The sequence below is a fragment of the Poecilia reticulata genome, chromosome 12, assembly GCF_904066995.2.
Source record: "Poecilia reticulata chromosome 12, P_reticulata-male-v2, whole genome shotgun sequence".
Classification (NCBI taxonomy): Eukaryota; Metazoa; Chordata; class Actinopteri; order Cyprinodontiformes; family Poeciliidae; genus Poecilia; species Poecilia reticulata.
This window is the reverse complement of record NC_088841.1, coordinates 7,786,464-7,917,985: the sequence shown is the minus strand read 5'-3', so window position 1 is coordinate 7,917,985 and position 131,522 is coordinate 7,786,464. Positions and strand designations below refer to the sequence as shown.

Sequence of the window (131,522 nt, the reverse complement as noted above, 5' to 3'; positions counted from 1 at the left end):
GCTAAAAAAATTTAAAATCTGCTGCAGAAAAACGGTGAGAATCTCCCACCCGGCTTTGGTTTTCTAAAACGCTGGAACATGAGGTTAAGAGCTTCCCAAAGTCTGCCTCTGAACTTCAAAGCTTATAGACTCAAGCTGTGATAAATCCCTTCTACTCTGGCTGCTGCATCACCTGCCATGCCATCCTTACAGCAGCGACATCAAATAACAGATTTTAAAATGGTTTTTTTTTGTTGTTGTTTTTTTTTAATTCTCAAACTTCGAGATTTCCTGAATTTCAGAGCAGAAAAAAGTGTGACAGAAATATGCACGGAAAGATTTTAACTTTTAATTACAGTCATTCGGCGTGGTGCTTTGCGTAACAATTTATCCTTTCAGATGAAATCATAGTTTTGGACCGCTGTGATTCCTCAAAGTCTATCTTATGGATGGCAACGCTTTTACGGTTGTGTTTGTTCAGGCGAAATAAAACAAAAACGACAACAACAGTTATTATCTAGAGCATGTGTCAAACTCGAGGCCCGGGGGCCAATTCCGGCCCGCCACAGCTTTTTATGTAGACTTCTAAATCTTCAAGATAACAGTTGTGTGTTTAACATGTATTACTAAAATACATAAAGGCAATCCAACTGATCAGCATTAATGTAGGCTTAAGGAGCTTGTATTGCGTAATGTGCTAACTTTCAACTTCTTATGTGATCCCAACAGCTAGTGCTTCTTTCTGAGCATATCTCAGTGCAAACAGCAGAATGTGAGTGTTTTTGATTTACTTTTGCCAGAAGCTGTTTGCTTTTTAAACTCAAAAAATAATTCATAATAAACGTTTTTTTTTTTTGTTTTTTTTTAACCCCAATGACCTTTTCACCCTGCATGCTCAAATACACAAAGTTTTCCATTAACTTTGCCCACAGAAATCTCTAAATATTTCTCCGGTCTCTTAATGTTTGCCTGAGCATGTATGCTCATGTATATTTGCCCATGTCTAAAACAGCACAACGGGACGGCCAAGCGAAGACGGTTCGCAGCCAGACAAAGGAGTAGCGCTGGTGCGTGAGTTGTTTTTTTGTTTTTGTTTGTTTGTCTGTTTTTTTTCTAATCCAGTGATGAAACACGTCTTCGATTCGGCTGGTGGAAAAATCTGTTCCAGCGTTTCCTGCTCTGGTAGCGTATCGAGGCAAGTAAATCTTGATGTTTCTGACACAGACGAGAGCTTAAGCCAGACGCCAGGATTATCCTGGAGGAAACAAAAAGATGAATTCGTTTTTTTTTGTTTGTTTTTTTTCCCTGTGAGTGAAATGGAGAGAAAATCCTCGAGGTGCTTCCCTGGAAACACTTTATGCTGTTGGGTGGTTGGGATTGCTGGTATACCACCTTTAATTGCAATGTGAGATTGAATTAAAGAGCAAGGAGAACCTGTGGGGAACAGACAAATTACTTAAATTACTTATCAACCAACGTCTGAATCTACTGACTTCTTTCATTTATGAAACCGGTTCTTGGTCTACTTGTGCAGCTAATGTTATCCCTTATAAAAAGGGGAGAAATACAAGAGAAATGATCAGACGGAACCAGTGTGCCTTTACTTGTCCTTGTATATTTGTAAAGAGCAGAACACATAAAATCACAATTATTCTCATTAAACAATCAGGCTGCTAGATGCCGAACAGAACACATTGCTAACGGCAGAAACAGAAACAGAGCTAACTAGCTAGCAAAACACTCTTCGCGCCCAACACATTAAAGCACAATAACTAATATGCGACACAAAACTAACTAAATACATGCAAACTCACACACACAGGGCATTCATCCATCTCATTCTCCAAAGATTAATCTCTTACCTTATAAAAAGGGGAGAAATACAAGAGAAATGATCAGACGGAACCAGTGCGCCTTTACTTGTCCTTGTATTATTTGTAAAGAGCGCACGAGTCCCCCTAGTGGACTCTTGACTATGGCGCCAATGGCAAAGGACTATATTTCTTGCACACACCGAATCAAACTAAATTAGGATAATCAACAATTGAATCTAATATTAAAATGGTCAAATTAGTATCATACCCTGCAACACAAATATTGTTTCCATGCTGATGTACTCTGTACACAATTACTGACTATCACAAACTCATATGGGCATCTTTAAAGCCCTAATGCGTCAGGCCCTGACAAGTAGCAGATGACACACATGATGACCAACAGGACTTTAAAAAACCTGTTAAATTGAGGCTTTTAAAGTTTCACTCTAGAAACGTGCATTGAAATATCTGATTTTCTTAAATGTTAAGACCTACACCATAAATTTTGATTCCTATATTATGGCTTGGGGGTATTTTGCTTATGAAATATAAAATACCCCAAAGCACATTCTGATTTAATAAATTTTCTGTTGCATCTTAAATAAACATCAAATTACAATATTCTTTTAGTTATTTGATGGAAATGTATATGAAGGAGTCCTTAAAGTAGTAAATCACTTGTAAATGAAATATTTCAAAATTCCTAATAAGCCACATTTTGGCTAGCATCTATTTAGCTATTTAGCTAGCTTCCATTTAAAAGAAACAGAAACACTGGGCTAGCGGTTCTCTCAGTGGTAAGACAAATGGAGAGAGTACAGAAAGTTGAAGGCCACAGTCGTCTAGTCGTGTCTTGATCCAGGAAAGAAACACGGCTAAACGAGGAACAGTGAGCCATGACTACATTTTATAGAAGGATTACAGCAATATCTTTATTCTTGCTAATCCAGGAAAAGAAAAAAACATATATCTCAGTCAAAGCTAATCAAATCTGATTCAGCTCAGTTTGCTTATGCTGTTCCAGTTCACTGGAATCAAAAGAAAGAAAAAAAAAAAGAAATCAGAATAGGCTCAGCGTGAGCGGCCAGCTTCCTTGGACAACTGGGGTTTGAGAGGATAGAAAACAAACATTGAATCACACAAAACACAGGTCTGGGTGCACTTTCTATGGAAAAGAAGATCTCAGCAGACAATGACTCTGTCAGTGTTTTTGTCTTGGAAACAGAAAAGATAAGCAAAGGATGCTTTCTGTGGAAAATAACTCAAAACTTCAAACGCAATGATTCAAATCAAATAATGTTGTTAATGTTTAAGTTAGCGATCTGTGTGTGTCAACTGAGCATCTAAAATAAACTTTGGCTCCATTTTATAGCTTTTGTTTTTTTCTTGCCAAGGCTGTAGATCAATATAATAGATATTTCACTTGAAATAAAGTTTACTATTGTGATTTTACCTGATAAAAATGCTGCCCTGAGGAAGAAAAAAAGAAGTAAACAAAACCTATAAATCAAGTAGAATCTGGCATGACAATTGACACGTTGTAGTTAGCATGATCTGTCTTATGGCTGACGTCACAAAAAAAAAAACTTCGGAGACCGTTTGTAGATTCAAGGACATTTTCATTAGCAAAGCCAAGAGACATTTTCCTCTGATCACTTTGACTCCTAGAGCCGTTTAAGGAACTAGCTGAATAAATTAGATCCGCTCTCCTGTAGGTACCTGGAGATTTCTCTAGTAAGAAGACCTTTCACTGAAAACACATTGTTGGGTGATTTAAGTTTATTTCATTCACTCGGTTGTGGATGGATGTTTCCTGAGAAGCTGGAAGTGAATCCTGGTTTAGTGCATGTATTATTCATTAGTGCTACTCATCCTCAAAATCCCCTAATCAGACTGCCTTTTGCTTCCCTCTTACGCCCTCAAACGTTTCCACATTTGGATTATAACAGACGAATTAGCCTCAACCCCATTAACTTTCAGGGATATTTCTACCCCCCTATATGACTGGTTTCAACATCTCAGCTTGCTAGACGACTTCTCTGTGGTACCGCTGCTCGGAGTCAGAGTTGGCCTGGAGGTTTGCCAAGGCTGCAGTCATAGCGGGTAAGAAAACGACCTCATGAAATCGTCCAAAGATTACAAAGAGTGGCTGGAGCAACAGAAGTCTCTTTGTGTTGCGGTGGAGGCCCGTGGTATTCCCTGTGAGCACTCACCGTTTCTTTCCAAATGCCATTTTCTGCAACCGTACATCTGGGTGCGCATGTGACTCACGATGGGATCGAAGAGAGGGTGATGATCAAAGTGAGCACAAAGGTAAAAATGAATAAAAACGTCACTCTGCAATTTTAAGTGTGTGGCCCATGGCCACTGTGGAAACCAAATTACAACTCAGGGTGGAGAGGTCAGCGAAGGAATGTCATTGTTGGGGTTCTCGTCGGATTTCTGTCCCAAAACCACGCAGAAGGAAGATTTCAGCAACAATTAAAACAAAATATATGGAGGTAGGAATAGAAATCTGCGCATTTACTTGAGAGACTTTGCTTTCCTTCAGTGATAAGAAGGTCAGAATTTTCAGAGATAAAAATTAATGTGAGCACAACTGCAAAGGGGCTGAACTTACCCCCCCCCCCCACACACACACACACACACAACCCTCTTTGCTTTGGAAGCTTTCCTTCGCTCAACTTTTCCCCAACTTGATGCCAGTACATTTTCCACTTCTGCGCCAAAAGAATAAACGGGATCCATCAGAATTCTGCTGATGCCTGGGGAGAGAAAAAAAAAGCGGTAAGAAAGAAAGGGGAAAAGGAAAGGAAATGAAAAAAGTAGTGCGCACGGAAAGCACAAGAGAGAAATCCTCCCAGATTGAGAGGTGTTTTATGTTCTTTGACCTGCAGTTGCATGTCTTTCTCTCTAATTAGCAGCAGGTAATTAGAGAGCAGAGCGACAACTGGAGCCTGCAGGCGGAGAAAGTGAAACGTATCCGCCGACACGCCCTCAGGTCTCGTGTAAACACATGGGGTAGATCAATGGCAGACTATCCGACTCAACTCCAGCAGCAATGACAGGACAAATTGTTCTGAATGTGTTTGAGAGCACGTTTGGAGCTAACTTTAGGCCAAGTGGTGTTTGCGTGAACAGGAGCATTAAAAACCCCTCAACTCCATTTAAATGACAACTTCTAGCAGCGTCTATAAATCTGCCCTTGTTGGTAAAGTGGCAAGAACAAATACGATCGTGGAGAAATTCGCGCTTGCGTTTTGTTTGAAGCCATAAAAGGAACACACCAAACATGTGGAAGTTGGTGGTCTGATCAGACCAGATCAAATTTTGGGTTTATGGCCAGCATGAAAAGATCGAGATCTGTGGACTATTACAAATTTCTTCTGAGTTGAAGCTGGTTTTATTTTAGGTTTAGATCTTAACCGCCTTGAAATTGTCATAAAATATCTCTGTAATGTCCACCAGCTGTCGGCTGTAATCTCAGTATTTTCCGCTTCTTCCACAGTCAGGAGTTGGAATCCGGTGGAGTTGATTTAAAATCCATAAATATTGGAGCACAGTTTGGACATAGCCTGCCACCATGAATGATTACGCTAGCAATGACAGCGGATAAGCTTTTACTTTTACATTTTCATCTGTAAAATTGTACTCATAAAGAAGAAATCCTGTAATCTTCATCAACATCTTCAAGCATGTGTTGCTTGGTTATTATCTTTAATAGTAAACTTTAGTGTGGCACAATGAAATAAATAGTTACATAAAAATAGTAGCCCCCATTTTTATTTTTGTCTATAGTCCCTTTCTTCTGAGAAACTACTGAAGTCTTGTTTTTTTAAAGCGCAATAAACCTTTTGCCAGCAGAGGGCGCTCGGTGCCGTATGCACCAGTTGCTGACACTCTGACCGGTAGAAGAAGGTGGCCCGAGTAACCTGCTGTCTTCTGTCTTTTGAAGGTAAGTTAATTGGTAAATGGTATATAGGTGATTGATAACAGTAGTGAGTTCTCATAAGTGCCTTTCGGCACAACAGAGGTAAAGCTAAGGAGTGACATCACACTGTTAAGCGTTTAAGAAGGTGTTTGGCTGCAGTGTGGTGAAAATGGCGGACTAATAGTCCAATTCGGCCGCGGTTGTGGGCCGCAGAGCGGTTTCATTTCTTTGCGAGCTAAAAGATACAAGCAAACTATCGAGACATGCACGCAACGTCAGTAAAAAGCACGAGTTTATGGCGGAGTAAATGTGTCATAAGCCATGCTTGTGTAAAATGTGGAGCTAAATGCGGAGTCAAATCTTATACCTGTGCCATGCGAGATGGTCGGGTGTGATTAACTCCTGTATTACCTAGCAACTTTTGGTTTGAAGCTGCACTATATATCTTTTTATATTTTTTCAGGACAGTAGCCATGTATTGGGTTGCTGTTATTGTAAAACAGGAAAGGTTGACCAGTTGGAGCTTTGTAGACAGGACACACCGAGTAACTCCTATAATCTGCGCTTTGCGTTTTTTGTTGTTTTTTTCCTAAAATGAATATGTTGCACCGGAGATGAGTTGGTCCGTCATTTTCAGCAGCGTAACTTTTAGCAAAGCCAATCCATCTGCGGTTGTTGATTAAAAACCGTAAAAAAGTTAATGGGGCATGAATAACTCTGGTAGACTGAGGGATGCACAACCACCAGGAGAATACACAGCACTGATTTAATCCTCATGAGCAAAATCATGAGCATCAAAATCTGAACTCTTAATAATTTCCACTGCTCAGAACGTAACTTTTCCAGATGGAGGAACCAGTGGTTTTTTTTTCTTCTTTTACCAAATATTTCTTGTCAGTGCAAAAAATAAAACCTGATGCTCTTTGGTAAAATATCTGAGCTGAATGGTATTAATCTCACACAGTTGTTGAAATTGTTTTCACATTAATTTGGCTTTAGGTCATTTCCTAGCCCAGGATTGTTTGGTTTGGGAGAGAGAGGAGGAGCAGCAGGTGTTGTACTTCAAAGCAGTAAAAGTCCTCCATACTTTAAAGTATCTGACCAGGAGGAATAATTTCTAGAACGCTGATGTATTTTTCAGGAAAGTTTTTTCCCCCCTCCTTACTCTATGCACACCAGCATGTGACTCAAACACCTATCAGGCACGAGGTGAGGAGCTTGATGTGTTTTGCAGACCGCCGCCTGGGCAGCCAGCCTCCACCCAACACCAGCGTCTGCTCAGACTGGACCGCGTCTCCAGAGGTGTGCTTTCCTCATCAGGCAGCCAGCTCCTGTCGCTCCGGCCCAGACAGGAACTGCAACCGTCACGGAACAGGCTGAAAGCAGCAGCAGGTTAAGATCACAGCCGAGGTATTCAGGCAAAAATCTTTACAAGCAGCACCCAGCTGACGGGTGCAAAGCAGAGGTGTTCCAAGTTTTTTGGGGTTTTTTTGTCCTGAGGGCAAAAACTGGCAAATTTAAACCACTGGAGGACTGCAAAATTCATTATATTAAAAATGCTAACATTTGTGTTAATGTCATTTTTTTGTTTGTTACTTTTACCTGCTCAACAATAAACACAATTTTTTTTGTAGTAGTAGTAGTTTGTATAAAACTAAAGACCCAAAACATAAAAATGACTTTGGACTGTTGCATAGTTAAAATAAAAACAAACATTTAAAAAAAAAAAAAGGTTCATCAATTATTTTTACCGTCCTTGGCTTATATTCATGGGCCGAACAAAATCTTTGTAAAGGCCGCAAATGGCCCCACGGCCACACTTTGAACACCCCTAATGTAAAGAAAAAAGCAGCCCTGGACAGCAATGTTTACTGTGGAGGATCACAACCATTATTTCTGCACACTGGCCTAACTGCATCCTGTTGGTCCTATAGTGTTGCAGTGGCCGTTGTTAAAATCTGACCATTAAATCAGATGACGATGTCAGCTGGCTGAGCTGCTGTATATGTAATAATTCAAACCTGAAATGAGAAATGCAACCAAAGCTGAAGCTTTATGAATAAAAACAATTACAGTAACGGTTCTCGCCATTAGTTTTCACTAAAATTGTGATTTCACTTGATGTGTAAAAAGCCTAAAATGACATCTTTATCACCAACGCCTCCTAAAAAATGTAACCAAGCTAACTTTTTCAAAATGTTCCACCTTTCTAAGTTGATCAGTGTCTAGGAACTATTAATTTACAGGTCCAGAATTTATTTTTCCCCTCTGGTATTAATACAACGTGACACAGAGGATTAGTTCTCTTTGCCGCTCCTCAAAATGGGCAAGACAAGTCAGGCATTTAAGTAGCACAGCTGGGGATTGATCAGCTACGAGGACACAGCTACTCATCTTAGTTTGATTGTATAATCAGAGAAATACTTACGAACTAGGCTGAGTGAGACCCAGAGCTAAAGAAATGATCTCTACAGCTCACTGATGGAAAACTACAACCTCAGACAATTATTTCATTATGTTTTTATGCATAATTATAGCAGAGAAAACAACAAATCATCAATCTTAGCAATAATTCATCACCGTCCAGGGGTTTTAGTTTAATTATAAAGTGGAAATGCAGCAGGAAAATCAGCATCATCTGACCTGCTGAGACTTTAATGTTTGTAGCAGTCGCTCCGTGCGCGCCGTCCAGTTCCTGACACCCCGCGCCGCTCAACTGTGAGTGGAAATTGATGTGTTGTCTCAGATGGGTCTCCTTCCTCTCACTGCGGCCAGGCCAGACTCCACAGACCTCTTTAACCCAACCGCTCGCATTACCAGAAGCCCTCAGCCGTACACTTCTGCACCGTCCGCTCAGACAAAACGGAGAGGTGACTGTGAGGTCAAGTAGTTCTGCTCATCCGTTTGCCCAAGTCTTACAAAAAAAACACTACAATAAGCAGTCATTATATATATATATATATATATATATATATATATATAAAATCATGCAAAATTGAACAACGGAAACTTGAACAAGATGAATGCGATCCGAATCTAAGCGGCACCGATTGGCCCGTTGCAGTAATGTATTGTGAAATTATCCGTCTTTTGTGTGTTTTATCTGATCTGGGTTTCTTTCAGCACTTTTAAACTAAAGCGACGCTCTAAAGGAAAACAATCTCGTAAAGTTTTGTGCCGTATCGATAAAGTTTAAACAGGGTCTTTTAATCAAGCTGGCCTGAGGAGCGTTGATGAAAAGCTATTTATTCTAAGGCAACGTCTTGCAAGTAATGTTAATTGATGAGCGGGGCTTTCGCTGCCAAATAAACCAATTAGGAGTGCAGAGTGGAAGTAGCTCTGAATCATGTTGGGAGACGGGAAGCTCTGTTTTGCTCCAGAGGATTTACTGGGCCAGTTTTATTTTTTTTATTTCAGCCATTTTGAGCCACTGTTGTCAGGTTTCAAAGGCCTGGATGAGGCCAACCGAGAACGTGGTGGGGGTTGTCGTATGTTGTGGAGAATATGTCTTCATTTGGACGCCGAAGCTTTAGCTTGGTAAACAGAAAACACTATTTGTATGCAGTTTGGGGGAAATGAATCTCTCATGCCATGATATACCATTAAAATGCCTTTTTTTTTTCTTTCTACAAAACACAACCATGTGGCAAACTGACGTTTCTAAACATACAACTTCATTTTTTTTTCAAACAGTTTTGGGGAACAGCGTGTACTTTTTCAGAACTTGTTCTCAAGTTGTTAAAAGTTGAGAGGAGTTTCAGGTGGAACAAGTCTCCCCCCTGCTGGTCGCCCCATGAACTGCAGCCGAGATTTGCCACTACAAGTATTTTCTTTGATACAGTAAGACGTTTTTATGTATTAAAGTGAAGCACACTATTGTCTGCAGTAGACCCAGGCAGTCTATGTAGTTTCTATATTCCGTTACATAATATGGAGATCTATTCATTAAAGTAAAAGTTAAGAAAATTAACTTTTTGTAAGCAACTAGCAAATCTGCACTGATACTTCAAATATTGAAAATTGCCTGTAAATAAAAGCGTAAAGCCACCTCCTGGACTAATTTATTAATTAAATGACATTCATTCACATAAATATCCTTTATCTTCTCAGAGCAGCTTATCAATATAATGATTATTTGCTGTTTCTGTGTTTCATCTTAAACTCATTATTTCTGAGATATCATTCCATAAATGACGTTTTAAAAGAAGGAACAGGCTCCTTGGAATTTTTCTTGTTTTTGTTTTTTTTTACATCATAAAGCCTAATAATCAGACTTTATCTGTGTATAAAAAATGTGACTTCTCAAACACATTTGTGGATGCACATCAGCACAGTAATGACTGGCAATCATGTTCGAATCGCCATGAGAAAGGAAAAAACATGCACATCATTCTTTCTTTTCAGGCATATTTAATTGGCACATAAAATTAAACACAATACAAAGTATTCAGTGCTCCAAAACAACAAGCATGGGGCCACCAAATGGAACACAAATGAAAAAGTGCAAAAAACACACCATTTGGTAGGTCTCATAAAGGAAGAGAAGTCTTACTAGTCGAAGCAAATAAATCCGTGGTAAGACTGTCCATATAGTTAAAATAGATGTTTTTCCTTTTAAAACTTTTTTTGTTCCTTTTTAATAAATTCATATATACTCTCTCTAATTCCATCATGTCACATCCTCTGTACAGGCAGGTGATTCTGAGGGCTGGAAGATTTGTGGTGAGGCATCTGCCACTTCGCTCTCAACGTTTATTACAGACACAAAATAAACTTGGAAAAAAAAATCTTGACATGATGAGATAGGGGAGGGCGGGAGCCTATTAATAGGTCTGCTTAATCACTCCTCCGCATGGGAAGTGTTTATGAAAACCTGCTGTACGTGGATACTGAACAGAACACAAAACAGCAGGATTGTTTATCTTTGCTGTTAAGAGGAGTCTCATTTAGGTGGGATGAGAAACAGAATATTCCAACAAAAAAAAGACACAAAGAGGAAGAATCTCAAAGAGTACAAACAAATAATAAAAAAAAGTTGAAATCTTGTACACTATGTGCCATTGAATATGGGGAAAAAGTTGTAGTCTTCCAGTCAGAGATAGGCATGGGTCGGTCTGAGTTTCAGACAGGATGTAACCAAAATGTACAGCGTGATCCAACTTCTTCTATCAAAAACTCTTTTGTGCTCTTGTTACTATTGAGCTTTTATTTCAGTGGAGTAAAATATACCTTACTGTGAATTTGACACTGAGAACACAACATAGCTCTTGTGTGCTTTGCATATCCCACATGTGACGCAGCCAAATAAACACCTCGCCATGCTGGGTGCTTAAATTTCAAAGTGAAATGAATTCAGAAAATACTTATATGACCCCTTGGTTAGACTCTCAGAAATTTTGGGGGTCAGCTAATCTGTAAATATGAATAAACGATTCTGATCTAGCGGCAAAAGTAACATACCCGGTCCTAAACCAGCAGAACACTGAGAATACCACGTTCTTGACCCCAATGCACATGTACTAAATACAACCAAAACAAAAAAGTCTAGCGATGGCGCAAGAAATGGCTTTTGGTCTTTTAGCAAAAACAGAAATGAACTTCAACCACTAAAATCTGACACCATAACATTTTTATTCACATTTTGTGAAGGAGGAAGTTGCGCCGACGTCTTCAGAAGTTTTCGTGTAATTTCCTTCGGTGACTCGTGGTCCAGCACCACTAAAGGCGAGGAGGTAAACAGGTTTAGTTCTTTCGACAGTGCAGCGTGAAGGTGAACCGCACCAGCAGAAAATTTAACAAATGTTCCAATTTTTGTCCCCATTTATACCGAATCTACCTGACAAGTATAAGAAAGACAGCAGTAGCATTCTCTCAGTTGGCTGAGCGACAGCCAGGAGGATATGGTTTAAGAGATGCTCATTATTATCTGGAGAGAACTTCAGTCACCTCCACATTTAAAAGGAGTTTAAACCGTAGAAATGTTGCTAAATGTTTGCAGATTTGAAAAACCACGGCATTCCTTAACACCAGTAATCCGGCCCATGCCTACAGACACTTTCATCGTATTAAACAAATCCGACTACATCTTTTTCGTCCCACCTGGTTAAGGCTCAATTCAGGTGATGATCTGTGTATGTTGTCACACTTCAGTCTCAAGAAAATGTTCATCACAGTACATTTTCGTATACAGTAGAAACGGGGATATTTATTTATTTTTAGGAGTTGCCTAAACCAAGCAGAGACATTTCCCACAGGGTGTTGGACTGTAAACTAGCCACAAGTCGCATTACGGTTTTACAAACAAATAGAAAAAGACAGAAATTCACAAGACGTGACCTATCTATGTGTAAGATCAGTCAGAAAACAACATTATGGCTCCCTAACGTCCTCATCTGTGATTACACTTTGGAGCACTGGGAGAAGGAGAAGGGAAAGATCACATATTTGCAGTTAAAAACAAGGAAAACATGCTTTTAGAACAAACAGAAAGGAAATGTACATAAATATATTTAAAAAAAAGTTTATTAAAAAAACCACAGGCACTGAACCCAAACAGTAGCATCCAGGTTAATTTAAACAGTGTGACCAGGCAATGAGGGTTAAACTGAACAGAAAGGCTCGAGGCAGCGGCAGCAGGACGGAGTGGGTGGGTGGGGGGTGGCGTAAGCCGCCTCTCCGAGCCGCCAGCAGAGGGGGGCGAGGAGGAAGACAGGGCAAGCATGCACCACACCACACGCCCCGAGCCTTAGCAAATTAAAAAATAAAATAACAAAAAGAAGCAAGACGGGGGAGGCTCGAAGCAGCTGTGAGACAGGTAGCCTGAGCTGCCTGAGTGGGGTTTGTGGGGGCCAGGAAGGAGAGTGGGAACGAAAGGGTGTGGTCAGAGAGAGGAACAGACACCAGTGACAAGATATGAGTACTGTGTGGATGAGAGTGACGGGCCTCCAGCCGGTCCCAGGAACCTGAACGTGGTGCGACACAAAAACAAAGAAGAAAGCAGAAACACGAAAAAAAAAAGAAAAAAAAAGATCAGCATCTCCTTCTGTTTCTGCTTGGATGAAACCTGCAAAATGAGTGGTTGACTTTTTTTTTAAATACTTTTTTTAAGGAGTGAAGGGTGAAGGCGATGAGACTGGGATGACTTGTTTTAGGAAGTTTACGGCTTCGTGCGGCTGTGTTTTAACATCCCCCTTCGGGCTCCTGCTGCTCTTCCGTCCTGTTTCTGACCACACGCTTTCCCGTAATTGTGAGTGACACAAGGAATTAGGCAGGAGAGAGAGAGAGAAAAAAAGCCGAGCAAGGGGCAGCGAGGGGCGTTAGGAGCGAGGATGCCAAAAAAAAACCTCTTCATGGCCGCAAGCAGAGTTAGTGACATTAAGAAGCAAAGCTCTGCTGTAAAACAATAAGGATCAAATTGTGTACTATCATCTGAGTGGTGGTAGGGAGGAGTTAAAATGGAGAATGTTATGAGAGCTAAAACCGATCTCTTGTTCAGCGGAGGAAGCTCGACGCTGCTGATAAATGTTTTTTTTTTTGTCAAAATGTTTGTGAATTTCAGCGGCATTCTTATCATCCATCGCTCTCTCTTTCTCAGATATTTTTTTCTCTAAATACTGAGCCCATCTTTCACTTTTTCACACCGTGGTTTTCGCCGCGGCTGCTTGCCCTGCCATTCCTCTGCCAGCCTCTCGCTTTTAGGAATCTGCAATTTGAAAGGAGAATACACACAAACGAACAAAGAAACAAAAACAAGAAAGATGACAAAAAAAGAAGAAAGTTAGTGTTAAAAGAGAAACTCGAAGATCCCAAATATTTAAATATGAATAGAAAAGGGGTTGTGGTATATGTGAAACTGTTAGAAGTAATAATAATGTGTTATAATGTATGGTGCTTTGCAAAATTATTCATACCCATTCAGCTTTTCCACATTTTACCATTTTACCACCACAAACTTTAATGTATTTTATTAATATACAGATTTTGTGAACTGGATGAAAAAAAATGTGAACATAAAAAATCGTGAGTGGCAACCATTTACATTCATCCCCCTTCAATCTGTTACCTTAAATAAAAGGCTTGGACAACATTAATAAAGGAAAGGAACCAGGAACCAGCACTGGATGGAGTAAAAACTAAAAGTAAAGTTATACCGTTTTAACTCGGCTGAAACAAATTCCACTTTTAACTCTCTACGATCTAAAAATGGCAGTGACCCATGATCTGCTTGAAACTGAGCTATTTTATAGAGGAGACTACATAAAAATATTACTAGACTAGCCCCCAAAATGCTTCAGTCTGACTGCAGAAATACATGCCTCAAGTGTTGTCAAGGGAGGCTGAATATAAATGCAAAAGCAATTTTGTAAACCATCATTTTCCTTCCACTTTAAAGTTTAAATTCTCTGGCGGTACTGTGATAAAATGCGAAACAGGATGAAAAAGTATGACTTGATTTTGAACAAGGCACTGAATGTCTGTAGATCGACCAAAGATATGTCCGTAAAGCTACAATCATCACCTTATTTAGCTGTTGTCAGTCGTGAGGTTATGCTAGCAAGCAGCCACCGCACTTTGTCACAACATGCTAACTCCAAGTCATGACAAAACACTCACAGATGCTGCAGCATGCAACACTTCTCAAAAACTCTGGTAAAGAAAAAAAAAGTGCCATAACAAACCCTGTGAAAGCCAAACTGAGGCCTTTGCACTAATCTGAGAAGTAGTCAGTCTGTTTCGTTGCGCGAAATATTATGTGGCAGTGAAGTGGAATGACAGACGGTGTTGCTAGAAGACCCATGCAAGACACCATGGAGCTTTAAAAAGTCGCAACCTCAGCTCAGTCTCACCATAGAGCTGAGAGCAGCTGATTTCTTTTTCCTTTATTCCTTTACCACTGGCCTGGAGAGAAAGATCCAGAGCAGGCCAACAATACAGTTATCAAAAAGTGAATCGAGAATGTGGAAACAGAGCAATAAAAAAAATGCCGTAAACTTGATTACTAGTCTTATAAAATCATCCCTCATTGGGAACAATAATTGGTTTTACATTTCCTAATGCGCCAGCATTTATAATATTAAAGGCATGCAACATTTTTAGAGTTGAGGTCATGGATTTTATTGTGTTTCTATTTCTGATCGGCCTACAAAAAGTAACTGAAGACATAAAATTAATACAGCAGATCTCGGCAGCGTTTTGTATGATCGCACGTTGAGCATGTTTGTCGTTTGGGTGCAACGAGTTACAAAAACACACGATTCAGATGGTCTTTCATGGTGGTGGATCAGACCCCTTGATTAATATTATAATAGTTCAAGTCCATATTCTAACATTTAAGATTCTAACAAGTGTAATCAAGAGGTTTGTGTTTGAAATGTATCGGTGCTCATTGTCAGCAGCTGATTTGTCCCACAGCTTTGACTGGAGGTGTCATGACTCGTGTTGTACGACCACTAGGTGGCACTGCAGTGAAAATGTGTGCCTTGTCCTCTGAGTCTTCACACAATGGACCTCAGAATTAAAAGGCACGCTCCCTGCATCAACTGTCATGAGGCACAAAAGACAAATATGATTGGTCCTTCCCTCTACGGAGACGGGAAGTGCATCTTTCCAAGTGGCTATTAACAATCTATAATCTTTGACCCAGTCAATGGAAAGATATTGATTAAAGTAACAAACAAAAAAATCTGTCACAGGATGAGCTTGCCAAGTTAGATGTACGTCATAGCACCTTTGGCATTCGGTTCCAGATTGACCTCAATGTAGGATGTTGGGACGTATCCTTCTTCGTCCTGGTTCCTCCGAACCCGTGTCCAGCCGTCTCCTTTGTCTTCTTCTATGACGTACAGAAGCTCACCCTCGGCCACGGCGATGGTGCCTTCGTTATGACCTGGGCAAGGAGAGAAACAAAGTGGACGTCAGTTTCTTTAAGCTTGAGGACTTGCAGGAAAACGGCAAACTGCGTTTAGTTGAAAAGGCGGCAGAAAACATTAATAAACTAATCAACACGAAACGGCTCTCTGTGCATGAGATAGAGGAAAACAAAACTGGCAGCAGTTTGCAATGGCCTATCATCCACCCGTTCAGTTATGCAAGAGCTTCTAGTTTATTTAGCAATAACGTGTTCCTTAAGAGTGTTTAAATAAAACTTCTAGTGATGAGACGAAGATTGAACTTTTTGGCGTTAATTCTAAGCAGTACAGTATATGTGGAGAAAACCAGGCACTGCTCGTCACCTGCCCAGTACAATCCCAACAGTGAGACATGGTGGTGGCAGCATCATGCTATAGGGGTGTTTTTCAGCTGCAGGGATAGGACGAGTGATTGATTGAAGGAAAGATGAATGCGGTCAAGAACAGAGATATCCTGGTAGAAAACCTCGTCCAGAGTGCTGAGGACCTCAGACTGGGCTGAAGGTTCACCTCCCAATGACATTTCTCATTAATGAAAATCTGAAAAGTGTGGGAACATACTGGATTTAGGTCTGGATTTTGACTGGACCATTTTGCCATTTTAAATCTCCAACCCCTCTTCAAGTTTTCTGCAGCCTTTAATAGGAAAAGCAATTCCTAAAACCTTCTTGGTTACCTCTCCAATTAATAATTAATCCATTGAAAACTCACGTCTCAAACTGTATTTTCTAATCACGTGAGTTCTAAAGGAAATGTCGCACTTGATTTTATTTAGCGTTATCACAATCAAAGGAGGTTGAAAACAGATGAAAGCCTCACTTTTTAAGATTTATTTATAATGCACTTTTATGTTTATGTCTAATTTTCCTCGTAACTTGTGGTGGTCTACCACACAAAAGTCCTATAAATCCATTGCATTGCGGAGAGGTTTGAAAGCTAGTAAGAACAGCTTAGTTAACAGCTGTGCATTTTAGGCTTTTATGGAACTAAAACAGAAAGAATTGTTCCAAATTGACTTCGATGTCTGAAAATAGACATTTAATGGAGAAAGTTAAGTTCTGGAGAGTTTATGTTATACCCCTAAAAACGTAAAAAAGGCAATTTACTGCTAAAAAGGCTGGACTTGAATAAAAGAGCACAATGAGACTTTGCACCAAGGCATGAAGGGTTAGAATTGGTTGGAACGCAAAACATTTGAAACGTAAAATAAAGGTAACCACTAATATGAACAGCAAAAAGTTTATTTTTGATGTTATGTCAGCAGTCTATAATACAGACCAACTACAAGTATATGCATCTTTATTTTCAGATGACTAAAGCTTCTTTTTCACTCTTAGGAAGAATTTAAATTTTTTTGTGAAAAGAAGCCAATAAAATTTCACCTTTACCAAGTGGGATTTTTGTACCAAACAGCTCAGGATAGCTTGAAAAAGAGGAAGAGAAAAATGTACTTTTTATTCACATCCCTCCTCCACACATTTCCACAGAAACATCACACCCTCCGCCTCCTCAGTCGACGGAATCGTGCTTGTCCACATCCTTCACATTTAGATCATTTCCACAAATGGCAGGCCTTTCCCGGCATCCAACCAATAATGGTTATGTATGTGCGTCTCCAAACTATATCTCACACTTCACGGCAGTGTGTTACCTTCGAAAGGGTACAACGCTTTGCAGGTGCCAATGGTGGCCAGCGGCTCGTCGTCGTCGTCAAATTCCTCGTCGTCCGGCATGGTGGTAGGGATGGGGTTGGTGTTGGGGGTGGGGTTAATGTTGGCTTTGACCTGAGTTTCTGTATTCTGCTCTTCTGTGTAGCTGCCGTCCGGGCTGCTCAGGGGCCAACACACACATTAAACATACAGTGAAAACATTTGCAGTTTCCTTCCACACACAAAAAAAGAGCTTCATCTGATTTTTGTTGGGCGCAGGACTCATGTTTGTCTGAGTATGCCATACCTCTCTCTGTCCTGCGCACAGTTGTTGCTCACTGCTATGTTGCTCTGAGTCTCGTAAAGTCCGCTTCTACGGTGTGAGTCGCTCTTCGAAGGCATCCTCTCCTCTACTTCCGCTAACCAGCCCTGAAAAACAGACATATTGACTCAAAGGCGCTATCCAGAAATTTTGCACAAGAGCGATACTTCATAAAAAAGTTATGTAGGTAAAAGCAGGAAGTACAGCGGAGTAAAACTACTTCTAAAAGTACAAGTTATTCAAGCAAATGTATAAAAGTTTCTGTTTGCGCACTGACAAGAAGTTGAAACAGTTAGGCATTCTCCTGCAAGGCAGTATGGTGATTTAAAATGACGAGCTCCCTTTTTAAATGAGGCTGTTGCAGACCGCTCAGTCTGCATCCACATCTTGTCCTAATATGGACAGGATTAGCATTTGGACCGAACCCAGCTTTAGCACCTCATTTTTTACTGCTCTGAATGTACAAACATTCTCGCTCCACCAACATTAACACTGAAGAGAGTTGAGAGCTGCATCTGGCTCTGGACTAACCTCAAACTTCTGTGCTTCAGCCTGGAGCTTCTCAATGTTCTGGGCTATTTCTGTCAGCCGGGGGTCCACGCTGGTCGGGTCGCCCATCTGGGGGTTCTTTATGTACACGTCTTTCATCTTGGTCAGTGCATCCCTGGAAAGGAGGAAGCAAATTGAAGTCATTGTGACACGGGTAAAAGACTCAAAATTCAATGTGTTTTTCTTTTATTATTACTATTAAAAACAAAAACCTCTGGTCCATCTCTTTGTGAATATCTTTATTGAGGTCGTCAATCTTGCCCTGTAGCTTCTTCCTCCTTTGCTCTGGTGGCAGATGACTGAAGTCCTCTGGTCCAGATCCCTAAAAGACAAGAAAAAGCAGGAAAAAAAGGGAGACAGAAAGATAAGGGGACATAAAATCTCGTGTAAGAATACAAAAAATTGGCAGTCTACCATTTGTGAGCTGCTGTTTCCAGAGTAACCTTGTCTAGGCAGATGCAGTGTCTCCATTTACCAAATGCCAGAAAAGGCAACACTTTTAAGTTCTGGTCCAGTTACATGGCTCGGTAAAAGGAGACACTGCAGCCGCTCTTTAACACAGTGAGAACTAAAGATTAGATGTTTGCCTGTGTAAAGGCTTTTGACGCCGTTCACCTGTTCAGTCGCCACTTCTAATCTAGCACTCTGCCGGAAGTGTGAGTTGGCTAATGGGTTTCAAACTGCGTGATTGCTCTCTGCTGGGACCGAATGCTCCTGATGTGGAGGTTAGGGGAGTGTAGAAGGTTTTATGATCGTTTCCAGTCTGTATTATTATTTTATTAAATTTTGTTTGTTTTAATACGTATGTAAAATGTATTTTTTTAGGTTAGATGCTGCAGCTTTAAGCAGAGGTTCGGTGTGAGAGTCACTACCAGGTGGAGCAGAAGCGGTGCTCCGTCTGTCAAATATTACTACCTGTAGCGCGTAGCAGCGGTTCAACTGCGAGAGCAGAACCTGCGTCTTACATCGCAGCTCAAAAGACTTAAATAATTTTGCGGGTTATTTGTTTAGCTTTCTGACCGTCATGCTAATCCGGGTGAGTGTTTGTAGCTGTGCGCTGCTAGGTGATAGCTACCACAAATAGGATCAAATAGCTACCTGCTATTTGATCCTCCATATGTCTTTTTTACTGCAGTGAGCCTCGATGTAACCAAACTCCATCAAGTATGGCATTGTTTTATGTCATATTAGATTGGTCGTGTTGATGCATTTTGACATGCTTCACCCCACGTGCTTCAATTTTTCCGCCGCAACACGCAAACTTCCCCATTCACTCAGTGCGTTATAGTTCCACATTGCTTAGGATTTGTTGCTGCGCGTTTGTGCAGAGTGAAGGAAAGAGGAGACCAGCTGCACAGGCAGGCTGCGAAATGAGATGCAGGTGATCGGTATCGGCAACAAGAGACCGTGATTGGCGATCACCGATCATACACTTTTTCACGGAAATCAGCCGATTATGATCGGTGGCCGATCAATCGGCACACCTCTAATATATTAGAATATATATATATATATATATGAAGCTAATAAAACATTAAAAAATGCTAATAAAACATAAAAAAAACGATATAAATGCTGGGGAATTTTTTTATATAATAGCATGCTCTCTGCTTTAAGCTTTCATAAATTAAAAGACCTCTTTTTTTTAAGACAACTTCTATTTTTTGATAACTATCAATTTCAGAAAATTTGTCATTTTTAAAAGTACCTAATTTTCTGTTTTCAAAAAAAATAAAAACAAACTTGCAGAAAAGAATACTTATATCGGATGTTGAAATTTATGAAAAATGAAAGAAGGCACAGTTTCCAACTTGATGACAAAAAAAACTAGATTTAAAATAAATATCAACAGTATTTGTAGTGTCATTCTGTCATGAAAAATCTATTTATTACATAAACAAATAAAACCAGCATTTGTTATTAAATCTATATTTTGCAACATTAATTTCATGAATTGATTCTGTATAAATTCAAGCTAAAGTTAATAGCCATTGTGGAAGACCCAATGAGCCACTTGGGGCCTACGGAGCCATAGTTTGTAGACTAGTGGCTTAGACCAGGAAGACTAAGGGGAAGAGAAGACAAAGATCCAGGTGGACCGAACAATTTAACGTCTTCTACAGAGGAATAACTAAAGTTCTGTTTCTCTGTAAAATGTTATGAAACAAGACTCAGGCTATTAGCAAAGGTGGGTTGCACAAGTGCTAAATAATTCTGTCACTGTTGATTCAGTGTGGACTGAAGAGGTGAAGGCTTGTGGTGGGTCTCTCTCAGGCAGCTGGTGCTACACACTGGAGGTCGATTACAGCAGCTAGATCAATACAGAAACTTTACCCTTCCTCCCTGTATCACCATGCAACACTTAACCCGGCATGCAACATAACAAACATCCGTCAGTCGTCATGCAGGGACACCATGCGTCTTCATGAATTAGAGCTCACAAATCTTCAGGATGAAAATGCTAAGATGAGGTTTAACTCTATGTGCTAATTCTAAAGAGAGATATTTGGTCATTTTACATTTCCTTTGGACTGAATCTGTTGGTTAGATCGTTCTGCATGGAATCAAACAACCCAAAGCATTCACAGAAACTAGAGTCCCTTTTGAAGTCAGCCTAAAGGAAGAGGTCATATTTTTTGGGAAATACATTTTCTTTTCAATAGTCTTGTTGTACAAAATACTCACAACTCCCAAGGTCAAATTTTAGCATACAGGTGTCCTGAATTTGAAAGGAAGTCATTACATTAAAATGATAGCTGTGACATTGGGTATAGTTCAAGTTTGCATAACCATTGATTGCTTCCACTTTTTGTCATGTTACAACTGCATAGACCCACACAAAGTATTTCATCACTGAGGAGCGATACTCAAATATTTATATTTAATAAAAATGTGTGATTTGTCTGTTACCCCTTAGTCAAAAGTTTGCAGAATCACTCTTTGGTTTTACTATTTTGTTAGCTTTTGTGGGCATAACTCAACCACTTTAGTCTATCTAGAAAGTAGCAACTTACTGTTTTGTGAAATATTCCCGATCAGATTTACGTCTGGCCTTCAACTAGGTCATTTTAATATAAAAATGCTATTGTAGCAAGTAGGTAACCCTCAATCTCAGTTTAAGGTCTTTTGCGGCCTTGAAAAGGGTTTTTCTTTCGGGTTTGCAAATGAATTAGTTCCATCAATTCCGACTAGCTTCCCTGTATCTGTGCTTCTTGTCTGGAGTGACTTGTCTTTGCAAGTGTGCCATTGTGTTATATTCGTCCCATTTTCAAATGGGAAGCATTGTCCCGAAGACGTTAAAAGTGACGCTAAGGACAGTAGACAAAGCGTCATGATGAACGTAAGCTGGGAATAAGAAGATGGCAAGAGACTCAATTTTCTGTATGCTAAATATATGGATAGAACTGATTTCTTTCCTTTTTTATTTAGAAATGAAAAAGTATTTCCCAAAACTGTCTTATTAAGCCAAGAAAATAGCATCTCATTCACAGAAATATTATAATCAAGTTGATTTTCTTCGTAAGCATGCCCACCAGATGAGGTTTCTTGTGTTAGAAACTAAATACTACAAAAGTACCGGCATGCAGTGTGAGAACATGAGACGACACCTTCTAATTTCAGTCGGATTAGTACTTGTTACGGAGATCTAACAATTTGCTCCAGACAGTGAGGATTACAGGGGCAGACTAATGGGTAAAAACACAGAGTAAATGTGATCACCTCAATGAGACTCCGGACGTGGGAATTGAGTGTGATCTGCACCACAGACACGTTTCGGGAGAGACAGGACGAGAACACAACCACAACGTAAACAAAACAAAAAAAGCACAAAAACGGCAAAAAAATAAAATAGCACACAGATGACATACATTTCAAGTTCACTGTTACGTCGCTGCAAATTAATTTCATAATTAACTCATATTCAAAGCAAAAACAAACGGAGCACAACAAAACGTAAATGGTTAAATTGTTACAGGGCGGGGGAGGTGACATGCGTGCTTCGGTCATGCCTCTAACGGGACGTGCAGTTATACGGTCATGCTTACCAGCTTGAGAGAAAGCTTCATGGGAAGGGACAGGGGAGAGAAAAAAATGTCGAGGAGCAGGAAGGGAGAAAGACACAACAGATAAACGTCAGCACCAAGTGAAACATCACAGCCATTTGTTCTCCCAAAACAAACAAAGAAGAACAAAAAAACACTTTACCTTCATTTCATAATAATGCTGTATTGTGTCAGACTGCACCACATGAGGGAAAGAGAGCACTGAACGATTTGACTTTACTGAAAACACAGTTGTGACATAAATAAGCACTTTCAGAAATTATTTGACTTATAAAGCCTGTCCTCTCTTTTCCAGAGTGGTGAAGTTTAACATTGATGTATTAATGGAACATGAGAGCTACAACAGCGGGAGGGAAAAGAAAAAAAAAAAGCCCACCTACAGCATGAAGCATGCACAGTGAGATCAATTTAAAGTGATGACAGATGAATGCAAACGCAGAGACGAGAAGTAAACAGAGGTGAAGGGAATCGTTTGTTCCCCCCCCACACACACACACCCCCTCCCCCGCCCCCTTTTACTTGTCTGTCACGACCAACTGTTGATGTAGTGACACAGAGGGGACAGCAGAGGGCGCCAAAAAGCCAGTGTTCACATTTAGCAGATCTGCGTGTTGACATGGAGGCAGAAAATGGATACACACAGGCTGGAGAGTCTTGGTCAAATTCACAGTTGTTGGGAAGAAAAATTAAATTACACATGAGAACAATTATGAACTGGAAAAAAAAGGGTTTGACTCAAAGTTGTTTTGCTTTTATATGTATGTATGATTGGCTGAGTGATTTTTGGAGCAGGTACTGTTGGGGTTTTGTAGGGGAAAACCCCACAAAACCTGGAGCTGGAGCAGATGGAGTCATCTGCTCCAGCTCTACCCCGCTGGTAGAGCTGGAGCAGATGACTTGTAATCCTGTTACAGGCTCGCGTACTGACAAGCTCTCATTAGTCCTCTAATCAAGTCATCCAGCTGGAATGGCTTGTTATGATCCTCACTGCAAAGCCCTGGAAGACTCACCTCATCTTCACATGCATTAATTGCTCTCACATACTCCAAGAGATTTACGGATGTCAGTAAAACTACTTAGTGTATGTCATATTTAGAGTTTTAAAAACTCCTGCGGTACTGGTGAAATGTTTCAATGTGGCATGAATACATTACGTTAAGGCCTTTAAAGGCGCATTTGAATTGCAAATGAAAAGATTCAGACACAAACTACATTTAAAACATTTGCATGCTCAGATTCAAATTTGTTAAGTCAAAATTGCACACGACAGGGTTTCCTCAGGGATTTTTTTCAATCATGGCGGTGGGCTGACTGGGGAAATGGGTGATTAATATTATAATCAGGGAACCTTCACAATACATCAGAAACATTACGCATGATGGCCAAACTATATTAATTAACTGTTAATGTCGTTCAAATGTACACACATTACATTTAAATTTCTGATTTAATCTGCAATTTATGCCCATGATGCACATGAAACTTTTCAACGGCAATTGTTGCAACAGTATGAGCAACTAGGTAAATTATGGCCTCAGTGGAAATGTAAAAGGGAAGTTGTTGACGGGCAATTTAAAAGTTGGATGGATGACATGGACAAAAAGTTAAGACATTTAGCTTTAAGAGTGCATCTGCCCTGCTTTACGTGTTCCAATGACAACCTACTACATCCTGAAGCTTTACGGTAACTGATTATGTAATAAGTGCTGCAAATATTAGCAATCAATGTGCAACCTAGCATACATTTTAATGTTTACTTTAAACTCCAGACAGACACACATATACAAGTATATCATGGCTTTTGCAGACAGACAGCATCGCTGTAGTATGGGACATCGGCACACAGAAAGCCCTGGAGGGGTGAATTCTTGGCACTGAGGGCTGAAGCCTGATCCAAAGTGTGACTAACACCTTGTCCAAACATGCACCTCCACAGGACGTTTATTTAGCACACAGTTGGTGAATCCTGAGCGGGATGGCGATAGCCACACATCCCCACATCCACAATCTCCGCACATCCTCAGGTGCTTGCGACACTTTGTGAATTGACCCCTTTTTACAGATACAGAGCAGGGGGGAAGCCCCCCACCTCCCGAGACAGCTGCAGAACACCCCAAGCTGATAACATGTGATGAGGGATGAGATCACCATCTTCTCCGATCATTCATCTCGATCCCGACACGTGACACAGCCATGTGATGAACAAGGAGCCAGACGCAGACACTAGCCTCCTTTGTGAGGTTGTTTTGCCTCATTAATCGGGACCAACGGTCTCCTCACATCACTTAAGAAGAAGAAAGAAAAAAAAAGAGGCTACTGCCTGCTTTTCGTGTGGCCTTACTAATCACAGACACGCTCGCTCTCGATACTCATTCGCTCTCTCCGCAGACATGTATAAACGTGGTGGGATACTCACTGTCTCCTAACGTAAAACTCAAAACCAGCACACTTACAACATATTGCCTTGCTTCGAAAGCATATGTAGGTTGACCCAGAGTCCTCTTCATGAGCTCTTTGTGATAAATGAGCGAGCACGGGGACTGCTGCTGTAGTGGCAGTCAGAGAGAGTAGAGCTTAAAGTCAGGAAAACAAGACCTTAATGACTGCTTGCCTTATGAGATGGCTCCTAAAGCACAAACCTGCTCTTTCTACTTCCGTAACAACAAACATGCAGTGACAACGGATGGATTAGATAGCTTAATATGCAGCACACAGAGGGCTCTCCTGCAGGGGGTGCACATCTTTCCACTGTGCACAACTACAGCTACACCTCCACAGGTGCTTTAATCTCCAGTGTAACACTGTGTGCTCCTTGCAGGAAGTGGGCAGAGAAACAAAATAGTTCCTATTAACTTTCATATAAACACTGAATAATACTAGAATTGGATGTTGAAGCAAGATATGTCTTTGATCAATTTCTCCACAAAGGTTTCTTTATTATAAAGATGTTTCTAATGGCATTGAAGGCAAGTAAAATAATATTTCTTATTTCATATAAACATTTAAATAAATGCGACATATACAACGTAGCAGCCCACAAAGTGATGAATGGATTGACAAATGACAACTGGCGTCAGTGTTTCACTAAGTTTTTGCATGGATCTACACCGTCCCATCACATATGAAAAGCTATTATATTCATAAAATTGTATTAGAAACTAATTATGCTTCACAGGGCTATGTTTTGTTATTCCTAAATGAAATAATTAACAAAGAGCTTGCTGAACTATCCCTCTATTGAGACACATCAAGAGAAACATCCAGCACCTTATAAAAGTATTTATACTCCTTTAACTTTATGCCTGATTTTGTTTTACATTCAATTATATGGGAAAGTTCCAAAAATTCTAAAGTTTTTGTGGTTTGTTAAAAAAATTAATAAATAGTGATTTTCAAAACGGAAAAAACAAGCTTTGATTTAGCACACATATAAGCTAGCTATATGTGTGCTGCATATAGCTAGCTTAGATTTTTACTGGCTTATTTTATTGCTAAGCTAAGTAGTAGCATATCATGGACTCAATTGAAATTTGTTATTCTTGCATTTGTTTCTTCAAATTTGAAAATTAACTCCTTATTCACCTGCATAAACAAAGCATCTAGTACGGAGCACTGCTAGTTTTCTCACGACACTCCACTATTTATCCTGCTCCAATGGCTTCCCATCCAGAGCATACTTAAAGGTTAAATTATGGTTTCACGATATATCGAACTTGTCATTACTTTAACTACATGGATATAATAATTATACATACTGAATCTTCAATAAATGTTCAATAAAAGGTTTTCAATATTGTGATTTTCTAATATCGTGGAACCCTCTTTCAACATATAGCCTAGTTGTAAAATAAAAGTGGTTCAGATCAAAGTAGAAGAATATGTAAGAATGGTCCAGTCATAGTCTATAATTAGATTCTCAATTTAAGATTGAAGACTTGACAAACTGGGGGTCATGGATGCTCTTTATTCCTTCTGATTTAGCTTGTTTGTGGCGAGCTTGGCAAAACCTTCACTCTTTATATGTACAAAGCTCATAGATACAGGCGTCTGTAAATTTAGCATACTGAACATATATTTATATGAAAAGAAATAAAAAAACGAAAGCAAGTCCCCATTTACTACCATGTCATAACAACACACTAACTTGTTTTTGTAGATCACAGATCTCACTGAAATAAGCAGTAAATTTTGGTTGTAAGGTGATGACATTTGAAGAAGTTGGAGTATGAACACTTTTGCAGAATGCCGCAGCTGATTCTAAGTTAAGTTTGTAACAAGAAGTGTGCTCGCACCTGTAGCTATAAAGAAATATTAGAACAGATTCTGCCACTGAAATTTGTAAGGTGTCCTCCAGGGTTAGTTTACAAATTTCCTTAATAGCTAATTTTCTCCCAAACAGAAGGTCTTTAAATTATGAAAAAAAAAGGCCTAAATTCAAGACGTAGCTACATATTGAACCTCGCCACTAGATGAGAAAGTCTGAAAAACATATTTCCTTTAACACCACTCCAAGCCTCCCCAGGAACCTTCAGCTTTCTAATTCGATCGCTTGAAGGTCCGAAAACAATGTCTGCAATTTATCTCTGATCTATTTTCTTTTAAAGTCTCTCTTCTTGAAACTTGCTGCGGCACTTCCGCTTTCGGAAGAACGTGCACTTCCTGCTACATGCGCCCAGAGTCAGAAAAACTACACACTTCCCTCTTCTCTGCACTCCCTACCGTCATTTCCTCCTCAATGATATTCACAACCCGGCCTGTTGCCCCACGTTTGTTCTTTTCCAGGCCATGTTTGCATTTAGGTTTTTACTGTGGGTACACGCTGTCCTTTTAAGTCACGAATACATGCAAAGAAAAAAAAAAAACATGACAATTGTTTGCCCGGAAGGAACATTAAAAACGACCGCCTTGTTCCTGAGGTCAGGGAGAGCTGGCTATGGGAGGGAGTGGTCGCATGACAGGAAAGTAGCGGTGACCTTCCCCAGTGACCGGCACCCAGTATCTCTACTGCAACTCCAGCTAGGACTGTAGAACAGGAACTGGTGGTGACATAAACCAGGACACCGGGTTGGTGCTGATAAAAACCACCCACCTAACAGCCTTTCTAAACCCCCTCTCCTGGCCCTTTTCCATCACTCCACTCTTATCATAAACTCACGTTCTTTGTGTTCTGTCTTTCATATCGCATGCATCAAAGCAAAACTAAAACAATCCGTCTCCAACGTAGACTGCAGAGTGAGTAGCACAGAGGAAGTGGGGGGGGAACCACTGCAGTCTCCATGCTACCGCCAGGATCGGCTCAGGCGTTTTGCATATTTCTGTCGGAGGAGGAGGAGTAAGGGGAGCGGGAGAGGGAAGGTGAGAGGGTCTGTCGCTGTGAGCGCAGTTAATATGAAATGTGAAGGGGACAAGATGAAGAGACTGTCGGTGAGTCAGATGAGTAACGGGGACTCTAACGATGCACCACAGAAGCACGCAAGTGAAGCGGAAAAGCTGAGCACTGCATGAGAGAAGCTAATTACACGATTTAAGTTCTTGTCAGATAGTTTCAAAAGTTGTTTTCAAATAATACGTATTCAGCTTGCATTGTTTTCAAATTGGCATAATAAAGCTTTGCAAACATATTCAAGCCCTTGTAACTTTTCACACATGAAAAAAAAATCATGTTGTAACAAGGTAGGATTTAACTGTGAAACGGTGGGAACATGGGAAAATGTTTTGTTACAAGTGAAATAATCCAGTGGAACTAGTACTTTTTAAAATAAATATTAAGGAATTACTTGAAACAAGCGCCTATATTTTGCTGAAAAAATGCATGTAAGTTTGTTTTGTGCTAAGATAATTACAATAGAAACTAGACCAAAAATACTTGGTAAGAATTTGTGTTTTTGCAGTTTACTAAGTAGGTGATTTCTGATTGCACTTAATTTAATTTTATTGGTAAAAGTATAAAGGAGGCTGAATACAAATTAAAAGCAGATTTAATTTCACAAGAGAAAAAAATTGAGAAATCTTTGGAGCATTTACAGAAGTGTCCATAACTTTTTTTTAAAAAGTCTATTACAAAAAAAAAAAAAAAAGCTGTAACGCAACAATATGGGGGAAAGTTCATCGGGTTTGAAAAAGGTTTGCATCGCTTCGCTCATACAGTGCAGCAGGTGCAGAGCTCAGGTACAGGTTTGGACACACACGCACTCATATAAACACATGCACAAAGCTCGCTGGACACACACTTACCCCTCGCCTCAGGCTCCGGAGGCAGTGCATTTTGGGTTTGGAGGCCATGAAGTCGTTGAGGCGGTGGGAGAGGGGCTCCTTGTGCTGCTTGGGAGACTGGGAGTCGTTGGGAACAGCAGAGGGTGAGGGCAGGGATGAGGCTGGGGGGGCAGGTGGGGGCTGACGGGGGGACGTTAACAGGGACATAAGCTACCAGTGTGAGAGGGAGCCGTTTCGAAAAGGAGAAGGAAGAAAAACATGGAAGAAGAAGAAGAAGAAGAAGAAAGGGGCGAGAATCCAACGAAAAAAAGACAAAGGAGGAAAAGGAGGGAACACAAAACGAAATAAATAAGCCTCCTACAAATATTAAAAAATAAATACACAACAAAAAAAAGCCAAACAGAACGTAAAAGACAACCAAAGGAATGCCAAACCCAGTGTATGAGTGTTTATGTTGTGGGAACAAAGTAACAGTTAAAACATAAAACCAAGCAAAAGATAAACTGTTAAAAGGAACAAAACGAACAGCGTGAGTTCAGGGTGCAAAGCAAGCAGCTGCGACAAAGCAAAGAGTTTGAATCGAAGCGCATGCCGGATTCCATTTTAGAGATCCTTTCTCTGCGTTTTTTTTTCATCAGGTCATCAGGAGACAGAGCTAATTGTGTCTTTCTTTCCTCAAACCTCAGAACAACTGGTTCAGATGTGAGACGATGAAGCAGTGACAAGTTTCTAGACACAATAATGCACATGCAGAGACACATTACGTAGACAGACTGCTTTTGTTTCTTTTCAATTAGAAGAAATTACTTGCAGCTCTATTTGTGTGTCTATTATGCCTGCATGCAGATATTTGTGGTGTTTAAATTAGAGATGCACAGAGAAATAGGTTTGTCATCAGAAAAGACTGATTTCGAGCTTCACTCAACTTATCAAACTCCAAAAGTCTATATTTTTTCAGTCGGTGAACGCACCATCGCTAAGAGCTAATAGGCTAAAAACAATCCTGTTACTGAGTGAAGAACAATCGGTGCATTTTCAGCATTGTGAAGATTGTAACAAGCTATGTAATGAAAAATATTTTTTTTAATTAAGGTTGTGCTGAGCATTTATTCGCAAGAAAGCAGGACTGCCAGCAAATAACAGGAAGACTGAGCTTGTTCCATAAATATTTATGTTCAGTCTTTTTAGCTTTCGATCTCTCCATCTATGATACTTACTACTAGATTTAGACATTATGGTGTCTTCTGAGAAATTTTGTAATTAAGGTAACAATGAACATTGTCTAAGGAATATACAAAGTTAAGAGATATTGATCCTGACCACAAATATTCTGGTAAATGCAAATGAACTGTTCATTACTTTTTCAGGCCAATGGTGAGAAATCGCCTGTTTCTATAAACAGTCAGTGCTACCAGAAGAGCAAATGTCACTTTTTGTTTATAAAGAACTAACTTGAGATCAAGGAAGGCTGAGGAAGCAGGGTGGTAGAAGTAAGAAATGCTGTCACCTGCAGGAGGGAGTTTGCAGGTTTCCTTTGTTTTGTATTTACTGTTTGTACTTTTTGTGTTTATTGATAAGTTTGTTGTTGTTAGGCCATTTTAACCTTGTTTTTGTACAACCTTTGTTTTTAGCAAGATAAATTATTCATTGTCCAGGGAAAACAGATGAATAATTGCATTTTGGCTAATTGTGCCACATTTACAGAAATGTTAATTAATGTTTTAGTGCAATGTTCCCTCAGGAACATTTTGATCATTTTTGCACAAAATTTCCAAATAGACTCTCAGTTATGTACTGGCATGAAAAAACTCAAGTATCTGTTGCTTTTACATGAATTTCCACGATTGTGGTCTTGAAAAACTGGAGGGACTGAATAGTTAATGACCACTTACTTATAGCTATATAAGAATCATGTCTCCCAAGTCAAAATCACCTAAAATCAACATAAGCAGGTCAAATCTTTACAAAAACCAGACATTGGCCACAAAAACTCAGACTGGTGCATCTCTAGTTTAAATACTTTTCCATAAGGTTACATAGAGTAGATCACACTAGTGTCTATGATTTTTTTTTTTTTAGCCAAACACACTCACACGCATACACACGATTACTCAATTACCTTCTTGACTACTTTAATTATTAACAGTGCTACCAGCCCATTAGACAGCCAAAGGTCAGATTTAGAGTTCATAAGCCAGAACCAGAGGAAAACTTCATGAAACTGAGGACCAGTGGAAACGAAAAGGGTAAAAAGTAGAGTGTTACTTCAGATTGGACAGCGGGTTATCATCTGCCAGTTGAGTCCGCCCATTGAGCAAAGATAGAAATCCATTAGTGTGTGTTATATATAAAAAATAAAAAAAAAGGGTGGCCCCAACATCGGTGAGGGTGATTGCGTGGGAGGAGGAGACGGGTGGCAAATAATAACAACCAAAAATGGCAATAGTAACAAAGAACTAGAAAAGAAAATTCACAAGCTTTACACAGTGAACAAATATCGAAAAGCACTAAAGGAAAAAATGCAAGAAAATGATACACCGCAATTAATGTAGAAAGTCTAACTTATACTAATTAACTTTCAGGTAATGACAACAAAAAAAATCTGAGATGCCTCCAGCTTTTTGTTCCACTGTACGCTCCAAAAAGAGCAGGCTGACCTCCCAGAGAGAACAATGCATCGAAACGAGTGAGGCTTTTGAGTGTAGCTCCGTGCATTACCTTGTTCTTGTTCTTAATGAAAGGCCACAGTTTGGGCTTGCTCTTGCCAGCGGGCTTCTCTTTGCCCTCTTTGGCGTTGGACAGGCTGTTCTCAGACACCGTCCTCTTCATGGCCTGACCGTAGTCCTCAAACTCCACGTCGCTCGGTGGCTCAAAGCCAGACTTGTAGGACTCCACCACTTGCTGGGAGTCCTGGAGAGAGACAGCGGCCGCACTGGTCAGTGGAAGCTGTGTTTTTATTTTATTTTTATTTTTTTCTTCAGAAATTTCAGACGTTGCCATAATAACTACATTTTAAATCAAATATGAGCATACGCATTGCATTTTCTCTCACTGTCTTTTTTTAAGTCAAGCTAAACTTTAATGAAAGACTATTTTTGGATATTTGCCATGTTTCCTTGGAAATCAGATGTTTGGATACATGTCCTGTCTATTTGGTAGAATTATATAAATTGTAGGGTTTGGGTCAAATGTTTGTGGTTTCCTTCCTCAAACGTCTCACAGTAGTTTGCTTGAATTCTGGCCCATTCCTCCTGATAGAACTAGCATAACTGAGTCAGGTTTGTAGGCGACTTTGACACACATTTTCATTAGTTAAACTCTTATTTTTTGATAATATTGTTGGTTTTAAGCCACTTGGTAGCTAATTTGGCACTATTTTTTAGTGTCGTTGTCCACTTGGAAGACCCATTTGTGCCGAAGTTTCCACTTTCTAAGCTGATGTCTATGGAGGCTGCTTCAATATTTCCATATATTGTTCTTTCCTCATGAAGCCATCTAGAACTTGTTCTCAGTGGTGGACTTGTGGAGATCCACAGTTTTCTTTCTGTCTTGTCAGATTTGTTTTGATGCTTTTTCTAGGATGTCAGATGAAGCGGTGTGTTTGAAGTGTTGCTTTACACTACACAAACAGGCATGTTTGTGTAAAATGTTGTGAATTAAACTTGCAAAGTCATAGCATCACCATCTGGGCTTTCCCACATTTTTATGGCATAGTAACCACAGTAGATTTAAACCTCTAAATTTAAAGGAAGTAAATATATCTCTTAAAGATTACAACTCAAAAATATCTGAATTAAACTGTATTTTTCTTGCTTAAAAAACACACAGGCATCCTGAAAATTCAGTTTGTTGGTGAAAAAAAAAACAAAGACGAAAAATCTCCAGGAACACCATCACTGCGAACCACAAACACAGGAAGAAGCTTGTGAATCAGTTGCAACAGACAATGAACTATTGGAGCTGATAAGACAGTCTGTTTGGAGTTCAACATAATCAAGGTTTGAAAATCTGCTATCTCCTTATACAGTATGACAGAAGAATAAGACCAGAGTGGAGGAGAGACAGAGGAGGAAGCATGTGATATGTCATCCTCAGCCATTGTTTACTTCAGCAGAACAGTTTCAGGCTGGAGTCGTCTCCCTGGAGCGCACTCATGATGGGATCTATGGGAACAGCTACCTTTTTTTCCCCGTCATACACCAAGCAATTAGTATATGACGTCCTAATTTATGACAGTTTTTTTTTTTTTTCAATATCAAAGTTCCAGATCATGAATTAGTGACAGAACTTCAACCAACAAATGCGTTTTGGCTTCAAAGAGATATTAGAGCTGAGACACTTTTCAACAATATATGATGACCAGAAGACAACGATGGCCTTGAATTTGACACAAAGCAGATTTTACAAACTCGGCTGTAACATAACATCCATCAACTACAGGCTTTGTTAAAAAGTTCATAAATCTAAAACAAAATTTAAAAAAATGTCCCTTTAAAAGTGCCCTCTAGTGCTGCTCGATTCTGACTACTCTGTTCATAGAATCCAATTTTCAAAAGATCCAATGAGATGGACTTCTAGAAATAAAGTTGCATTTTGCACATCTATCACCACATCTCTTTGAATTTAATTCTAATTAAATACTTTGGCAAAAACAGTAACCGCCGCATCTGATTCGGCTTCCAAAATAATCCAGATATTTTGGAGCAGATCTGTTCCATAACTAGAATTATTTCAAAAGCCGATCAAAAATTATATGAAGGTTTCTTAGTCTTAGCTTTGTAGCATGTAGTTTCATAAGACATCAATCCCTCCACTAAACAACTAATGTGAATTTAGGGCTGTTAAAAATTCCAAATCTAAAAGCCAAACCCAAGATAATCCTTCTGACATCATAAAGTCCTTTTTTTTTCAGTTCTTGGAAAGCTCTCCCCCTAAAGGCTCAGAGGATGTTCCCACACGCCTTCTGCTACGATGTGGATGCCTCTTAATCACAAGTTCAGTGAACTTTCTCTGCATAATAATAAGTGACCCTTTAGCTGAGACCACTGAGTGTAATTTTTAACATAGATAATCAGGCGAGTTTTCCATGTGCACTGCAAAAACACAAAATCTTACCAAGTAGTTTTAGCCTAGTTTCTAATGCAAATGTCTTAGAACACAACATAAAACAAAACTAACTTACAAGTAACTTTTCAGCAAAAAATAGGAGTTTGTTTTAAGTCAATAATTCCTTAATATTGATTAAAAGTTACTTGTAAGTTAGTTTTGCCTTATTTCAAGTGTACCAAGATATTTTCACTAGAAACTGGACCAAAAATACTTTGTAAGATTTGTGCACAATCTATTAATGTTGTTAGTTTTCTTTTAATAAAAAGAAGAGTGTTTGTGTTTGCTCACCCACAGTAACGCCTTAAAAAGTCCCAAATCACCTTGTAATTAACATTTTATTTCATTCTAAAGCACCACCCAGAGTCCCATTCCACTTGCACACTTCTTGTTTTAGTGCCACCCTAACAGACAGTGTGTGGGTTGTAACCGGCAGCCTGGTTGAGCGAGTAATATGCCCCACATGGGGGCGTCTGTGTGCACAGACAGATGACGCCGTACACTCACAGTCTTGGGCTCGATGGACTCGGCAGCTGTAGTCATGCCATCTAAACACTTCCCCACGATGGGCAGCACTTGGCGGTCCACCTCTGCGAACGTCTTCATGCACGCTCCTATTCTCTCGATCCTTTTCTCCTCCATGTCTTGAAGTTTCTGCAATTCAACGCAGGTGTGAGGTGACTTGCGCTCGCACGCGGATGCGCGTTTATGCAGCCATCATGTCGTATTTACCTGAAATATGTTGGGAATTATTGTGTGGTAATGATCGTTCTGCTCCTGGTTGAACTTTTGCAGGTAGGACGAGTAATCGCTCTTGCTGTCAGAAGCCATCTGGTGCCTCATCTGAGCTTGCTGTCGTGCCTGCAGGATGGAGAAAAAAAACATTACACACATACCTGAATAGTGTGAATATCTCTTTGCTAAACCTGTGTGTTAACATGGATGTATCGGTTAAACACAAACAACATTTTTTAAAAAACACACATTTCTATTTGTGAGGCTGGGTCACTGACAAACACATAAACAGGAAGCACATGGACCCACAGAGACAGGTGGAAATCCATGTCAGGAAGCTGCTACGGCCTTAATCGTATGTAGGCCAGAACAAATATATATATTTATAGATGGCAGAATTGGAGGATTTGGATTTGACTGCCTGCCCTATCTGGCCATGATGTTGATTATTTTAGGCTAGTTTAGAGTAAGGGAAGCAGGCAGTCAGAAACTGAGCAGGAACAGGCTATTACTGACCAATAGGGAGCAGATGGAGATGAGATAATCTGCTAGACTGTGTGGTGTGTGTCTGTGTGCGTGCGTGGGTGTGTGTGTGTGTGTGTGTGTGCGCGTGTGTGTACATGCTGCTAAGTACTCATATCTGTTTCCTCTTTCCGTCAGCTCTGGAGCCCATACACAAATAAATAGTAGCTGGTAGTCCACAAGAAGAGTTACCTTAGCAGTCTGTGATTATGACTAAACCTCTCACAATAAGCAATTAATCACATGATTAATTGAAGTTAGTTTGATAATTTACATATGATGATTAATATTTTGTTATGGATTCAATTTCAAGTGGTCTTTATCTCCATTTTATTTATAATGTTTGGTTGTTGTGTCGTATTTTTGGATAGCTAAAATATACTCCAATTCCAGTGTGAAGTGATCTTCACAAAATTAAAGTTTGTCTCTCAGAGGGCAAACTTGCTTTACTATACAATCCAATACATGACTTGAAAATGGTCTCAAACTGACAATATTATCATTTGTCAAAATAAATACTGGGACAATTTGTTATGGTGAAATACAAACATATATTTATGAAAAAAGAAAAAAAGGGAAGAAAAATGCGTAGGACAGCTGAGGATACTGATATCAGAGAATAATCTTTTTCAGATATCTATGAGGAAAACTAGACATAAAAAACTGAAAGGAAAGTTTTTTTTAGTAATTATTAAATAATTAGTTTTACTTATTTAGATTGAAGCATAAGCTTAACTTCAGACACTTTGTGAAATACAATTCAAGGCACTCAAGAGAAAACCTAAAAGTTAATTCATTTAAACATTTAACATCTCAACTTTGTCGATAAGGAGGGTCATTTTTCAGACAGCAGGACGTGAAAGTTACAGTTACATTCACTTCAGAGGGATATGAATACCTAATTTCATTTCTTGGCCCATCCTTCTACCACGTTGTGCTGTGTATGCTTCAATTTTCGTTGCGCATTAAAGTATTAAAAACAGGAGGGAAACATATAACACTTAAGGGGGAAAGTAGAATCACAGATAAGTGAAATCTACAGAATAGGATATGTGATTTTAAAAAAAACTGGGTAAGGTTGCTAACTGCATCTGCATGTGAAGCTGAGCTGATGTAGGTGCATGCAAACAGTGCAGATTGTGCTTAGCAACGATGTTGTCATCCCGGTAACAAGGCAGGTAGCATAACTCTGAAACCGGCTGCTGCGCTGCAGCCGCATCACATCCTGTTGTCATGTTCCGGAAATGGCTCGCTTTGATCTCATCTGTGTGCAAGTAATGGTTGAAGCCTCCATCCATCCCAACAGTGTTACCTTGCGCTACTGATTCGCCGTGTCTTCATTTCTGTTTTGCACATACAAAAAGGCTTGCACGGAAACACGTTCAGCAGAGGACAGCGTTCAAAGCCACTGACAGGACAGGACAGACCTGGCTCAAGCTGTGTGGGCCACAAAGTCGAGACAGTGTGTTTGCGTGTCCGCCACAAACAGAAGCTCTCCGCACGCCGGACCTACCTTGTTCAAGCCTCGCTTCAAGGCGTGGCATAGAATAAATACACAAACACAAACAGAAGGATTGTTAGCCATCTCCAGCTAAAACAAGATGTTGCCATAGATGCGCGTCCTGAACCACAGAGCTTGCCATCACTTTAAAGAGGAAGTTGATGTGCAGTCATAGCAACCGCTCACAGTAAATACTGGCTTTATTAAACACAGATATGGGCTTTTGGGGGCTCTTACTCATATGTAATAAGGAGAATAACATGCTTCTTTTTTTTAGTTAATAATTTGGGGTATTATGTCAGTGTGAGAGGCCCAGAGGTGGGCGTGGGGGTGTGTTCCTAACGGACATGAAACAACCTTTTAAATTGTCTGCGCTGGAAAAGCAAACCCCAAATTGAGACATTTGCTTCCCAGAGGTTGGAAGAAAACAGCAAGAGCCTCTTTCTCCAGCTCTGAACAAAACCTCAAAGCCTCAACTCAACAAACAGCAGCTCTTTTGCACAGAAGAACCACATCAGATTTCAGAAAAAAAAAAAAAAAAGCTACTTCTTCTGGAACATTAACCATCCATCTGTTTCCTGAACCTGCTATATCCTGTCATTTATCACGGGAACTATATATGTGTGCAAAATTATACACATTTTTTAATGACAAAAGATTTCGCAAGAAACCTAAAGTTTATAAATTCCATATTGGATTTAAATTGTACTTGCAGTACGACACAAAATATTCATGCCCCTTGACATGGTTTTGCAGGTTTTACCAGCTCAAATTAAGGCTATTAAAGACCTAAGAGGTGAATTAAATGTAAAACCAGCATAAATACGCTAAAGAAAATCACATTTTTTATTTGTATTGCCAGCCTCTTTTGACGCATGTAGTATCTAACGGGTTGACAATGGAAGTGAGTCGGTGGCAAAGACTAAAATCAGCCAGCCAGATTTACTTTAGACGCTTTGCCTGCGTTGTTTATTATTGTTCTTTATTACTTCCTTCCCGTTTGACAATTATTTCCTGTTTGTTGATCTACCTTATGAAATCCTAGCACATTGAATTGAGGGTTGGGGTTGTAACATGAAGAAAATTGTGGAAACAGTTCAAAAGCGCTACAAATATTTTCCCAAAATTAAGCAAAAGATGCAATTTTTACATATTCTGCTGCATAATATTGTTTCCCTCTTTGTCTCCTCGAAACAAATAGCTGTTCTTTTAACCACAGATATGCTCAAACACAAACTTTGTGGCTAACATTCAAACCCAAACTAGTCGCACATTTTGACATGTATTCCCTCCAATGACTAGTACTCTGTCAGCTCTCTAAAAAAAATGAAAAATATGTCTTTCAGAAGACAACAACACACAGATACTCATGATCTGTTCTTCATCAGTGTTAATAACAGTTAAGCTACTTGGCTTTCAGACTCTGCAGTTCTTGGGAGTGACGTCAATATTGTTTTGCATGGATGCAAAACTGTTTCAGGATTTCTTTTGGGCTGGGCCGAACAGCACTGAGAAATGTAGAGCATAATTAAGGTGTTAGGCTAGGGTGGTAAATGGCAATTAAATGAAATGAAAATGAAAACCATTTAACTACAATTCTCTTGGAATCCAAAGCTACCCGGGACAGCGAAGACCAGCTTCTCGATGTGCTGCACTGCATCTCTCCAGAAGAGTTCAGACTTCCCCTGCATGTCCAGAGTGCAGAAAGCCTCTTTCTTCCCAACTATATTTGCATAATAATCACGTCCGAATCGTGTCGGCTCGGAGCCCGAGCCCTGTCTCAGCAGCTGATGGAAGCAGCTGGAGCACGCGCCACTGACCCATGATGCCTTGCGGGCGTGGGAGCTGAGTGAGTTACGAGCAGAGATTCTTGAGGGCTCTTTTAATTGGTCATGACAACAGGAAATGACATCAGCTACGAACCCACGGGGGCCGAGGGGAAGGGACGAATCTGTGAGAACTGGATAGTCATAATATATCTGATGCCATCGAGTTGCAAGTCGATTCAATGCGACGAAAAAGCAACTGCACAGGAGGAATCGACAATTTATCTCGCAACCAACACACACACACGCACACGCACACACACACATGCGTGGCGTTAACACACTTGCCTTTGTGACTAAGGCTCATGCAGCGCTGCAGAGTGTTTGGCTGCTTCTCTGCAATGATAATGAGCGCTGAGTTGTGCTACCAGCTTTGTTCGGCAGCAAATCTCTGTGCCGCTAAGACAATGCCAGCTTTGACACAGCATCCCTGGCATCAAACCCACAGTCACTCAATCTTTTCGTTTTTGTCTGTCAGGCACGGTGGTATGACAAATTAGAGTTGGGAGGTTAAAATTGGCCAAAAAATAATAATGAAGGGATCAGAGGGACCCAGCATGACTTAATCACACATACCTTTTCCACATCAGCTTTAGTCACGTTAATGTCAGCGTCCATCTTCTCAAAGTATTGCTGTGCTCTGTCTGCCTCTTTGCAGTCCCTCTCAAACCTTCTTTTACACTGAAATGAGAAGAAGTTCAATTGAATCCTCGTTAACATACACTATATTGACCTTTAAATGGGCATAAAACGGGCGTCATAACTTCTACGCGTACGTCATGTATGTTTTATGTACGGCATTGTGCGCCGCGAAGGCTAACGTCCACAGGCTGAAGAATAAACAAATATTCATGGTGGTCATTTGTGGAGAGAGAAAAAAACACAAGCATTCATCCAACCCTCTGACCGAACAATCACTGTTTGTAGGGCCAGTGTGCACTCTGAACTGTGCCTCTCCGCCTAACACACAATGGTATCATTGAGCGCAGAGACAAGTTTGAGGAGGGCAAGGCAAGTTATGCATTTCTCTCGCACTGTTCCTCTCCCTCGTCAAAGGGGCCAGGCGGAGATAAGAAATGGTGATCTGGAATTTTTCTCTTGCAAGTCCTTTACTTAGGCTAGAAGCAATAAAAATAAAAATAAAAAACTAGATTTTTTTTTTTCTCTTAATAGACATTCGTGTTTTAAGGAGAATCTAAAACTCTAGCTGAAAGAGAGTTACTGCTACAATCCTCTATGGTGATTTGTCCTTTTCTTTCCTCACTTACTACATGTTGTTGATTTTAATACAATAAATTAAATTTTTAAAGTAAAATCAGATCGAGATCTCACTATCATAGGAAAAATACTGACATCAAATTGCATATCAGATTGTTTTCTCACTTCTTCCTAACTATTTTTGTCACACAGGTCTAGATTAAGTGTGTGAGGTGACATGTGTCATATGGTTTTTGATTAGGAATGTCTTGATCTGACCCCAGATATATAAAAAACATCTCTTCAAACGATGGGTATTGGAGTCCTTGAAAAAATTCAACTCCCTAGTCATGTTTTTTGTGGTTTTTCTTCAGCTGTTCCCACAGCAAGCCATCTTGCTGATATATAGATTTTGTGTCTTTTCGCCCTTTATAAAGATGCTTACAATGAAAAAGAGACTGTAATGACTGGTGCAGCAACCAGCAGGACGATGTGTTTGGGCTCCACTCTGTGCTAAGTATCCTCAGTTGTCCCTGGAGAGCTGCAGCTAAAACGCTTGTTAGCAAAATTTGAGCCATTCAAAGCAGGAGAGCAACCTTTTCTGTAAGTCATATCTGAATGAAATGAACAGGAACCAAACTGAAATATGCTGATGTGAGTGCTGTGTAGCCTACTGGGGGGTGTTAATAAAAGAAACATTTTATTATCACATCAAGACATTAAGAAATACAACTTTAAGAGTTCAAGTGGGTTATTTAAACCAGATGTTTTGAAGCAGGCTTTACATTTCCTATTGGAGACTTGACTTCTGTGTTTTGTGAGCTACTTACCGATTCCAGCTGCTTCCATGAGCTTTCAATGTACTGCTGTGCTTTGCGTCCATCATGGAAATGCTGTGGGGGGAGGAATTTAAAGAAATGATTAATGACATCATTCTAATCAGGCACTTTAGGGACTTTTAAAAAGCAGGTGAGCCTGACCTTGACATACTAAAGACTAGAAATAGGAAACCGTACAACACCGCTTTGAATATTATTCAAGACAAGTTTGACATTCCTTTACAGACTCTATATAACAAATTTAGGTCAGTTTAAAGCAATTAATGTTCTTTTAGATTAGAAAACGGTAACCATTTCGAAGCTGAAATAATGACAGCAGGGAACCAATAATTTTGGGAGGAAAGAGAAAAGTAGCCAGTGATAATTAAATTTTTAAAGCTTCAAAGTCATATGTTTGTACAATGCCTGAAGCAAGGATTTTGCTGCTGAACTGTTGTCTGTCGGGAGGCCATGCATACTTCAAATTCACAACGATTATTATAAACCCAGTGAAAGACATGAACACACTTTTTCCTTTCTTTGTATGATCAAAAAATGTACCCATGAATACTTTTAAAGGAGTCCTGCAGCAATGTCCCTATCCCAAATGTTGCTGCTCACTGTCAGACAGGCTGGCTAAAAAATGCTTTCTGGTCACAAAACGCATGACAGTTCAAGATGTGAAAGTTAACTGAATGCAGTCCTGTTGCCAGGGTATTGCTGCTTCAAAAATAAAAGCTGAGAAGCTAAAAGAGTCTGGCAAGTTGTTTTAATTCAAATCAACTAGATAATTTTTTTCCCTGTCTGACATTTTGTTATTAATTACATGACATCATAAATCTACGGTAGGTTATTCAGAGTTGCCATTAAAAAAGGCAACTTTTTTAAGTTTCACTTCTCGACTCATGAAATTTGATAAAGTCACCTAACTTATTTGTTTAGATCACAGCGAGGTTGACGTTTGTGGTTTAGAAATTTCTAGAGCACAAATGTCGAACATCGGAAGAGAAACCAGCAACAGACATTTAAGTTTCCCCGTCTGAATTTATTTGAATAACGCTGGTGATTCCCCCAGAATTTTGGTGGGGAGTTTATCTGACCAAATTCAAGCAGAACAAATAACAATTTCACTCATTAAACAAAAAAAAATCCTCTGCCTTGGTGAAAGCAGATAAGAAAGAATAATTTAAATATGTTAGTGTATATTATTTAGTACAGCTTATTTACAAACAACTACAGTAGTCTGAGTTTTGTGTTTAACTTACTTACGGTGTGGTTTAAGCAATAGGAGAGTAGTGCTTCTTAATGAGATGTCAGAATGCTGAATAAATGAAATCAACAGTGGAGGAACCGGGTGGAGTAATGGCAGTGGACTCATGGTGAATCTTGGCACTGCTGAGTGTTGCCACACAGAAGCAGCTGCTGGCTTAAACTCCCACAGAACATATGCTGTGTTTCTTTGCAAAGCCTCGCTTGGCTTATCTCAGCCCTCCTGTCCCAAAGGCAAACCACAACTATCTCCAGCTTTCTGTGTTGACCACACAACTTTAGAAAAAAAAATGGAAACACAGACCATCCAGATCCAAATCTCAAAGTACTTGCTTTCGGATCAGTTTGTGATTACTTCTGAAGTATATAAATGTTTCCTTCTTGTCTTAAGTTTGGCAAAGAATTCAAAAGCCTACACAGGCTCTAGGCTGTCAATGGCGTGTCCCTTGGTTACACACGCTGCGGTCGCTGAGCTCAGTAGCTGAGCTGAATGTCGATGTCTCTATTCAATAACTTACTCCGGGCTTGTGGTTGGGCTTCAGAAGGAAGTTGGTAAGAAACATGAAATCAACAATGAGGTGGTGGGGCGGTAGGAGTTTGGGTTCTCACCTGATAAATTCTGGACATGAGACAGGTTTGTGAGTTATGGTTTACCTCTACTAGTCATACTTCTCATTTCCCAAAGATTTTAAGGAAGTTTTACAAAAATAGGAAGTGCTCCTATGTTTCAGAGGAAGTTTGTGAAGGTCTACCAGAAATGAGACTTTTAGGCCTGGTTGAAGTCGTGAAGTCTCTGACTTTCACCTTGAAATACCTGTTAGATAAAGGCGGTGCTCTCGGTGCTTCGAATTGATGTCTTATGAACCGATGATTAGATAAAGAGAAGACGCAAAGACATTGCTGTTAATGTGGAGCATTTTTTTTGACTAAATATTTGTCTCCATAACAATGTTTATCTATACCCTTCCACCATCTTATTTTGCTAAACAAAAAAAGCTATGTAAAAGGTCAAACTACGATGACAAACAGCAGCAACAGATTTAAAAATGTTCACCACACAATGAGCAAACCAAACCGTAGATGATTGAGCTTACTTTCAATCCCATAAAATAGACCATCAACCATCTGGGCTGCAGGTGTTTTTTTGCGACGGAAACACTCACTTATCTTCCAGATGTTGGCTTCTTACATTTATAGACTCTTGAGATAAATTTGTCCTAACCTCTTGTGGTGAGTCTTCACTCATCTTGGTCTGAAACAGCACAGGACTGCTATCAGCCCTGCTGCTTTGAGCTGACCAAAGTAGCTAAGTAACTCAGTAGCTGGAAACTATTCGACAATTTGAACCGGCAGCTTTGATCATCACAAAACTCTCAATAACACTGTCCTTGTAGGTATCTGAGGAAATAACCATGTTGAGCAAAAACAAAAAAAGGAGAAATATTATTACTTGCTTTTTTTAATATGTGATATGTGCCGTACCACCCAGGTACAACACAAAACATAAAAAGTTGTCAGCTGGAAGTTTTCTACTGATCTGCATGTATATTTTCATACAGATTTGACATAAACACTGAAAATATTATTGTTTGTGACGCTGATTAATAGTGTTCATTTTTATTAAAAAAATAACAGGATATTTTGGTTATTTTTAAGGAGTATGGACTGCATTTGATTAAATGTAGTACAAAATCTTGAAATGTTTTCACTGGGTAGGTCTGAACTGAATGGTTTTACACAATGAATTTTTATTTTATTTTATGTATTTGGATTACCATAGACATATAAAAGCATAATATATAAATATTATTCTGTCAAAAACTTTTACAGAATAATTCCAGGTTGTGCGTAAGTGACAGAGTTATAGGTTTTTTTTTTTGGTTTTTTTTTTTTACTCTGATTGTGTATCTGGGTGTGTGAGGGGCTCCAGAAGGAGGTGCTCGCTGCACCTATAAACTGTGGAATGCACTTTGATCAAAACAAAAATGGATGAATTCAGTGACTTGTTCTGCAATCTTATACATCTGAACGTAAGGAATGCTTTCCTGCTGCACCATTTCTGGGTTCGCTTCTGTCGAGAGGTGACCATGTTAGTCAGTCATTAATCTGACTTGGTTCATGAGAAGTCGAGAACATCGAGCTGCCTCCAGTAATGTGAGGAAACGGAACAACTGTGTTTTTATCAACCTCAGTCTAAATTAAGGAGTGAAAGTAGACTCTGTGTTAAGATTCAGAACGTTATCAGAACGTTCTAGTCATTTCAAATTAACCAAATGCTGGAACAAAATATTAAGGAGGACTTAGAAAAACTCTAGTTGGAGCAAAATATCAATGCAACTGTTGGGAAAAAATAGAGAGGAGAACCGTGAATCAGCACATTCCTAGTCTTAGATGATTCAGGTCGGTATTGGGTGGGCCAAAAATCTTGAATGGTCATCATAAAATATCAGAACCAATGAGATGTGTCTGACTGTTCAATGGTCTTTATATGTCCCTATTAGAGAAGACAACTAAGCCCCGGCCAGGACAGCAACATGCTGACTGAACACCTTATTATGATTCCTCAGCACAACACAGTCCAGTGGGACTTATGTTCTTCATCCCATATTATCCTCTGCAATAGTATTCATTCAGTGATTAGCCAATGCATTCCAAAGGTATACTGTTGTTATAATTTAAAGCTCTTTATTTGCTCTGTAAATCTGGCAAGCAACAGGCCAAGCTATAAAGTTCACAAAAATGTTTCTCCGTCTCCCCTCCACCCTGAGATTAGCAAGAGGTTAACTTTGCGAAACAATCAAAAGGAAGCGGGAACAGTTACACAACAACCCTGCATGGGAAATTAAGTAGGTACTTTTTCTCCTTGTATGCTTGAGGTGTAGATTCCACCTGACCAATAAGCAGCCTGTAGAGGCAGCAGTGGGCAGGCCAGACCCCCTGACTGTCTGGGGTCTGAGGTCTGGGGTCTGGGCTGCACAGCTGCGTCTGACATGTACACAGATGAAAATACCAGTAGGTGCTTCATCACACTTGTACATCAGTGGGAGGAGAAAAAGGAAACCAGTGAAATGAAGGGAAGCTGTCGATACAAAGCATGACTGTTTTACAGCCTCCATTCAGGGTATCATTACCACTTTCTCTACAGTACCATGAATGCACTTACTGTAAAAGCCAATGTTTTCTTTATGACTTTTAATCAAGCAAGGCCTTTTTCTAATAGTGGGAACTTCCTATCCTTATAGACGTTTCTACATGATACCGTTCAATGGTGGTCTTTAAAATGCCAGGGTCTATGTTTTCTCTGTAAGGACACTGTTCTGAGCGTGACTGAAATTATGTGCTTAAAGTCTCCAGATGGAACAACTCTGTATTCAGGGAAACACTGGCTAGCTGAATGGATACAGCTGAGACGAGACACATGACTCTATCAACAGTATCAGCTGCGAGAAAACATGGTGTTCAAATTTTAGAAAAACAGGAAGTAGGACTGGTTTTGAAATGTTATAGTTTCAAAACCGCAAGAATCTTCTATCATGCCGTTCCAACTGTTGTCCTTTGTAAAGTCCTTTCAAATAGATTCTTGAGAAAGAACTGGAGTGACCAAAGTTTTTTCTGGCTACATGCTGCATACGGTAACTCTAACTCTGCGTCCCGTTACACATGTTGCTGAGCGCTGCCAGTCAGTTAATAAAAAAAATTAAAAATTGTATACACAACTGCTCTTAAGGTGGAAACCCATTACTTTTAATATGTTAAACTGTATGCTAACCAACCAATTGCAAGGTAGCTTATAGCTTACAGTATCAAATTAATGATAGCTTGTCTAGCTATCATTTAGCTTACCAAAGAACAAAAGGGCATAATATTTTGCGAGATAAGTACTTAAAAAGTTTATTGAGAGTTTATTTAAGTTTTAAATTCGGTCTTTGTATCAAAATAATATTTAAATGTTGCTGATTTCATTATTATGTGATTATAGCTAACAATAACACTTACTGAGACTGAAAGATATTAGCCCTTTAAGCTAACCACAGGCTCAGTACCGGGCAAATAGCCAACTTAATCATAAAATATTCAGCTAAGACAAGTTTTTAATCCTAGCAGGCACGACTATACAGAATTTTTAAATATATCTGCAAGAACTTGGAAACTCCTTGGTATAGCTAATGTTTATTAATTTTTAAGTGGACATATTAAAGTAAAAAAAAGAAACAAAATAGGATAACATTATGATAACATGTTTTGTTGACTTAGCAACCACTGTCTTCCTATTTAAATGAAAGCAATACGATAATGTTTAACTGTACTTTTCTTATGTGGGACTCTGAAACTATAATTAATAAAGTTATAATTTTCAGAGAATATCATACAGGTCAATGCCTACCTAGCTAGCTAGTAAGAAGAGAAGACCCCAAAAAAGAGTAAAATAAGATAAAAGAGCAGGATAATCATCAGCAGAGATGAGGAGGAAAATGCCCAATAAAGTGACATCCTGCAGCATGAGAGCATCAAAGCTCTATCAAAGGATTGTCTGTGACATGATATGAATGTGAACACAGTATCAGATCATAGATGTGCCAGGCTAGTCTAAGCCAGGAGGATTCCCCCACAAATGGGCTGGAAATCCCCTTTTGCCTTTGCACCAGCTGCATCTAAAATTAATCTAAAAAAGGGGGGGTTCTTCGTCATTTTTCAAATGAAGAAAGAGCAACTGCATCAGCCTTGATGCAAATTGGTGTGTATACTAAAAAAAAACATCCACATCATCATGCCTTTGAGCAACATTCAGGTTTTCTACTCCAATTCCCTGACCTGGTCCTCAAAGATAAAGAGCTTATGACAGATTGTTTTTAGAACTGACTTTTTCCACACGGCTGCCTCCCTCTCTTAGATAGTTCCACTATTAATCCTGCTGTTTTTAGTGTTGACTGACCACCACGTGTCCCATGTATCCAATGGAGAATAAAAGAAGAGACACATCTGTAAAAGCTGATTTAAAAAAGCAAAATGACGCTATATTGTTAGACAGAAGCCTGGTTCTATAAGAAGGACTGTATCAGTCACATTCCACGCTTCTGGTAAGCCTTTTGGGTGCATCTATATTTACACAGCAATGACCTCTGCTCACAGAGAAGTAAGCATTGAGGGGGAAGGGCGGTTTAATTTCTCATCCCTACAATGTCAACCTTCAAGTCAAGAGAAACTAACTGCAAAAATCCTCACCGTTTTTCTCTCAGCCTTGACCTCCTGCAGGTAGCGCGTAAGCTCGAATAAGATTTGGGAGTTCAAGTTCTCCGCTATAACCTCGTGCTGACCCGCGTAGTCGTTCAGCTCATTAAGGGTCGTGAAGAAGGCTCGACAGAAGGTGTACCTGGTGAGAAATGAGAAAGGATGTCAGAGGCAAAATGGTGGTCGAACACAGGAAAGTGGAGTAGGAGTTTGAATTTCATCAGAAAGACATTTCTGCTTTGAAAAAAAGGAACAGTTTGATATTAAAGGAAATGAGTTTAACTTTCTAGATGAGAACTCTATAGAGTAGTGAAATCAGGACTACAGTAAGAGTTTCCATGTCACAATCACGCTTTCACCATTCTACATGTCGCTCAGGAAACGGATACATTATCCTTATCTTTTCTCTTAATTTTACTAAACAGTGTTAACCAGCCGAGTGCTTTCATATCTCACAAAGGTTTGAGTTGACATGTTATTCACAGTGCCTTGAAAAAGTATTAAATTCTTTCATAGTTTGTGGCAAAGTTGTTGAACATAATTTTGTAGTGGGGAGTTTTTAAGAGTCTGAGGTTTGTAATATCTTTTGGATCGCTCTCATCTTTCCACAGCTAGATATTGATTTTGCTCTTTCTTTGAATTATCTATACCTGCACACAGATTGCGTGTGAACCTAAGTCTAAATTTATGTTGATGTGTAGTCATATTTTCCCTCTAAGCATATCACTTTACATTTAGGTCAAAGACTTCACATTTTGGCCTCATTTGACCAGAGAACCTTCTTCCAAAGTATCCACGACATGCATTGAGTCGGCACCGAGGGTGTCAATACTTCTCCGAGGTACAATGCTTTTTGTTGCACAATTCTTTGACTCACTTGCTCTCTTCTTCTTCCCTTGAGTTCTTCTTGGGTTGATATTTCTTTGAAAGATTCCTGCAAAGACAAACAGATCAGGCTTGTCAGATGTTTGCAGTCTACAGACACCATTCCCAACGTGTTTCCCCGACACCGCCCTTATGGACCTGCCAGAGCACCCAGCGGTTCACCATTAAATCCTTCTGAGTGCTCTCCACTCCTTCCTCCTCATTTCGTTTTCTCTCTTTGCGTCATAAATCGTCGCAGCCAACGGGGTGGATGGAGAGCAAGTCACCAGAAAACTAGCGGCATGCTTCTCTTCAGCAGCCACTGCCCCTGTTTTGAGTGTGGCTGCACGTTTGTAAAATGAGATGGGAGCAAGGAGGACATACAAAATGAAATGTAGAGTAAGCCAGCTTGGGTACGGATTAAAGAAATATGGCACTGTGCCATCGTTGGTGAAACAAAGCTATCTGGATTAGTCTGTCGTTGCGGTGACGTCTCTCAGTACCCTGTTTTTAACCTCCACACCACGTTGAAATACATCATATTATCACCCACCTGATCTATCAGCAAAGCATAATACTGTATACTGTGCTCTGACAGATGAGGATATAAAGTCAAAATAACCCCCTCAGTTAGAACGCTGCTATCAAATACAAAATGGACAGATCTAAACAATGTAGCACCCTCTACATTCATTGACTCTAGAAAAACAACTCCACATTTATCTTTGGAAAACATTCATTCAGAGGAGAAAAACTCCATTCATCAGTTTCCTATGCCTTCTAATTTTGTCAGTGTACTTAGGTAAGGCACAGGTCACCAGTTCATCACAGGTATCCAGTTGTTGTACATGTTACTTCTAAAAGACCCAAAGATTACTTGTTTTCAGTTTTATCTTATTTCAGTTTCAGGAAATCTCAAAGAAAACTCTGGCATCTATCAGGTTTTTATGACAAATTTCCTGGTATTTCAAGGGCTACATGAGCCAATGAGCGCTAACAAGATTCCTAGGGGATTTAGATGAGAAGCAGGCCTACAGGATCAGAGATTTTCTATCTTACATGGAGGCAAAATGCTTTTCCATACTTTTATCTTTTCTTTTTTACCAGTTCCTCCTTGTTTGCTATGTTAACTAGGGATGCACCAATTGATTGGTACAGGCCAAACATTGATTTTTAAAAGTTTGACATGCTGATACCAATTTTCTTTTGTCTGAAAAAATACTGAATATAGAGACAAATTTGCTAAGTTGGCAACATTGGGGTGATTATTGCTAACCGGCGATTTGTAGACAGGACCTGGTGGGTGGGTTTATCATTAGCCCTCTTGTCACGGCAGACCGAAAGGTATCAGTGGCTTTTCAAACCTTTGTAGAGGTAGATGGGATCAGTGGATAAGATTGGTGTCACATCTCAGTATCGGCCAATCACCCAAAATTAAAGAAATCTGTGCACTCTTAATAGTGATACCACAGAAAAACAAAATGTCACAAATTATTAAATCATAGACAGTCTAATCTACAAAAAAATATTAAGCGTAGCTTGCAAAAATGTTTCATTTAGTTAGATTTTATGGAAACGATCATGGGGAGTTTTGTAAAAACAACTATATCTTAATGTTTTTTTTCCCCAGTGTCAGAATATACTCAAATCTAAGAGGGCTTTGTGCAGATCAAATCAAAGTTTTTCAATCACACTCCTTCTAACTTTGCACCTCTACATACGTATCCACAGCATGCAAAGACCTGATAACATTCATTGCTATCTCTGTACAGTAATATTATTGCACCTTAATCAATGATGAAATATAAACACTTCTGCTTTGGTGTTCCCAAACAGGACTCACAATTCCTACTTTGATAAAAGATGCATGAGCTTGGAACACTGCATGTTGTGTAGAGCGCTGTGTTCAGCATCCCCCCACGCTTTGACTCCCAGGTGGTGTTTGGACTGTTGCTAGGCAGATTTATCTCTGTGTCTTGCATGCTCTGTCCTTCTCACCTCCTGTATCTAATTATAGCGCCAGTTCCTATTTGCCCGCATACGTCATATTAACACATGAACTCATATGTGGGTTAAACTGTAGCTCTCTGCTGACATCTTTTACACATTCAACAAATCTCTGAAAATGAAAACTGTAACATTCTTGATTTTTACATGTTTTTTCAAGGATGGCGCAATATTACTTTGAAAAAAAAATACACACTGTATGTATAAACACTGGCTTATTGTTTGACAATGTAAGCAATCACTCTTTTTATCACACTTGCACAGCAGTTCCTTTGTTGGCAGGACTTTATTCCTGCTTTATTATGGATTATGCCAGACTAGCATTTGGGGGAGGAGGAAGCATAAATGCACTGACTAGACTGAAGTATTGTGCCTGTTTACACCGATGCAATGGAAGAGGATTAATCATGGATTAGAGAAGTATGTAGTTGGTATGGAAATGGCAAGGAGGGTGCAAAGTAGAGTAGTAGAGCCTTCATTGATGGGATTTTTCAACATGTTTTTAATTTGCAAAACATATTTGCAAAGTAGTACAGACCTCACTTAATAGAACTGCTGATCGATATTCAGTACATCATAAGTGACCCAGCTCTGTTGGCCTTTTGCATTATTGATCAGTCAAATGTTTCTTTGGTGTTTCTTTTGCTTTATTTTTTTTTTTTAGATGATTTTTCTTCCTATTTTTCCTTTGCAACCAAACAAACAACACCAATTATTCAGTTTCTAGCTATTTGGTTGACTTTGAGAGTGAAAGCAACTGGAACTTTGTAGAAGTATGTCTAAATATTCATATAATACAAATATTATCTAGCTCAAATGGAGATATGCCAGAATGTCAGCTGTAGAAACAAAGTTCACCTTTGACGAGTCAAGGAAAATCTGCCCGACGACACAGCCCACAGACAAAAGAATAACATCAAAGGCCCAGCTCCATTAGTTTATTAGATCTAAGAGCCCTGTGTTTCTTTTGGTGCAAGTGTGGCCGATAGATTAAACAGGATCTCACAAGCTAAGTTGATTACAAGGGATGATTAGTTCTTAGGTATGGCGAAGCGGCGCCAGAAGACAAGAGACAATGTGTTGAGCGCACCTGGAAACTCTGTCTCAAGCTGTCCTCTGTCTCCGTCCAAAACCTTCCTGGTGTTAGCCTCGTCCAATAGCGTGTGTTTATGCGAGAACGCGCCTAATAACAGACACGGTTAAGCAGCAGACCTCTTTGTGTAAGCATGAAGGGGCGAAAACATCCGCTCCATTTGTGGAGCAAGTTTAATAAACCTACAATGGGGAGATGAGCTCAACATGCTGCAGGCACATGCTGACTGATTGAATTATGTCACATCTATGTTTGCTCGAACATGCAGCTGCTATCTGAACCACATACATGTGTGGTTTTGTTGCGATACATAATGTTAAATTTTTGTTCACTTTTTCACATTATAGCCAAACAGTTGTGATTGTTATGAAGAATTTATTTCATAGGCCAACACAAAGCAGTAGGAATGCACCGATTCTGTCTTTTTCACTTCCGATACCGATGCAGATATCTGAAGTTTAGTATCAACCAATTCAGTGCGATACAGAAAAACAGTGCTGAATTGGCTTAAAATGTTTCTTTAAAAAAAAAACAAAGTCATAAGTGTACTGAATTACAAATTTATTTGACTACTCTCTAGCAGTACAGCACACTTGGATACACCAATAGCTTCACAAACCTGGTCAAACATGTAAAAACAACTTTAATTTGTTCAGTCAGTGCAATTAGTCATATAACAGCCAATGTGAAATAAATAATAAAGAAACTGACAAACAAACTGCAACAGTCAAATGATTGAAAAAATGTCTTTAGAAATTCTAAATCTAAAGTAAATAATAAAGCATGATGTTGCTCAGAGCACATAGCTTAGAATTAAATTGAATAGCTCTGCTCTGATGCTCACATTGTCACCGATACTCAATGTAGACTTTTTTCGATATCAGGACCAATACAAACATTGATATTGGTTCGGTATCTCTATGTAGTACATAACAGAGTCAGTGAAATTACACAAATAAAGCTTCCTTTTCCCCTCTTCTGTGATAACACTAAATGAAGTCCAGTGCAGTAGCCTATAGATGTTACTTAAGCAGACTTGGTGTACAGGAAGAACAAACCACTTGAGGGACACCGCAAGAAGGTAAACTGAGACTAAATTTGTACTGTTTCCGCCATGTGTCACTTGAAGACAAGCAAGACATGGAGGTGAAAGACTCATGCTGTGGGGATTCTTTTTATGAGTATGGCTAGGGAAAGTTTGTCATAGTTTATAGGAAAATGGAGGAAGCTAAATTAATTGCAATATTGCTAGGAAACCTGTCATATGCAGACTCAGGAGGAGATTCCCTTTCTGGATCACACTGACCCTAAACTTGCAGCCAGAGCTACAAGGACCACAATCAAAACATATTTAAGAATGACCCAGTCAGAGAGAATCCAGTGGAGAGTCTGTGATCCTTTTGCAAAGGTTAATAAATAGAAAATGTGTTCTTTAGTTGTGGAAAGCTATTAGACACATACCCCATATCACGTATACTTCTTGTGTCACTTCACAGTTACATACTACTTTGTACTGGCCTATCAGATCTATTGAGGTTGTGAGAATATGTGAAAAAGAAGTGTGACTATTTTTGCAAGGAGCTCTATTCATATGAGAAATGTCATGGGAAACGCTTTTTACTTTGAATCTGTATTAGAAATCTATAAATGCTCCTTAAAATGTAGATGTTCTAACAGATTTACAGCAAAAACTAAATCCTAAAGACAACCAAATACTGAAATTCAGTTAAAAGAAATCTAATTGCAGAAAGTCACAGAGGGATATATGAGCTTAAGCAATGCATCTAAACACTGACAGCCTCATTACCTAAAGTTGGTCTTCTATAACCGTCTATTGTTTACTAAAGCAATCTTTATATGAATCCTGTCATGGTATTAGTTATTCATTCTGAAACAGGACGATTGCAGAATAATTAGGGCATTAGCCGTATTGACCATCCTCTTTGGAGGGTGAGGGGGGACGAAGATGCGGATTTGGGGGAATATCTTCTTCTGTTGCTGACTGCTGAGCGGCAGGAGGCCTGAGGAGATGAATCCTCTCTGCTCCAAAAACTGCCTTTGAAAATCAGCGACTGTATCTCAACACAGTGTGTGTGTGAGGAGGGGAAGAGAGGAGGAAGAGGAAGAGGAGGAGGGGGAGGGGAAGGGGAAGGGGAAGGGGAGGAGCCGACACATGTGGTTGGTGGAATAAAAAAATCTGGGTCAGACCTAAGGTTGATAATGCTGATACTTTGTCATCACTATGGAAACCACCCCCCTAACCCCTCACAACCTGACTTCCTTTCTGCCTGAAGCTCAGACCAGTGACAGAAACGCACAACTTCACATGCAAGGAGGAAAGAGGCAGACAGAGAAACAGCTAGACGGGGGGAAGAAAGGATGGAGAGGGGAGTTAAGCAGACGTCCACTTTGACTTATTTCACTGGCTGAAACCTGACATTGGAGTTGCATGGAAATATAAAAATGTGCTACGTTCTCATACAGATGCACTTCAGACACAAATTCATTCAAGTACTTACATTATTATTTTTTTTACATATTGGAACACTTTTGAGTTTTAGTTTACTATCGAGGAAACAGACAATACCTTTTAATTTGAAAGGCTGACTAGCTTACTTAGTAGTCAAGTAGCTTACTTAGCAAAGCGAGTGTTTTTATTAAAAAGAAGATTGACTCATCAGATCTATTCTATGCCTGAATGATTTTATCTGCCAAGCAAGGCAGCCACTTAAATGTCCATTAACTTTTTCGAATGAAATTTAAACTTCCTGTGACGCTCACATTGCCTCTCATTAATGGGGAAAAGAGGAAGCCGGCTGCGGGTCAACAAATTCAGAGGCATCTCATTAGACCTGATTCAGCGATAAACTTAGTCTGTTGACAAAGTCTGACACGAATATGACAGAAAGGAAATGCTGCTGTTGCCTCTAAAGTAATCACATGTCATGTGGTAATATAAAGATAAAACTGCGGTGAAAAAGACAAAAACACACCCTGCTTGATGCCATTAAGCCTTTTTTAAACTTTGACAATTTGAGCACAATAGAAATAACAAAACTGGATCAGAAGTGTGTTTTCAAAATGTGACAGTCAGATTCCCCACATAACATGTTTTTTTCCACCAACTGCAACATCAAATACTGGTCAGAAAGAACTCACCTAATTTGCTTTGCATAGTTGTTTTCGATCTCCAATCGCTCCTTCACAAATTTGTTGTACTTCTCCACAAACTCAATCCCCCACTGCGTGTGCTTCTCCAAGTTATCAAACTGATCCTGTAGAGAACAAGAGGTGAAAATGATTAGGTTGCATGATTAGCGTAGAACATTTTATTGAGCGAAGAACAGAGATGCACCACAAAATCAGCTGTTGATCATTTTCAGCTGCACCGGTATTATTGTGATGACAATCTTTTTCAGCCAGGTCACTGAACTCACAATGCTGTTTGTTGTGAGCAGTGTGCTGTTCTTATAGACTGAGGGCCTTATGTCAATTTCAGAGTTATATATTGATATTCTCAAGACGCATGGAGACCACAATTAATGCTAGTTTCAAAAATCATTTTGCCTTTAATTTAAAATAGAATAACCTTATTTTACAGTGAACACTGCACTTCTCTGTCACGTACACCACACACAGTGTGACATCCCCTCTTGCCTTAAAATAAATAGCAGCTACTCAAAAAAGAAAGGTGATGAAGAGAGCTATTATATGCAGCTAATGATAGAAATCACAAACAGCTAAAGCTAACCTTCCATCTTGACCTGTGGAGCTGTTCAAACTGCTTTAATCATCTAACAGGTTATGTAGGGGCAAAGCTACACCTCCTTTAGATGGTCATATTGAGTATATGTAAATACTGTATTACTTTTAGAATGGATTTTGAGGTAAAAACCCCATATGCACGGGGTGACCTTTTTGTTCACATCTGCGCAATGCATTCCCCAGCGAAAGGCGTCTCACCAGAAACACGACACTCGTCTCTCCATAAGCAGTTAATCAGCGCTACCAGTTTCACCAGAGGCTTCTCCTTCAGATCCAAATATGATTTAAAAAGTGTGGGATGTTCCAGAGCCTTATGGTAAATCCAGACCCCAGCAGTCTATAGCACTGATAACTAAACGCAGCTGCTCAGACTGAAGTCATTATTCAAGACTCGCTCGTGACTTGTGGGTGAAAGTATGAGCCTCGACTTGGCTAAGGTCACGTCGGGAAAGTTGTCAGATCAGGAAAGAGAGCAAATAATTCATCTGACAAATCAGCACATATACATCACGTCTAAATCCAGACAATATTACCTAATCTAACCACACAAAGAAAAAAAAACATAAAATGCGACCTTGGTGTGGCTCCAACAGTCTCCCATCCTCTCCTCCACCATGTCTTTAGTCTTCTCTACATCCGACTAATAAGGGGAGAATCTTAGAAGGTGTCAGCACCAGAAAAAAAGAAAAACTTATGTGATTTTTAAGCGAACAGTGCAGAATGATACAGCAGTGCTTCAAGCATCCTGCACTGAAAGCACAAGTGACACAGGAAGTGGTTGTGGTGATGAAAAAGATGAAGAGGTGTGCTTCAGTCTGAAGCTCTGTGAAGCAATGTCAGGTTGTCATAGAGGAAAGCCAAATGTCTTTTTAATATCGCCTAGATTTGTGCAGAACTTCATCGCTTTACTGCAGTAAAATCTCATCACATGAGGCATGATAAAATCACTTCAACACCCCTGAATGAAAACACTCAGGAACTGAACGACTCTCAATTGAAGTACTCAAAGAAAACAATACAATGAGAAGTGGGGGGGGGGACTTCCCAGTCTGCATTGTCAGCCAATTTCAATGAGAAACCCCTCAACACAGTCAGGGAAATCAATGGATAAAAACCAAACAATAAGACTTTCTCTGCTTTGGGTGAAGAATCTTCCTTTGGAATTCCTGTTTATGCTTCTTCTAAATCCCCAAATGCTTTCTTTGAAGTTTGCTCCAAGTGAAGTATCAAAACTTAATTTACTTCATCTCAAACACAAAGCGAGTATTCAGGACAAAATAAAAGACAACATACAGCCCACGTCAGAGCAGCTAAATCATGCACGATAAAAACCTCCTCTCCTCCTCCACACACATTTCTCGGATTACCCTTTTCTGCAGGGGCACCATCTTATCCGGTGGCTCTCAGCATGGAAACATCCAAACTCTGGAAAATGCCCATTCAATTCACCGCCCTCAGAGTGAATGCGGTGAAAAGCTAAAGTTAGTGTGGAGAGGTCATCCGCGAGACCTTTGTCTGGGTATCCCAAGTGGGAGCAAGTGCAGATCAGCAGAAGCGTGCCGAGGCTCAGAACGAAGTCTCCTGACCCCTTCCCTACCCCGAAACCTTCCACACACACTAAAAAATTAGCTGGTTCAAGTAATTCCTGATTTTCTGGAAGGAGTAAAAGGAAAAATAAATGTGAGTGAAGGGAAAGGTCCAAAGCCTGGCTGGTTTACTCAACAACCAAATGAATATGAGTCCATGGCTGCCAGCAGCGTTCAGGCTTAATGCTCCATCAGGCGTAAGGTGGAATAAGTGGGATGAGAGTAGAGGACAGAGAGGGAGAGAGAGAGCTGCAAAACAAAGGGAGGGGGCTTGAAAGGACTAGGAATGACACAAGAGGCGGGATTACTCATGAGGAGATTACATATGGTTGGGGGTTGGGAGCCACTTTAAATTTGCAAACCTCTCCAAAGTGTGAAAATTAAATAAACTATACAGCAAACCAATAAAAATAAATAAATAAATGCAAAGGTTCTTGTTCAGGTGGTGATGAGTCACTGCCGGAGTAAAATGAAAAATCCATCAGTGGTGCAATTTCCGAGCTACACTAGAAACATTGGATTAATAATTTATGATTCTCAGGCAGGGAACTGTTAAGAAAACACACACATTATGAGAAGTGATTGTGCTGTATACTGTTACAGCCTTCCTCCTTATCACATCAAACTGCTGCCATTCCAGCCAGTAAAGTATTTAAACCCATCTAAAGACTATCACCTCTCCATGACCAGATGGAGCAGATCTAATAACAAAAATCTATAAAAAATAAAAAAGAGCAAAGGACAGCACAAGAGCATTAGGAAGTTTTCCATCATTATATGTATGTTTACGCTTTGTTTTTGTCAGTACATTTCTAGGTCATAAGTTTAAAAAAATAACCAACCAAGTTTAAAATAACCAACCACGCTTTAATCAGCAAGTAGTGATTTTTGTCTAGCCTGTTCTTTCTAATTTTCACCAGATTTGATTTTTTTATTTCAATTTATGTAGCGCAAGAAAAAAATGTGATTATTCTTATGTAAACCACAATACATGTCTTTAAACTTGATAAGATTTTCATTAAACTAAAAAAAATTGGAAAAAACTGGATGGTGTGTTTTTTTAAGCTGTGAATGACTCATAGTTCTCAGTTTTGATGGATTTAATTAATAGAGCCTCCAGATTAGCTCGAGGCTAAAGCTAACGGCTAGTCAGAGAAGGGTTAAAACCAAACTACCCCCTTCTCATAAAACTCAACAGCAGTTAGAACAAATGCAATTTTATGAGCCTTTAAGCTGTCATCGTGTTTGTATTAAACAATTGTTTTTATTGAATCCACTGATTGATCACACAGGAAACTGAGTTTGGAGGTGGTGCATCACCAGTGATCTTCCTGAGCGAAACAAATACTTGTGCAACACGTAAAACGGTTCCAGTCAGAGTAACGGTATTATATAGAAACAAAGTGGTATGAAAATTAAAACTACATATGCACTTTTGAGTGAAGGTTGATCTATACTTTTTTACATGGACTTATTTTATTTTTGGGTAATTACTCGGAACTAATCATCTGGATCAGACTTAAATTATTCAACAATACTTCGTAACACAGCTGCACTGCTTAGTAAAACTTATGTTATAAAAGACCCATTATTTGACAGTGTGTATTATTTTTAGAGCAGCCTTTTGTTTTCATATGGGTTTGACTGTGTTAAGTGATTTAAAGGCAAAAATGATTAGGAATTTTTATCTACTTTTTACTTTTAAAAAAATATATACGTATATATATCAGTGACGTGGGGTGAGGTTCATAGGTGGTGAGGCACCGACTTAATTATAATTGTCGGTGCATGTTACCCCCTGCATGTTACTGTTTACATAAGGAAATGCTGGAGGGCAAAAAGACTATTCTTTAACATGTGATGCTTAGCCGCGCCGCCGCCACAGAATAATTACTTTATCTCAAACTTAGACATGTAGATATTATTAATTCCGTGCTGTGCTTAACAGCAAAGGGAGAAACTGTTAAAGTACAACTCAAAACCATGTCTTTCTCGCTCTCTGTATCAGCGCACCTACTGTATGACTAGATCGCTGTTACCGTCTCTTACTCTGCAGTTGTGGAGTCACAATGTCTTGATTTCATGAGCGCCCCCAGCGATGAGTCAAGAGAACTGCCTGCCTCACCTCGAATCTGTTCTGCCGTTTCTGATCGCTCCTTAGCACACGAAGCACGTTATACACACAGTTGGTGACAATAAAAACACGGTACATTAAATGCATAACCTGAATTATGGAAAATCAGTTCATACATTAAATATTTTTAACCAATTTATTGGCGACGCACAGACAGGAGGAGCATGCTCTCATGGAATGGTAGTTAGCAAGAGGTTGCGCAATCGCAGGTGAGGCTCAACTCGCTGCTGCCTCACCGGCTTTGCTTCTAAGCATTTGAATGGGAAAACGCGAAAATTCAGCAATTTTGAAGAAAAAAAACATCAGATTTGGTTAAATGAAAAATGGGTACTTTATAGTACAAACCACACGTGAAAATAGTTTTATAAATGATTTTATTATTATATATTATTTTTCCATGATTTTTCCCTGACCGCGCGTCACTGATATATATATAATGTCATAATATTTTAGGTTTAATTCGTCAATCCACAAATTTTCTCAAAGGTCAGATATTAACTGTTTATAAACTTGCTACAGGACCTCATGTCAAACATCGTCAACTATTACTCTAAATAATAAGTAACATTTCTGTTTTATTATTTTTAAACCTGCATCCCCGAGCTGGAAATGTAAATCATCACTGTCCCAATGATGTGTACGGTTAAAAATATTTTGACTACACATGAAAAAAATGAACACACTTCTCTTTTACTCAAAGTTCACTCATGGAGCATGCATGCAAATTACGCATTGTTAGCAACTCTGTCAAGGTTGACTGCATTAGGGTCAAGCCTGCATGCAGAAGTGAATTTTCTTCGTTCTCTCCTGATAAATCCCTGTCCTGACCTTTACCTGCTTCTGTTCTTTCATCTGCCAGACTCTCACGCCTAACCTTGTTCCCAGATCAAGGAATACACGATGTAGGAGATCCCCTCCAGAACCACTCAGCTTGTTATTTCAGGCCACAGCCCCAACTCACAGTGTTTCGCATACTATTGTAGTAGAACACGTACTGAAAATAAATAGAACTCTGATTCTAACAAACACGTAGCAACATGCAGGAAATTAGAAAAAAGGGTCAAAAATAGAAGATATTTTAGCACTTCCTAAATACACAGGTTCCCTATTGGTGGTAAGAAATGAAAACAAGTGCATGTTTGTTTCATAGGAACGGTCTTCTGACCCTGCAAAATCCCTCTTAAGTAGAGAGCCGGGGATTATGGTGAAGGTTAACGTATCGGACTAGTGGTTAATCTAAACTAATTCACATTATTTAGCAACCTGTTCAGTCCAAATTATTCAATCAAAGACATAAGGAGATTCTTTATTAGTGTACAGCACAGAGAACTCATAAGGCAACAAACAGTGGGGAGTGTGTCTGTGTGCGAGTCTGCTCAGTGTATGGTTTGTTATGTGCCCTTCATCTAAGGGTGGATATAAATAGAAGTCTTCATGCTTACTTAATTTATTAACAGGGAAAAAGGGATGTGTAATGTATAAAATAATCCCACAGTGGTTGTAATTCCCTTATCTAACACAGATGGCAGTAGAGAGTAAAGTTGTCGAACAAAAACCCTCAAATTTAAATATTTACATAAAGACCTCAAAAGATACTGACAACAATTAAAGGAATTTCTAAGTCTCACAGAAAATGGAGCATTTAAAAAAATCCATATAAAAAATTAATCTAATATTCAAGATATTCCTTTTTTTAAAATCCTAAAACAAACCTGATAAAAAAAATGGGAAGAAAGGAGGGGCAGTAAAGGCCCTCTTGTGCCACATCATAAAAGGGAATAGAGTGAATTTACAACATAATGGTAAAAGACATGTACTGATTTTAAACTCCCTGAGCAAACATTTCTGGGGACATCTTTGCTTAATGGGTTATAGCCACCTCCACGTAGGGAGTCGTGCTGCTCTGGCGGTCACAGCTGAAATCAATACGCTATTAAAAAGACAAGAGGGAAAAAACAGAGCCGCTTGTTGGCTAACAAAATGTAAAGAACGGACAACGCAAACAGGAAATTGCAAACTAGCAAATTGGAGAAGAGGCAAATGTACCAAAGTAGTATTTCATTATTTAGCAAGTTGGTCACAAATGCACTGTTGCAGTTTTCTGACCCTGAGCTGCACAAATTACACAGGGAAAGAAAAGTCCAAATAAACAGATCTGAACCTAGAAGGGCCACATGGAGGATGTTTGAGATGAATATTATCAAGGAGAATGGTGGAGACTTCAGTACTTTTCCCCGCCTGTCAGTGGGCGAGAAGAGAAACACAACATGCGGGGATCAGCAGGGTTTGAGAAGACAGATGTTCAGCTGGATGGAGAACAATGAGAAAAGAAGCCTTTTTCTCTTTTTCATTTGTTCAGCATATTGACTGTGGAGTAAAGACTGGTAGGTGGGTTTGGGTTAGTCATGCTGAAAACAACCATTAACCCCCTAAACCTTTCCAGCAGAGGAGCCAAATTCTGTTTTAAGACAATGACTGTTTATTCCAGTGTTGTCACATCACAACCACAAATTTCAATAAGATTTTCTGCTACAGACCAGCAATAAGTAGAGTCATTTACTTTAGCCTGTTTTATTTTGATAACTCTAAATCTAGAGCTAGAAATTGCATTCAGATGTCATTGGAAAGCAGTCAATCCTCACAGTGAAACATGGTGGCAGCAATCTAAAGCTGTGGGGATGCTTTTCAGTGAATCAGGAGTGAGAAGGGAAGAGTTGATGGGAAAGTGGATGGAGTTTTGTGCAGCAGAAAATTATTAGAGGCTGCAGAAGACTTGAGACGGTAGCCAAGGTTCACCTTGCAGCAGGACCTTCGCTTACAGCCAGAATTATAATGTCTTGGTTTACAACAGAGAATTTTCTTTGAGTTAGAATAGCTCAAATCTAAGCTAGAATCTGTGGCAATGTTTGACAGGTTATGTTTAAATGCAAAGTTTGACCAATCTGACTAAGCTGGAGCTATTTTGCAAGGGAAATATCCTGGAGGGTTTGGTTTTCTACAAACTATTGTACAGGAGGGCTGGATACAAGTGTACGTTACAGGGTTTCCCCAGGCTTCACTAACTCAAATTTTAGACTTTTTAAGACCACTATGAATGGAATTTAAGACATTTATCTCCACAGAAATGTACAAACTTTATCCAGTCAAATGGTGAATAAATTTGCACTTACCCACGATAGACGCGAAAAAGTTATCAAGCTAGTTGGCTAGATGAGGTATGTTATCAGTGAGTTACTGGTAGCCTCAACTGTCTCAAGTCACAGAACGCAGTGACAATGTCTGAGTGCGACCCAAACATTTTCCTGACAGAAAAGACCCGCAAGAAAGAAAATACACTCAACATACAAGATTAAACAGTCCTAACAAGACCTGTGGTTACAATGTTCAAGGCCATCTTCCATTTTTAAATGAATTTAAGACATTTAATTTAAGACCTTTTAAGGATGCGCAGACACCCTGTTCACACAGAACTATGAAAACTATAATTTTAATTCACAAATTTTTAGGTCTATCACAAAAAATACCAATACAAGTTTGAAATTGTAATGTGGTAAATGATTTTTGGAAGGCCGTGTAGTCTAACATACTTAAATAGAGCTTAAATAGAGTTTGATGTCGAAACAAAAAAATACAAAAGGTTTAATTCTTTATTTGTCAGGTAGTCTCATCAGCTGACAAATCCAAACCTGCAGAGCTAATGAGAACGAACAGAAAGAAACAGCAGCCATCCAGATCTGTTCAGTGGGCTGTGAGAGTCCAACCAATTAAAATAACCAACAAACGACTGAATTGTTCCAGCAAAAGCCCTCCTGGCCTCGGTGGGGGAAAAAAAAAAAGTACACAAAATGTTGGAAAATTTGGACTTGTCCTTTCACTAATTATTCATAACCTCAAAGAACACAGAGGAACCAACAAAGCGGACCTGACCGCACACTTCACAGACTCAAAGCGAGGCTGTATCTGGTCAACCAGAACCGCTCGCCATACATGAACCGACTGCTGCAGGCGGTCACAGGGCTTCATGATGGTGGGCGTCCCGCAGCAAGAACAAATATTTAAAGGAGATGCCAAGCACCCTCTCGAACACACATCGCGCTTTGTCTGAGAAAGCGGGGTCTGAAACAAAGCATCTGCAGCCCTGTGCAGCTACAGTATCAGAGAGGATTCACAGGAAAACATGCAAACTCGCACAAATAAAAACAGATGATGATCATATGCGTGTTCACAGCAGATGTCATCTGATATTTTAGTTCTGGTTATCAGAGTGGTCATGAACTGCCTGTGACCTTTTTAATAAGAAATATGATCAGGCACAGTCTTGGGTAATGTTTTCTCATCATAGTCATTAATTTATTTGTAAAATTCTAATAATAAAGGGTATGAATGACTTTAATATTAATATAGCTAGTTAGAGGCTTTTAATGCATATAATCTGCTGTTATTATTTATGGTCAATCACTGACAGTCAGAAAAAGATTTTCCATCTTAAAGAGTTCTTCTATTTATGTGTTTTGTGTCATTAACATTGACTTTTTAAAATAAATATATTATATATATAATACATGTATTTAAAATATATGTATTTGCCAGATTTGTAGGATATCAGTATTCTTGTTTAAAAACTCTCCAATTTGACTGAATTAAAACAATTCTGCAAAGAAGACTGAGCCAAAAGTGAAAGAAAAGACTTTTAGCCAGATATGAACACTTGATAATTGTTGCAACAGGTGGCAACAACACAAGGCCAAGTTGTTTAAGGCAGCTTTTCTTAATAATAATAAATAAAATCATTATTTAAAGCTCTCTCTTATATCTAGCAAAGATACATTTAGCTGTTTTACTAATCTAAACCATCTGGAGTGGCTGCATACATTCACATGTGGTACTTTGTTATGCTTAAATTCTGAATCTTTGAGTCCAAATAAAACTCCAAATGTGTTCCTAAACTTATGACAAAAAAAACAACAAACAAGTAAGAAGGCAAAAATTTATTTTTTTTAGGCTACAATCCACTTTCTTTTGCAAAGTTTAGTGAAAAATAGGACAAGATGACACACATTTGGAGGCAAATGATCACACAAAACTGAGCAGCTGGTTTGTCCAGAGAGGACACCTCATGTTGGAACGCTATCAAGGTATTTATAGAAGCAACACCTCGCCTTGTCAAAAACGATAAGAGCAGCTTCCACTGGTACATGTAACACTTCCTGTATGTCTTTCAAACTTTCTACCTATGCGTGTTGGCAGCACTGAGAGGCGGGACGTCTGAGTCGGCGCCTTCCTGTGATTAGTAACCATGTTTACTTAAAAGAGCCTGAAGTGTTCCAGCTAAGCGGAATTAAAACTCTGCAGACGTCAGATTGATTCAGTTGGAAAACCCACAGTGGCTTTGAGTGCAGTCTATGTGTCTGAAATGAGAACTTCCTCACTCCTCTGCTCACTTACAGCACTGGTCGTCTTCAACTGGAGGAGCGTCTGCAGATACTCCTCAAAGGGGCTCGCTGTGGGCTCCTCTTCCTTTTGCTCCTCTTCTTTTTCTGCTTTCACAGAAAGAGCGTTGTCGATGAGCACAAAAAAGTGGCTTCTTCTTCGCAACATGGCGCGAGGTTTTCTTGCAAAGGAGAGCGCAGAAATCGGACGTCCTGGACAAAGTTAATCCATCTCAAGCGAAACCAGGTTTTGGTTCAATCTAAAAATCTTGATTGGTTTGATCTCCATAAAACTGTAGTGTATTATTAAAGTTAGTCAAGGTAAGGTATTAAAATAAGAATATTTTTATCTCACAAGGCTGAACAGAATCTCACTATGCCGAGGCAAAAGAACAGTGAGAGAAAGAACCAGCAGAGAACTTGATTAAATGACCCTGTTATTAATCTGATTACTGAACCTCCCTTGTACCTTTAACACCCATTAGGCTGCTCTGTGGATTAAGCCTACTAGGCCAGCCTGCACACACATTAGCCATTGTTCCCCCTGAGCTGTTTTTGTTCCTTTTGGTGCGGATAAGGCTCTTTAATTCTTATAAAATATATTCCTAGGAATGAAGCAAACTTTGAACTTTAACATTAACCCAATCAATGAACTGCAACAACACCTACAACCAACTACTTAAAATGTATGTAGGCTTTCCAAGTTAACACTTTGCAGAACCACATACTTGCTGTGGCTAGAGCTGCTAGTCTTTTGGGGTATGTGTTGGTGTCCATTTTCCAAATTCTCATTTGGATCTTGATCTATACTTTCACTGGGCCATTCTAACACACTGATATGCTGTATCTACTGTATATTTAGTGCTGACATCCTGCTTGATGTTTAACTTTTGCTCCTATCTCAAGTTTTTTGTAGGCTTTTTCCATCAACTCAGACTAGTTTACCGTTTTGTGCTAAAGAAAACCTTCCCTACAGCATGATTCTACCTATACCATATTTCATCAAGTATGGTGTGTTACCCTGGGTCTCTTGGCTTGGATTATTTTTAAATAAATGCATGCAATTTTTAAAGAACCACAATTACACTTTTTAAACTAGAGGACAGATACATTTACTTCCTTATTTCCATTCTAGCCAATCAGCATCAAGGAATATAATTTTCTTTTTTTGATTAACTTCCAAAGCTGATTTTTTTGTATTAGAATATTTTAAATATGCTCAAGAAAAAAATGGTAAATCTTACACAAATTATTTAGTCACATTCCACAGAAAAATACTTAACCACGACTAGCCTGGGGTCCACTGTAGTTTGTTTTAGCCAAAATTTTATTGTGGAAGGTCTAAAGAGCCACTTTCGACTCCAGAGTCAGAGGTTGCAGACCTCTAGCTTAGATGAACAGAAGTGCCACATGCTACTTCACACTGCAACAGGCATCACAATGTCAAGAGTTTGCAAAATCGCAAAGGGCAACTTGAATGCACACTTGGTCAGACCTTCTAATTCAAGTGCCATACATTAGTCCTCTGAATGTCATCCTTATATTTGGCCATTTGAAGTGTCTATTAGTCCCCTTGATTTGCACAGCAGATGTGTTTGTTTAGTGGACAAAATGCTAAAACTCAGATGTGGAGAAATTATAACGAAAAGGGAACTGAATACAGCACACCAAACATTTCAGGGTTTTATTTTAAAAGTGTTTTTTGTTTCCTTCACAATTTTGTCCTACTTTACCACATAAAATCCCAATAAAACACAACTGACAGTGATGAATGTTACTGTCATTTTTCTGCATCCTGCTCTTAATGTGCAACGCTGTAGTTAAAGCCCAGAACATGAAATGAAACAAGCTGGAGGCACATAGGGAGGAGCTAAAACACAATTCAGCAGGTTGAACTTCCTACGTGCAGTACCGTTGCTTCATAGGTCTTAGGTGAAACTTCTTGTCAAAGCAGTCATGCTGTTGTGACATGTTTCACTTCTAGCTGCACTAAAAAAAACTTAGAATGGCATGTTCTCTGCAGGGCCAAAATATACCGTTTATGATTAAGAGTTGTTTTTAAATCAAGCTGTGACTGCAGCAGAGATTTTGCAACTTGGAGAAAAAAAACTCATAAAAAAATAGTTATACTAGATTATAATTAAGTCAGCTGGCAAACACTGTGGATGTAAATGAGAGACTTCATAAAACATGTTCCTTATGCACTTTACTCTAAGGCCTCACTCCGGGGCTTGTGCAGTTTCACTTCATAAATAGATCAGTCAAATACTTTTTCTGTCAGGTCAGACACTGCTTTCATGCAGGGGCTGTTTACTGACTTACTTACTCGAGTCAGGACTGAGTATGAGAAAATGTAGTCACAGTTCACAGTTTACAATTACTCGACCCAGTTCTTAGTAATATATTCAGTTTTTCCTTTCAGTCTTAATAGCTTTGTTGTTTAAAAGTTGGTAACCTTACAAACTTTAAAACAACGTTCATAAAAAAAACAAAGGACTACAATCAAACACACATATTGTCTTAACACCTCACCAGTCAAGAGGCCTGAAGACTATTTCTAAATATTACCTTAAAAAATAAAAGATAATTTGACCCATTTTTAAGGGAACATTACAGAAGGTTACTGAATTTAAAAATTATTAATATGCTCTGCACTGTCTGTTTTTTGTTGTTTTTTTTTAAACTGTTGACTCATCAAACTCTGCACTAAAGTTCCAGTGTGACTGGACTGGAGATTTCATGCACTAATGGCAAATAAAGAACCTTGAATTTAATATCTTGTTACACTGTAAAGATGCTTTGTCTGCACTGGTGAAGATTTCCTCACGTCGGCATGCTGGAAGCTTGGAGTGACTGGCATATTGTGGGATTTGGCCTCGTCTTGAGGGGCACTCACTACATCTATGTAGAGAATTGAACTTTCCACTAAACAAGGTCAGGTAATCGATAAGCATAACACCATGCCAAAAATGTACTTGCATTGTAGCACACTGTAAATTGTGTATCTTTTACACCCAATACACACATAAGTGCTTAATTTCTTCATGTGGACCCATATAGAATTCATTTTTAGATATGTCAACATATGAAGCAAGATACTACGGCAATGCATTAGTGCCGAAATTTAGACAGTTGCACAAATTATATTGCTGTAAAGTTCATATAAAGAACTAACATTAAATGTGTGGTATTTTTGTATCTGTTACCAGATACAAAAACAAGTACTCATAAAAAAAAAAACTTTAATTGATGCATGGTAGCTCTAGAAATACATGACATGGAACCATACACCACCATTTCTTCCTCAGTTTTTCAATAAGGTAAACAAAATCTAACTTTCCATTCGGGATGGGGCAATTAACTTGAGAAATGTATAATACATGGTTCCCTGCAACTAAATTAGCAAAATCTCTGCTGGAGTTTCCCAGGCTTTCTCTAAATTACGTGGCAGCCCTTTCACTCCTCCCATGCATGCCTCGTTTCAGGATATGAGAAAAGATGGCACTTAATATGAGACTGCCTGACACAAGGAGGACATTTTTTTTCTTCCTCGCAGTACGTTTCACATGATGTTGTACAAGACGCATCTCATGCTAGGCAGTGTACCGAGGGGAAAACACTGATTCAGAAACAGAATTTGATTATGAATGAAACAATAAGTGATTACAACAGTGGAATCAGATCATAATCTAATTATGTCTGTTGCTTAACATAACTAATATTTTATGCACCCAATGTACCACTTTTGTACAATTCAGTTAAAAAAAGAATAAGAGGCAGCCATCTTTCATGATTCATATGCACAAGAAGACGCTGGACAATATCTGAACTCTACATAACAGATTAAGTAGAGTTTTGAAAGAAATTAGGAAAATTCCCAAAGTTGTGTCCATTAGGAGAATGACTCAGCCGAATGAGAGGAAAGGAAAGCAGAGGAGGCAATGTGAAGAGATTCAAGAGGGGGTCAAGAGTGAGTGCTGGAATCATTTTCAGCAGTTTGACTCCTTTGAGGTAGCGAGAGACCACGGTGACATGCTTCACGGCTTTAGGTCATTTCGGATTAAATGTAATCCAAAAAACACAAAAAAAAACTGTGGTAAAAGTGTTTGCACATGAACTGACCACATGTGGCACCTCCTGGAAACGGGGGGATTTTAAAGAAGCACGGTGACTCCGATTTGGCTACAGAAGCAACAAACTCACCAATGCGTGGCCTCAGACCGCAAATGTGCACAGATGGAGAACTGAGACCACAGCTCTTTGCTGTCGTGTTTGCCCACACAAAACTAGGAATTTAAAATGTATTAAGATGAATTCAACAGACATCTTTTCTGCTGTATTTTCCTCCATCTCTCCTGGATGGTAACGAACCAATAGAAAAAAGAAATAAGTGATATTGAGTCTGTTATACTTATAAGCTGTGGTTTCAAACTACACTGAAGATAGCATAAAATGGTGGGTAATTTTAGACTGAAGGTCAACAACCTGAGAAAGTTGTTCACAATCATCCACCTTGACTTACTATAAATAGCTAACAATGCTCTCTGCTGCCACTGCTGAGGAAACTTGACACAGTCCCCACCTAAAGATCAAATCACATTGACAGTATGTAGAACAATACAGCAGTAATTAGCAGAACACGGACGACTGCAAGGCTTAATCAGTGGCTTCAGGACAATGGCTGATTTACAGTATGACAGCAGTGCTTTAAGACTGACTGTGCAAACAGTCTGAAGGAAAAAAAAGGCAGTGATGAAACATTAGAGGCTGCAACAAACGGTGCTGGGAAGGGACTGAGTCACTGTTCTAAAGACAAGATGACCAATCGGTTCCAGCAACAGCTATCGTTCAGTTCCGAGGTGAGAAAACAGCTCCACTTACATAAGATATCCTTATGCAAACCAAGAAGAGCACCTGATTAATCGTTTTTCTATGAATAAACCTCCCCTATTATAACATTCATTCACCAGTTTTTGCTATAACATCTGCTTTTCACAACTTTTTTAGTCATTTCACTTGTTCTATCAAAATTTAATGAAACAATCCAGATGTAGTTGTAATTATGGGTGACATGGGCATTAGCTCAGGGCGGCATTTGAAAGTGTGGACAAACAGTATAATATAAAAACACAACTCATTTGTTTGTCCCTGAAAAGTTTTCTATTGCTTTTATACATGTGCACTCAATAGGGAGTTGATGCCACCTGCTTGCTGGTGAAAACAGAGAGGTCAAGGTATGGTTGCTGTCAATCATTGAGAATCTGTGTGGTGGTGTGAGGCGCAAGTTAGTCTGTCGTGTCCTTTAGTAGAAGTGGTTGGGTGCAACACCTCCAACAATTAATTAACAATTTATACTCAAAACATGAGAAAATGTGTCCTCTTGAAGAGTTCAGCTTAAATAATGTCATACGAATGCCTAAGAAGCTTGAATGTATCAACAGCAATGGCATTAACTTTGCCCTTTGAACCTACACCATGACACTTTGAAGCACTGCTTCTGTTAAGATTTGAAGTTTTTAGGAAAATTCTAATTATTTTAATGATTGTACCTATTTTTACACTTAGCCATTGTTAGGATCTCTGCTTCATGTCAAGTGTTTCATCAAAATGTAATCAATGTTTTAGCTTACAGCATACACACTTCTGTTTTGCAGGAAATGTAGTTTTTCTAGTTTTGCTGGTGCTGCTTTATAAAAAGCAGAGCAGCAAAAAGGTCAAATAAAATGTGCAACATTCAACTGAAAGCTACAGCTAAATATTAAGTCTTTATTTTTGCTCAAATCTAGTAAAAATAGATTTCAGCACAACAAAGAATGACAACAGTAGGAGTTGAGTGATTAATTATGACACATTTTTATGAAAAACAGTAAATCAGTGGTGTATTTACTCAAGGTTATTATAAAGTAAGAATCTCATCAGTCTATTCTTATTCCACACACACAGCTTACAAGTTGATAGCTAAAAGCTAAAAGACTTTAAACGAACAACTTAAAAGACGAAGTCCAAAATCGATGTTCAATAAATGTCCTTTAATAAAAGCTTGGTTTAAATCTATTATCGCCACTTGTTTATCTGCATATCCCATTTTTCTAATTAAATCCTTCTTCATTCTACCCTCCTCTCTCAATACTGCACCCAGATCAAATGTGGACGCATTCATTATCATTTCACCATCACGTTGTTTCAAAGGGCCCTGAGGTAGTATCACCGAGTCAGCAGGTGTGTGGTGATGAGTGTAAGATTTAACGAGGAGCCCCGCTGTAGTCTGGCCAAGCTCTCAGGCTTTGATGGAAACAAGGTAGCTCATATTTCAAGTCCTGCGATGTCGAGCGAGCAGCAGGGGGATGCAACTGAACCCAAAGCGGGGAGTTCAGGGTGACTCATGATGATATACGGGAGCAGTCTCTTCTGAGACAGGCTGCTTCAAAGTCTAACTAACACTTCAAGGAAATCAGCTGAGACATCTCAGAGCTGGGAATGAACAACCAAAACAAGTCTAGGCCCCTTCGGCGAAGTGTATTGAATGTCCCTTGTCTTTTCAGACAATTCTTTGTACAAAATTTAATAGAGAACGACAAGCAAGCAAGAAAATGTGTCTGCGATGCTGCAAATTCCTAAACATAACCGAGCGTCCCTGCAGTGTTCGACTTACCTTTAGCTGCTGCTCTTTGATTAGAGTTTCAATCTTGTCCATGCTGCCGCATCAATACGTTGTGATCTCCCGAGAAATCCGCTTTCATTCCATGCAGTTGGAAGACAACTGCATGCATCGGTATGAAAGGTAAAGTACATCTACTTCCCAAATGAATCACATGTGGGAAGTGAGTCATTAAAGGTGCAGACGTGTGACAGCTGGACGGTTTTCCGCTTTACACTTTGTGCCGTCTTTGGTTGCAAAGCCCCTTTGACACAGTTCCAGTTTTAGATATGAGAAGTCGCTTGTCTTTTTGCAAAGCAGATCTAGCACGGTGTTGAATGGTCACTGAATTAATTTAGCTGCAGAATACTCTTGCATTATTTCATGTTCATTTGTTCTCACTATGGTTTCAGTGCAAACTGGTCACATGCGCTACCAGATTTTACTTCCTTCTTCTTTGGTTGGATTTGTACATTATCCCTATTAAGGAAAAGTTGCATGCACGTGATTCATGTCAATTTCTCAATACTCTCTGCTTGCATAAAACATTTTTTTTAAACTGCCAACTGCCTGTGCATTTCAACTAGGAGTGTCAGCACTGCTCAGTTAGAGAGCTGAATTCTGTCAAAATTTCATCCTGCTAGCCAAAAGCTAGATTACAACAATTACTGCGCTTATCTAGTTGGTAAATTTTCAAGGACAGGATGGTGAAGACAACACACTCCCAGCCTGTGTTTATAAAACTGGTGAATACTATAATCACTCCTGTGATGTTGCACTAAAGGCATTTAACGTTTTGGAGCTGAGTGACAGCTGTTTTACCCGAGGCGAGTCGCAAAAGCTGAAAACAAACGGCAACTGTCACAATCAGCTCTGCTTCCATTCTCTCAACTACATCAGCATCATAAGTGCTGATGCAATCGTCACAAAGTTTTTAAACCACTTCAACTAAGATTTAGTCTTCTTCAGCCTTACTGTGAGTAGCGTTTCACTTCGATGCGAAAGTTTTTAATCAAACGGCAAGCGGACAGCGTATCACAGTCCAACGTGCATGCACGCAGCCTCACCACAGTCGTGATGGTGAGAGGTTAAGCAACCCTGCCCTAGTTTAACTTCACTTCCTATCACTTGCTTTCCTGTTCGCAGCACAGGAACAACAGGATGAGTGCATCGAAATGTGTCATGCATATGATGAAGACAGAGCGCTTGATCGCTGTTTTAATAAATGCGAGAATTAGTTCATGCGAAGAGCCACAGCTAGCTGAATGAGCAACTTTTTACTTTTGGCCAAGCTGTTCTAATGTGATAAGCTTGTTATCACATTAACACGCTTCACTACAAACATCTATTTTATCTAAGAGACTTAAAGGAACAGACAAAACAGATAAAAAGCTGGAGAGTACACCATGGATTTGAATTTAACCCCCCTTAAAAATCCAGCTTAAGGCTTCCCAAAAGCCAAATAGGGGACACAGTTTTACTTTTTAGAATGGCATAGTCAAAGTCCAGACATTACATCAGTTTGTTTATAAGGATTTTCCATCCACTCTGACTCAGTTAATTTGCCAAAAATCTGCAAAATTATAGTCTTTAATTGTGCAAAGCTGGTAGAAATATACACCCAAAGAACCAATGGTGCTACTCCAACTGGGCTGAACATAAATGCAAGCCACACTTTCAGATGCTTTTTTTTGTAAAAGATTTTGAAAACCTGTTCTCATTTTTCTTTCTCCTTCCAATTACAGAGCTTTGTTAGTCTGTATAATCCTAAATTTGTGATTTGGGCATGACAAAATATGGGAAACTTCACCAGGTGTGATTCATTCCGCACATTTAGAGTTTCTAAATGACCAAATAAACAAAGCAATTCATCGTCTTATTGTGATATTCTTGTCTTGTATCACATATATATTACATATACAGATTAGGTGACCTGTTTACATGACAAGGTGCTTAGCCGCACCCCTGTGTGTAATGACTAAGCTTAATTTTAGCCTTCGGTACTACAGACCAGTTCTGCTTTGCATATAAGCATGGCTGTTGCCAGAGACAGGAAGGTTGCATGTTTTGCTACTCTGACACAACATGTCAAGCTGTGAACACCTTCCAATGCAACGAGCCACCTGTGGAGATGTGCCGAGAGCTCTCTGTTTCCTTTCTGAACATATTGAGATTAAAGGAAAAACAGTCTGGACTCCACTGAGTGTGCTGAGGAAACAAAGATTTGGAAAAAAATAAAAAGAAGAAGGAGGAAAAAAAAACCTCACCAACATTTTCTCAGAGTCAACTTGTACGTGTGTAAGCCTGCGAAACACCTTTGGGCTATACTGGCTTTTCTGTGTGTGACTAAGCAATAGTATTGACTCTCACGTTGTAAATGTGAGTTAATTCAAGAGCTCCTTGTTGTTCCCAAAAACAATGTACAATAACTTTATAAATTTCAATATCTTGAGTATTATTCTTCCTCATAAAAACTCCAAAATAATAAAAATACTACAACTAATAATAATACAACTCACCTGGTATGGGCCTATCAGTTTTATATTAAGTACAATGTTTGCAAAACAACAACAACAACAAAAAAACAATAAATAAAATAAAAGTATTTGGGCTATTGCCCTTGTAAGTCATTTCTAGAGTCTGGCCCCTTCTTCACTGAACCTGTATCAGAAATCTGTTAGTGTAGTAATGTTAATCATCAATAATGAGGAATTCTTATTATATGACTCTAATAAATGTAATCCACCAGCAAGTTGCTCAAAGTTATTTTGGTTTGAAGGCTTATAATCTGTCATACTGACCATCAGGCTGAAACGGTGCTCGGAAACTGAACACAACCTAACTAAGGTGAGATATAAAATCTTTAGAATACATGTGGTTAGATTATAATCTAGATTTGAGCATTTTTAATAATATTTGTCTTCATATTACATTAAAAATACTTAACTAAGACACTGGTAAGACATGGGTTGTTTAGAGGTTTGAAATGGAAGTAGTAATTGGTTAAAGGGACCCAAAGTCGTTTCCCCTTTTGAGTAATTTATCTGAAAGATACAACAAGGACACAACAACTCCATTTATATCTAGATGAGAGGCCACTTTTTCTATTCTAAATGAACAAATGAATTTAAGGACAAGCTAATTATCACCACGATATGTTTACCATTTAGAAAAACTTTTATTAAGTTGTCCTTTTTAAGCAATTTTTCACAACATTCTGCAAAAGCCAAGCCAGCAAAAGACAGTTTTCTTAATTAGCCCAGATAGCAACTCTAACAGCTATTCAACCACATTTGGACATCATCAGATATTGACAGAGGATTCAATTTAATCCACAGTACACATTTGGAAAAAGGCAAAGGCAACCTTTCTCTTTGTCTTTTTTTGGGAGATTTTACCCTTTTCACTCTATCATTGTTGATAAAATGAACATTACTGCCAAATATTGAGCTTAAGTCACAACATAAAGTTCAGAGGTGCTTCAGGCTTTTAGATCAAGTGTTTCAAGAAGACACATATCAAACCAAGTCTTATGAAGGTCTATCACTTAAAAGAAAACTTTCACATAAAACCTCACCGTCATTTATTCAAAAATGAGTAAAGAATCGTGCCAAACGGCAGACTCTCGGCCAATAAAATTACATGAGCCGTAATATATTTAAAGAAATCCCAGACAAAAGGAATTCCACTCTCCAGAGCTGCTTATTATCACCTCGTAAAGACGGTCGGACACAGGGCTGTTTTCATCATTTTCTGTTTGTCTCTTCCTACCCCTTACATCTAAATACGGCGAAATACTGTAACAGCGACAGAGAGGCGGGCCTGATAAAGGCCTACCTGCCTCCTTGAAAGTTGATTTGAGAGGGACGAAACGTGACATCACAGCAGAGGAATGCATTGCAGTGAGGTCACCGGGGCTGCTGCTTTGTCTCCTCCTGCTGCTGTGCGCCACACAAAGCTTTGGAAAAATGATGAACCAACATAAACACAAGGAATATTAGATGCCACGCAAGGTCAGCCTTGAGTTTGTAGACTCCAGAGGTGGATTTTGGTCATTTAGGCCAAAATATGGCCTAAATCCGAGCTTCAGATAACGTGTTAAAAAGCTGAGACTAAAATAAAAAGTTTTAGATATCTTTTCTGATTGATGTTAAACAAACTAATTTGCCAAAGTATTTGTGTCTCTTCAACTTTTCCACATTTTGTCATATTCACACCCCAAACTTCAATATATTTCATCAGGATTTTACATGACCAATCACAACTTAGTTGAATTTGTACATGACCCCCCAACACCTTTTACTCTAACACACCTAAATAAAATCCAGCTTAACCAGAAGTCATCGAATAGGTAATCAGTAACCAAAGTTCAAATCTCTGTAATTTATACAGGTGTATCAATACACTTGTTCTGACTTTTGTTATTTTTGTTAGGTTTGTTAGTTCTTGTGGTGGTGGCAACATCATGCTTTTTATTTTTCTTGACTTCGAGGAACAGGAATATGGATGGAGGGTAAATACTGGCCTGATGACACCCAGGGCAGCATCACAGCAGGTTTAGAATGCAAAGCATGTGCATTTGCTGCAATGGCCTAGTCAAAGTCTAGACCTACACCTACTTAAGAATCTGTGGTAAAAATGGAACCTTACTGTTCACAAAGGTTCTCCAGTCAACCTCACTGAGCTTGACCTACAAAGCTGAGCCAAACATTTACATATTCACATCTGGAAAGCAGAGAAAGTTGTTTCCCTTAACTCAAGAGGGCTGAATACAAATACACCGCACACTTTTCAGATCTGTATTTGTAAAAGAAATGGAAGCCACGTTAATCTTTTCTTTCGCTTTGCAGTAATGTGACTTGTGTATCACATGTAATCCCCTAAAATACATGGACGTGGGTGATTGTGAAGTGACAAAAAAATGTAAACATTGTTTTGTTAAAGAGGCTAAAATTTAGCAGTATTACGTGCGGTAACCCAGAAGCAGCCTGCAACATTGAGTACTGATGAAAGGAAGAGCCATGTGTACTTCCTCTAGTTACAGCGAAGATACTTCCTGTGAAAGGCACCGTACATGTGCATTTAATATTTACCTGCTTTGGTACATATCCATCACACTGTAACAACATACAAGCAGCGCGAGGAGACAGCCTGTAACAACCGCCTCGCATCCTTACACTGATCTGTTACATTGAAATTGTGAGGGGGTGTGTGCAAAGCGTGATTTGAAACGCACAAATGTGAACTAAAATGGATGGTGGGGCTAGCGTTAGCTGCGGGCTTTTTTAGGGTTTTACTTCTGCCCGTACCTTCCTGCCGTTACTGTGACACATGGAGGGAGAAAACACATTAGCTCTGGTAAACAACGCGACAAATTAGCCTTAATGTCCCCGAGGCTGGACGTGCGCAGAGCGGCGCATGCTAATAAAAGCGTGGCTATAGCAGTAAAAGAAGAAAAAAAAAATGGGGGCATGCTTATTTTTATCTCCGAACCGTTACAGCCTCCCAGGCTGAATAACTAAAGAGTACAAGTGTGGCTGAGACTCACCCATAGCTCCGTCCCCCAGCTCATGGTTTCAGCGCGGTGTCCTCGGAATAATCCACAACTGCTACGGAGGTGTTTTTTTTCCTCAACACACGCGCATACAGAGAGAACAGCGGCAGACAGACGGGGCTTTTTCTGTCTCTGATATATTCGCCTGTCACCCGCTCTTAGCAGTGGTAAACGTATCACCGCTCTAAGATTTTTTTTTTTCAGTGCTTCATTGTATCTGAATCACGCCGGAAGGTTAGAAGCTCCTGCATAATAATCTTCAAAGTGGATAGGCTCGCTATACGCAGCGCGCTACTCAATGACAGCTGTTCCTGCGCGTGCACTAGCAGCAGAGAGAGAGAGAGAGAGAGAGGGAGGGAAGCATGGCGGGGGGTGTCACTGCGGGGGCTGTCCAATAAAGCCTCAACCACCAACACTTTGCTCACTCACTATCTCCTGCGCAACCGAACAGGGGAGAGGCCCTGTTTAGAAATGCAGGAGCCTGAATGCGGGAGAGACGGTGGGGGGTAGTGGGAGGCTCAGGGAGAGGTCACCATCCGTGGCAGATGTTTAATTGAATACTCCCAGTGGGTTACATGCTAACCTCTGGTGAGCAACCCCACTTTCTCTAGACTTTCTCTAGATAGCTGCTCAATAACCTCATGAAAATTTGCGTGGCATTCACCCTGCAGCAAGCAGCTTTACAGTCCCAAACGGCGCGCACACAGGATGTTGCATTCAAGTTGCACAATTTTCGACGACAGACTGGCGCAGAGTCAACAGTGATCATAATCTGCCCTCTCCATTGCCATGACTTTATTCAAAACTTCAGACCTCATGGTCTGTGGTTGTTTGCATATAGTCAGCTCTCTCTTTACACACATTTTGTCACATTGTAACCACAAACCTCAGTGCATTTTATTGGGATATCATGAGATAGAGCAACACAAATAGTTGGGTGCATAATTGAACTGGGAAGTGAAAATAAATTCTACATAGTTTTCAAAGACTTTTAAAAATAAAACTTAAATAGTGTGTATGCGTTTCATGATTCAACTCCTTGTAAGGCCCATTTTTCCAACAAATACTACCTTGTGAAGACCGACTACTTCTAATGGGACTCAAAGCCCAGATCCCATAAGAAGAGGTGCTGTTTTGTGTTAGGGCCTAGGTTTAGGAATAGGGTGTGACTTGAGTTTAGACCAAACAGGGATAAAACTCACTAAAAAGTCTCACAAAGGAGTATTCGTCTAGTTATTCCAAAACTAGCATAGAGTATAGTACAAAACAAATCTGTCAAGACATGATTGTCCACTATCTTGGCCATTATGACAAAGTGGCTAGAGGAAAGGCATCCTGGTACGTTTTGACACCTGACACAGGCACTGGGAGTTCTGGTTCACTGATACCTTCATAAAACCCTTCACATGCAAGCAAAGAAGCTTAGTGTCCCTTGAAGAGATAAGGCATTGAAACATCCTCTTGTTTATCATAAAGAATCATCTTACTTCTCTGTAGATTGTTCTTTAAGCAGCTAGTAATCCGGTGTCAGCGGTGTAGTCCTTGTATCTGCAACAGCGCTGCCATCTAGTGGTGAAAAATAGAAACACACCAGTTTCTGTCACGTTGCCCAAGACGCTATCAGCGTAACTAATAAACTTATCCCGCATGTGACTGGAACTGCGTGTGGCTTATTAAATTATACAGGAAACAGAGTCTAGATTAATTTGTTTCACCAGGGGGTAATGAAGAAACGTCTGTAGTTCAATACTTGTATGATACACAAATGTTTTATTATATGAATTTGACTGCAATGTGGAAAAATATTTACAGCTGGATGTCTTTAAGCCTAAGATACTGCTTGTTTCATGTGTAAAAATAATTCGAACAATGAACATATATTCTACCTCAAATACATGTTGAGCAAGTGTTCTTTCATTTAATTGTTTTGTCCAGCTTCATTATTATTAAGTATGTGCAGGCCTTTATGGAATATACTGTGATACAATAAGAGTTTTGGCTTTAAAGAATGATGCTTTTAGGAACTGTCTTATCATGACTGCAGTACTATTGTACACCATCAGGGGGAGCTCAATGGCTTTTTTATGTCAAACAAGTGGTATGTACTCTGTATATTTGTGCTTAACAACTCAAAGATGCACAAACCAAAGGTTGTGTGTTTATTTATTTATGTGGTCACTGTCTTAAAACTTGTTCCGGAAAATAATTGGTTGCTTTGTGGTTTGTGATTTGTTTATTTGTCAGTCAGTAAAACCAAAATACATTTACAGCACAGAACACAATATACCTTAGGAAAGCAGTAACATTTGTATTAATTTTGGTGTTTTTTCAGCATTGTATTTTATTTTGTGTTTGTTTTAATACTGCCATTTTTGTGGAAGTACACTGATGGAAATAAGTGCTAGAACATTTAACTCATGGCTGCAGTATGTGGTGTGTTAATGTTTCCTTCGCAAACATTAACACACCACACCAGGTCAACTCCACAGTTCTTGTTGATAGTGTGTATTTAGTAAAATTTGAACAGTTTAACATTAACAACGGAGTTACCCTTATACTAAGCCAGGTAAACGTATTCATTCCCATTGACCTTTTCCCATTTTCTCATACTCTGACCACCAACTCAAGTATATGTTCCTGAGTTTCACTACAAGTTACACACATGCAGGGATGTCTTTACTAATTCAAGTCATTACACTGGATTTTATTTAGCCAAATCAGACAAAAGAAGGTGTGCACCAAAAACAACTGAAAGTCTGAAATTATTCAGTCTTGTTGATAAAAACATTTTTGAAAACCATCAGTCATGTGTTTTCTTTTCACTTCATAATTATAGACTATTTTGTGATGATTGATCATCCCAAATTGCAAAGAAATACCTTAAAGTGTTTGATTTAACGCAGTAAAGTATGGAGAAGTTTACTAAGTATGATTCAAAATATTCAAAAGGATGTTATTTTTATTTTTTCTTATGTGTATTTAAGATGTATTTAAATGGAGGTCAGTAACAGTAGCACTATCTCTACACACATTAGATTAGGATTATCTGCCACTTCATCATAATCCTCCAAATCATGTCAAGTCGAGCTCCTCGACGTAGCCCAAACGTCTTTGTCAGGGCGACTGGACGGTATCAGATTATGGCCAGGGATTGGATTATTACCACTAATCCAATTGAACATCTGCTTTAATCTGCAGTCAAACTAGTCTGATGCTGAGGAGTAACAGCGAACACCTAGAGATCATTACACTGGTAATTTTGGATGGTGAACCACATCAAAGGGTAATAAAGAATCCTCCAACAAGGCCAGCCAAAGCTGTGGATTTACTACGTGGCTTTTTAGGGGCCCCTGGTGGCACCATGACAACTTGAATTTGCAGACAGTTGGATGAATGCAGTGCACCAGTTGCAGGAAAACCTCCATTGCTGAGAAGTTATGCTTGCAGAGTTATAATGTAAGCTTATTGTTGGTATTGTAATGTGAGATGCACACAAGAGGAAGCAATAATAGTTACACATTGTGGCATTTGGTTTTAAGAAGCAGATTAAATTGCTGCATAAGGATACATTTCAGAAGGATGGGCAGCACCAGGGCCCTCCTTGTTAGCACTAATCTTACATTTGTGAAAGGTAAATCTAACATTATTTGGCTTTCACGAATATGTTACGTTTGTGAAATCCAAATGTAACATATGAGTATATAAAGGGGAAGATTAATGGTGAACTTTAGTAGAAATGGGGCCCTTAAGTGACCTTTTCCCAGGATCATAATAATAATAATAATAATAATAATAATAATAATAATAATAATAATAATAATAATAATAATAATAATAAACATTAAGCAGGTGCTCTGCTGCCTGCAGTTTTTGTGATTTCGAATAAACCACCTGAAAGTTAAGAATCTGCTGACGGACGCTGTAAAACAGTAATTATGTAGCTCGTGACTTCTGACCCGTCCGCCGTGAACCAACCGGAAACAGAAAAGCAAGCAAAACCGATGACGATTTGACTCCACCTCATGATGCCATTTAGCAACAGATGAGCCGCGGTGCCTGTTCATTCCGTGTTGTCCACGGTCTCAGCATCGCTTTCACTCTTGCGCATTAAAGGGAACACTGCCCGGTTGTGTAATGTCCGTCGGGGTCGCGGTGCGCCCCTTCTCCCTTCTTGGACCGTAGCTGGCGGCTTCCTCATCCGACCTGCGAGCGCTTTCGGCTGGCCGCGAGTCTCTCCAGTGCATCGCTATGGATGTGGTGTGGATGCTGCTGCTGCTGCTGCTGTTTCCACTCCTGATGTGGACCAGCAGCACGTTTGTGTTCTATTTCAAAAAGTTCTTCTACGTGGCCTGGATGATGTTCCTGGCCATACTGGGGATTCCCATATGTTTACTTAAAAGCGGAGGGAGAGACGTGGAAAACATGAGGTGAGTTGGAAATGTCTGACAGTTAGCAGCCGTTAGCCTGCTAGCTGTTTAGCAGCAGCAGTTGTTGATATGAAACATTCAGATGAGGCTGGCTGCGCTCTTAGCGTAGCCACAACTTTTGTGCAAATTTAAAAAGTAGCCAGCGTGTAGGACGTGGAGAGTCTAATATATTAAAATGTTCAATTTTTCTGTCGGAGAAGAAAACCCAAAAAAAAAGAAGAAGAAAAAACTAAACTAATTTTTAATCGTATGCTATATTAGCCCCGTTCACACGTTGGCAGCAGGAATATGTTACTGTTAGCAAACGTTGCTAACTCCGTTTGATGTTTGTTTTAGTATCAGGCAGGAATGATTATCCTGTTTATGCTGTCAACAACAATCTCAGTCAGTTGTGTGATATTTATAGCATTAGTTAAGAAAGCAAAGTTTGTTTTCCCAAAACAATAACCCCTAGCCTAGCCAAACCAATTAGGAAAATTATACAACTCTTGTTTATATGTACTCGGTATCCTCCAGCATAATTAAAATCTTTTTTACTTGATATGCATACTTTTTCATTGAATTTTGAGTTTCAAAATAAGAGTATTGGGATTTAATTCATAGAGAACCGCTGCATAATTTGTACAATCTATCCAGTCGTGTCATTGCATGATGAAGTGACTGATTGGATTCAATACTTGCGGGTTATTTTGCATGTATGATCTTAGTGCTAATAATGTATGTTGACAGCCGCATTTACCTTCCTTGTATTTAATTTCCAAAGCCGATATAGATTGAATGAGAAGCTAAAAAGCAGTGAAAGTGATGAACACTAGGCACCGATCAAACTTTTTGATCTCAGTTTTATTTTAAAGCTCTGACCATCCGATTCTGGTTTATTTTTAAGGATTCTGAATAAGTGTTTCAGATATATATTTTTTCTAGCATTCCTCTTTATTATTGGGATGTGTGTGACGTCGCACAGAACGCGCACAAAAACAAGCTAAAATGGTTAGTATCAACTGTGAATAGCAGAGACTTTCCTAGAGAATTTAAACACCATTTCTAGGGATGCACTGATATCAAAATTTGGGCCAATATTAATGTTGCTGTTATGGCTGACAACTGATCCTTACTGATATCACATTTGTTATTCCGTTATTTATACTAGACGTATTTCCTTACCCTTTTGACACAGTAAAACAACGACCACACCGCTGACGGTGCTTCCATGAAAGCTCACGTTTATAAGTCGTGGGGAATATATCGGCAAGCATCAGCCAAACCAACAGAATGGTTGTCGACATCCTTGTGTATAAAATAGTTGTCTTGCATAGTTTTGCTTTTCCAGACTTTAACTTAAAACACTTTGCTCAAACAAAAAAATCCCTAACTTTGAGTCTTCGTCCTGCAGTAACGGCTTCCAAAGCAACACATTTTGTAGGGAGCAAAAGGGATGTGTTCACTGGTCAGAAAAATATTGGATTTTTTTAAAGTTTATGGATAGTCGATCACTGGTCAGTTGAAAATTGACAAATTTCGTTTACCTTCTTGGTGAATCTCTTCTGGGAACCTACTGGTGACTGAACGATGGGTAAAGATTGAAAAGAGTCATTGCAGTACCCAACAATAGTCCGTCTTGTTTCTGCTGATATCCTAATGCTGCTTTGTATTAGAATTTTTCAAATCTTGACTTTGCATGTTTTCATCTAGATCTCATGCGTTCAGAAGTAAACCTCATTCCCGACGACGGAAGGAAGGAATCGGTTATTTCATTCTTGGCCAACAAAGTGTTTGGATCTACTGACCAGGGGTTTTTCTGATAGACTGCTTCACATATTCCAGTAATTACCTCAAAGAGACAGATGCCAGATGGCGAATTTTCCCTGATTAGACTTGGGTTGCTGAATAGTCATGAGGCAGATCGTCCTGCTAACCTCACCGGATCCTCGCGTGCCGACTGCAGACCCCAAGAGTTGCCTCAATGCGGTAGAAATAACTGTTTCGCAGTCCGGTGGTGTCATGTAGCACCAGTGTACCGTGCTTGCCCGCTCAAAGGTTATCTGGACTTGTTGACTGTGACAAAGCAACTCAGTTGGGGTCATACCTTGAACGGAGGGGTGAACAGAGTTTGGTGGGTGAACGTTTGGCACTCGTGCGCAGAAATGGCCGAGCGATTCGACAGGATAAATGGGGACTGTCAGACATTTTGCATTCCACACAAACGCCTGAATTCTGGGCCTGACTAGAGACTCTGCAGCTGACTTGGAGCCCTGGAATGCATTCAGTCAACTCACTAGGCAAAACAGACTCACATCTGTTCAGTCTGTTCAGTGCACCCTTTAAAGTTGCATTCAATTTAGTGCGTGTATTTTTGTTTGCGTGCTGTTCTCCAGCTAATTACCTTGAATTGCTGTTACATTCTGGGTTCAAGTCCAGTCTTCATTATCACGCCTGGATCTCATGACAACAATTAAAGATGGACATTTGTTGTTGTTTTTTTGTTCTTTTTCTCCTCACTCGCCACTGCTTGAGCTCCGGTTACAGATTGTGCAATTGTACTACAGTCAGTGGGAGACGAGTCTTTGTCTTCATGGCTGTTGTATTTTCACTCAAACCGGAGGATTACAGAGGAAGTCGGCGGACACGATCAGACATGCATTGCCTTGTAGAAGTACTCAGTCTCTTCAACACTTCCATACTTTGCCATGCTGTGTGTGTTTTGGGGGATATTTTGTTTTAGACCAACATAAAGCAGTGTGTGTATAATTAGAAACCTGCAGGAAAATGATGCATACATGTCATTTAGGTTTATGAATAAAATCTAAAAAAAAAAAAAACATTTAAATTCAGTCTCCTCATGTGAATACTTTTTAGAGCTACCACACCAGTTGCCGCTGCAAACATTTTGGGATATGTTTTCAGTTGGGATGCATGATGTGCCCACATTAACATTTGTATTATTAACTAATTTTAGTAATGTTTTTACATATTGGTGTCCGCTAAGTAAACTGGACTGATTTTGACAACCGATGTCTTATTTTAATCTTGTTGCCCTTTGCGTTTCTGAAAGAGTAGGGGATTGGCCATGCGGTATTTGTTTGGTCATGTGACTGTGATAGTGATTCAACGCAAAGACTGTAGGATGTTGAATAGAAGCAATGTGGTCTATTTTGTCACTGTCGAAAGGGTAGAGAGATGTATATTATCGGTTAGCGGACATAAAGCAAAAATAATATTAGATGTAGGCCTAAATTTTTATATAGGTGCATCCCCAGTTTTCTCCAGCTTTGATCATGTACAGTTTGGGACCTTTGCCTTCTCCTCTTCAAAAAAACACTTTAAGCTGGAGACCATCTTTGAACACCAACTTTCAAGTCTTGCTACAGATTCTCAATTAAATTCAGGACTGGACTTTGCTTAATCCATCATAACACATGGATATGCTTCGGTGTGAATCACTCTGTTGTAGATATTTTTCCAGCTAAAGGAGAACATTCACCTCAGTCTCAAGTCCCAACAATCCTCTAACAAACTACTAGCTTTTAGATGTGGGCATACTTAAAGGTTGACGACAATATTTCATTGTATTTATTACGATAACTTTAAAGGGGATGGCGAAATCTATTTAAAAACCCATTACTGTATCTTTGTCTTCAATTTTTCGGTAATCGATTGTTTTGGCAGGGAGAGCATGTCAAATCCTCACCAACGCAAATACTCCTCAAGAAACAACTTGTAGATAACCAGTGTGCTACGTCAAGACACCAGATACATCTGTTAGTACAGTTTAACTAATTAATTACAAATATTATAAATATTTATTGCTGCTCCAGTGCGGAAAAGATGAAAACGAACAGTCTTAATGATACTTATAGTTATTAGTTTGCAAACATTATAGTGTAGAGTTTATCATTGTTATGAAAGAAAAGAACAATAAAGCTAAATGGTAGGGTAATTGGCTGCCAGGCCTACTTTTTTTTTTTTTTTAATGTGGGTCAGATCTGACCTGTTACCACATGATTTAAAAAAAGAAAAACATTTAATTTATTACCCAAATCCCAGTGAAACTGCTTTATTCATGTGATTTCATGCTTTTCTGATGAAGTAATTGTTTGTTCAGTCCCTCCTCCCTTATGATCATGGCCCTGCCCTAAACAAGCTTGACCTTTAACTTGTAAAAAAAAGAGGAAAAAGGCTGACTAAGTTGAGCTGTGGTATGAGGTTTGTCAATTCAGTGGTTTTGTGGATTGCAGGCCAGATTTACTCTTAGCTGTGGACTTTAGTTCTTGCCTAAACATGATCACGCCTGATAAGTTCAAAGGATCTGACTCTTGGGCTGATATTGAAATTTGCCCTAATGAAATCTGGTTGGGTTGGTTGTAAAACTCTGGACTGGAGTTGCAGTCGTTGCAACAGCGAGTGATTGCGTGTCAGTGCCTTTTGCACTGGACTGAGCACTTTATCACCACTAGGTCTTGTTGAAAGGTTGCCTTTAAAGCCATAGTGTGAATTACCAAAGGGAAAAAGCGAGGTTTGATCCTCCCTGTACAGGCTGTTTGAAGTTTATCAGATGAATGTGTGTAGTATTACTTTCATGCCATGTCAAAAAGTCTAGTATAAATGTTTATATTCTCAAGTTGAGACCTATTATTCTTTCTATTCCAATTCCAGAACAAAAGGCAGTTTAATTACATATGGGCTTGTTGAGCGTGAGCTTTGCTTTGCTCTGTTGGTAGAGTTTGTTGTGCTCATTTACTTTTTTTTTTGTTGTTGTTGCCGACATCTGACTTCTGAAATAAATTTTTGATGCATACCCAAAGGACTGCTGGAGTGGATGGATGATAGAGATTACATTCAAACAAGAAAACATTTGGATCAAAAGACTTGATGTCGAGTGGCTATAGGTTGCCGATTACCAAATTGCAGTTCACTATAGAGGCGACGTGCAGTGTTGTTTTTTTCTTGACATATTCTGTTTTGCAGGCTGGGCTTAAACAAAAATCTGATTTGTCAAGTGCAATAATAATACATTTCAGATGTCAATTAGAGCTGTGGATTTCTGCAGCTCCTCCACAGTCCAGCCCAGATTTCCTTAATTTTGGGTGATCTATGATTGGCGGATATGTGAAACCGATGTTATCCACCGATCTTATCGAACGCCACAAAGGTCTGAAAATCACCAAAGGAATTCCCTCATGTACAGTCAGAATGTGTTTGTATTGTTTCATGGGTATTGTACAATATATATATATATAAACTAGGAAAATTGTGACTTTGTAACATCTAACAGTGTTGGTTATATATAAAAAGAAATCAGTATTGGCCAAAATCAAAATCGGCAAGTTAAGCCTTTTGAAGATCTGTGAACAGCCTGAAAGCTGCAATCGATGCACCATTAGTTATAAACATAATAAAAAGTAAAAGTAAAGATTTACATGCTAGCTACAAGTAAATTGAAGAGATGTGTGGTTAAAATTGGGAACAAGGAAGTTTACATTTGGTTTGCATGAGTTTTATTTTAAGGTAATTCTCTTATTCTCTGAAGACAAACTTGAGTTTCCAAGTTAGACCGGTCATGGATAACAATAAGTTATCCATGAGATTCACCATTGCTTGTTTGTAAACAGCCTTTTATGGGGCTTCCCTTCCTGGTCTTTTTACGTCCTAAAATAAACACATTTTGACCTGAGGGTGGAAACATGAGTGACATCTGAGACCAGATTGAGCAAAAATAGAAACTGCACATGATGCTGCGTCTTCTTTTAGAAAACACTTCCTCTGCTTTATTTGCAGCGCTGGGGCTTCTGTCAGTGCATCTGTGTTATAACAAAACCACAAAATGCAATCACAACATTGGAGTAAAATGTGCCTTTTTGCACTACGTCTACACTGAAACCAGGATGAGTTCATTCACAAGGAAAAAGACCAGAGGTTGAGCACCAAGGAATAAAAAAAATCAATGGAGTAGCTGTTGCTTTTCAAACCCGGCATTCATGTAGCATGAGGCTACAGAAAGTGATTCCAGAGAAAGCAGAACCACCAAATTCAGCAGTGAAAGTTGGAGACGGTGAAACGAAACTCCACAAACGATCAAAAATTGTAATTCTTGTGCGCACAGATGGCTTCAAATATGATACTTTTTTAAAAATTCCAACATCAACCTTTCAGTCTTATTCCATAAAGACTTCACAGGAGCTTGTTTTAGTTTGAAGGAAATTTAAAACCTTTGATATAAATAGTCTTTTTGAGGAAGGAAGTTGTGTAGTCAAGCAATGAAAGAATGAAGATGATGATTTTCAGAGATTTGACAGTGTGAGCAATGATTCTGTTTTAAACACTACAAAATAATAAGTATGTATGATTCATGGGGATATTGGGTCAATATTGATATTGGCAAACACTCAAAGCTGTGATATCGTTATTGTATTGAAAGTGAAAACCGTATTGGAACACTCTTATTGCCTACTGTGGAAGTTGTTAATAAGGGAAGGAAACTTCTAGAAACTAATCTAGAAAAGCGACATGCAAAAGACAAGGGTTGTACAAAATTGGAACATATGACTATGTTTTAGTCATTTGTGTGTTTGTATCTAGTGGGAGATGATGCAGAGGAGTGATAGTGAGCCACAAAATGCAGAAGAGTGAGCTGACTGAGCAGCCACCTGAGTTATCACTCGTATTGTTTTGGCTACGGTACAAGTTGTTTCATAACTTAACATGAATGTGCTGAGAATATCTGCTGTATAAAGTGATTGCACTTGATAACATATCTGTCTGAGCACAGCATGATGGTACCTTAATTCTAAAACCTACATTTTTCAGCACTGTCATAAATTTCTTCCCTCCCCGCCCCCCCTCCCCGCCCTTTTTCCTGTCCAGGATTATCCGTTCCATGGTCCGTCATGTCAAGTACTTGTTTGGGCTTCGAATTGAAGTGAGCGGCTGGGAGCACCTGCAGACAGAAGGGCCTTATGTCATCATCTCCAACCACCAGAGCTCCCTGGACGTTCTGGGTAGGCGTCGTGGTTCCTGTCATGTTACCTCTGATCCAGGTTTCGAGTTTATTTTCAACCAAAATGATCATTTATTTTTCCGCACCGACTGAAAGATTCGAAGAGTCATCCAAGACGGTTGAGCAGATGGTCGTTTCTTCTTAACTTTTTTCAAAAAATAAGATCCGTTTTATGGTAGAAGCCAATGCTTGTTTTTTTTTTTTTTGTTTTTGTTTTTTTTCATTAGCAACAGAACCCCAATTTGAACACGTGTGTGCGCGCGCACACACCCACACACACACACGCACCCCCCCCCACCCACCCACACACACACACACACACACACACAAGGGCAGCAATTAGTCCCAGATGGAAGAATTGTGCCACTGAGCTTGTAAAGGGGGGTTCTAAATATAAATGTGCTGAATCCAATCTCTCTGGCAAACGTACAGAAAGAACTGCTCCTGCTTAATGGGAGCAATATAGATTTTTTTTTAGTCACCCTCTGCTCTGCAAATCTATCAGTAAAAATGAGCAATCCAGAGTTTCATAGAAGGTAGAGGCCATGATTACGCTTTCAAACGAACAACTTTCTGAATTACTACAATGTCTGGACCTCATCTCTTACTCATTGGTAGATGAATTTTATTCCTTCAAGCCAACACTACACAGATATTTGGGTTCATATCTAACACATTATGATAACTTTATGTAAAGGTGCCCCAGTTTTATGGTATTTAAATATGGATCGTAATGTAATTTCTATTGTTTAAGTCAGAAAAGGAAAAATATAACAGCAGATGGATATTTTTCTTGCAAAAATCAGTATTACATTTGCTTGATTTTTGAATCATCAAATGGGAATACTTGCTAAATTTGTCCCGGTACAGCTCTGAATTTTTGCATGTCTTAAATATGTCCAGGTTTTCCACACCAGTTCTTAAATTGGTACCTTGGTTCATTCATTACTTAATGTAATTTAATTTTGGCAAATAATTGGGGTTACATTCTTTATTTGTATTACAGTTCTTTCCAGAGAATGTGGAAATTGTTATAGCTTGACAAAACCGCAAAGCCCTTTTTTTATTTAGTTATTTCCTCAAAAGAAAATCCTGCTTATTTTGCATTCTTTAAGTAATTGAAATGAAGAATTTATATTTTAATTATCTAAATATGAGCTCCTTTGCTATGAATGGATTTACATCCAACAAGATTTGGCTTAAAAACTAGTATTTCAGAAGTTGGCTATCGAGAGTAAGCTGTGAAACGTTATAAAGACTGTATAGGAAGGCATCAAAGTTAGGTAACGATTAGTGGTAAAAACACTGAATCCAGCCCCCAGCCAAAAAACATAAACATAAGTGAATAAAAGATAGAATTTGTTTGTTTTTTTATATATCGAATGTATGTCTCACTCTGCTGTGTGTGATAGAGATGTCAATTTCTCTGCAGGAATCTTCCAAAGGGGCTTATAAATCTAATCTAACTATCAAAGCTGCTTAAGATATAAAGTTGGTTAAAGCCCTTCACACTACATTCACTCATTCACATGCTGACAGATGACCATTTGTGTCAATTAATGCTTTACTTGCCAGGACAGACCTCAGTGTTTGTCTGTCTCTAAAACGGATCAATCAATGACAGTTTCCCTGTAACTTGTCTTGCTGTTGAAAACATTTGTGATCCGAGACACTGAGGCCGTCTGCTGTAGATCTGGAGTTCAACTCATCCTGATCTTGTGGACGCCAGCCAGCCGTCAGAGTCTGCTTTAAATCTCTGACCAAACGGTATAAAAGTGCACTTTATAAGGTGGAGGTTTGCTGGAGGCATCAGTTCCTATCGCCATCCAAGACTCAATGCGTCTGTCAGTTCATTCAGAGAAACGCTGAGCAGACCATGACTTCATGAGTTCACCGTTGAGGCCCGGCGCCAAGTATATTACTTTCAAACTTTAGACCTCTGGGTTTTTTTTTAGTAACAATTTCCCCCTTCCTCATTCTTCCTCTGAAGATGGATTTGTAGAGTCGGTTTTGCTAAAATTAGAACGAATAACAACCCAGCATTTCACTAGAGCGCCTGGCGATGAATTTCATCACAATCTTTGGTTGAGTTCTTGGCCACTCTGCCGTGTTTGTTGTCAGTTTTAGTGCCTTTGTTTTTTATCTTTTTACTTTTCAGCTTAGTCCTAAATCTAGAGTGTGAAGTGACACTAATTTGGGTTAGGTGTGTTTACTTCCCATTATTGGCCCAGGAGGAGTGTTTCTCTGTGTCGGTGAGTGATGAGCGAAGGCTCCTGGCCAGCGTGGTGACAGCAAGAGGAGAGCCAGGCATCTCATTAGTGCAGGAAAAAAGCTCAGCGGGAGGCTGACTCGGCGTTCAAGTTGCCATGCCAACAGCTACACTTGGCCATTAATACCAGAGCTCTTCCTAGAGCAGATGTAATTTTTCTCTCTTGGTGTTCAGTTTTCTGGGGGTTTTTTCTCTACGCTGGTAGAAGTTCACTCACCATTCAGTTTTCTGTCCTGACGTTGTCTTCCTTTCTCTTTGAGTTTTATGGCTCTGCCATATCTCTCACTACAGAGAGGTTGTTAAAGCTTGCAGGATAACTCCTATCAATAAAGATACGTGCTGTGTTTTCACATTTAGCATACCTGATATCAGGGATTTAAATTTCAGTAAATCCGACTCCAAGCAGAAGAAGTCAAAGTTCGTTCCAGACTCCTAGATGTTGTTTCTTAATATGAACTTTGTACTTGAATGGAACGTAATCTTTTATTAGGCAAGCACTGTGTAAGTTATTATTGAATGTTTGAATATTTTGTCTAGGATTCCGATCAAATTCCTTAAGACTGGATGACCATCCAATACTTGCATGAGAAACCAAGTTTGTGCGTCAATCGTATAAACCAATGCAAAGCTCTAAAAATCCGTCGCTACCATCTTTTGCTATGACAAACCTGCCCACCAGGTGCGCGGTAAACAATAGACACCCAACTGTTGCCAATATGGCAACTTTTCAGACAAAGAAAAAAATCGGTATCAGCCAATATCGGAATCGGCAGATTTGACTTTTAAAAGATCAGAAATCAGCCTGACAACTGCGAATGGTGCACCTATAATTTTATCACTTTACAACCAAACATTTTTTTTGTATTTAACCAGTGTTTTATGGGATAGACCGGGGGCATCAAAGTTCAAAGGGAGTGAATGCTTTTGATGACGACGTATGTGACACTAAAGGTCAAATTCTACAACGGTAAATGTAAAAATTAGTGAACCATATGATTTGAAGGAAAATGCTTGCCGAGGTAATAAAGTGTCCACTCATCCTTAAAAAGTCTTACATTCATGTATCTAAAGTTAAATTCTTTAAAATGTCTTAAATTCATTAGAAGAAATGAAATTTGGTTGGCCTTAAATCATAATCACAGGTTGTAAATTTAGTTGTGGCAGGAATATTCAATCTTGTTAATTTGCAGTTCATTTTTCTTGTGAGACATTTCTGTCAGGTGAAAGTTTAAGTTGCACACACATGCACATCTTTGCTACGTTCTGTGACTCGAGGCGGTGGAGGCTACTGCTAATTAGCTGCTAATAAACCCTTTCTACCTAGCTAGCTGTTTTGTCTGTTGTTGATGACTGTAAATTATTACCTGTTGGCTGGACGACGTTCAGCTTCACTACTGGTTCACTTCTGTTGCAACTCATACAATCTTATTTTGTACAAAAATAAGAATGGGACTACGACATAAAACATGGAACTTTCTTTTGTATATTTCTGTTGTAATGCAGATCTTAAATTTCTTTCCTAATGGTCTTAACTTGGAGTTGGAGAGACATGCAGAAACCCAAATAAATTAAGTTTTGAATTGAAGTCACACCAGTCGCCCCCTGCTGGCTACTAAAGAGTTCAGATTTGAAACCTGTCCCAGTTGGCCTAACTCTACAGGTTGTGCTCATGCACACACATGAAGCTAAATGTTTGTTAGCAATCAGATCATTTCTTCTCCTAACTAAGTTACATTTTGCACAGCGCCGAATGTAAATAAATCGTTACATTTAGCGTTTCTGTCCTTTTAACACCTTAACAACTTGCGTGTCTCTCAGGGATGATGGAGATCCTTCCTGACCGCTGCACCACAATAGCCAAGAAGGAGCTGGTTTACGCCGGCACGGTCGGCCTCATCTGCTGGCTCGCCGGCATTGTTTTCATCAACCGCAAAAAGACAAGCGACGCCAAGAGCGTCATGGCCGACGCTGCCAAAACCATGCTCGACGAGCAGGTAATCAAAGTGTTTAGGAAACACGGGGGCACGTCTACGTCTTGAGGTTGTTTTTGGCAGAGATTTTGATTCTAAATCACCCTCCTTTTTCGTTCGACCCTCTATTCCCCCCATACTCCCCTATAGATTCGATTGTGGGTCTTCCCAGAGGGAACACGCAACCAGAACGGCGACTTGCTGCCCTTTAAAAAAGGGGCTTTCCACCTGGCTGTGCAGGCACAAGTAAGTGTGCTTGACTTGTCGTCGTTTGGCTTCCCGTTTCCTTTTTTGCGCTGAGCCGTGTGTGTGTGTTGTCTCACGCCGACTGGAGTCGGTCTGTTTTTGTCCTGCTGTTCACACCCTCATCCTGCTCGTTTCGCCGACTTTGACTGAAGGGCTTGAGACGGACTTGGCCTTATTCCAGAAAACTTCTCTCAAACTTTGGCTCACCGACACACGGGGGAGCCAGAAGTCTTACATGGAGCACAGCCAAGTTATAATGCAGCCTTACTGACTACATAGATTACAGCATCTGCATCCTGCATGATTTAAAAAAAAAACATTTTGTAGCATGTTTGTTGAGGAATCCTAGCTTTGACCCTCCTGCATATTGTTTGCTATTGTTTTATTGCCTCAGATGTTGAGAGCAAGGGTGAACGGAGCTTTCAGCACAGATCGACTGCCGTGTAATTCACAGCTCGGCTGCGCGTGCTTATGATCTTTAATCTCCACATGCCTGCAGGTGGGAGGTCTCCATTCTGTCGGTGGCGTTTCGTGGCCCCCATGCAGGTGGAACGAATTAAAAAACACATTGCTGAATAAATAGCATGTGGTCTGAAAGCACAGGTTTCTTCACCCTTGAAAAACGATGTTAAGCTAATGGGTTCATAACTTTCTGCTAAAGATTCCTATCAGTTGACTTCACATGTACATCAGGACTGAGGCGGATATATGTCTATACAAGTACGCTACCTTAAATTTTTATATTTTCTCAACACCACAAACTTTTATTGAGATTTAATTGGATTATGTGTCAGCACAAAGTAACATGTGACTGTGAATGGAGAAAGCTGCATGGTTTTATTTTTATTTATTTTTTGTTTTGTTTGTTTACTAATAAAAATCTGAAATGCGGCACACATTTATAATCCTGCCTTGAGTGAAAAGTGCAGTTACAGCTGGAAGACGTCTGATAAGTTAAACACCTGGGGGCTGAGAATTTTACCTTACATAGTAGCTGAACCTCATTTATTCTCTCTTTTTAATCGGTATTTTCGAGTCCTGCAGATATTTTCTGTTGGATCTGGACTTTGACTGGGTCATTGTAACACAACTTTGCTTTGCTTTGAATCATTTCACTGTCTCCAGTCCCTTACATTTACATTTGAAAACAATAAATGGTTGTAATAAAGGCATGGATGGTCTTTTCAATACAGGATATTTCTATTCTGATATTTTGACTTCTGTGTGTCTCTCTCTTTTTTTTTTTTTTTTTAGGTTCCCATCATACCCGTAGTCTTCTCTTCCTACAGCAGTTTCTACCTTCGGAAAGAAAAGCAGTTCAAATCAGGTAACTCTGCTCCAAATGTTGCACAGTACTTATTCGGAATGTCTCAAAGCAACTTTTTCACTTCCGATACGATACCGATATCGCAGCTTTGAGCGCTGGCCGATACCGATATTGACCCGATGCGACATCCACACGAATTTTACATACTTTTATTACTTATTTTGTAGTGTGACTGTTAGAAAAGTCTTAATCAAGTGATGTTGGAGAACAATAGTCAACACGATTAGGTATCAGAACAACTGAACCATTTATCAGACCGATTTCTGATATCCGTATCGTATTGGGACGTCCCCAGTACGTAGGCACAGGTTTTTGAAGAGCAAGATGATGTTTGACGGTTTTTATTGTCTGTTTTTTTTCAACACAGGGGTCATCAGGTTGAGGATCCTTCCAAAGATTGAGACAAAGGGACTGACCTCAGACGAAGTGTCATGTCTGTCCGACCAATCGCACAGCCTGATGCGTACAGCTTTCCTGGAAATCTCCGGCTTGGTAGCCAAGAGCAATGGGCCCCTAAAGCACTGAATTTTCAGCCAATAAAGCCTCTTGTTTTTTCTTTTCCCAACCCGTGTCGGAGACCTTCCAGCCCTTCAGACCTCTCTGCTTTGTCCAGTCAGGCCCTGTGGCCTGACCGGGAGACGAGACGAGGACGTCTCTGTCCTCTGGCCCTATCGGAAGAGCTCAGTCAGTCCTGACCCTCGGCGCGGCGCGAGCGGAGTGACGGACGGCAAGCCAAACAGTACGGATGTGTGTCGTTCATGCATGCCTTCTGGATGACTCTGTCCTACTTTGGCTTTATTTCCCCGATCTTGAACTATTTTCTGCTTTCCTTTCGCCTTTTTCTCCACCCCCCCCCTTTTTTTTTTTTTTGCTACCTTTTGTTTATCGGATAAACTTGGACGGGGTTTTTTTGTCTCTAGATATTTATGTGCTCCTCATATTGCCTTGAGTTTATTTTTTGGCTGTACAGATATACTCACAGCACCCCATCTTCGTCCTTCCTTTGCTTTTTAGTGTCTTCTGACTTTTCTGCATTCCAGACTCTTTGCTCAAATGGCCAGCGGAGCGGGATCTCCACCAGAGGTTGGAGGAAACGCTACGAATTCAACTCTTTTACGTTCACATTGGCTCAGTGGCGTGACATCGCTTAATGAGCTTAGCAAACTGATCGGTGTCCTGTGTGTTTGTGTTCTTTTTCCAAAGCAGCAGAAATAACCGTCGTGCAGCGATCAGCAGCAAGTTTCCTCTCGGGGTCTTCTGTGCGTGTTTTTTTTTTTTTGCTCTATTTATTATTACCACATAGGATTAGATTTGCTTTCCTGCTTTTTAAAAGCGAAACACATCTTCTAGCTCCTTAGGAACAACTCTGAGGACATATTTAAAATGTGTCAGGAGGCGACTGACTTTGTGTCTTGAAGTGATGCCGTTTTAGCATTACAGTTCCAAAGTGCAAGCTACCTGCTGTGCCATGACATTTCCTATAAAAACGTCTAAGGAATGCTGACTGATTTACCAATAATATGAAGCCAACCTAATGGGCGTGTCACTAACTCTTGTCTCATTTGATTAGTAAACCTGTAAGTTAAAAATCTATTTTTGGGTGACTGAACTGAAGTTTTTTGTTGTTGTTCATCTTTAAAAAAAAAATAGTTTTTAGTTTTGATTAAGTTAAGGCTTCTCTAGAGGAATTACTGCATTATTGGAAATAAATAGTGAAGATTTTTGGCCTTATTTTTGGTTGGTTGTTGTTGCACTTTGACATTTTGGTATTTTGTTTTTCTTTATGTTGTAGCATTAACTTCTAACCACATCAGACTGACTGACTTCCTGTTATTTTTGCCTCCAGGTTTTGCTCACTGCCTTTACACGGTCACCTGTTTTGCCCATCAAACACCGTTTAAGAATGTACTGCAGTGTTCAGGATCTTGTTTTTGTTCTTTACTTTTTTTAATTTTATTATTATTTTTAGCTACAGCACCCTCCATTTATTGGTAACCCTTAAATTGGTTGAAAATCATTAAAAATGTTTTTTTTTCCTAAGTAGCAGATTTCACACTGAAATGTCTGCAAAGCATTCAAACTACGCAAATTAGGAGAACTTGCATATTTTGTAGGCATGTTTTCTCATCTTCCCTATTTTGAAGAGTAAAATAGAAATGTGGAGCATATGATTTATGTACCAGGGAAACAGAACATTGTTGATTGCTAATGAAAAGTTCCTCAGGAATCTGATCATCTTTAACAAGTTAATGAAAATAATTTAGTTGTTCATACTTTATAGGAACTTCTCTAATGTTTTAAAAAGTCGAAGCATTCATAGCAAGGAAGCACACTTCTCAGAGAATCGTCTCTGGATTTACCAGAATCCTGTCCTTTCACTGATTTTCTGCTGGATTTAGGTCTAGAGGGTGAAATGCAAGATGGTTGATATTATGTCTGAAGACTTTGACCAAATCCTACCAAAATTATCCTACCAAAATATCCTAATTACCTTTTTTTTTTTTTTTTTTAAATGCCCTTGTATTTCAAAAAGTGAATGATCCCATGGACCCTTTAAAGGCGCTCTGGCTGGAAAACGTGCCCACAGCATCACAGGTCCTCCACCATACTTCACAATAAGAGTGACTGGTGCCAAAAAAAATTTATTTAGGTTTAATTTGACCAAAGCACTTTAAACTCCCTGTAGAGTTTAACTAATAGTCTTTAAGTCAGAAAAAAGTATTTCTCTCTCATCTTTTGACTTCTAATCAACCATTGTCGTGTAAGTACTGGCTAATTTTCATAAAGTGCAGATTAACCTTTTTTGTTGTTTTAAAGAAAGCATAAAACTAATGCATTTATATCATGTGCCTCTAGGGGTTAAAATAAGAAAATGTACTCAAATTAAAAGTTGGGTTTTTCTAAAGTATTTTTGCACGTCTCTCGTGAAGGAGCCAGTAATTGCGGAGGTTGCCGTACCTGTTCTATTCTGGACGGCAGGTTTAAGCACCTAGAAGCTCTTTCTTTGAACTGCTAATTTTTCTTCCAACTTGTTGTAAACACAGTCCTTCAGAGTAAAGGATTCATTCATCTAGACGTACATATTCAGTCGGTAAGCTGCTGTTTGTGCTCAGTAGTTTTAGGGATTCTCGCTTCTAATACACGAGAAAGCCTGGATGGCAATTGTTGCTTAAGTTTAGTAAGGAATATACTTCAGTACTACTAATAACTGTTTTTTTTTTCTAGTTTAGATCAGATTGTTGCTTTTTTTTTTTTTTTAGGAAATATTTGAACTCTGCAGCAACTTCTCCAAATGTTTAAAAGCACTCTACCAAACTGTTCCAAAAATACAACGTGTATCATATACATTCTGTTAATTTCCTGGCTTTATTATACTACTACTACTTTTTTTTTCTTTTTGTATTATTATTTCTATTGATGCAATCATTACTGTTGAGTTTTGGGCGCTTCTTTAATATGTAGGAAATAATTTAAGATATTCCCAACTTCAATAAAGCGTTTTTTATTTTGGATTTTGACATGATGATGATCTGTTTTTTTTTCCCCCCATTTTTTATTAAATTTTTTTTAAGCCAAAGTGAAATTTAGATGCATAGGAGAAATGGAGCACAGCCTTGTGTGAGTGATGTATGCATGTATGTACATTCTGTTGCCCTATTCTTGGTAAAGGTGAATGGTTTTCATTGGAGGAAAATAAACATTTTTTTTAATTATTCTTAAGTGGCCCTATGGAAGTTATTGCTTTGTATTAAATTTTCTAAACGAGACGGTAATATTACATTTACATGCACCTGTTAAAAACTGTTAGCACCGCATGCTATAAGAAAGCACACAACATGATGTTCTCACGTGTCATTTTCACTTTTCTCGTGTTTCTCCAAACGTGGTTTGTAAAATGACATTTTGCCTCATCCGACCAGGCCGTATCTGTCCTCCTACTTCCCTGGATTGTTCAGATCAAACACTCTTTTTCTCAAAAGTGAAGTCTTGCGTAGTGATTGTGCATTTCAGATGCCATTGTGGCAGGTATAACTATCCTGCAACTCTTAAAAAAAACAATTTGGTAATCAGAATTTTTTTTTATAGGTCACTGGTTAATATTCCACCAGACAAACATATTATTTGTTTGTCTGTAGTAGCGTTGATACTTTCTAAATTCAGAAAAAAACTATTGGATGACTTCTTGGATTTCTACGCCTTTTTGAACATGTTTTTTCTTCAGTACTAGTTCCCTGCTTCTTTCCACTACTTTACTACGAGCGTTTACGGGCCGAGTGTAGAAAACGGCTCCTACTTCATTCAGAAGCTGTTTCCACTCGTCCAAGAAAATAAATAGTAAAAGTAGCAGCCACGTCAAAGCGTCTTAAATTCACGATTCACTGACTTTAACGTCCATCAGCACTCATTTTGAAGCAGATGGTTTGGCAGCTTGTTTCTAATGGGAAAAAAAAAAAAACGGCAGATATTTTTTGTGTGTGTTTTGTAATCGCAACATATTTCTGACGTCAGATCAGGCACCGATTGCTTCAGGCTTTAATCCTCTTATCTGACTTAAAATGCAACCTTTTTTTTTTTTTTTTTTAGCAAGGGTCACGGTTACCTTAACCAGCCACACTGTTATCATTGGAGCAACTGTACCCACTGCCATGAATCTTCACCCTGTAATATGACTTGAAGAGATTAATTAGAAAAAAAATCCAACCATAACTTTTTATTTTTTCCCCTTGTTTTAAAATTATTACACCCTATCTGCTACTTCATAGTTCTGATCTTTATAGAAAGTCTTTAAGTGTTGCTTCAGCAGGTTTTATATCCCTGGCTCGTCATGTATTTACTTCCATTATACAGCGTTTCATTGAAAACATACAAAAATGATGTTTTTTGAAAAGCATTCATTTATGTGTTTGATACTGATTGAACACGCATAGTTTGTTTTTTTATTCAGACTTTTATTACAAAAAAAAAAAACGTTACAAAACTAAGCGCACTTAGGAATGTCTACAGGTGACCATAAGTTAAATAGATAAATACAGATGTGTGTGAAGCTGCCCCGGGACCAGGGTGGAGCTCTGACACAGGAGAACACAGCTGCACTGATGCGAGTGGCGATACGTCTAGCTTCAACCGACGCAGGGCGGCGGCGAGGCCGACCCGCTGCTGCAGGTACCGTTGTAAAAAATGGAAAACCAAGACTAACAAAAAAAAAAAAAACCCACAGATTTCATTGATTTTTTTTTTTTTTTTTTTTCATTTTGGAGTGGTGGGGAAAAAAACTCTTCAAACATTTGTGCGGGTGCATGCGTCACAGCGTAATAAAAGCTCTGAGATGGCTCCTGACGACTTTCTTCTTGTCCGCTAATTCTCTTGACAAGAGCCTGGAGGAGAGAATATGGAAAGAGTTACGACAGCATGAACATGAATAGAAAGGAGCAGGGGGGGAAAGATGTCAGATTTTTAACGTGCTGTACAAGTTAAAACAGAATCTGGTGCCATTCCAGAGTGACGATCCTTCCCGCCTCTGGAGGCGTTTTAACGAACGAGGAGCTTCAAGGTTGGATTTATGTAATAAAAAACCATTGAAAACTGTTATTTGGATAACCTCAGACCGATTGTTGGAAATATCTGCGGCATTTAAATGCTGATTTTTTTTAAATTTTTTTTTTTTATGACTCCAGATGAGATTTCTTGGCCGGGAAACTCGTCTGGAGACACTTTACTCGACTCTTTCTTAATTAGATTATAATTTAAGAGCAAATATTTCACTTTGTGTTTTTTATTTTATATTTAAGCTATCATTACACATTCAGGGACAGTATGATGTTACGCGCTCAAGATTTAATCACGTTATTTCATTTTATTAATAATAAATTTATTAACAATATTACATTATAGACAGTCGTCTTATCTGCACTTTTATCTGCTATCTGGAACCCTTCTTTCCTGGAAAATAACTTTTCCTATAACTTTGGACTAAATGCAGCTATTTAAAAATAAATAAATAAAAATCTTCTGAGAGCAACAAGGAATCAAACACCGAGCATTCGGCTGCTCACATGTGCCGAGGCGCTCCTCCAGGAAGCCGATCTGCTCGCTGAGGGAGTCGATGCGGTCCAGCTGCCGGAAGGAGTGGGACAGTAGGGTGGTCTTCTCCGGGAAGCTGTCGTCCAGCGGCAGCGGGAAGAAGCTGCTGAAGGGCGCCAACACCAGCTGTAGCTTCTGCGAGAAGCGAGAGGGAAAGGGTGCAAAAGTTTAGCCACCTTGTAAAGCGAAATAATGATGTTTTGTTTCAGGGTAGGTTGTTAGGAACATAAGTCAGGTGGTTTTGTTGTTGTTGTTGTTGTTGTTTTTTTTTGTTTTTTTACGCCAAGGAAAGATCAGAAAGGTTCCCGTGGAGCCAGACGGGGTGTGGAGGGGAGGCGTCATGAGCAGGAGGTTTCTGTTTAACACCAACAGGAGTTCAGGAGTTCGCTCACTCATCTACCTTCTCCAGCAGCTCCACTCTGTTCCTCAGGCTCTGGACCTCCTCTGTGACGTTCTCCACCAGGCCCAAGCTTCCTCCTGGAAGGAGACACGCAGACAGACAGACAGACAGACAGACAGACAGAGACACGCGTCACGATTTGTAGACGACTGCGCATTAGCAGCAACTGAGGGAACGAGTGACTGAAACACTTAAAGATCAAAAATAATAGTAAATAATAATAATAATAATAATACAGCGTCTGGGCTGTGAAGCTGCACGCAAACTGTCGGCGTGTTTTGTTGGGATTTTATGTGTCAAATTAAAATATGAAGTCTGTACATTATATTTCACCTGGATATTTATCGACTGAATTTTCTGGCTGTCAGTTTTGGTGCTGCCAGAGATTCTCCATTGGTTTTGGGTCATTTAGCCTATTCTGACACCTACAGGCTTCCATCCAAAGTTTCAGATTTAAAGCACTTTTGGGTCACAAAAGTGTTTTCTTTTATTTATCTTTTATTGATAACAATAAATTTGCTGCTTGCTTATGCAAGACAAACATGTGGTTAATAAAAGACGTAGGAGTTATATTTTCCAGTTTGAGAAGAACTTCTCTTGTTTGGGAGAATCAACCCCTAAAAAAACAAAAGTAAAAGAAAATCATTAAATCTGTACTAAATCTTTCCAAGGGCCACAAATAGAAAATAAATTACTAAAAAAAACAAACAAACTTTTTTATATACTAATCTCTAACAAACTACAGACTCCTTCATAGAACTTTATGTTGAACTTAAATTACCAACTTTTTTCCACTAATAAAGCGACTTCTGAAGGTCATTTGTTGCACTGGGCTGCACTGGGTTCAATTCAAAGGTTTTTATTTTTTTATTTAAAATGATAATTTAAAACCACTTTTTTTTCTCTGCCCGTCAACTTCACAATTATTCACAACTTTCTGGGACCAAAAAGTGAAAAAGTAAAAAGTTCAAGCAGTTCAGATGTTTTTTTTTTTTTTGTAGGCAGTGAAGCCATGGGAACAGCTGGGGAGGGGGGGGGCTGTCAAAACGCTGCGATGCGACCAGAAATAGACGAGCAAACCCTCCTTCGAGGGGCTCTGAGCTTCTGGCTCAGAGCCCCTCGAAAGGGGGCATGTTCCTTCCATAGACGGGGACTCTGACCAGGATGCAGATTTAGGAGCAACCGCCCCCCAATATACCCCCCCACCCGGCCTCTCTTTCCACTTCTCTGGTTGCACCTCTGCAGACAGACGGGAAGATGTTCAATCTCTCCCAGATGTGGTCCACACTGGAGTGGAATAAGCTAAGGAGGAGGCGCAAAAGGGAAAAGAATGGTGGATGAGGGGGATCTGGGGGGATAAACTGGGGTGCGTGACCCCCAGCAGACAGAGTTGATGGAGCTGGAATGAGAACACAAGCCCCGGCCAAGAACAGAGTGGAAGGAAAAAAAATTAAAAAGGCGGGAGGCTGAAAAGCCTAAACGCGATCCAATGGATCTTGGCAGAGCGAGAGTCGGCTCTCCGAGGCTCTGTATACACTCGTGATCTCCATCAACATCCCTCCGACATGTGTATATGAGCAGATAATAGAAAGACGTCTCTCGAATGAAACGGGTATGTTTGTAGACGGGCAAGAAGCCCATCTGCAGGCAAGCTCTTGCAAAAAAAAAAAAAGGAAAATCCCTAAATCCTCTGTCGTGTTTTCTGCTCTTCTGAGCGTTTCTCGCCGACTCAGCCGATCCATCACGTCGCCGTGGAGGTGAACCTTCGGAGCTTGTGGTCAGTTTCCAGAAGAAACTCTGATAGATGGAGGGAGGAAGAGGAAGAGGAGGAGGAGGAAGGCCTGGGAGATTTTGCAATCTCTCGTTTATGCACAGATATTTATTTTACTCTGAGTGCAGGAGACAGCATTCACCCCCCCCCCCTTCTTTCCCCACCACCCATCCAAATCTCCCCCTTTTGATTTCAGTTAGGTGACTCACCAAAAAAAAAAAAATGTAAGAAAAAAATCCCCCAGTTTGGAAAGAGTTGAAGAAATTAGGAAGAACTATGTCTACTTCAATTTTTTTTTTTTTTTTTTTTTTGTTGTTGCACAATTTCCCAAAAGAGCAATAAGGCGGACTCGGAATGGGACTTAAAAGGAAAATCTTGGGGTCAAGAACATTTGGAGACATAAAGCAGAGTCAGAGGTGGAGGCGGTTGTGTATTGTTTTGAGGCCACATTGCCTAGCAGAACACTTTTTCACATTTTGTCACGATAAAAAACACACAAACTTACATGTGTTTTACTGAGATTTTAATGGGAGCCACCAACACAAACCGGAGCACAGTGGTGACGTGGAAGTTTTTCCCAATTTCTGTTTCCAAACATAGTTTATCTTTTGAAGTGTGACATTAAATCCCCTTGACTCAAATACCCAGGGCCAGATTTAAAAGGATGAGGGCTTCTGGGTTGAGCCAGTTTTGGTGCCCCATTCAAAATCAACATTTTTTTTTTTTACTGATGCAAATCATGGCACACTTTTAGGTAGATCTTTACGCTCCACTTTGTTTTTAAAACGATGTACAATAATTTCATAATTTTTCAAATACTTGACTAGTGTTTATGTTTAGAAAAATCCAAAAATATTAGTACAGCTTACCTGATTCCGGCCAATGGGTTTTAAGCAAAGCGCATTTTCAAAACATGCATTAGTTAAAAAAAATAAATAAATATTTGGGGCCCCTGTAAGTTCTTTCTAAAATCTTTCTAAATACCTCTAATAAAACTGCTGCGCCTTTCCGCTGTCTTTAGAAGTCACCTTGGTTAAGACTGAAGTATATTCATGTGTTAGACTGGTCCAGTCAAAGTCCAGATTTTAATCTTCTTGAGAATCTGTGGAAAAACTTTAAAACTGATCTTAGCAGGAGAAGCTTGCAGCTGTAACTGAAGCTAAAGATGATTCTGATTGACAAAAAAAAAAAATGACAGCATGTTTGATTTTTGATTTTTTTTTGTCTTTTGGTAAAGATTTTTGAAAACCACACACAATTTTCTTTCCACAACATAATTATGCTCCACTCTGTGTCGGTATGTCACATAAAACCCCAATAAAACACCCTTCAGTTTGTGAAATTAACATACGGAAACGAAAGAAAACGAGAAGAATGCACAAACACTCAAAAAGCTTTTTTCCTACTGAGACAAAAATCTAACATTTCTGAGGGAACTAATGGAGTGTGTGGGGTGAAAACGTGTGTGCATTAGCTCGGGAGCCGGATTAAATGCAGATGTTTACTTCAGCGACGGGACGTGCAGTCATTTTTAAAGTCCTAACGATCCCAGTCTCACCGCATGGAGCCAGCCGCGCATAACATCAGTCTGGAGTCGGCACCAGTCGCAGTGCATTATTACTCACGGTACGAGTTGAGAGTGGCATAGCGCGTACCAAAAGTAATAATGGACCGCGAAGCTGGTCATGTTTTCTTCCTCCGTCCCGCTGCAGAACATGGAAATATGCAGTTCGCGGCGCTCATTTACCCGCAATGGCGTGGCCACCCACTGCTGCCCGGCTGCCCTGGGTGGGTGTCGGAGACGGCGGCGGAGGTGGAAGCTGGGAACAGGACCGTCCGTCTCCGGCGAGCGTGAAGCCATCTCTGCAGGAGCATCTGTAGCTTCCAGCAGTGTTCACGCACAGCTGGGAGCACGGCTGCCGCCCGCCGCACTCGTCCACATCTGACAGCCAAAAAAAAAGGGATAAAAAGAGGAAAAAAAGCAAGTCGTGAGTATGCATATGGATTTACGTACAGCTCCTCAGGTGAATCTGAATGTGATTTCTGCGTACCCGTTTGGCACCGGTGTGCCGTCCAGCCGGGGGGGCACGCGCACTTATTGGGTTTCAAACAGGTGCCGCCATTAGCACAGGGTTCTGCACACAGAGCTGAGGAACACATCCGAAAACATTCATAAAAAAAAACAAAACACACAACTGATTTATAATTATTACTTTAAATCAACTCAGCAAACAACATTGTGGTGAAATGAACGTGTTTTCTTTCTGATATGAGCCAAATTGGTTGGCATAAAACTGGATCAGCCAGAGGGACACAAAATGTGGCATCACATGAAAATGGCAGGTTATAGTAGAGAAATCTAATGCAGACCTGTTTACGTTTTTGTTTTCTTTCAGCAAACTGTGAATCAAGACAACAAAAAAAACCTCAGAGTTCTGCATAGCAAATGAAACCCTATAATTATATTTATTATAATATTGGAATCTATATTTTTTGTGAATACTATTTTGTGATCCATTAAACCATCCTCATGTTTGTATTGTACACTGTATTTACACAAAAAAGGCTGTTTTCATTTTGTAGACTAGAGACGGTGCAACAATAATTAACTTCCTGTGTGAAACACGTCTAGAAAACACAACATGTTTCTGATTAGAGCAACTGCATAATAGAAAATAATAACGATAATAATAATAATAATAATATAAAAATCTAAATCTAAAATAGTATTTTACTGCAGTGAACCAGCAGTGTGTTCTGACGTTGGGGACCACAGCTGCCTGAAAAGAGCTAACATCTGCACAACAGATATATCTGTTCACACAACAAACATACTTTAATATGCATTAATACACAGAGTGGAAACTGTCTTAGCACTTCCGCACAAGCTGATATACAGATATATACTGACCAGAACCTATTTAAATGTTCAATTATCAGAAGTGGTTTCACACAGGAAGTTGTTTGATGGCGCACCGCCTCCATTCTCTATTTCCTGTGTAAACACTCATCAGGGAGTTGGTAAATAACCTCCAATGCAAATCTAACTATATCTATAGTTCTGGTAATATTTTGTTTTTGAAATAAAAGTTGTTAAAAGTCACTGCTGTCTTGGCCAGTTTCAGACTACTTGTCAGCTTTCCTTCAGAACTAGCTAATCTGGAGTTAGGTCAAATAAAGATGGCAGCAGAGTTCAACCATTAAAATTATTTTAAAATTATATTTTACCTTGGTTGCAGTTGTGTGAGTGAAATCTCCGCCAACCGGGGCAGCAGTCTGGGTAGAAATGTGAGGCCGACTCTATCCTGCTTACCTGCCGGTAAGCTAACGAGTATGTTGTTCTGTGAAGACAAGTGAAATCACAGAGGTTACGGATCGTTTGAGGTGCAGCAGAGCTTTTTCTGTGATGAGACTGCGTGACCATAAATGAGTGTTAGTAACTTGGTGGAACAGTCAAGCCACGGGTTCAGAAGAGAAAAGGCTAGCAGTGATGTGAAGTCAGGTCTATAATCAGCTATTTTGGCTTCAGCCTGCTGAGAATGCGGTGTGTTTAGCTTGCCAGAGCAAGGGGGGAATTAAGAGCAATAAATTGAGGCTAAAACTAGAGACTGGAGACATGTTTGCATGAGGATCCAAGAAAACAGACCAAAAGCGAAAGTGAGCTTTGGTGAGAGAAAAGCTAACAGGGATTAAAAAAATGTGGAGAAGGTAAAGGGCTAGGAGAGCAACTGGGAGGGTGCTAGCGTGGAGTCCAAGATAAACAAAGCACTGGTCTCTGAGGGCAGGCAGCTCATTTCCTGTCGTTACACAAAGTGCTCGATATTTAGATTCCATTCAAAACTATGTGCCATCGTGACCTACATGCTGTGTGCAGTTACGGTTTGTGAGCATGGGAGTCCTTTTGTGAAAGAACGTGAAGATGTGTCGCTCTGTCTCAATACTTAGCCACGTCAGATGTTATTTATGTGCGCAGATGCCTTGATTGCATGCGCTGTGACCGGGTAGAGTTTTTTTTTTTTTTTACATTTTTACAGAGGTGCCCCTAAAGTTGGACCAGGAGGGGCCATGGCCCCCTCTTGAAAAATGTTGGCCAACCCACTGCCAGTTTCAAACTTAGTGTGAGTACTAAAAAAAAAAGTGTGAGCGTCTTACTTGTATGTGCTGCAGAGGCGATGGCCTTGACACAGGGTGATGTAGGGCTTGTGCACCGGCTGGGCGTAGGACTCTGTTGCCAGGATGACATTGTGTCGGAGGTCGCCGCTGCATGCCCTCCTTCTGGAAAACAGAAAAAGGAAATGACACGTTAAAGCAAATTTTCTTGCCTGCTTTACCTTTCTCTTCAGCCAGCTTAGTGGCAGTGTGCAGCAACAGGCGAGCGCTGTACGACAGTAGGAAAAACACTTCTTCAGGCATCTCATAAGGGCTTAAAATCGATACTTTTGACATGTATTCTTACCTCGATATTAGTACCAATGCCTATATAAAACCCCTGACTTGTACAATCACTCCTGATTGTGCCCTGGTTAAAAGCTGACCTTTGACCTGCCTGTCTGCGCTCAACCCTTCGTTTAGTTTATTTTTGTCCACCCCACCCCACCCAAATCAGCTCTAAAAATGACAGCAAAACTATTCCCTTCCTAATCGCCTGAGCTTTGGCCCCTGGGAGACTGACCTCCTGAATGTTTGTCATTTGTGAACATCCGAAGTGACAGGCCACGATAAACGCAGACAGAGTGTTACGAGTGCCGTTACCCATGATGCCCGAAGAACTGGGGAGTGCTCATCACATGGAGGAAGAGCAGGGCGGAGGAGAGGAGCAGCTCTTGGTACATCGTCTTCCTCTTTCCCACGTTTCCCTCGCCAGAGCTCTCACACTCTTTCTCGCAGGGAAGAGGAGGATGACGGAGGATGTCTGCGACAGCCCGAGCTACCTGTGTAAAAAGACAAAAAAAAAGAAATTTAGATCACGACATGTTAAACATGGCATTTCCTTCTGCACAATCTGGATGGGAAAATTTGGAAAAAGTTCAGCGGAGAGAAAAAGGATTTAATTCCTGAGAAGCCACAGGTCATCTTTATCCGCAGACTCGAGGAGGGACGGGACTAAGCTCAGTGAGCGTCAGCTGCGTCGTGTCTCAGAGAGCCGAACCGGCTTCGGAGCAGAACATTAGCCTTTAAATCAGCTCAGACAGCAGTGGGAATCTGTGGAGGCTTGTCATTTAGCATTGGATAAGGAGGACGGGAGGGGGAAAAAAAGGTGAGGAAGAGCAGCTTTAAGACGCTAAAACTCAAGAGCAGGAAGTCGTCAAGTGAGATCAAGTGAAGAGCGGACTGCAGAAGAGTTGAGAAACAGTGGGAGAAGAAAAGCGTGTTTTAGTTGAGGATGCTTCTCTGTCGCAGTTCGGGGTAGGTTAAATAGGAAGTACGGAAGGCTTAGTGTGCCAAAAAAAAAAAAATTTCAGGATGGAATTGTTTAAAGAAAAAAAAACAATAGCAAAAATGATACAAATAATAGTAATAAATTACTACTAGGAAACAAATATACATTAATTAGAACATTTTACAAAATGAATGGCGATACACCTAGTTTTTTCTTCTTAAGCCTGTTTTGCGATGACTGTTTTGCATTTTTGTGTGTGAATTTCCATCTGTGCTGCTTTTCTGGGTTTTTTTATGCTATTCAATTGAAAATTGTCAGCAACTTCATGTTTTTAATTCAGTTTGTTTTGGGAAAAAAGTGACAAAATCTAGTTTTGAACTTCATTTTACAGGTCATTTTCTTTAATCAAATGTTCAAACACTACTATGTTCCGTTTTTGTAGTAATTTGTGTTCTTTATCATTTTTCTTTTTTTGTTTTATAAACTTTTTTTAAAATTTAGTAATAGCTCATAATCATTTTACAGATAGCAAGGAAAACTTGTATAGTTTCACAGTTATACATGCAAAGTATTAAACTAAAACCAATTTTATTTTTTTTATTTTTATAATGTAGAATAAAGAATGCACACACAATAAACCCCATCCAACATGGATACAAAGGAAGTGCTCTCAACTAAAAGTGGCCCCTCTACTGCAACCCTGTTTAGGACCTCCCAAAAGCTTGGACCGGCCCTGCCCACACCTTCTCTGACTCTGAGATGACCAGACAGGAGAGACAAACACCTCTCACACAGATTACTACATACTGCACAGGATTAGAAAAAAAAAACCCAAGACCACCTGTGAAACCCAGCTGACCTGAGAGCAGCTTCTGCTTCCCTGCCAGCCTGTGGGTCGAGTTTTAACACGGATACTAAACCGCTGGGAAATCTCTCCCAGCATATTAAAGCCCTCTGAGTGCAATCGCAGGTTATAACACGGTGCAGCCTGTCGGGGAAGCGGAGTTATCCTGAAGACGATGGTAATACTCGGATGACAGCATGCATGTCTGTGTGATCCCTCCCCGCTGGCCACGGGCCCAGAGGTACATCGGAAAGCCTGTGTTCATTCATAAACCACAGTGAGCCATCAGGGGGGCCTACTTTGAAATGACTGCTACAGTGAGTTTTGAGTGTGTCTGCACACAAGAAGGGAGACATTTACAGCAGGAGGGGGAAGAGTGGAATAGCAAACCATTTTACACGTGCATTTCATTTAAAACGATTCATGATAAACATTTTTGATCACGTTTGAGACACACTGAATCGGAGCCAGCCCAAAGTTTTACGGGGCTCTAAGGAGAATTTGATGAGGGGATCCACTTCCAGTTAAGAGTCCACAAGCAACACAACTCATTTACATCAGTCATGCTGGACAACCTGTTGTGGGGCAAACTAGCATATAAACGTCTTACATGAGCCATACATCAGCTTGGTTTTGTTTGACAACCACATAGTCATTTCATATTACTTATGTATAAAGCAGACCTTGGGTTTGATATAAATTTGTAAAATCTGTATCTGTTTGTTTTTCCAAAAATGTCAAATTCAATAGTGAACGCCTCTGATCTGAAGATTTAATTTGGGAAACATTAGACACAGATGCCACAGTGCTAATTTATTTTTAGCAAATTTGTCAACAGAGTTGTTTCTCACTGGTGGGTTTTGATTACTGGGAAATATGGCTCTCTGCCCGGGACGCCCTTCTACTAGTGGGCGGCGAAAGAACCCAAGAGGACAAAGGAAGAAAAAGGAAGTAAAAGTCATTGTGACCACATTTTTATTTGCGTATCTGCAGGACAGGTCAATACAACCCTTGTGGTGTGCACAGTGTAAGCACTGTAACAAAGGTGTTTGGCAGCAAGCGAAAGGGATTTTTTTTTTTTCTGCAATCTTTCATCTCTTTTGGTCAAATTTAAATTGGATCATTCTGTTCAAGAAAACTGCTCTCCCCCCTACGTTTTTGTATCAAAATAATCTTAGAAGCAGACACGCGTGCAAATCAAGGTCAAAAACAGATTTAGTAATTCTAAACTGTTGGATTATTTTAAAAAAATAAATAATAATAATAATGTATGCATTAAAACCCAAAGAAACTCCAAGCGATTAGGTTGTATTGCTCACATCTGCCACCGGGTGGTGCTGTTTTACAACATCAATGTTAAGATATGAGCTCTAAGACCCACGTCCATCACTTCTACGCATCTCCGTAACATTAACCCACACCTTGAAGTGACGCTAAAGATTCTTAGAAATAAAACGGAACGGACAGAGAAAGGGAGTATGTCCCTTTAGGCAAAACACAGATGCTGCGGACGAACACACACAGACTAAGGAGTCGGTACCGTCGGAGCGCGTGCACGGATAGGGAAACAAATCAACTACAAACCGTTCAGCAAAACAATCAGCCTTCCCACAGTCTGTCCAGTAAGAACACAGTCCTCCAGTGACGACGACTGAAAACCAACTAGCTTCTGTAAAACCGCTCTACTTGTTCAGGTAAGAGTCCAGGGATAACACTCCGCCAGCAGTCAGGTTTCTCCTGGAGCTCAGACTGTCAGACAGAGCGCATGGGGGGTGATGGAAGGACCTCCTCCCACTCCTCCAGCTGGGTGTCCCGCTGCGATTTGGAGGGGACCCGCGGTGACGTCACTCTACAGGCTATGCTAACTTTTCCCCCCCTTTCACTCTTTTCGTTCAGAACCCACCGATAAACTAAACAAACTGACGGCAGCTGGTCGAACACAGTTAGTAGAGAAGATTGAGTCCATTTCTTTTAGGCTAAGACTTAATTGACTGAGTGATGTAATATTGACCAAATGATCAAAGATCTATTCATTTGTTTGTGTTAATTGCGAAATAAAGTTATTTTTATTTATTGTTTGGTCTTTTTAACCTCCTAAAATAAATAATAAAAGAGTTAAGCTAAATAAATTAATAAAAACAGGCAATGGTAAGACAATATTTTGATATGTGCATCTTAAAATACTTTTTACTGCTCTGTTCCATTAGCTAGTTTAATAATTGGAATGCCACACCTAATACAAAATATGTCCTTATAGTTTTTCAATTCATAATTTGTTTTGTTTTAATCTCCCAAATGTTTCCCTTATATATTAGAGAAGTTTATGTTATTTCATTATTTATTTTATCCAAATATCCCAGTGTCCTGTGTTATTTTAACTCAGCCTCACCCAGGAGTCAGTGGACATGGCCAACATTTTTAGGATCTAGTTGCAGAAATAATAAACTTTGAGTTATTTTATTTTTTTTTATGTTTGATGCATTCAAGTTTAATTTAATTTAGGTATTTCATAAAGCCTTTGGCGGCTTGAAGGCTTGTTTATTTATTAAGTAAATTTAAAAAATTTGTTCAAAATATTACACGTATGAATAGCTATTATTAACTACGCATTTACAAATAAATGTTTTTATCATCACCTTATCATCCAACACCTTAAGACACTTTTGGTGTTGGATTATATATTTACATCTAAGACCATATATGTTTATGCAATATTAACTTTATGACCTCGTTACGCAAATGCGCAACTTTGCAATGGAAGCAATTTTATTTCTACTGACAATGACCCGTAAAGACAAGAAAACAATTATCCTGTTGGTTCTTCAATAGAAGTTATAATTTCTATCGAAGGAATTGCAAGATTATTTCCATTAATGCCTTTATTTGCTTTTTATTTAACTCAAAAAAGTGCATGAAAACACATGATGTTTGCAGATGCCTTTATAGGCTTTAAGATGCTTTATTTGTTTTAACTTTGATGCATTCAATGAACGGGAAAATATGATTCTTTAGTATTTGACTTGAATTATGACCAATTATTTGTTGCATCGTCACATTATAATCCCTACATATCCATTTATTATTTTAATACGCAATATTTTTTTTTTTTGCATAGTTGCACTGCAGCCTGATGCATTTACTTGGAGGTGGAAAAGAAAAGATGGCCAGATTATCCTAAATCTGACTTTGTTTTAGTGTAAATCAGTTACTTTTAACATTGTGAAAACAAAACCCATGTAACACTTTTGAAAATGAAGTCCCACGACAAACTGATGCAGAAAGAATGTTGTTAAAATGCAGATGTGTGAGCTGTGTGCTGATCTTACCCAGGCAGTATGCGTTCACCAGGTGTGTGCGCGCGCGCAGGCTGACTGGCGGCCCCGGGCGCGAGCCGCCGGACCCTTGGCTCAGAGGACCTCTCCATGCTCCCAGTTTCTTTTTAAGGCTTGACTTTCGTTGGGCTCTTGAAGATGCAGATTTGTTTTACTTTTTCTTTTTTTTTTTCTTAAACCCACCCCTGCGACCAATTTGAGGTGCTCCTTGTGAGCCGGCTGGCGACAAATGAAATGTCTTTGGGCGTGTTTCAGTTGCTTTTTATGCTGAGCTTCCTGTGGAACGCAGGAATTGGACGGACAATCCCCAAACCGGACTTCCTGTGAGTGTTTGCCGCTGATAAAAGCCTTCTACTGCACAAACACTCTCCATCCTGCTGGAATCTGATTTTGAAGCACTTTTTGGACTCCCATTGTGGAGCGTCGCAATCTTGAAGGGGGCAACGTGCCCTCAGCCTCCTCACCTCTTGCCCTTGTGCTGCCTTAGCAGCTCAGCAGAAAGCAGCCGTTGCTCGTAGCGATTTATTGAACTAGGTCGCTCCGTGCAACCCCATCGAAGGCCGGGTAGCTCATAGGCTCATGTTTACAACCATTTGAGATCAAATCTGGGAAATTGCAGCTTGAAGCCAAACAGCGGTCCGATAAGGAGTTTCTTTTCCCTTCCCTTCCATTCTGTGCTTCAGTGCAAACCTCTTTAATCCTTAAAGTCACCTAAAGTTTGAAGAAAAGCAAAAACATTAAAAGATCGGTGCAACGCAAGCCGAAACGTTATGGTAGATGTTTAAGATTTCCCACATGTCAGAAAAGCTGAATATTTGAAGTAACAATTTAGAGTTCCAGAAGCGTTTTCGTGCAGATTTTAGGCCTCTGATAACTTTTCCAGAAGCCTTGACGTGACTTGGATTTATCGGTGTTTCATAGGTTACGGTCCAGAAAATAAAATTAAAGAAAAAAAAATTCTAATTTGGTTCTCCGACTCGTCAGAACAAAAAGAAGGGAAAAAAACGGCCCTCTGTTCCTCTAAGAAGCGGCCTCTCCCTATATGAAGATTAAAATAACCGGTGCCCCCAACACAGCAGGATGAAGCCATATGGAGGCTTCGAAAGACTTTCAGGAGCCCGTTTCCTCTGTTTGTGTTGCAATTAAGGAATGGAAGCTTGAGTAACGGTAAAGGTTGGGGTGAATTCAGAAAGACCAAGAGTTGTTGTTTCAGGATTTCATGAAAGAAAAAGGGGGGAAAAAAGTCAAATTAAATAGTCCAGTCAGAGGTTTTGATTATCTGGTGCTCAAAGAATAATGGGAACAAGCCGCTGTAGATGGATGATTTTAATTGAAATCACTATGACAAAAAAAAGAAAGTGTAGCGCTATTAGAGATTAGCATTTTTCTTTCTTCCAGCATGAGGGTGGACTGACCGTGGTTGGAGCATGAAAACATATCCACAAATTCAGAAAGCAGAGCTGCAACAGTTTCTGCAAAATGGCTTAAAATGAAACCAAGTCAATATGTTAATATGCAAATAAAAAGACCAAACAAAAAGTGCAAAAAAGTATGCACAATTCAGCTGTGACACCAGGTGAACTGTTTCCTTGAACTGAAGACAATCAAACACATTAATTAAGCTTCGCGTGCCATTGGAAGAGTCTGTCAGAGTCGGTGTTTTCACATTTTTTCACCTTATGACACCAAACATCCATGTAATTTAATTAGCCTGGTTTAAATATGAAAGAAGATCAACGCAAAGCAGCACAAACGTTGTCAACTTGAAAGAAAACTAAAGGCGGTTCCTGCCTAAAATGTTTTGATCTGAAAAATATTGTGTGCAGATGGCGACCCCTGTACTCTAATACCCCTAACTAAAAAAACATTGCAACCAAACACATTTAGATGTTTGGAATCCAGATGTGTGTAATTTATTTTCAGATGCTTTGTGGAAATCATGGATAGAGTTTGTTTAGGGAAGAGTGAGGAACACGAATGGACTTTAAAGGATTTAATGGAATCTGAAAGACAATTACTACAGGATTTCTGGTTAGTTTTTGGAGATGTTCTGCTTGTTTTATGCAGGCCTTTCTTGCGGTCCCAGAGCTGCATTCAGACTGGCCCTGTTTTGGGGTGCAGCTGTCAAAGTGTGTGAATAGAGACAAATGCAGCTCCTCCTCTGCCTTCACCCAGACTGAGAGATGTCAGACAACAAGGACGCGTTTGTCATTCTGACTGTGTGGCAAACTGATCTTGGTATGCGTGCTGAAACTACTTTTATACGTATGGCATCAATGGCATCATCTGGGACGCTTCACAGCGTCTGCAATCTTTCAACCTTTTCTTTTCTGTTTTTTTTGTAATTTCCTTTTTTGGTTTAGTTTTCCTGTATTTTTCTGTTTTCCTTATATATTTTTGCCTTTAATTTTTTTTCAGGATTTTTTTGTTATATTTCTCTATTCTTATATTGTTTTTCTTTATATTTTCAGTTTTTACTTGTATTTTCTCTTTCTTCTTTTTCTCCTACCTTTTAATGTTTCTGCATTTTTTCCTCATATTTCTTGTATTTCTTTTCTTGTAATTTTTTCATTTTTTCTGTTATATTTCTCTATTCTTTTCTTTTTTTCCTTTACATTTTCTTCAGATCTTCAGTTTTTTTTTTACTATATATTTTCTTCTTCTCTTCTGTCTTATTTTGTTACGTTGCTCTGCACACTGAGTTTCCCTTTTTGGGATAAATAAAATTGTTTATTCGATAACTTGAACTGCCTTTTTACCTGGATTGTTGTTTATAAACGACTAAAATACTGACTCATGTATTTTCTTTTTGTTCTAAACTTAGTTTTACTGCTGACGGTTGGCCAGTGTTTGGTCTTTTATTGGTGGGCCTACCATGACTGAATGCTCGATCTGGCACTCGCTGCGCACAAAGAGCTATTTTCTGAGCGATAACAAAGAGCCTACGTGCTGAGGCACCATGGGAACTTTCTACTTCAGGGATGCAGGTGAGCATACACCTTCCAGGGTTACGGCTCAGATGGGACATGTTAGACTGGAGGATGTGAACCATCATGGGGATTTTTCAGAGTATGCTCCTCTTTACGTCCATTTTTTAAGCAAAAGCTTGTGTAACAAAGACCAAAAGTGGGAAGGGTGTATTTCTTTAAAGAACTCTTCATTCTTTGAAATCAAGACTTGGCCACGCAAAAAGCTACGTTCTGCAGCTCCAGGCATTCCAGATTTGTCCCAGAGAAGACGCAGGATGGAAACGAGCCGAAGCCGAGCGGCGCTTCCTCTTTTGGGGGAAACAGGAAAAGACTGGAGGAGCGAGATTTGGCAGGCGGCACCCTTGGAACAATAAAAATCTCACCCTGACAGGAAACGGATCTGCGTCAAAGAGGACCTGACAGATTTTACTAAAGGGCAGTAGCTGTGACCCTGGATGGGGCATGAACAGGAGGGTAAGTGTAACCCCGCAATAAATCTGGAAAAGGTAAAATATGCAAAATGTGCGGGACGGACAGATTGCAGTGTGGCTCTGCTGCACTTTGAGGTGAAAATACTGTATGTGTTTGCTGACTGGCGATATCTTTATTTTTTAGTCTGATTGTGCTGCACAAAAGCAACATAGTAATCCAGTTCACCTCACTTAAGAGAAAGAATGCAATTCTGGGCATCATTTGCTACTTTAGATTTAGATTGGATTGCATGTTGTCATATTGCTGGAAGGTGAACGTCCATGTCTCAAAATCCTTTGGTTTCTTTAGAAAAACATCCCAGAGCATAGAGCTGCCGCTGCCATATGTTAGTTTTCTTTCAAGAATTACTCTTATTTTTACTCTTGTTCTGTGCTTCACTTAGTACAGAGTCTGGAACCTCAGCTTTGAGAAACCACTGCGTGATGGAGGAGGTGTGGATTCAGTTGAAAGTTTTACATTTAGAGCTTTTTAAAACTTTACAATTTTACCCAATGTTGTCGTGAGGTATGCAATGTGTCATTTTGACGCTATGAAGCTCACTGGAGGTTGCCTGCGCCGTGAATAACCATCTTTCACAACTTCTCTTTCTGTTCTCTGATTGGCTGAGTTGAAGTTCTGTTGCAGAAATCGAAGTCTGTGGGAGAAATCCCAGACAGAGCTGTGAACAGAGATTAGAATCTCGTGGAATTGCGAAGGCCAAACCCATGCTAATGGCAGACTACAAACAGGACTTGCTTTGAGTTTTCTACTCCAATATCTTCGTTCTTTCCTTTACCTGTTCTGTAAATCAGCATGGCAGCTGATGCAGAAATACATCATCTGTAATATCTTCCCACTAGCTACATTAATGGGGGTACATTTCGATGCTGCTAACAACTGGCTGCATTTCATTTGGGAAGCACAGCTCACTATCAGCTATGTTCAAATATTCTGCTTCACACTTTTCCTGTTATCATTAAAAAGTGATTTTTTTGCTGAAGAACTCATGATCATAGGACCATGTGTTCAAATAAGTTGAACATACTTATCTGAATTTGATATGAATTTCTATACGAACATCTTGAGTTTGTTGAATTAGAAGATAAATGTGTTCAGCTATAAGCTACAGGGGTTTTTTTCCCCTCTCCTTGAGAGAACCAGAGATCCAGCCTGTGTCTCTGCTCCGATTGTGAAGCTGAGCAGCCAAACAGGACATCCTGCCCTCCAGGCCCTGCCACCACCACCATGTCTTCCTCAAGCTGGAGCCGTCCACTCCTGCAGATCTATCCTGGACATAACCAGAGCGATCCTGGCGCTTCCTGCGCTCCGGCAGTCAGGATGTGGCTGAAGAGACACAGGCTTAACCTTGTCGACTTGGAACCGATCTGAACATTCACCGGTGCTTTTCAGAGCACTCAAAAGTCCGTCCGGCATTAAAGATACGAACTCGTGGAGAGCTCCGAGTGTCATTTTGTCGCATTTTCTTAATGAAATAAAATATATATATATATATATGGCATAGCGCATAGCTTGCTCCAATAAAGTTTTCTGTCCTTCTGTAGATTTCCAATACTGTCTCCAAGTGTTAGGCACTGTATAAGCATAAACATTTTCCATGGTTAGTTAAAGCTGCTGTCTGATGTCTATCGTCTCATTTGGAGCTTCAATACAATTATTATCTCACAGTTTTTCTTAGGGAGTCACCTTTACCTCAATACCTGACTGACTGGTCAAACTTGAACTGAATTATTCTACAATTTATTGAGATTATTCATCAATATCACAGTTTGTGAATTTTAAAAAATCACACAAATCTTTGTGTGTTTTTTAGATGTGAAAACACACAAAGATGGATTTTTAATGCTTTAGCAGAACGCCTCAATCTGTTGCTGAGTTGTCCAGGGTGCCACTCAAACAAGAGCCACCACTGGCAGGGGGCTGGGGGAGGACATGACTCCTCATTGTATTTCTAAGACAACCCCGTAGAGCCTGTCTTTTGGAAGTGCTGCTAGAAAAAAACGTCTTGATGATCTCCTTTTGTCTGACGCCTCAAAAAGAGGTCACAGCTCTTCAATTTAGGCTTTGACCGGTCACTTCGGCGCACAAACAAAAATTCACCAGTTCACTTGACTTGACATTCTGTGCCGTGATGATGTAAAATAAAAAAGAAGAGAAAATGCTAGGTACTTCATGTCTTTCCTCAAGAAAGTTATTTCAGAATATTTAAGAGATTTTTTCACAAACTTGCTAACAAGTTAGAGAGACAGTTTGACCTTGTTCAGTTTGACAATAGTATCACTGTTGATAGTGTTGGGAAGGTTTAGGATTTGGTTCAGATTGAGTTTTTATTGACAAAAATTCTGGCAAGGCTTTGGCATGAAAACTGAAAAAAGATTGTCAGTTTGAAAAACACTTTTACAGCTTTGTTTTTCTTTCCCGAGCAATTAAAGCGCGTTGAAATAGATCACCACATAAACTGAGAAATTTGGTGGCTTTAAATAGTGTTTATTAAAATATTATGTGTTTGGAAAAAGCATAAATAAGCCAATCTCAATGAAACGTTGTATGTACAATAAAGTTTTTGTTGTGAAAATAGCTAAATATATATTCTTAAATGGTATTTTATTATAGTGTTTCAGCTTTATGTGATCTGAAATAATACATTCTGTGCTAAAACCTGGGAAAATACGAATCAGCAAAATTCATCCTGTGTTTATTTTCTTAATTTGACTTCAGACAGTGAAATGATGGGCAGACTGAATTAAAAATGTTAATTTTATATGAACAAATGTTGGATTAATTGGAGTTTAAAACTAAACCATGCTTTAATATATACATCATCAATTGCCCCCACTTTTCCCTTTTGGTCCGTAAAAGTATATTAGACATTTTATTTTCTATTTCTATCATTATTATTGCACTTTATAGGATTGCACTTGTACTATATGCACTATATGATGATATCCAAATATAACTTAGTTGTTTTGACAATAAATATGGCATTGAATTAAATCACTTAAAAACCCTCAGTTGTCAAAATTAACTGCATTTACAGCAATAAACTGCAAACATATATGTAAACACGGGCAGTGAAATACTTAACTGATGTCAAAAATGTTAAATGTGGTATGAACAAATGCAGTGATCTTACTGAAAAGGTCAAGCATCATTTGTTAGCAACAAACGGCCACTCTGTTCAACAGATCACTTTTAAAAAATCCATCTCCTACGTTGCACAATCGGCCATATTGTGTAAAATTAATAAATGGAGCTACTAGAACAGAAACACCCAACTGGACTGAACAAGTGTGAGTAGAATGAGAACGACAGACAAGTGGGATTGCCTCAGTGATTATCTGGAGATAACAATGAGACACGTTTAAAATAGAAGAAATCCATGAGGCAGATGGACGCAATAAGCACAAAATAACGCTAATGCAAATATATTGTGTCCAATATGGTCAAAAAGCAGCAGTGCTCCAACTTCAAAGCACTCTGGGACAAAAATGCTAAGCTGAAAGTACTCTGACATAAGGTTTTATTGATAAATGAGACATAATTTTATTGTAAATAGTTTTTTTTTACTTTGATGTTTTAATAGAACAATTAGAAAAGAATAAATTAGCGCATGTCTGAAAAGGGATGTTAGGTGTTTGCCTTCATAAAAGAAAGCTCTACAGTCTCCTTACCTTTAGAGTCTTATATTTTGTTAGTCTACAAATAGTTTTTAGTCTATCTCCACCAACAAAAAGAGAGCTTAGCCACGTTTAATTAATGAGTATGTCCAAGTCCCTGTTTTACATAAAAAGCTGGTGAATCTTTGTAGACTTACTCACTATGACACTGAAATAAAATGATAAAAATACGGTCAGTAAATTAAAATACTTAGTGTTGTGGCTTTTATCTTCCATTTAAAAGTTCACAGATTGCTTATTAGTAATCACATCCTTTAAAATGTGCAAAAGGTGTGTGTGCTACATTCAATGGAGGGGAAAATTTGTTGCATTCTTGAACTAACAGCCGGCGCACAAAATCATTCCAAGTGTCACAAACTGTCCGCTGGCCACCCTCTGCACACCCCTTGCTTTCAAGACATTGTGAGCGTGTTTGCACCTAGATTTAAGAATTTTTTTCTGTTGCATAGTATCAAAAACATCTGAGGTAAAATTCGACTTGCTTTCAGCCACAAACAGTTGAATTTAATCTCCACGTTCTCCACCAGACCACATGTATGCCTGGATCAGCGAAGCAATCCACTTCCTGGTAAGAGTGATGGATGAACTTTCCCGCTGTGTTTAAGATGACCATGATACCTTCAGATGCCTAGGAACTGTACCAAGGATGCGCAGTTATGCATGAGGAACTAAACTCTGCTACTGGATGAACTAAAGTTCTATTTTTTCATCCACATCCATTCAACTACAATGAAAAAAATTTCCTTTGAACCAACTTTACTTCACAATTATTCGAATCAGAATAATAGATTAAGCAAAAGTAATTTTTTAAAGTTGGTTGAATGAATTTTTTTTCCATTTTTATTTTAACCGAGTATGCCGTTAAAATGCAAAATGCTCTTTGATTAAAGTGAAGCTAGCGTTTCTCATCTAAGATATACAACCAACGGATGATAAATTAAAAGAATTATTATCAGCAACACTTTGTACATTTTGGTACTTTCTTGTACAGTATAATGCTATTTAACGAAAGAACAGATACAGCCACATTATTTCTTCATTTTTTATTACCTAAAACATCTGGAGAAACACATATTTATAGACTTGGTTTGCATTATGTTGAGTCTGAGTGACAGAAACATCCACTCAGAACAAAATGTATTGCTTTTCTCTTAGAGATGGGCAACTGGGAGTGACATAGAATCATAATTCTGCCATGTGGGAAACCTGTTGCTGCACAACCTCACACATCCAGGCGTGCTCCTTACAGAAACGCACAGATAGACGAGACGTTGCCTCCAGATCCGGTCAGCTGAGCGAAAGGCCTGCAAGATGAATGGTGATGACAGTCCATATCTCAGCTGAAGGGCCGTACACAAGAATGATTTGTTTAAAGAAGAAAGGAAAGTCTGACTTTCGGTGTTCCCTGATGAAAACCGAGGGTGGCCCGACTCCATGACCTGCGCCAACAATAGCGACGATTGGAGAGAGTTTAACTGAGTTGAATTTATGACTTCTTGACAAAATCTGACATATTTAGTTAATTTATCAGAAGGAAATTAATTACGCTGATTGGTTGTGAGTGTTTTTGTTTGTTTGTTTTTTATTGTGCAATATCGCTGTTAAACTATGTATCCCTTTGGAGAATTCTTCTGCTTTTAGTGTTATTTTATCACAATAAAATGTTTCAGATCATTAAACATATTTTAACAACAGACATACAGATCTAGAAAAAATTAAGAGACCACTTAAAATAATCAGTTTCTCTGATTTAACTTTTTATAGTGTTTTTATAGTGTTTGTTTGAGTCAAATGAACATTGTTCTGTTATTCAATGACCTATTTTTCCAAAATTCCAAGCCAAAATTTAGTATTTATTTGCATAACATGAGAATAATCAAATCAAATCAGGCTAGGGTTAGGGTTAGGTAACAAAACCTAACTTGTGGTCTGAAACTACTTTTATACGTATGGCATCAATGGCATCATCTGGGACGCTTCACAGCGTCTGCAATCTTTCAACCTTTTCTTTTCTGTTTTTTTTGTAATTTCCTTTTTTGGTTTAGTTTTCCTGTATTTTTCTGTTTTCCTTATATATTTTTGCCTTTAATTTTTTTTCAGGATTTTTTTGTTATATTTCTCTATTCTTATATTGTTTTTCTTTATATTTTCAGTTTTTACTTGTATTTTCTCTTTCTTCTTTTTTCCTACCTTTTAATGTTTCTGCATTTTTTCCTCATATTTTCCTTTTTTCTTGTAATTTTTTCATTTTTTCTGTTATATTTCTCTATTCTTTTCTTTTTTTTCCTTTACATTTTCTTCAGATCTTCAGTTTTTTTTTCTATATATTTTCTTCTTTTCTTCTGTCTTATTTTGTTACGTTGCTCTGCACACTGAGTTTCCCTTTTTGGGATAAATAAAATTGTTTATTCGATAACTTGAACTGCCTTTTTACCTGGATTGTTGTTTATAAACGACTAAAATACTGACTCATGTATATTTTTTTTGTTCTAAACTTAGTTTTACTGCTGACGGTTGGCCAGTGTTTGGTCTTTTATTGGTGGGCCTACCATGACTGAATGCTCGATCTGGCACTCGCTGCGCACAAAGAGCTATTTTCTGAGCGATAACAAAGAGCCTACGTGCTGAGGCACCATGGGTACTTTCTACTTCAGGGATGCAGGTGAGCACACACCTTCCAGGGTTACGGCTCAGATGGGACATGTTAGACTGGAGGATGTGAACCATCATGGGGATTTTTCAGAGTATGCTCCTCTTTACGTCCATTTTTTTAAAGCAAAAGCTTGTGTAACAAAGACCAAAAGTGGGAAGGGTGTATTTCTTTAAAGAACTCTTCATTCTTTGAAATCAAGACTTGGCCACGCAAAAAGCTACGTTCTGCAGCTCCAGGCATTCCAGATTTGTCCCAGAGAAGACGCAGGATGGAAACGAGCCGAAGCCGAGCGGCGCTTCCTCTTTTGGGGGAAACAGGAAAAGACTGGAGGAGCGAGATTTGGCAGGCGGCACCCTTGGAACAATAAAAATCTCACCCTGACAGGAAACGGATCTGCGTCAAAGAGGACCTGACAGATTTTACTAAAGGGCAGTAGCTGTGACCCTGGATGGGGCATGAACAGGAGGGTAAGTGTAACCCCGCAATAAATCTGGAAAAGGTAAAATATGCAAAATGTGCGGGACGGACAGATTGCAGTGTGGCTCTGCTGCACTTTGAGGTGAAAATATGTGTTTGCTGACTGGCGATATCTTTATTTTTAGTCTGATTGTGCTGCACAAAAGCAACATAGTATCCAGTTCACCTCACTTAAGAGAAAGAATGCAATTCTGGGCATCATTTGCTACTTTAGATTTAGATTGGATTGCATGTTGTCATATTGCTGGAAGGTGAACGTCCATGTCTCAAATCCTTTGGTTTCTTTAGAAAAACATCCCAGAGCATAGAGCTGCCGCTGCCATATGTTAGTTTTCTTTCAAGAATTACTCTTATTTTTACTCTTGTTCTGTGCTTCACTTAGTACAGAGTCTGGAACCTCAGCTTTGAGAAACCACTGCGTGATGGAGGAGGTGTGGATTCAGTTGAAAGTTTTACATTTAGAGCTTTTTAAAACTTTACAATTTTACCCAATGTTGTCGTGAGGTATGCGATGTGTATTTTTGACGCTATGAAGCTCACTGGAGGTTGCCTGCGCCGTGAATAACCATCTTTCACAACTTCTCTTTCTGTTCTCTGATTGGCTGAGTTGAAGTTCTGTTGCAGAAATCGAAGTCTGTGGGAGAAATCCCAGACAGAGCTGTGAACAGAGATTAGAATCTCGTGGAATTTCGAAGGCCATTCAGGACTTGCTTTGAGTTTTCTACTCCAATATCTTCGTTCTTTCCTTTACCTGTTCTGTAAATCAGCATGGCAGCTGATGCAGAAATACATCATCTGTAATATCTTCCCACTAGCTACATTAATGGGGGTACATTTCGATGCTGCTAACAACTGGCTGCATTTCATTTGGGAAGCACAGCTCACTATCAGCTATGTTCAAATATTCTGCTTCACACTTTTCCTGTTATCATTAAAAAGTGATTTTTTTGCTGAAGAACTCATGATCATAGGACCATGTGTTCAAATAAGTTGAACATACTTATCTGAATTTGATATGAATTTCTATACGAACATCTTGAGTTTGTTGAATTAGAAGATAAATGTGTTCAGCTATAAGCTACAGGGGTTTTTTTCCCCTCTCCTTGAGAGAACCAGAGATCCAGCCTGTGTCTCTGCTCCGATTGTGAAGCTGAGCAGCCAAACAGGACATCCTGCCCTCCAGGCCCTGCCACGACCACCATGTCTTCCTCAAGCTGGAGCCGTCCACTCCTGCAGATCCATCCTGGACATAACCAGAGCGATCCCGGCGCTTCCTGCGCTCCGGCAGTCAGGATGTGGCTGAACAGACACAGGCTTAATCTTGTCGACTTGGAACCGATCTGAACATTCACCGGTGCTTTTCACAGCATTCAAAAGTCCGTCCGGCATTAAAGATACGAACTCGTGGAGAGCTCCGAGTGTCATTTTGTCGCATTTTCTTAATGAAATAAAAAAAATATATATATATATATATATATATATATATATATATATATATATATATATATATATATATATATATATATATATATATATATATATGGCATAGCGCATAGCTTTGGGGGTGCTCCAATAAAGTTTTCTGTCCTTCTGTAGATTTCCAATACTGTCTCCAAGTGTTAGGCACTGTATAAGCATAAACATTTTCCATGGTTAGTTAAAGCTGCTGTCTGATGTCTATCGTCTCATTTGGAGCTTCAATACAATTACTATCTCACAGTTTTTCTTAGGGAGTCACCTTTACCTCAATACCTGACTGACTGGTCAAACCTGAACTGAATTATTCTACAATTTATTGAGACTATTCATCAATATCACAGTTTGTGAATTTTAAAAAATCACACAAATCTTTGTGTTTTTTAGATGTGAAAACACACAAAGATGGATTTTTAATGCTTTAGCAGAACGCCTCAATCTGTTGCTGAGTTGTCCAGGGTGCCACTCAAACAAGAGCCACCACTGGCAGGGGGCTGGGGGAGGACATGACTCCTCATTGTATTTCTAAGACAACCCCGTAGAGCCTGTCTTTTGGAAGTCCTGCTAGAAAAAAACGTCTTGATGATCTCCTTTTGTCTGATGCCTCAAAAAGAGGTCACAGCTCTTCAATTTAGGCTTTGACCGGTCACTTCGGCGCACAAACAAAAATTCACCAGTTCACTTGACTTTCTGAATGACATTCTGTGCCGTGATGATGTAAAATAAAAAAGAAGAGAAAATGCTAGGTACTTCATGTCTTTCCTCAAGAAAGTTATTTCAGAATATTTAAGAGATTTTTTCACACACTTGCTAACAGGTTAGAGAGACAGTTTGACCTTGTTCAGTTTGACAATAGTATCACTGTTGATAGTGTTGGGAAGGTTTAGGATTTGGTTCAGATTGAGTTTTTATTGACAAAAATTCTGGCAAGGCTTTGGCATGAAAACTGAAAAAAGATTGTCAGTTTGAAAAACACTTTTACAGCTTTGTTTTTCTTTCACGAGCAATTAAAGCGCGTTGAAATAGATCACCACATAAACTGAGAAATTTGGTGGCTTTAAATAGTGTTTATTAAAATATTATGTGTTTGGAAAAAGCATAAATAAGCCAATCTCAATGAAACGTTGTATGTACAATAAAGTTTGTTGTTGTGAAAATAGCAAAATATATATTCTTAAAATATTTTATTATAGTGTTTCAGCTTCATGTGATCTGAAATAATACATTCTGTGCTAAAACCTGGGAAAATATGAATCAGCAAAATTCATCCTGTGTTTATTTTCTTAATTTGACTTCAGACAGTGAAATGATGGGCAGACTGAATTAAAAATGTTAATTTTATATGAACAAATGTTGGATTAATTGGAGTTTAAAACTAAACCATGCTTTAATATATACATCATCAATTGCCCCCACTTTTCCCTTTTGGTCCGTAAAAGTATATTAGACATTTTATTTTCTATTTCTATCATTATTATTGCACTTATAGGATGCACTTGTAACTATATGCACTATATATGATATCCAATATAACTTAGTGTTTTGACAATAAATAGCATGAATTAAATCATTAAAACCCTCAGTTGTCAAATTAACTGCATTTACAGCAATAAACTGCAACATATATGTAAACACGGGCGTGAAATACTTAACTGATGTCAAAAAGTTAAATGTGGTATGAACAAATGCAGTGCTTACTGAAAGGTCAAGCATCATTTGTTAGCAACAAACGGCCACTCTGTTCAACAGATCACTTTTAAAAAATCCATCTCCTACTTGCACAATCGGCCATATGTGTAAAATTAATAAATGGAGCTACTAGACAGAAACACCCACGGACTGAACAAGTGTGAGTAGAATGAGAACGACAGACAAGTGGGATTGCCTCAGTGATTATCTGGAGATAACAATGAGACACGTTTAAAATAGAAGAATCCATGAGGCGATGGACGCAATAAGCACAAAATAACGCTAATGCAAATATATTGTGTCCAATATGGTCAAAAAGCAGCAGTGCTCCAACTTCAAAGCACTCTGGGACAAAAATGCTAAGCTGAAAGTACTCTGACATTTGGATTTATTGATAAATGAGACATAATTTATGTAAATAGTTTTTTTTTACTTTGATGTTTTAATAGAACAATTAGAAAAGAATAAATTAGCGCATGTCTGAAAAGGGATGTTAGGTGTTTGCCTTCATAAAAGAAAGCTCTACAGTCTCCTTACCTTTAGAGTCTTATATTTTGTTAGTCTACAAATAGTTTTTAGTCTATCTCCACCAACAAAAAGAGAGCTTAGCCACGTTTAATTAATGAGTATGTCCAAGTCCCTGTTTTACATAAAAAGCTGGTGAATCTTTGTAGACTTACTCACTATGACACTGAAATAAAATGATAAAAATACGGTCAGTAAATTAAAATACTTAGAGTTGTGGCTTTTATCTTCCATTTAAAAGTTCACAGATTTCTTATTAGCAATCACATCCTTTAAAATGTGCAAAAGGTGTGTGTGCTACATTCAATGGAGGGGAAAATTTGTTGCATTCTTGAACTGCTAACAACCGGCGCACAAAATCATTCCAAGTGTCACAAACTCTCCGCTGGCCACCCTCTGAACACCCCTTGCTTTCAAGACATTGAAAGCACCTAGATTTAAGAATTTTCTCTGTTGCATAGTATCAAAAACATCTGAGGTAAAAGCCGACTTGCTTTCAGCCACAAACAGTTGAATTTAATCTCCACGTTCTCCACCAGACCACATGTATGCCTGGATCAGCGAAGCAATCCACTTCCTGGTCAGAGTGATGGATGAACTTTCCCGCTGTGTTTAAGATGACCGTGATACCTTCAGATGCCTAGGAACTGTACCAAGGATGCGCAGTTATGCATGAGGAACTAAACTCTGCTACTGGATGAACTAAAGTTCTATTTTTTCATCCACATCCATTCAACTACAATGAAAAAAATTTCCTTTGAACCAACTTTACTTCACAATTATTCGAATCAGAATAATAGATTAAGCAAAAGTAATTTTTTAAAGTTGGTTGAATGAATTTTTTTTCCATTTTTATTTTAACCGAGTATGCCGTTAAAATGCAAAATGCTCTTTGATTAAAGTGAAGCTAGCGTTTCTCATCTAAGATATACAACCAACGGATGATAAATTAAAATAATTATTATCAGCAACACTTTGTACATTTTGGTACTTGCTTGTACAGTATAATGCTATTTAACGAAAGAACAGATACAGCCACATTATTTCTTCATTTTTTATTACCTAAAACACCTGGAGAAACACATTTTTATAGACTTGGTTTGCATTATGTTGAGTCTGAGTCACAGAAACATCCACTCAGAACAAAAGTATTGCTTTTTCTTTGGAGATGGGCAACTGGGAGTGACATCAAATCATAATTCTGCCATGTGGTAAACCTGTTGCTGCGCAACCTCACACATCCAGACGTGCTCCTAACAGAAACGCACAGATAGACGAGACGTTGCCTCCAGATCCGGTCAGCTGAGCGAAAGGTCTGCATGATGAATGGTGATGACAGTCCATATCTCAGCTGAAGGGCCGTACACAAGAATGATTTGTTTAAAGAAGAAAGGAAAGTCTGACTTTCGGTGTTCCCTGATGAAAACCGAGGGTGGCCCGACTCCATGACCTGCGCCAACAATAGCGACGATTGGAGAGAGTTTAACTGAGTTGAATTATGACTTCTTGACAAATCTGACATATTTAGTTAATTTATCAGAAGGAAATTAATTACGCTGATTGGTTGTGAGTGTTTTTGTTTGTTTGTTTTTTATTGTGCAATATCGCTGTTAAACTATGTATCCCTTTGGAGAATTCTTCTGCTTTTAGTGTTATTTTATCACAATAAAATGTTTCAGATCATTAAACATATTTTAACAACAGACATACAGATCTAGAAAAAATTAAGAGACCACTTAAAATAATCAGTTTCTCTGATTTAACTTTTTATAGTGTTTTTATAGTGTTTGTTTGAGTCAAATGAACATTGTTCTGTTATTCAATGACCTATTTTTCCAAAATTCCAAGCCAAAATTTAGTATTTATTTGCATAAAATGAGAATAATCAAATCAAATCAGGCTAGAGTTAGGGTTAGGTAACAAAACCTAACCCTAATAAAATCAAATCAAAATAACGAAAAAGATGCCGCGTTTTCAAACCACAAATAATGCAAAGAAAACAAGTTCTTATTCATTTAGAAACAACAATACTAATGTTTTGACTCAGGGAGAGTTCAGACATCAATATTTGGTGGAATAACCATGAGGTTTTCAATGGTGTTCAGTTCAGTGGTCTCTTCATTTTTTCTAGAGCTGTATACAGTATAATATTAGTAACACGTCCGTCTCTCTGGAAAGGGTTTCAAAATCGTTTCTCAGTCTTTCTGTTGCAGGGGAACCACAGTGAGAGTCATCATCCAAATTGGAGACGGTCAGAGGACATTCCAAGGAGTGGCCTTGAGCACATCGACGAGTCGTCCAACGAGGTCCCAAAGCAACCCACACAATTTTAGAAACCTTCGATTCATGATCTATAGCAAAGACAGAACTTTCCAGTCAAGTAAAGGCATTTTGTGTTATCAGGCCGTACTTTTGAGGCATTACTTTTGAATTAAAGGGATCTGTCATCCATAAAACATTTTAATTTAGAAAGCACGGGACGACATTATGCCTCCTAACATTATGACTTCTTGTGTTTGGCTCGTCTGCAGCACAGTGCCGCTCTTTCCATCTGTTCGTAGCGTCGCTGATGTTGATGTTAGTGGCACGGCTTGTGCAGGGAACGGCTTTATAATGAGCGCAGACCTGTTTGAATTTACAGGAGCCGGCAGAAAACCACAGGGAGAATACCAGCCTGGTGTCGTTACCTCCCGATGATGGGTTCATTAAAAAGGTATCGTGCTCTGTAACTAAGCACAGATGGCGCAGAGGCAGTGCGTTATATCAGATAGAGACTCTGGAGGGTATTTATGTGGAACCACGGCTGAACCCTGGGAACCCTCTGCAGCAGTCTCAACATTACAGCCATTTGATCTCGGGCCTGCTCATCTATGGTTTTTACATACCGTCTAGAGCGCTGCTGTACATAACGCCGGTTCAGCATGAGTGCAATCATTCACTCTAGCGGTAGAGAGCCAGTGGAGACAAATCCGGACCAGTTCGTTCGGCGCTTCTTTACATTGTGCCTGTTGAGCTTTAGAGCATCCATTACCGTCTCATATTAAACCTTCTCATATTAAAATGTATAGAAGTAGAATCGCCTCTTGAACACTGGAGCCCAGCATGCACAGCAGAGAAATTCCTTCAAAATCAAGACAAATAGGCTTCCCTTATGGCTTCTTTATGAGACGTTGCACTCTCATAATCCGCCTTAGACAGTGGCAGAAGGAGCAGAGGGAGCCCCCACAAAGTGTGAGTGAAAATCTCCAGTTGAGCAGTCCTGATGGCAACGACGGCTTCTGGAGATAAAATGTCTTCCTTGCCACATGTTGAGTGTGACCTAGCTGTGCCGATTGGCCGCCTATTTTGAGCATAGTTCTGTTCCTCCCCTCTATTATCTGTGCTCTACTGATGAAAACCGTCTCTGTCAAGAGAATGCACCACTTCTAAGTGTCACAAATACTCTTACAACCTTCAACTGAAATACATGTCTGACCCTATAAAACCTATTAGTTATGTAGCTGTGCAGATACACAGACAAACGGTCATCAAATAGGCGCAGTTTGCATCCATCTGACGATTTTCCTGATTGATTTTGGGACAAACAAGCCAGTCTGTAGGTGATGGTGGGTGCAGACAGACGGCTTTCCAAAGCTGATGAAGCACTGTGTAGAGTTTAGCTACATGAAGAAATTCTAGAGTGCTAACACTCTAGATTGTCTTCCATCACCTTCCATCATCTTCCATAAGATGAAAAATCATCATTTTATGAAAAAATCTTTTAAAAAATGACAATTTTTAAGAATATTTGAATTTTTTTTTTCAGTTTCAAAATGTTTCTTCAGTTTCAAATGTTCTTTTTCAGTTTCAACCTTTTTTTTTGTTTGTCTTTTTTTGCCAGGATCGGCTAATTCCGATCAGAATGAGCCGATCAGATTCTTTTCTTTGAAACAAACTTTATGGCCCCAATTTACCTCCATATGCTTTTTTTTTTTTACTCATTTTCTGTACCCTTTCCTTGTTTTTCATTTCTGGTATAACATGTTGACTTATAAACAGACAGCTTAAGGAGAAACACATTTTTTTTTAAACTAAATTTTCCAAAAACGTAAAGGGAAATGTTGTGAAAAAGCTCAAAACGGATTTCTGGAAAGCGCAAATATTCAAGGATTTTTCCTTAGAGATTAACTCAAATATTATTTTTTAAAAATACAGTTGAAATACCAAGGCACAGTGCTATTTGTCATGCTGTTTCCTACCTTTTACAAAACTATTTATCTTCATGGATGTTACCGTGCAAACAAGAGTGGATTGAGAGCCTATAAACAATAGCCAAAGTTCACTTCGAGGGACAATTCAAGTTAAAGTATCTAAATATTTGAAACCCCCTCTGAAAATGCATACTGCTGCATTTTTTAATAGTTAGTTCAAACACCAAACACACCATAATATACACATTTGAAACCATCTTGGCACACCTGCTGAACCTAAAATCTACCCTCTTCCTGATTTCCAGATAAATTAGTGTCTCCGCCTAGCAAAGCTGCTACTTCCCTCAACAATGTTTTTTTTTAGTGGTGTCATCTTAATTTACCAAATGAAAGGCTGCTAAAGCTTTTAGCCATGCTACATGTTTCCACTGGACCAGGATATTGTAGCACTGCATGTTACCTGGAACATGTGGAAACAAATTTTAGCAACTCAGCTGCCAAATGTGAACTCACAATTTAGCGCAGAGTTAGCTGTCGTCTCACCTGACTTTTACGGGGAGAACAAATGTCCAATATGTCAAACTATTCCCGTGATGATGGAGGTGTGTAAGCAGACCCTCTTTCCCAGGGAATAAAAATATTACAATACATTACTCTGGGGAATCTCTGCACTATTCCCCCTCTTTTAGACTACTGTGATTGCCTCTCAAAGAGCCAGAGAGAGAAAACAAAAACTCCTCGACTCCCACTCTTTCGTTTCAAGCTGGCATACACAGTGGGGTTGAAGATGGTAAGCACACACTGGTGCGTATTGAGGGGTTTTAATGTCCAAAAATAGTGGGAACTCATGCACCCATTACTGCCAAACTGGATTTGGGAGGGGGGGAAAAAAAGAAAATAAATGGATTTGCTGTATTTCAGTTGAAATCCCTCTGCTGCTGACTGCAGTTTCCTGGAGAGTCATTAGAGGGACTTCGGAGTGGAGATGCGGGGGAAGTTCTGGAGAAAAGAGGTGGATTTCCGCTTGTCTGTGTTTGCAGAGCTGGGCATCGCTGACAGTTCCCGGGAGACAGATGCCCGTCAGCTAATAATAGCCTGTGGACCCGCTGTAGGTGAGGACAGCATGACTGATGGCCAAGCGTCACCATGACACAGTCAGATGGAGGTGCTGGAAGCTGTGGAAATGAGCTGATCAGCTGAACCGAAGACGGTTTGTCGTTGGTGCGAAAGAGTGTGTACAAGCAGGCAAATTTATACCCACAAGTACACACTTCCTTTTTAAGGACGAGGATTTATGTTGGAACGAGAGGGGTTTTGGCGCGTCTCTGGATGGCGGCCATGAGACACATCCACAAGGACAAACCTGCCACAGGATGTGAAGCGGGCGTGGTACCCCTGTTTTCTCCGTCTCCCACAAACCCTTTGATATACACACACAAGACGCTCAATGGTGCTCTGGAAGTGGGTACTTCTGCTAGTTTAAAAAAAAAATAAAACTACACACTTAATATGAATACATTTAGCCAGTGAATCTTGTGCGTTTTAATAATTCGCGCAGACGTATTCCAACTGGTTTCCCTCCCCGTCGCTCCTCTACGCAGAGGTTAATGGTGTTGTTTTGAATTCCTTCACCTCTTCAACAGGAACTACATTCCGAGCCTTGAAAATAGCGGCTCAAACAAAGACGGGAAGTGATGTGAGAGCACTTCCCATCGACTCCCTTGTGAATTTATCTCGGAGCTGCAGGCCCGTTCGCCCCACGCCTCCCGCTTGGCCCCACGCAAGAGAAAAGGAAAAAAAGAAAGAAGCGCTCATCTGCACCTTCAACCTTTTATACGAATGCATCCGCTTGGTTGACCTCACCGTTTTTGACACAAAGCAAAGCGAAAACCTTGCGATTGTTGCCTTGTCTTTGATGTTCTTGATCTGAGCCTTCGCTCTTTCCGTCAGTCAGAACCAGTTTGGGTTGCTGATTCTCAACCCGGACTTTACATTTCTCTATGTGACCCCCCTTGATGTAAATGTAGATGTATTGGCGGTGAAGAGTGCAGGTTACATTTGTACCGTGTTTCAGGGTGGATTTTTTTTTTTTCCGATGCAAACCTTCTGTGACCTTTGACTTCTGATTAATATGGCATTCTGCTGGAGGGAGAGCAAACATCCATGAGGGCTGGTAGAGTGTGTTTTACTTGTGTGTACATCATAATTCATTCAGTGATGACAAATGTGAGCCACTTTTTTAGGTAAACACGGGCATAAAATAACAAACACAAGATGGCATTGTGCTGTGTTGTGCAGCTTAAAGCTGCAGTATGTAACTTTTTTTTTATTATTACTTTTAACATATTTGTTTAAAGTGTCACTATGTGGTAACAGTATGGCACGAGAGATAATTTGAGAAAAAAATCAAGCTTATCTGCCTTCCCCCATTGCTAACTAGAAACAACCAATCAGAGCGAGGAGGAGGGCCTTAGCGTTGCCAATCACCCTAACCCCCTCACTCTCTGCTGTGATACGGCTTCTTCCTGATGGAAGAGGCAAATAAGTCATTTTTCTGTAACGGTAAGTTGTTTCTCCACTGTTAGCACATTAGGGAGTGCATACAAGAGCTTGATTGGCAGCGCTAAGACCC

General features: G+C 39.4%; 3 protein-coding genes across 35 annotated transcripts; 1 reads left to right on the top strand and 2 right to left on the bottom strand.

The window, feature by feature from the left end:
* Positions 1-10,117: 10,117 nt before the first annotated feature.
* On the bottom strand, positions 10,118-76,049 carry fnbp1b (formin binding protein 1b). Of its 32 annotated transcripts, XM_081613142.1 has the most exons (21): positions 63,530-63,835; positions 53,759-53,874; positions 47,513-47,569; positions 46,630-46,777; positions 40,150-40,212; positions 38,699-38,803; positions 36,309-36,323; positions 34,271-34,399; positions 34,046-34,192; positions 31,151-31,342; positions 28,454-28,642; positions 24,673-24,765; positions 22,202-22,216; positions 21,876-21,911; positions 18,368-18,477; positions 18,138-18,270; positions 17,592-17,713; positions 17,287-17,462; positions 15,455-15,613; positions 14,574-14,625; positions 10,118-13,429 (listed from the first exon to the last, which is right to left on the bottom strand). In XM_081613142.1, exons 1-20 carry the CDS (start codon positions 63,680-63,682, stop codon positions 14,615-14,617), a joined length of 2,169 nt encoding a protein of 722 aa, XP_081469268.1. In that variant the 5' UTR covers positions 63,683-63,835; the 3' UTR covers positions 10,118-13,429; positions 14,574-14,614. The 32 variants fall into 32 exon arrangements, 31 of the variants coding, with proteins under 31 accessions (XP_081469268.1, XP_081469267.1, XP_081469269.1 ...); XR_014090041.1 differs by having other exon boundaries at positions 14,574-15,613; XM_081613141.1 differs by having other exon boundaries at positions 10,118-14,625.
* A 3,606-nt stretch (positions 76,050-79,655) lies between these two features.
* agpat2 (1-acylglycerol-3-phosphate O-acyltransferase 2 (lysophosphatidic acid acyltransferase, beta)) lies at positions 79,656-96,652 on the top strand. The gene is made up of 6 exons (XM_008423562.3): positions 79,656-80,131; positions 86,993-87,126; positions 91,213-91,388; positions 91,515-91,610; positions 92,865-92,937; positions 93,305-96,652. The coding sequence occupies exons 1-6, from the start codon at positions 79,953-79,955 to the stop codon at positions 93,460-93,462; spliced, it is 816 nt and encodes a 271-aa protein (XP_008421784.2). The 5' UTR covers positions 79,656-79,952; the 3' UTR covers positions 93,463-96,652.
* On the bottom strand, positions 96,174-111,108 carry egfl7 (EGF-like-domain, multiple 7). 2 transcript variants are annotated; one of them, XM_008423560.3, is made up of 9 exons: positions 110,740-111,108; positions 105,942-106,120; positions 105,342-105,464; positions 104,418-104,530; positions 103,241-103,336; positions 102,937-103,131; positions 99,419-99,495; positions 98,991-99,153; positions 96,174-98,312 (listed from the first exon to the last, which is right to left on the bottom strand). In XM_008423560.3, exons 2-9 carry the CDS (start codon positions 106,019-106,021, stop codon positions 98,293-98,295), a joined length of 867 nt encoding a protein of 288 aa, XP_008421782.2. In that variant the 5' UTR covers positions 106,022-106,120; positions 110,740-111,108; the 3' UTR covers positions 96,174-98,292. The 2 variants fall into 2 exon arrangements, with proteins under 2 accessions (XP_008421782.2, XP_008421783.2); XM_008423561.3 differs by lacking the exon at positions 110,740-111,108 and adding an exon at positions 108,998-109,292.
* Between the last annotated feature and the right edge of the window lie 20,414 nt (positions 111,109-131,522).

What these genes read in the sequence shown, in the direction of transcription:
- fnbp1b (XM_008423567.3), bottom strand. Translation starts at nt 63,682, where the DNA reads ATGTTGCGAAGAAGAAGCCACTTTTTTGTGCTCATCGACAACGCTCTT. An exon ending in TCAAGGCTGAGAGAAAAACG is followed by an intron (nt 40,213 to 46,629) that starts GTGAGGATTTTT and finishes CTCCCCCCACAG; the next exon opens with CATTTCCATGATGGACGCAA. An exon ending in TAATTCCCAACATATTTCAG is followed by an intron (nt 34,193 to 34,270) that starts GTAAATACGACA and finishes GTTGAATTGCAG; the next exon opens with AAACTTCAAGACATGGAGGA.
- agpat2 (XM_008423562.3), top strand. Translation starts at nt 79,953, where the DNA reads ATGGATGTGGTGTGGATGCTGCTGCTGCTGCTGCTGTTTCCACTCCTG. An exon ending in AGAGACGTGGAAAACATGAG is followed by an intron (nt 80,132 to 86,992) that starts GTGAGTTGGAAA and finishes TTTCCTGTCCAG; the next exon opens with GATTATCCGTTCCATGGTCC. An exon ending in ACCTGGCTGTGCAGGCACAA is followed by an intron (nt 91,611 to 92,864) that starts GTAAGTGTGCTT and finishes TTTTTTTTTTAG; the next exon opens with GTTCCCATCATACCCGTAGT.
- egfl7 (XM_008423560.3), bottom strand. Translation starts at nt 106,021, where the DNA reads ATGTACCAAGAGCTGCTCCTCTCCTCCGCCCTGCTCTTCCTCCATGTG. An exon ending in CTCACACAACTGCAACCAAG is followed by an intron (nt 103,337 to 104,417) that starts GTAAAATATAAT and finishes TGTGTTCCTCAG; the next exon opens with CTCTGTGTGCAGAACCCTGT. An exon ending in GGGTGGCCACGCCATTGCGG is followed by an intron (nt 99,496 to 102,936) that starts GTAAATGAGCGC and finishes GTCTCCTTCCAG; the next exon opens with GAGGAAGCTTGGGCCTGGTG.